At 33.5% G+C, this 128282-nt stretch overlaps 13 protein-coding genes and 1 pseudogene across 36 annotated transcripts; 9 read left to right on the top strand and 5 right to left on the bottom strand.

The window, feature by feature from the left end:
* The first annotated feature begins 9660 nt into the window (after nucleotides 1–9660).
* On the top strand, nucleotides 9661–12146 carry LOC118038427 (NAC domain-containing protein 90). Its single transcript, XM_035044772.2, has 3 exons — nucleotides 9661–9985; nucleotides 10657–10952; nucleotides 11562–12146. Exons 1-3 carry the CDS (start codon nucleotides 9823–9825, stop codon nucleotides 11865–11867), a joined length of 765 nt encoding a protein of 254 aa, XP_034900663.1. The 5' UTR covers nucleotides 9661–9822; the 3' UTR covers nucleotides 11868–12146.
* A 3870-nt stretch (nucleotides 12147–16016) lies between these two features.
* On the top strand, nucleotides 16017–17948 carry LOC118038437 (NAC domain-containing protein 90-like; annotated as a pseudogene).
* Nucleotides 17949–24454: 6506 nt separating this feature from the next.
* On the bottom strand, nucleotides 24455–31298 carry LOC118038426 (WD repeat-containing protein LWD1). Its single transcript, XM_035044771.2, has 2 exons — nucleotides 31145–31298; nucleotides 24455–25719 (listed from the first exon to the last, which is right to left on the bottom strand). Exon 2 carries the CDS (start codon nucleotides 25659–25661, stop codon nucleotides 24645–24647), a length of 1017 nt encoding a protein of 338 aa, XP_034900662.1. The 5' UTR covers nucleotides 25662–25719; nucleotides 31145–31298; the 3' UTR covers nucleotides 24455–24644.
* Nucleotides 31299–45641: 14343 nt separating this feature from the next.
* LOC118038422 (probable UDP-N-acetylglucosamine--peptide N-acetylglucosaminyltransferase SPINDLY) lies at nucleotides 45642–56170 on the top strand. Of its 2 annotated transcripts, none has more exons than XM_035044767.2 (18): nucleotides 45642–46036; nucleotides 46657–47093; nucleotides 47860–48021; nucleotides 48121–48296; nucleotides 48410–48485; nucleotides 48690–48818; nucleotides 49069–49188; nucleotides 49277–49345; nucleotides 49435–49516; nucleotides 49786–49880; nucleotides 50669–50733; nucleotides 51366–51564; nucleotides 52304–52498; nucleotides 53409–53503; nucleotides 53608–53743; nucleotides 53869–54086; nucleotides 54299–54426; nucleotides 55162–56170. In XM_035044767.2, the coding sequence occupies exons 2-18, from the start codon at nucleotides 46683–46685 to the stop codon at nucleotides 55545–55547; spliced, it is 2742 nt and encodes a 913-aa protein (XP_034900658.1). In that variant the 5' UTR covers nucleotides 45642–46036; nucleotides 46657–46682; the 3' UTR covers nucleotides 55548–56170. The 2 variants fall into 2 exon arrangements, with proteins under 2 accessions (XP_034900658.1, XP_073261368.1); XM_073405267.1 differs by lacking the exon at nucleotides 45642–46036 and adding an exon at nucleotides 47213–47268 and having other exon boundaries at nucleotides 46956–47093.
* A 491-nt stretch (nucleotides 56171–56661) lies between these two features.
* Nucleotides 56662–58665, bottom strand: LOC118038421 (peptidyl-prolyl cis-trans isomerase CYP18-2). The gene is made up of 6 exons (XM_035044765.2): nucleotides 58505–58665; nucleotides 58323–58418; nucleotides 58138–58199; nucleotides 57890–58023; nucleotides 57166–57250; nucleotides 56662–57042 (listed from the first exon to the last, which is right to left on the bottom strand). The coding sequence occupies exons 1-6, from the start codon at nucleotides 58574–58576 to the stop codon at nucleotides 56997–56999; spliced, it is 495 nt and encodes a 164-aa protein (XP_034900656.1). The 5' UTR covers nucleotides 58577–58665; the 3' UTR covers nucleotides 56662–56996.
* A 491-nt stretch (nucleotides 58666–59156) lies between these two features.
* LOC118038435 (mitochondrial fission protein ELM1) lies at nucleotides 59157–63716 on the top strand. 4 transcript variants are annotated; one of them, XM_035044784.2, is made up of 11 exons: nucleotides 59161–59507; nucleotides 59591–59823; nucleotides 60118–60214; nucleotides 60436–60585; nucleotides 60734–60860; nucleotides 62004–62116; nucleotides 62200–62263; nucleotides 62365–62458; nucleotides 62550–62658; nucleotides 62970–63089; nucleotides 63275–63716. In XM_035044784.2, exons 1-10 carry the CDS (start codon nucleotides 59379–59381, stop codon nucleotides 63069–63071), a joined length of 1218 nt encoding a protein of 405 aa, XP_034900675.1. In that variant the 5' UTR covers nucleotides 59161–59378; the 3' UTR covers nucleotides 63072–63089; nucleotides 63275–63716. The 4 variants fall into 4 exon arrangements, with proteins under 4 accessions (XP_034900676.1, XP_034900677.1, XP_034900675.1 ...); XM_035044785.2 differs by lacking the exon at nucleotides 63275–63716 and having other exon boundaries at nucleotides 59157–59507; nucleotides 62550–62711; nucleotides 62970–63257; XM_035044783.2 differs by lacking the exon at nucleotides 63275–63716 and having other exon boundaries at nucleotides 59162–59507; nucleotides 62970–63257.
* A 690-nt stretch (nucleotides 63717–64406) lies between these two features.
* LOC118038439 (casparian strip membrane protein 2) lies at nucleotides 64407–65447 on the top strand. The gene is made up of 3 exons (XM_035044788.2): nucleotides 64407–64730; nucleotides 64930–65053; nucleotides 65132–65447. The coding sequence occupies exons 1-3, from the start codon at nucleotides 64471–64473 to the stop codon at nucleotides 65345–65347; spliced, it is 600 nt and encodes a 199-aa protein (XP_034900679.1). The 5' UTR covers nucleotides 64407–64470; the 3' UTR covers nucleotides 65348–65447.
* A 9171-nt stretch (nucleotides 65448–74618) lies between these two features.
* LOC118038438 (casparian strip membrane protein 3) lies at nucleotides 74619–75741 on the top strand. Its single transcript, XM_073405085.1, has 3 exons — nucleotides 74619–75042; nucleotides 75138–75261; nucleotides 75354–75741. Exons 1-3 carry the CDS (start codon nucleotides 74786–74788, stop codon nucleotides 75567–75569), a joined length of 597 nt encoding a protein of 198 aa, XP_073261186.1. The 5' UTR covers nucleotides 74619–74785; the 3' UTR covers nucleotides 75570–75741.
* A 1061-nt stretch (nucleotides 75742–76802) lies between these two features.
* LOC118038461 (mRNA-decapping enzyme-like protein) lies at nucleotides 76803–80673 on the top strand. Its single transcript, XM_035044825.2, has 8 exons — nucleotides 76803–77147; nucleotides 77229–77269; nucleotides 77366–77415; nucleotides 77512–77656; nucleotides 77845–77901; nucleotides 78527–78650; nucleotides 79568–80038; nucleotides 80303–80673. The coding sequence occupies exons 1-8, from the start codon at nucleotides 76989–76991 to the stop codon at nucleotides 80360–80362; spliced, it is 1107 nt and encodes a 368-aa protein (XP_034900716.1). The 5' UTR covers nucleotides 76803–76988; the 3' UTR covers nucleotides 80363–80673.
* An 885-nt stretch (nucleotides 80674–81558) lies between these two features.
* LOC118038459 (pentatricopeptide repeat-containing protein At2g41080) lies at nucleotides 81559–86849 on the bottom strand. 16 transcript variants are annotated; one of them, XM_035044819.2, is made up of 5 exons: nucleotides 84212–86849; nucleotides 83917–84069; nucleotides 83623–83681; nucleotides 83220–83360; nucleotides 81559–82399 (listed from the first exon to the last, which is right to left on the bottom strand). In XM_035044819.2, exon 1 carries the CDS (start codon nucleotides 86685–86687, stop codon nucleotides 84675–84677), a length of 2013 nt encoding a protein of 670 aa, XP_034900710.1. In that variant the 5' UTR covers nucleotides 86688–86849; the 3' UTR covers nucleotides 81559–82399; nucleotides 83220–83360; nucleotides 83623–83681; nucleotides 83917–84069; nucleotides 84212–84674. The 16 variants fall into 16 exon arrangements, with proteins under 16 accessions (XP_034900710.1, XP_034900712.1, XP_034900711.1 ...); XM_035044821.2 differs by having other exon boundaries at nucleotides 84008–84069; XM_035044820.2 differs by having other exon boundaries at nucleotides 83220–84069; nucleotides 84212–84262; nucleotides 84355–84461; nucleotides 84631–86849.
* A 1112-nt stretch (nucleotides 86850–87961) lies between these two features.
* Nucleotides 87962–99421, top strand: LOC118038457 (uncharacterized). 4 transcript variants are annotated; one of them, XM_073405284.1, is made up of 19 exons: nucleotides 87964–88273; nucleotides 88788–89280; nucleotides 90692–90783; nucleotides 91343–91507; nucleotides 91607–92000; nucleotides 92784–92902; nucleotides 93000–93072; nucleotides 93153–93373; nucleotides 93457–93501; nucleotides 93911–94004; nucleotides 94361–94552; nucleotides 94793–94894; nucleotides 95023–95100; nucleotides 96429–96578; nucleotides 97039–97164; nucleotides 97711–97881; nucleotides 98740–98799; nucleotides 98899–99076; nucleotides 99168–99421. In XM_073405284.1, the coding sequence occupies exons 1-18, from the start codon at nucleotides 88233–88235 to the stop codon at nucleotides 99010–99012; spliced, it is 2730 nt and encodes a 909-aa protein (XP_073261385.1). In that variant the 5' UTR covers nucleotides 87964–88232; the 3' UTR covers nucleotides 99013–99076; nucleotides 99168–99421. The 4 variants fall into 4 exon arrangements, with proteins under 4 accessions (XP_073261386.1, XP_034900701.1, XP_073261385.1 ...); XM_035044808.2 differs by having other exon boundaries at nucleotides 94793–94896; nucleotides 95019–95100; XM_035044810.2 differs by lacking the exon at nucleotides 98740–98799 and having other exon boundaries at nucleotides 87963–88273; nucleotides 94793–94896; nucleotides 95019–95100.
* LOC118038458 (protein trichome birefringence-like 8) lies at nucleotides 98949–101422 on the bottom strand. 2 transcript variants are annotated; one of them, XM_035044812.2, is made up of 4 exons: nucleotides 100687–101422; nucleotides 99773–100162; nucleotides 99520–99675; nucleotides 98949–99424 (listed from the first exon to the last, which is right to left on the bottom strand). In XM_035044812.2, exons 1-4 carry the CDS (start codon nucleotides 101061–101063, stop codon nucleotides 99097–99099), a joined length of 1251 nt encoding a protein of 416 aa, XP_034900703.1. In that variant the 5' UTR covers nucleotides 101064–101422; the 3' UTR covers nucleotides 98949–99096. The 2 variants fall into 2 exon arrangements, with proteins under 2 accessions (XP_034900703.1, XP_034900704.1); XM_035044813.2 differs by having other exon boundaries at nucleotides 99773–100135.
* An 839-nt stretch (nucleotides 101423–102261) lies between these two features.
* On the top strand, nucleotides 102262–104050 carry LOC118038455 (uncharacterized). Its single transcript, XM_035044807.2, has 3 exons — nucleotides 102262–102515; nucleotides 102599–102758; nucleotides 103567–104050. The coding sequence occupies exons 1-3, from the start codon at nucleotides 102378–102380 to the stop codon at nucleotides 103758–103760; spliced, it is 492 nt and encodes a 163-aa protein (XP_034900698.1). The 5' UTR covers nucleotides 102262–102377; the 3' UTR covers nucleotides 103761–104050.
* Nucleotides 104051–107283: 3233 nt separating this feature from the next.
* On the bottom strand, nucleotides 107284–111095 carry LOC118038454 (B3 domain-containing protein At2g36080). The gene is made up of 3 exons (XM_035044806.2): nucleotides 109937–111095; nucleotides 109074–109273; nucleotides 107284–107912 (listed from the first exon to the last, which is right to left on the bottom strand). Exons 1-3 carry the CDS (start codon nucleotides 110787–110789, stop codon nucleotides 107862–107864), a joined length of 1104 nt encoding a protein of 367 aa, XP_034900697.1. The 5' UTR covers nucleotides 110790–111095; the 3' UTR covers nucleotides 107284–107861.
* Nucleotides 111096–128282: the final 17187 nt, after the last annotated feature.

Raw genomic sequence — 128282 nt, 5'->3', positions numbered from 1 at the left:
ACATGGGTAATTTTACATACTTTGATGTGGGGAATTATAAAACAAATTGAACCATAACAGGAATGCTGACATATGAGTGTTGAGGTGACCAAATTTATGGTGATAAGAGTTTGATTTGTGATAAAATATGGTGGGAGGGTTTGTTGTTTTTTACAGAGAAAAATAAAGAAGGAAGAAGAAGAAAAAAATTAAAGGAGGGGGAGAGGGGAGTTCGCTCACCAGGTCATAACTTTAAATATTACCGATGAGTTTACAAATGAATATTATTAACGTGTGTTTATTATGTCGGTAAAACACCGTCTGTAAAAATAACACGTCATTGTAACTTTTATATTTTTTAATTTTTAATTAATTTATTTTTTTTCCACTAGAATTCTTTAATATATACCAACAAAAAGTGTCAATCGGTATATATCGAAGGATATAACAAAGAACTATTTTGTCAATATATATATAAATTTCATTATAATTTATTGATAGATTTTTTGTCATCGTTATTTTTATTTGTATTTACTAATTTTCTGAAACTAAATAAAGGAACTTACATTACTGTTTTGGATGGTTTTGTTCACTTTATTTTAAGCTGCATGCCTACATTACATTATCTTAACACGTACCATAAAGCAATAAACTTACAAGTTTTCTTTACTTTCATGCTTGTGTTTGGATCGGGGTGTAATTTGGAAATGATTCAACTATTTTGGACTCTGTCTCTCAGAATATTATAATTACAGCCATGGCATAATGGCTGAGATGTGGCGTAACATTTTCAGTTTTGTTCCAAGTGTTTATGTGCTTTGGTGTATGGCCCATGATAAATAGCGAGGCAGAGGCAATGCTTGGAGGTGCAAACATGGTGTATTAATTTTAGTTTGTAAAGTTTATTTAGCTTCTCTCATCGTTTATGGGGTGTTTGATTACCGTCTTTATCACTATATTTTCGTAGTCTAAATTGAAGGCAATTTCTTTTTTCTTTGTCTAAGTTGTGTTTGTTTCCCCCCTTTATCAACATGTTTTTGTTTGAGAATTACATGTTGAATACTGGGTAGTTTTTGCTTAGAAGTTTCAATATAGCCTTTAAAATTCCAGCTTGGCATGTGGGTTTGTTGGTCAAATAATTGGTGTTGGGGTTGTTCTTAGTCTTAGTTAAGAACATTGGTGCACTGTAAGAAGAATAGACTTGTTTTAGTTTTTTTTCTTCTTCTTAAATGTTTATGAAAATTCCAATCAAATATCCCATCAATCATTCTGTTAACATTGGAAATAATTGATGAAATTGCCAATTATTATAGAATAGGATTCTAATATAGGATGTTGTAATCATTACAGTTACTCATGTATCTATCAGAATAAGATTCTAATATAGGATGTTGTAATCATTACAGTTACTGCAGTGTTTTACTGCCTCTATATAAATAGGAAGGTTGGCTAAGACACAACCCAACACATTCCATTATTCTCAACTTGGTATCAGAGCCACAAAACCCTAAAATAAATTAAACCTAATTTTCTCATAGCCTCCCAACCTCCCTTCTTCAATGGAACAGCCACCACATACATCTTCAAATTCTACAGCACCAGCAGTCCAACTTTCTTCTTCTCCGACAGTACAACCCTCTTCTCTTGCAGCGCCTCCTCTGCTTTCCTCTACTACGTCACCACCTGAATTCTCCTCTGCCATGGCTGGTGAACGCCTCCTCTTGCAGCCCACGTTTGCCGCCTCTACTGCCACAAGCATTATCTCCATTTCTCACACTCATCAAGTCATCTCCCTCAAATTAACAAACACCAATTATTTATATTGGCGTATGCAAATGCTTCCTTATCTCCTAGGCCAAGGAGTTTTTGGTTTTGTTGATGGCTCCAACACATGTCCATCAACACATGTTCTCTCTTCAGGTAAATCCGTTTTTTCAAACCTGGAAACAACAAGACCAACTCATTCTAAGTGCTCTTCTTTCCTCCCTATCTATGGAAGTTTTGCATCTTGTTGTTGGCTGTCAAAGTTCTTGTTCAGCTTGGGGCACTTTTGAGCGAGCTCTCGCTTCCACTTCCAACTCTCGTATTATGCAACTTCACGGCTCTCTTCAGGATCTTCGACAGGGTGATGAATCAGTAACTCAATTTATGCAAAAAAACGAAGGCCTTTATTTGATGAAATTGGCCGCTTGCTGGTCGGCCAATTTCACTTGAAGATTTCAATTTATATGTGTTTCGTGGTCTTCGGGAAGAGTTTAAAGACTTAGTTACCAGTCTTATTACCAAAGCTGAACCTTTATCATATGCAGATCTTCACATCCATCTCCTCACACATGAATTTCTTCACAAATCTTCTGCTGCTATACATGCTCCTCTGCTGCCCACACCCAGCATTCCATCTTCTGCTCTTGTTGCACAACGCCAGACTTTTAGCAATTCTGGCCGTAGTAGGGGCCGCTTCAACGGTGGCTAGCGTCCCAACCAGTCCAATAACAAAGGCAACTGATTTGCTGGCTCCAGACCTGATCACCGTAGCTTCCAAAACTCCTCCTTCGGTGACAATAAGCAGGGCTCTTGGCAGCGTAATAGGGGCAGAATCCACGCTGCCAACTGTGTCAGAATTTCGGCCATACAGCTCCCCATTGCCCTCAATTCCAGCAGCGAGGTTATGGCCAACAACCTACTGCCAACCTGGTGCAGCGCAATCTCTCCTCAACCGGTTCTGTTGATTGGTTTCCAGATACCGGTGCCAATCAACATGTCACACCTGATCTTGCCACCTTGACCGCTTCAGAACCGTACCTTGGTAATGATAATTTGCATGTTGGTGATGGTAAGGGCCTTCCTATATCTCATCTTGGTCATACAAAAATATATACACCACATCGTTCTTTCACCTTATCTAATGTTCTTCATGTTCCTGCAATCACAAAACCTCTGCTCTCTGTTCAGAAATTTTGTCTTGATAATAATGTTTATTTTGAATTTCATCCTCGTGTGTTTTATGTCAAGGATTTCAACACCCATGAAGTCCTTCTCTCACGTCAGAGTAAAGATGGTCTCTATGCCCTGACCAAGTCTTCCGTCACGTCAGTTCCTCAAGCCTTTTGGTCTCCCTGCACTTCTGCCTCTGCCGATTTATGGCATCGTCGACTAGGTCATCCTACTTCACGTATCTTTCAATTGTTAATCTCGAAAAATAAGATTATTTATAACAACAAACGTCTTAATTTTCAATGTCAAAGTTGTCCTTTAGGAAAATCATCGCGTTTGTCTTTAGGACCTACTGGTCACAAAACTTCTGCTTCACTTGAATTAATTTTTAGTGATGTATGGGGCCCTGCTCTTTTTTTTTCTTCAGATGGCTATCGTTATTTTGTTATCTTCGTTGATGCTTATATTAAATATGTATGGTATTATCCTCTAGTTGCCAAGTCTGATGTTTACTCTGTTTTTCATCAATTTCAGACTCTTGTCGAACGTCAATTTTCCTTAAAAATAAAATCTGTTCAAACTGATTGGGGCGGTGAATACCGAAAACTATCCATATTTTTTCAGACCATTGGTATTCATCATCGTTTAATTTGTCCCCACACTCATGAACAAAATGGAATAGTAGAGCGTCGTCATAGGCATATTGTGGAAACAGGTCTTACTCTTTTAGGGCAATGTAAAACACCTTTTCGATTTTGGAATTATTCTTTTGAAACCTCTGTTTATCTTATAAATCGCATGTCTACTCCTATTCTTGCCCATCACTCTCCGTTTGATTGTTTATTTCAACGGTCTCCTGATTATCATTTTTTGCGTACCTTTGGGTGTCTCTGTTTTCCTTTTCTGCATCCATATAATAATCATAAATTGGATTTTCGTTCCTCTCCATGTGTGTTTTTTTGGATATAGTTCCTCGCATCTTGGTTATCGATGCTTGACATTGCATCTCACCGTATTTATATTTCCTGTCATGTCCGCTTCCATGAACATGTGTTTCCATTTGATAATTCTAAACAGATTGCAAAGGTCTCCACCCTAACCCCCACCCCACCCGCTACTGTCACCCTCCTAAATTTGCTAAACCACCCACCGCTACCCGCTTTCTCTAGCCACCCAAACAGCCCACAACACTCCGCTTTGCCACTCCAAACAGCCACCCGACCACAGCCTCCACCCATCATTTGGGCATCATCCCATGCTTGTTTATCTAACCCTTATGATGCAGGTTCAGATCGTCAATTGGTCTCCTCTCCTCATGGTCTTGGGGCACTTTCTAGTCCCTTTTCTGCTTCGCCCTCCCTTGCCAGCACTCTTGCAGCTTCAGTCTCTACCTCCAGCCCCTCCTCTACTAACAGTCTTGTGCTTGAGGCTGCTTCTTTATCATCCTCTCCCGCTGGTCTGCAACTTATGGTTGATTTGTCTTCTTATCAGTTGTCACAGGTCTCCTAGCTACAACTATCTTCCCCTGCGTCTCCACCAGCACACAGCAGACATTCTATGACTCTTAGACCGTGGCAGCCAAAGACAGCTAATCTGGTTGCTTCCGCTGCCACTACTTCTAACTCCACACGGGTACTGTATTCTCCCTTTTCTGAGCCTTTTGCATTCTCTGATGCTGACCGATATGCAGTTTGGCACAATGCTATGTGTGATGAGATCGCCGCTTTACGCGAAAATCGCACTTGATCTTTGGTTCCATTTCATCCTTCGATGAACGTTGTTGGCAGTAGATGGGTATATCGGATCAAACGTCGTGTTGATGGTAGTACTGAGCACTATAAAGCGCGCCTTGTTGCTAGAGGTTTTACCCAGCAGGAAGGTATTGATTATTCTGAAACCTTCAGTCCAGTTATTAAGCAAGCCACTGTCCGATTGGTTTTCTCTATTGCGGTTTCGAGAAATTGGAAGATTCATCAGCTTGATATTCATAATGCCTTCCTCAATGGTGTTCTTACTGAAGAAGTCTACATGAAACAACCTCCAGGTTTCATTGACTCTTCTCTTCCATCTCATATGTGCAGATTGCACAAATCATTGTATGGTTTGAAACAGGCACCGAGAGCATGGTACACTCATCTAAGTGATTTTTTGCTCTCCATTGATTTCCGAGCTTCCAAGGTTGACACCTCCCTGTTTATCTTATCTTATGGTACTAATATCTTTTATCTCCTGGTGTATGTTGATGATATTCTGCTCACGGGTAGCAACTCTGCTATGCTTCATCACCTTATACAGTTACTCAGCTCTGAGTTCAAGCTTCGTGACTTAGGTGTTGTTCACTACTTTCTGGGTATTGAAGTTCAGTCTACCAGTATGGGTTTAATGCTGCGTCAACATAAATATATTCTTGACATCCTCACCCGAGCTGGTATGACTTCCTGCAAACCAGTTGATACTCCAGTCTCCCCTTCGAAAGTCATTTTATTACCGGATCATTCATTCTCTAATCCTACATGATTTCGTCAAATCGTGGGTGCTCTTTAATATCTTACCTTCACCCGTCCAGATATATGCTTTGTTGTTAACAGAGTCTGTCAGTTTATGCATGCTCCTACAGATTCTCATTGGGCCGCTGTCAAACGTATTTTACGCTATCTTAAAGGTACGGCATCTTATGGTTTCCATATCACTCGAGGCTCCTCTTTTGCTCTACATGGCTTTACAGATGCAGATTGGGCTGGTAGTATTGATGATCGCAAGTCTACGGGCGGCTATCTTGTCTTTTTTGGTCAGACGCCAATTTCTTGGAAATCCGGCAAGCAACGCACTATTGCTCGCTCCTCTACTGAGGCTGAGTATAAAGCCCTTGCTGATGCTACCGCTGAAGTCATTTGGCTTCAATACTTGTTAACAGATTTGCAGGTTCCCTCAGTCTCTGCCCCTACCATTTGGTGTGATAATCTTGGTGCTACCTATCTCTCAGCAAATCCTATCTTCCATGCTCGTACTAAGCATGTTGAAGTGGATTATCACTTTGTCCGTGACCGTGTTGCCAAGAAAGAAATTCAGATTCGTTTTATTCCCTCTCGAGATCAACTTGCCGATGTCTTCACTAAACCACTTCTTGTTGCATCCTTTACTGCTTTTCGATTCAAGCTTCGGGTTGATCCCCCACCCTCAGCTTGAGGGGGCATATTATAGAATAGGATTCTAATATAGGATATTGTAATCATTACAGTTACTGCAGTGTTCTACTGCCTCTATATAAATAGGAAGGTTGACTAAGGCACAACCCAACACATTCCATTATTCTCAACTATAAAATAAAATCTTTGATATGAAATCTTCTGATAACTGGATTCCATTAGTGATAAAAGTTCATACATATATCTATTTTTTCTAACTTGGTCCAAGAGGTTTTATCATAAATTTTACGATATTAAAGTTATATTTCATCATATTCCCTTCATGTAACATAATTTTCATATATTTTAGGATCTTATCATAACTGATGTCACTTAACCTATAATCTAACTTGATAGTAAACACTTGTGTATTACCGATAATTTACTATGAGTTATACACTCATTCCATAATTATTCATCGAGGTCTTTCAAAAATTCAAAAAACCTAACAGCATTTATATTTGGTTCTTCATCTAAAGAGATGTTCCATGAAACTTCACCTTCATAATCCCGATTCATTTTCATTGCATCCATCACTATACTCCTATAAGAATTATTACTATCACTCACAAACTCATATATGTTGCTAGAACTAAAAGTTGAGCCAACTATCTTTTTTAACATGGTTTTGTAAAGAACATAGGGTTATTCATGTGCAAATCAACATAAGTATTTCTTGAGGAACCCTTTTTTTAAGTAGATGTGTCGTCATAAAATCTTTATGGTTAAACTTTTTATTCTTATACTTTGCACATGGACATCTAATTACACTTTCACTAATATTTTTTGGATTAGAAAGTATGGAATTAATAAAACCCTCAACCCTTTAAGATAATCTTACTTATACAACCTTTAAGAAGAATCCGATACTTTCAAGAATAATCATCTATTACTTATAAAACCTATATAGAATATTGATGATAACATTTATTAATAATGTAACTAGAAATTTAAAATTCAAATAATAAAAATAATTCACAATCCAATAACTAATTAACATTTCCACACAAATTCATTTTTGCGTTAATATATGAACAAAACAATAAAATTAACAATAAATATCACTACCCAACTAATTGTCCATCATTTGCTCAATTCAAATTATTCAATCTAAAATTCATACCTTTTAATTATTATCAATTCCACAAAAATAAATTTTCTCAAATTTCTAAATTGACAATAAAATTGATAAAAAAAAATATAATTGGTATCCATTATATAACCCATCATTTTTTTCAATTATAAAAACACCCAAGCTTCATTTCATAAAATAAAAAATGAAATAAATTTTCTCAAATCCCAAACAAACCCTTACATATAAATAATATATTAATACATTAAAATTCTCTATGAAAAAGCTATGAAACACTTAAATATATAAGCAAACTATAAATAGTATAAACACTTTTAATAAATTAACCTAAGACATAAATAACTTATAAACAATAGATAGATTTGCTTACTTAGTATAGCAAAACTTCACAAGAAAGCAAACTATAGGGATGCTAATACTGTTTATAGATTTAGATCAGCATTAGTAGTTTGGGTTGGCTGAATTTGTGAGAAAATGAGGGGGGGAGGCTGCTAATGTCTTAGGAGAGAAGAAGAAGGTAGGGGGGATGTCGGCTTTTATTTCATTTAATTTTCCAATGGAATCTTCGTTGGCAATTCCAATACTAAAAGGTTAAATTTCTAACAAAATTATTGTTGAGATTTTTATTATTTTTCTATTTTGTCAAAATTCCCATCAGAAATTATCGATGTGATAAATTTTACTATAATTTTCATATGTAATTACTGATAAAATAGATTTTATTACAATCTTTGTTGGTAATTATCGATGACAATTATATATCGCTATTTATGTCGGAAAATACTGATGAAATATTTTTCGTTAGTGTTTTCATTGTTATTTGTCAATTTTTTGATGGTGATCAATGAATTCATTTCTATCATTATAATTTCCACCATGGATATGAATAGTTATTCAAATATATTATTGAGTAATTTAATCTGTAGACAAAACATTTAGCATCTTAAACAGTACATATCGATTCTCTTTCCTTTTAGCACCAAGGTAGTCCAAGGATTTGAAATGGGAGGGAGGAAAGGAGGGAGAGGGGCTTGGTATTTGTTGAGTGATGCTATATTCTTAAAAACATGATAAAGAACTCAACTTATTAGCTTCAAATTTTAGTATACATGCATGTAGCTAGGGTTTTCACGGCAAACAGTTTGCATTCCCGGCCCGATCCTGTACTGGAATCCATCTCACCACCATGTGCGTGTATGCTTTCTTTCTGATAACATTCTTTTCTGCAAAAGATAAACCAGGCTCAATTTCCTGGTTGGGCGGTAATTTTTGCTCAATTTCCTCGTTGGTTGGTAGGAAATTATACACACATGTCGCTAACTGGGGACGCAATATTTATATGCAGCCTTGACAGAGATATCTGGCCAATCAAAAGCTGATCAAGAAAAAAACACTAATTAATTCAAACGCGCAGGAGGGCAAAGCTTCAGAGAAGGAGCATAAGCGCGTTAACAAAACAACAGGTAGCTTCTTCGAAACCATGGTGACCCTGACATCATTGTATACTTGGCCTGTAGTCATTCTATTTGCTACCGGTGCTATCATTTTCTAAAGCTATCACCTCAAATCGGTATAATATAATTTAATCAAATATATATGTAATGTAACGAAAAAGGTTATAAAATTGTTTATATATTTTTTATTTGGTTGTAAAGTATATAGATCAGGCTTTAACAAAATCTTATTTCAGTCCTCGTATTTTTTCTAAAATTTTACTTTCATTTGAAACTGGTTCTTGTTCGAATATCTACTACATTTTATCAAACCTTTTGCATTGTTTTTTTTATATAATGCTTGTAATGTAATGAATAATTGTTCTTAATAAAAGTCAATGCGGATGGTGCACCAGTCACGCTGCATATTGATGGGACGTGCGTGATAGAAGACTTACACTGCGCCAAGGCCATTTTAGTGCTTGTGAGTTAAGAAGGCAATATCTTAATTTTCATAATTAGTCTTACTTGCATCAGCTTGCATGCATTTTTTTCTTACAAGATCAATAGACTAACGTGCTGCAACACAAAGACACTGGACGTGAAGAGATTTGTGAATATCAGAGAAATTAGGTTCTTACAAAAGAAGAGTGGCGTAATTAGAACTTGAGACCTCATCACACGAAATTAATGAATATTTCTCTAAACACACGAACAATCCTTCACGGTTTATTATTGAGCTGTGAAATGAGCAGTAATTTGTTGTTTTGTGTTAAAAAAGAACAGTAAACTAAACGCGAAAAACACAGTGATTAGATGAGGAACAAAAAAGTATGTTATGTGAACTCGTAGAAATAACAATTTCCAAAGGAAGACGGGAAGCAAAGAAATAATAAGGATTTGCAACGAGAAGAAAAATAATATTGACCGATTCTATCGTGGGTCCTGTACGGATGATAAGAGCAATGGAAATTTCTAGGTATTCTCCTCGCGCCTCTCTCTTTCCAATTTCACTCGGATCACATCCCTCTTCTGCTCTCTTGCCTAACTTTCTTGATCTCCAAGAACTTATTATATAGACGTGAAATTGACGTAGCATACGACACATAATCAAAATTATATTAGAACAAATTCATTGCTATATTTTGATTACCCTTTTTTTGTGGTCTTTCTTTGTCTTTGAAAGAGAGAGGTTAAAATGGTTTTTCCACCAGGTTATCGTTTCTTCCCTACCGAAGAAGAGCTGATCTCGTTTTATCTTCACCACAAGCTAGATGGCGGGAGTGAAGAGCTTAACCAGGTCATTAACCAGATTATACCGGTCCGTGATATATACGAGCACGATCCATGGGATCTTCCACGTAAAAGATCTCTCCTTTCAGTCTTGGTCTCGTTTCTTTTTTTCTTTTTCACCCCATCTTTCTGTTCTTGATGTAGTTTTTGCTGAACTGGGTATGAAAGGAAAGTGATCTGTGGGAAATGGTTTAATCTAATGACTAATTTTTTTTATAATGGCAATTTTTACTACTTACACATACCATATAGCATTGATAACACCATAACTTGGCCATAGATTGGTTGCACATATATGAAAGCTATCAAACATGGCATTTCTTGTTAAGCTTTCCTCTGGCTGTCAATCTGAAAGTGTTTTTCATCGACACAATTTCTATTCTATATTTAATTTCATTTGACGCAGAGGAAACTTGTTCCCCATGAAATATACATATTCATTGTGATATTTTTTTTTTACTCTTCCATGCAATTCTAGGCCAACAAAGACGTATATTTTGATTCCTATGTATGAAAGATGAAGCTCTAAATTTTTCCCAATAAATATTAACAAAGGAAAAAAAACAAATTTGTAATTTAAGGGGTGGATTAACGTATTCTGCAAGTAAATTGAAAAGGAAATTCGAGGGCAGGTGTTACCAAGATGAATACAAGAGATCCTTAATCATGGAATCCCATGAAATTTTATTTATTTATTTTTGGCTTCGTGCTAGTCACTAGATATCTTTGTTTTGAACAGAATTTTCAGGTGGCTTGCACCATATTAAAGATCCTGAGCAGTGGTTTTTCTTCATTCCAAGACAAGAGAGCGAAGCTCGTGGAGGGAGGCCTAAGAGACTAACAAATACTGGATACTGGAAAGCAACTGGCTCTCCCGGGTCTGTCTTTTCCAACAATCGCAGCATTGGTTTGAAAAGAACAATGGTTTTCTATAGCGGAAGGGCTCCAAATGGAAGAAAAACTGAGTGGAAAATGAACGAGTACAAAGCTGTTGATCAAGGGAAAGCATCCTCATCAACTAGCGCAAATCCAAAGGTGAGTTATCTGCTTTAAATATAGGAAAACGAACATGGTACTCTTCATTTTTGCTTGAAATGTTGGTAATTAATTAATGGAGTAACTAATTGACTCAGGGGGGAGCAAAAACTCCACTTCTTTTTAAGTTTTTGTGCGAGACAATTGGATCACTGATCGATCATGATTTACAGCCAAAGAAAACCATAGATTAAGAAATCTAATAAAGACGGTCTTGATTAAACATCCAAAGGATCAATCACAACAATCTAATAGGATCTAGGTATATAGCTGCTGAAGTCACACGATAATTAACTTTATTTTATGTGAAAACCTTGTGACTTTGTTTTGCTGATAATCATGGTCTGAAACATGGTTTTTATTTTCCCTTTAGGTTAAATTTCTACAAGAAAACTGATGATACTTTTGTTGATGCCTCGTTTTTGCTCCAAATTGAGTCTTAGAACTCTAATTAAGCCTATAGTATCTTAACGATAGAAATATTCACAAGTTAGATAGTTCTACTTTTTATTCTCTTGATGAAAAATTGTCAATATTTCTGATATAGATAGATAGATAGATAGATAAACAGACAAACAGATCTTATACAATTTTTCTGTGTGGTTGCAGTTAAGGCATGAATACAGTTTGTGCCGGGTCTACAGAAACTCAAAATGCCTGCGAGCATTTGACAGACGGCCGGTGGGCCTTGAGGTAATCGAGCCAAGAACTCAACCAGCCTCTGGTGGCAATGAGCTAGTAGCATCTGATCAAAACCATCCAACAGTGGAGAACACAAGCTCACCTGACAGTTCATGCTCCGGTGACCAAGGCAATCCCTCTAGAACCGGTGAAAGTAGTAGCATGCCAATGTCTGTCGATAATGATATGTGGGATGTGGACTTGGATTGGTACTACGGTGCCGGACAGGATTAATCTGCAGCGTATGTAAATGGTGATTCCATAAGAAAGGCCTGAAACCTGCTAATCTTCATCCAGAAAGAATAATAAATTAAACTCTAATTATGTCTTCAAACAAAAGCCTAGCTCATTTTTAGAGAGTGCATCTGTGTGTATTTTGTTTTTAATTTGTTGTACTATAATTGTATCTTCAAGAAAACTAAGATTACTAAGGCTTGAGAGCAAGACAAATGTTTTTTTTTTTTCCCTCTTTCGCTTTTGTTGGAGAATGGATCTCACATTAACTAAACAAATATTTATGAGAGGATTGTTTCATCAGCTGTAATAAAAATTGTATACTAGCTTTTAGCTAGATTATTATTATGATTATTATGATTATTATTCAATTTAAACGTTTAATCATCTATTATATGAAATTCAGATAATACTTTTGTATTATATTGACAAACAATAGATTATTTATAAACTAAAAAAATGTACAAAAAATACTTATTTTCTTGATTTAAGAATTTAAGTTCGAAACCTTAAAAATAATTTTATATTATATTCAGTAACAATAAATAACAAAGCACATAAATCTTCCAGACTCTCGGCACTACATGGTGTATATATTTTGTTTCACTTTTGAGACATAAAATTAAAAAAGACAACAGAAAATTAAGTTTTTCTTCCATGTCTTTAAGTTACCATAATTTCCGTCAAATTTCTTTTCTATAATTGATTACGTAAATAAAAACACTTTATTTATTTTTTGATAACAACAAATTGAAGTCAGTAATAAGTTGCCCTTCCTGATTATTTACTTTTCTACTTATTTCTAATATTAATGCTTTTAAAACATAATTAAATGGTTTTACCTCGCTCTCTCTCTCTCTCTCAACATCTTTTATGGTTTGAAACCACGTTAAAGGGCTTCATTTTTAAAGAAAAGCAGTGTAACCTCTACTTTTAACCAAAAAACAAGGTTGGAGCTCATTATTTTCTTGATTAAGAATACATTTTTAAACATTAAAAATTATTTTTCAAAATCATACTCTTATCTCAGAATGAAAAACAACATGTTATAATACATCATCGACAGCATAATATAATAAATATAATACCAAACATTCCCTTGATCGATCCTAAGGCTTGATCCCACTAAAAAAAATTATATTAACATTAGAGGTTTGTATTTGCAGATCACCGGGGGGGGAAAGAAAAAAGAAAGCATAGCAAAACCCACAAGGAAAATAGCGAAGAAAATGAGGTTGCAAATCACAATAACGAAGGGGAGCTAGCACGGAAAGAGTGTCCGAGCAGTCATCCTAGACTCTGTTAATTTTTTTTTTTGTTTTAAAAAAATTTTAAAAAATAATTATTTTAAATTAATATATTTTTAGTGTTTTTAAATTATTTTGATGCGCTGATATTAAAAGTAATTTTTAAAAAATAAAAAAATATATTATTTCAATATATTTTAAATAAAAAATATTTTAAAAAACAATCATAACTTTACTTCTAAACGTACAGATATTTATATATGGCAGTTTTAAATGTGTCTTTCTTAGAAAATCTCTCCCAACCGCAACACACTCACCTCAATAATGTTACCCTATAGTCAATGACTGCATTAAACAAGGCATAGCATAGGTTAAAAAAGATATGCATCAGAAGGGCTTGTGCGTGTCTTTTTAGACCCATTTAAAACACAAAATTGCATCATTATTTTCATCGCAAAACATGCCATTTAATACACAAACATTTATAACCACGCTAGGTTTTTCACGTGTGCTAGCCACCCCAGTTACGGCTTGGATTTGTTATATATATATATATATATATATATTGCTAGATTTAGAGCACGACATGAATAAACTGATACCACACAAAAAAAAGAAAATACACATTAGTTTGCTAAGAACCAAGTATACTAAAAGTTAATTTCATTGTTATAATTGCCATTAAAATCAAACTCTTTCCATCCAATATACATAAAGCAAAATAAAATAATACAAAATAGTCTTAGTATACAACTAGTCATCGTGCCACGCTGCATTGTGGGAAAGATTTCTAATTAATTTCTAATGTAAAAAAAAAAGACAGTGATATTTATGGATGCATTTTTTTATATCATAAAATTTATTAAATGAGGAATTAAAAGATGATATGCACGCTTAATACAATAGATATAAAAATATATGAACTGATACATTGGGCATTATAGAATTGATCGGGGAAGCTCGGTCTTTTTATTTTTTTTACACAATCTAATTACTTAATTGTTACACCTTTTGTCTTTTTATTGCACGCTTATAAACTTTTTTATCAGTAAATTTCAGCATGGAAAGCACACCTTTTGTCTTACACCTTTAAACATGGCAACGAAACGTTGATTTTGTGCTAATAGATTTGGCTAGAAACATAAATTAAGATTTTTCAATTGAGTCCAGCTAACCCGTCAACTGTCAGCGTAGATGATAGTCTCCGATTTGACAAGCACATCTGGTTTGATACTTTCATGCACCTTTAAACATGGCAACTTGACTATGGCGAAGACAAGAGAAGTGTGAAAACAAGAGAAGTGTGAAATGAAGCCTCTCTTCTTCTTTTTTTACCGAGTTTTTGTGAGAAGTATTTGCATAATTGGACAGGATTACGTACTCATGCGCATTCGAGTGCGCCACACGTACATACACTTTTTTTTATTAAAAAATATTTAATATATACAAAAGATTTAATTGCCCATCATGAGAAAAAAAAATTAAATAATTTTTTTTTTAATTGTTAAAGTTGTCATTTTACCACGTTTGAGAAGGTGAAAAAGCATAAAGACCTTTGCCTGCCAACTTAAAAAAAAAAAATTAATTAGAGAATAATTAAATCATTTACTAACCTTAAAAAACAACAGATACACCCCTGGTTAATCCTTCAAGGACTAATAAAGATGTTGTTATACTGTTCCAGTAAACAAGACAAATGAACCCGTGTCTACGGTATTTTTCCATGCCCAATTAGCTTTTGCTAATATATACAGTATTTTGAATAATTTCAAGCAATCTTTTTTTCTTACTATTACTTTTTTTTTTTCTTATGTGTGGTTATTTTTTTTAAATACATGTAAGAAATATCTTTTAAGTGGTATATATGCTTTGTCATGATTTTAAATTGATATTGTATGTATGTATATATGTATCTATACATACACACACAAATGACAATTAAGTCTTAGAGCTCATTAGACCTTTAATAGTAGACTAGGCACATCTTGTGAGAAGTCTTAGAGCTCATACTTAGAAAATTTTTTAAAAATGTGAAGGGGAAACCAAATAAAGTAAGCCTATATCTAAAAAATATTATAAGAGAATGGGGAAATGAATCCTTATTGATGCTATTACTTAGAAATTTTTCATGAGGTGGAGGGGATGAATCTATATCGATGCCCATCCTTAGAAATTTTTCCAAGAGATAAAGGGGAACCCAAAAAAGATAAGCCTATATTTAAAAAATATTTTAAGAGGTTGGGGGATCAAATCCCTATCAATGCCTATACTTAGAAAATTATCAAGGTATGAAATGGAAACCAAGAAAGGTAAACCTATACTTAGAAAACTAATATTTTAGAGAGACTTTACAATAAACATATAGTAAAGAATAGAGATTATAAATATGGAGCTTAAAGGATTCATGAAGTATTTATAGTCCAAAAATCATGCTTTTTTTTTTTCTTTTGCGTTTAATAAGATGTGAAGCTATAATATTTTTTCTCGATAGCATTATATCACAGACATATACATATATATCATGAAAATAAGATAAGTCTTTAGAGAATTTTTATATATTATTTCTTACCTAACATTAATATTGATGAAAATATGATATGGAGGTCATAGAAGTCTTTGGTTTTTATATATTCAAGGGTTTTTAACCTCGCTAATTTAAATTTATCACATGACTCTTATTTTTTTTATTTGTATTTAGAAATACCATTAGCTTTCTCAAACATATTATAGTTGAAAGTCTATGAATTATGGGTCCGGGTCACTCCTTCGTGCGGGGCAACAAAGAAAGTTTTCCTTGGAACAATTGCATGGAAGATTCCAAGCAGCCATGGGTGCAGTACCCTCCTCTCTCTTTATATTTAGTGCTTTGAACGTTCAAAGTGATTCCGGCCGCTACCTAACTTTTATTTCATAAAAAACAAAGGAAGAAAGTTATTGTTATATTAGTTGTCTGATGGATATGCCAGGGTTTCGTTTTTACCCAACAGAAGAAGAACTGGTCTCATTTTATCTGCGTAACAAGCTTGAAGCAAGGAGAGAGGACCTGCTACGGGTAATGGACCGTCTTATACCGGTCCTTGATATATATGGGTTCAATCCATGGGAGCTTCCACGTAAAGATCTTTTTAATGTTCTTAATTTCTCACCTTATTAATTAGTAATTTTCATTGTTCCTAATCCATTTTCACCTCTCTCTGTGTTTAGTTATTGTAAATAATGAAGTATATTGAAGATGAAGAGAATATATATTGTACTTGGCTTAGTATAAAAGAAAGTAAAAAAATTACCATCGTAAGCTCCTGCATATAAGCATGGAATTAATTTCATAAAAAGAAATCTGGAAGCATATCAAGCTCTCTTTCTCATCCAAATACTTTGATTATTCAGAATTTTCAGGTGATTTGTGCCATGGAGACCCAGAAGAATGTTTTTTCTTCATTCCAAGGCAAAAAAGCGAAGCCCATGGAGGGAGGCCAAAGCGACTCACAGCTACTGGGTATTGGAAAGCTACTGGCTCTCCAGGTTCTGTTTACTCTTCCGAGAGTAATCGCTGTATTGGCGAGAAAAGAACCATGGTGTTCTACAATGGAAGGGCTCCAAATGGACAAAAAACTGACTGGAAAATGAATGAATATAAAGCTATAAAAGAAGAAGAAGAAGAAGCATCCTCTTCAAGTGGTGCATATCCAAAGGTGCAATCTATCTGCCACTATACTGTATACATATTACGATGGCTTTACGTCTTTTTATGACTAATTAATCTTAATTTTAGTATGTTATCGGTCAGTGTTATATCAAATCATTATGAAGATTTCACCTAATAATCTAGCTTTTGATTCTAGTAGTTAGTCTTAGTCCACTTGATGAATTATAATATAAACCATTCTTGAAATTTAATCTAACCCTATTGAGTGGTTTTCAAACAGAATGGTTTTAAAATTCCCAATTTTCTATTAGCACGGAAAAGTAGAAGATATTCTAATGAGGGGAAAAAGTTAGCTTAATTATAATGTTATGTGCTATGTTCTGCCATAAATTTAAGACCCATTTCTTTCTTACCAGGTAGGATACTGCATATATTATGGTCATAATGCTTCTTCTTCTTCTTTTAATGGATTCAAGGTCATAATGTTTTGACTATGCAAAACTCTCTACCTGCTTCACGCAATCTCCTGGTTATATTTTGCAGCCAAGGGAAGAATTCAGTTTGTGTCGCGTGTACAAGAAGTCCAACTTCGTGCGAGCATTTGATAGACGGCCATCAGGAGTGGAGGATATGGTTCAGATGAGAGCTCAAGCAGCCCCGATGATGGAGCCACAGCATTTCATCAAAGCCCCTCAGCGGGGGAGATAACATGCTCACATGATAGTTCAACCTCAGGACACCACGGCCAGCCCTCCAAACTGGAGAAATCAGCGACATGGCTATTGATAATGAACCTATCTGGGAGTGGGAGCAATTAGATCAGTACTGGAGTAAGCAGGGACATTCAGATCAACAATGAAAAAATCATATCTGGGTAGCTGAAGAAAAGGAAGTGCTCGTGTATTATTTATATATATATATATATGGAAAACCAATAACACTCCAGGGTTTCACCTTCATACGGAACAAACTTCAGAGCTAGGGCAGAATTTCTTGTTGTTGTGGTTGTTTTTTTTTTTTGTTTTTTTGTTCAATATCGAGGTATTTGCAATGACTGAAATGTAGCCTTTTCGGCGACGTATACCATTTAACCTATCGTTCAGTGTGAACGAAAGGGTAAAATAAAGGAAGAACATGGAGATGAATTCTCCTGAATGTGTAGAAATTTACCAGTACTAGTGAATTGGAACTGCGGTAAATGCTAGCTGTAGCCTTGTTTGCCATGTGCTATGAGGATTTAGCTATTTCACTGTATGATAAATTCGTTACAGCACATACTCGCAGTTTAGGTCCATGCATATTGTTAACGAAGCTCATCAACATGCTTCATCCTCCGAGAAATCACTAAAAACCAAGGGACTCGAAAAGTTTTTCATCTTTGGGACGCTTGCAAACAGGTCCTAATTTCATCACTATGAACTGTCTCCTACATGGGCGGCGCCCCCCATAATCTACGAGCTTCATCAGAAAGTTTTTGTATGATTTAAGCATAATGTTTTTTAGAATTCTCATGAAACAGCAGATGATGGAGCTGAAGTGAACAAATACGGTAAACTCTCGACATGATACGTGGTATAAATACGGGGGCGTCTTTTTTAAATATATATGTCAGGATGAAATTATTATTGTTGTCGTTGTTGTTATTATTATATAGCCAGTTTATGCGTACGTTCATTTAACAAATAAACAACCTTGATGTCGGGATCAATTACACAGACCATTTCTTCCATCTGGTGATGTCAAGGAATTTAGCAGCATCTATCCAGCTGCAATACAAGATCTTGAAATGAACAAGATGCTGTGAGAGGAGAAGCCACAACAAGAGCAAGGAATGAGTAGCTAATTAAGACATTTAACGGAGCGGTCCTCCATTGTATGCAAAGCTAGATACATGATACAAGTGCCAGGAAATCAGGAAGGTTTTCGATCCATCAAAGATAAGAGTTTATTTATTTGGTAGGTCAAGCAAGAATTTTGAAAATGTCACTTCTCCATCCCCTTTTCTCTCCTCTGTTTCTTCCTTCGTTGCTAATTCCCCAACCACATGCATGCAATGAATATTTTCATGCATGAAATAGACTCATTAATCAGAGATTCCTCCTGATTATAATGGGGATTATATGAAATAAATATTTTCAGCAACGAAAAATGGAGAAAGGGGAGAGAAAAGAAAGAAGAGAGAAACCACATAAAAGATACGGATACTAACCCTGCTGGTTAGAAACTGAGAGGACCCTCCCCCGAGTATATGCAAGGCACAGGCACCAGCACATACGTAAGAGCTGTAGGAATAGAAAATTCACATTATCCCAGAAACTTTGACAGAAAATCAATCAATAAATAAAAATATATACTGATATATTTTACAAAAAGTGTTTTTAAGCTTCCATTTGGCATTCCTTCTCCAGTCTAGTGCTCATCACCAGCATTATTGTTATAATATAATGACAAAAGCTACAACAAGTTGCCATCCGACGTGATAAGCTACCATGAAACACTTTCCTGATAGGGGATTTTGTAACAAAAGTTCTTTTGTTGTTTCTATCTCGAAAAAATGGTTGACGACAACCATACAAGACTTCTCCATCCGTTCTGCCCTGTCTAAAGTCATATTCTCTATAGGATATTGGAAATCAACCCATGTTCTTTCTTTAAAAGGAAAAAAAAAAAAAAAAAAACATTTCATTAAGGTTTACGTGCTGCCTTAATTTTCCTGGATAAAATACGTCAGTGAGGAGCACCAAGAGGATGGAACCCGTATACGTACAAAAACATGAACCTCATGTTCTAAAAAGTGATTCTACAAAACCTCTAATTGAAAGAATATCTTCAAAATATGATTCCCTATGCCATAAGCATGGAGTTCTACCTTGTAATCCATCGATCTAAACCAACATAGGATAGTGACAGCTCTCCCTCCACAACCCTAGAGTTAAGGTAAGAATTTTCCAAAAATACAGCCTTTATTCTGTCAGCAAATCAACTAGGGTTTCATAGGTCAGTTTGGAGGGTTTAATTTGATGGGAATCACACAGTGCGGATCACACATTACTTTGTGAACAATCCATGCTTGCTTCATAATAGTTAACTTCTAGATCACTCACAATTGTGTCAAAATATACCAATCCTCTGTCCAGCCCTCTTTTCAGATTTGCTAGAGACTTAATTATTACATAGATTTTTGCAGGCCTCTGCTATGGTGATATACAGTAAGAAATTTCAATTTCTCCTATACTTCTTGGTATTAGAGCTATGATTGTTGTGAGACATATGCAGTCACAACTCAACAAGGCAAGAAAATCTTGAATTCTCTGTTATAACGTGGTTAACAGGGACACTCTATATGGTTAAGGTCGAAAATTAACTAAGAAAACGAGGGATTGTTGCCTTGTTTCATCAATTGATTCCGAGTTCTTCGAAATGTCAGAATACAATCAATCATCATCTTATTTTCAGATTAACCTAAAATAGGATAACATACCTCGTTCTATTATTTGACTAGATTTTGCAGACGAGCAAGCAACCCTCTTTCTTGTCCTATTATCCTCAAAAATTGTGGACAAAACACAAATCCAAAAGGAGGCACGAGTAGAAACAGCTAAAGATTAGTTTATGCACATAAATATCTCACTCCATGCACAAGTGCTGAGAGTAAGAAAGTAAATCCCAGCAGAACAAATTTATAATTTGCATTGCATATATATAACTCGTGAAATAAAACACATATAGACAACAATTATGGAAGGCCGCCACAACGCAACCACTGCGATTGGATCCATACCAATATCTGTAAACAGAATGCTAGCCGAAAACAAAAAAGCAAGCCCAGCTAACCTGAAATTCGACAAAATCAAATTATAAGTTACCTCACTATGTACCCAGAACAAGCTGAGGTTACAGATTAACTTCCATATTTACACTGCAGATGACAGGAACGATTCGATAGAACCCAACTCAGCAATGCCCCAAACCAGGAAGGGGAAAAAAAAAATATTAGCCCCAAAAATTATTTGATATAGCAACAGCTGATAAACACAATTCCATGCATTAAAACAAGGTATCAAAACAGCTAGTTGTGAATAAACACTAGACTTTATTAAGAAGTTAATCTCCAGATTCGAGAAATAGCCTATACCCTACAGCTAACATACACTAAAATATGTCCTCTAAACCTTGAGTTTGCTTCCAATTCCAAACAACTGCGACGTATCGATCAAAGCATTATTACGTGAAAGCTAAAAAGGCTCGATTATTAAACAATCTATCATTAAATATCAAATTTTTAAAGAGCCCCACAAAGTCTCATCTCAAATTAACCTCAAATTCGACAATTATCGAGTCCAAACCTCAGAAATCAAACTGAACTAAGAAAACAAAACTGGTAATTCGAAGCACAACAAAACCAAGAAGTAACAATTCATAGATAATTAAAGAGATCGAGGAAGCGAAAGATTTGTTAAAATGTACCTTCAACTACTTCGTTTTTCCGTTGAGTATATTAACTAGCAAGACGTCCAGTGGTCCACTGCGAGTCTACTCAAAAAGGTTTTTAAGAGGAAAAAAATTAAGAATGTGAAGAATTTTCTATCGTAAAGTTTTTTTTTATCTAAATAACTGAAAAGTTTCTATGCATATTAAAATGATTAAATTAGAAATCCGAGAGATGGATGAAATTTTTTTATGTTGAGTATATTAAATTTTGGGTAAAGTTTTACTTAGCATTCAAGGTTTTTAATATTATACTTTATAATCTCAACTTTGAAGACATGTAATATTTTATATTTTTTAAGTAGTTGACTTTAAAAATATATGTATTTATTTATAATATTATTGTTATATTGAAAATAATAATTAAAAAGCTCTGAAATATAAAGATAACTGAAATATCACCAAGTTTATTTTCTCTTAAATAATAAGTTAAACTAGACACAATTTCATCTTCATCTTCCTCTTCCTCTTCCATCTTCAATCTCCACAGCAAGTACAGCACGTAACACATCTGTACACAGATATGATAACTTTCTAGAGCTTTTAGGAGATAAATAGAAATTGTTACTGCATCAGAATTGACGGCATCTTGAGGTCTTTGATTGTGTTCTTTCCGATTTAAGTAAATGAAAGAACACCAAGCAACTCACATGGCATCAAACTTGAATCCTTTTGCTGCAACTTTTCTTTGGCCCCACGAGACCAAAATCCCAATCTTCAACTGTCCCGGTAATGCCACAGAGTTGAAGAATTTGCTTCCAAATTCCCTTTGAGAACAAGCAGGTGAGAAAAGCAATCCCTATTTTTAGCAGCAGAATTACACATAACACAATAGGATTGCGCCAACTTGATCCGCCTTTTCTTGTTTGTTAATCTGTCCAAGAAAGCAAGCCAACAAATGAAGGTATGCCTTATGACATGGAAACTGCCCAAAAAAGTTTGAACCATCCAACTCTTTTCCCTTTTCTCCCTGAAAAGTTCCCAAGCAGTCTCAGCGGGAAAAAATCCCGTCAAATGTTAAATTCTAGGACATATTATCCTTACGTAAGTGATTAAGATAGATAATGCCACACATTCACTTCAATTATATTTTATTGCAACAGATCTAGTCCCTGACATCCATTGCTTGAATGCACAGAAATCACAACAAATCTGGTGCTATCAGCCTGGGCTGTTTTGGTCGGTTGTCTTGCTGGTCGGCGCTGGCGTTGGCTGTGGATTGTTGGCAGCGATAATGAGAGGGAAGATAAAGGGTTGATATTTGACAGTGAGATTAAGTGGGCAGGGGTTGTGTTTTTCGACCAAAACAAAATATGGGAACAAGGGCTGATTTTTTTTAGTTGAGAGATGAGGCAGAGGGCTGGTCTGCTTGAAATAAGAGAGGAGGCTGTTATGAAGTGGCAGTGGTGGTGATGGTAGGTATGGCCGATGGTGACGGTGAGGGAGAAACAAAGGGAAAGGATGATTTTTAGCCTAAACAAATTGAAAGAGAGGTAGTTAGTTTTAGTGTGTTTTTTATAGTGAGAGATGCGGGAGAGGGAGAGCTGTGAGTGGTCGGTCGTTTTCTGCACAGTGAGATGAGGGGGAGAGAGAGAAGATGAGGCGGCAATGGTCAGCTACTGTGCTTTAATTGTCTTTGATCTGCCTTTTATATTGGTTATTTTATTAATCTTTAAAATTTATTTTAATATCATTTGCAAAGTATAATATTTAAAAATTTAATCATAAAATAAAAAACATTATCACACTATAAAAAGCTTAGAGTAATTTACCCTTAGTTTTTTAGAATAGTGATAAATTGATTTTTATTAAAATAAAATAATTTGTTGATATAATTATTTTTTACATATTTTATTTTTTTCTATGTTCTCTATGTAATAAAAACGGGATGATTTTAAATAAAGATAAAAATATATATTTTTTCCTAATTAAAACTCTTTTGTTTTATTAAAGCACCTTAATTTTTTACATTTATTTATTAGAATATTTATTTTTCAAATAACTTCTTCTCATTATTATTAAACCTTGTTTTAATAAATAAAAAAACATAATATTTTGATTTAAATATAAAAAACAATACAACACTCGTGCATTGTCATGAAGAACTTTTTAGCAACGTCACCAAACCTAGCTTGGCTTATCAAATCAAACCTGGAAACTAGGGGTGAGCAAAACCGGTTCGGTTCGGTTTTTTATCTAAAAAACTAACCAAAACCAAAATTTGAAAAACTTAAAAATTCAAACCGAAACCGGTTCAAACCGACCGGTTTCGGTTCGGTTCGGTTCGGTTCGGGTTTTTTTTCATAAAAATCGAAAAACCTATACTATTTCTTCGTGAATCAAACTGTTCGGAGCTTATATTTCTAATCAAAATAAACATCCATAAAATATCAAACATATTTGAATCAGTTTGGACAAGTATCCATCAAGTTCACATGAAATTGTCATCTCTAATCATGTTTTTTCTTTTTCACCTACCGCTACATTAAACAAACAATATCAGACTATGACCTCCTGTTAAATCTCATTATAGAGATGACAATTTAATTTAAACTTGATGGATATTGGCCTAACCTGAATGGATGAGTTTTTTTTATATATAGTTATATTACATGATGGATAATGAGTAAGCTATGAATATTGTTAAACTCAACCCGAAACTAACACAAAATATATATTTATATTATATAGATGTATTTATAGAATATTTATATTTTTTAATACAATATAATATATACATATCTCAATATTGACATAAAACACACACACATGTAGGTATGTATAATATTTATTATATATATATATATATATTAATTTTTTTTTTATTGAATAATAATAATATTCAAAATAATGGATACATATATGGATAGTCGAATCTTGCTTGATAGTTTATGAATATTTAAATTCCTTACCAAATAAGTAATAAGAAAAATATGGATATCAATAAATCTAACATGTGAATAATAGATATGGTATGGATATCAAGAAATGCAATATGTAGGTACTTATTGTCATCCTTACCTGCACATGTGGCTATATTCATAATTTTTAAACTATCTTATACTATAATTTTTAAATTTGTTATTTTTATAAATTATATTTTTTATTGGAATTCTAGTTAGGCAAGGATATGAAGCTATCTAAATTGTCCTTGAGCATTCATTAAGCAATGAGAAATAAGAAAATATCAAACACTTTTAATAACATTTTTTAATACATATATATACATACATACATATATATACATCCATATATATTAATAAATAAATAAAAAACCCAAAAACAACAACAAGGCACCCGAACTCGATGGTTATTCTTTCAAGTTGCTTATTTCTTGAAATGAATAACATTCCATCGATTCCATACTAAGCTACAAAGCCGAAGGAAGTTTAAACTCTAAACCTTCAAGAGTTGTAACTGGGTCAGAAAAGCAATAGCAATCCAATTCATCTCCACAGGAGACCAACGCACATTATTGATCCCACCCTCTGATCCATACCACATTTCAGGTTCCGCCTGGCCTGTAATGTTTTCCGGTCCGTTTCCGGCCCTACTGACCACATCCCATATCAAAGCCCTTGAATCATCACCTACTGAGCATATCTTTCGTCCTGTACATGGAGCCCAGGATATAGAATTTACGCTTGCCCTATGCCTGCTAAGCTCCATTAAAGGAGTTGAAGGAAAGCGAATGTCCAAAATTACAACCTTGTTACTGTTCATGCCAACTGTGGCTATAAATCTCGGGTCACTTTTGTTCCACTCTAGCCTTAACAAAGAAGAATCTTGCATTGGATTCTCATAAATTATTGTTGATCTCTCTTTTTTCCTTAAATCGCAAACCCTAACTGAACCATCACCTGATACTGATGCGAAAATATTGAACCAACCCCATGAAATATCATTCACTTCTTTATCATGTGCAGCTAAATGAGCATATACAGTTTCCTTCTCTATATCCCAAACAACAATGGTGGAGTCAACACTCGAACTGGCCACACGATGAACATCAAAATCAGCCCAATCAAAAGATGTTATGGCAGAGTTGAATTCACTACACTTATTGCCATTTAGGAGAGACTTCAGCTCAATTCGGTCATCGTGAATTTGCCATATGCGCATGTAGTCCCCGGAGGTGATGATGGTATCAGGATTTGCAACATCCTCGGAGGGGAAGAACATCAGGTTTGTGGGTGAATAAGGGTGATCGAATATTAGGCGGCTATCGGAGGTGAAATCAGAAGTGTCGCTGTTGAATTGAACAATTTCCACCTTGTTGCTATAGTCTTCGAGGAAACTTCCTATGGCAAGACGTGATTTTTTGTCACGTCGGGCAGACCAGGCTAGTGAATATATAGGCCATTGAGGTACGTAAGTGCAGATGACTGGTCCTTTCTGTGAAGAGCTTTCCATGGTTGCTTTGATCGATTATTGACAGGTGCACATAAGAATGCTCCCCGGTCCTTTGTCTCTGCATGATATTAGAATAAATAAATCGGAAAATCAGGGTCTGAATTTTAAAATATCATGAATCTATTTTTCAACTTGTTACACTTCAAATCAGTTTAGAAATCTTTAATATACCCATTTATAACTTCAAAAAGTATATAATCTTTCTAGAAAATGAAAATTAAACGAAGTTAAAAATAGTTTTAAGGATCTCAAACTTCTTTTGTTTTTTATAAACAACCTTTATTAAGCTCATCTCTTCAAGATAAATCTATAAACATTAAAATTAAAATTATTAATTGATGTTTGAAATTTAACCATCTAGAAGTTTTCTCTCTCCTCGTAACTTTCAACGACTTTCTCTATCATTTCTTAAGATTTATAAATTAAAATATAAAATAAATAAAGTTTAGGATTTTAAAAAGACTAAAACAAGAGGAATAATTTATTCATGATGGCTAACTTATAGTTTTTCATATCTTTTTTGGGAAAAGGGTTCCATTTCGTTTTTAGTATCAATTTTAATTATTATTATTTTTTTACTTGTTTGTTTAAAATATGTTAAAACTCGATACTGTAAAGTTAGGTATCAGTGTAATGTTAAAATATTTAATGACATGGAAAGCAAGTAAGATAAAAATAAATTGAAAAATATTTAAGTACATGAAACAATGATAAAAAAAAAAAAATAGGACTTTGGAAAAAAAAATTCAGTTGATAAAATAGACAACAAAAGAATTTTGAGGGACATATATTGAAAAACAAATGATTGTAAACAATGAAGTGAATAGAAAAATACAGGAAGGTGAATAGGGGATGCCCAGTTAAAAGCCTAGCTATCTTAGTATATAGTTAACTAGCTATTTAACTAGCGTTTGGTCACGAGTTTGATATATTTTTTCCTAGTAATATTTTCTATGTGTTTTTTAATATAAAAAATCTCAATTAAATTCAAAAAGTTCATCTATGTGTTTAATTAAATAAACCAAAAAACTATTTATGCAACTAAAAAAATTATAAAATTCAATTTTTAACCAACTAAAGTTAACTAATCAAATATGTGACTCGGGTCATAGACTCAATTAGGCTAAACAATTTTTTTTTCAATAAATTTTTTATATCAAATAAACACCTATAAAATTAAGAAACAACAAAATACCGAGGCACTTAATAAAAATATCAAGCCTAAACAAATTACGTTGCCCAATTAATAATCATCAAAATATTAAAAGATAAAATTTCAAAAAATTAAACAAGAAAAATGAATTGGAAAAATTAAGCAAAATATTATGTTTTGGGTCAAATCAATTTTTTTTAGCATAAAAAAAGTCTAGGTGTTACTAATGTATTTTCTAGTAGAAAAAAATTTAAACTCTGTGGAGGTTGACCCGATGTGACCCAAACAACTTGATGGATCCAAAAACAACCATAACGACCATTAAAAACATAGTTCCACTAAAATAATTCAAGACAACATCTTTTAAAAATAAGTATTGAGATGAAAAAATATTGAATCGACCCGGGTTAATCTGCCAAATCCGCAACCCAGATCATGAGATTGGGATAAACCCATAAAAAACTATGCAATAGCAAATGTAAAACTCAATTCTCAATTAAACCAATATTGAATGATAAAATTGAAAAAGAAAATCAATTAAAAAAACCAAAAAATAAACAACTCGAGTTAATCTGTCAAAGTTGTAAACCTAGATCATGTGACTAGGATAACTCCATAGATAGAAAATCAAAATAAATTATGAAGCTCAATTCTCAATCAATCCAATATTAAAAGATAAAATTAAAAAAAAAATCAATTAAAAAATATTAAAAAATAGACTTAAGTAAACCTGGGTTATCCGACCAAACCTGTGACCCAAATAAGACTGTGATAACCCCATAGAAAACAAAAAAAATATATATATAAAGCCTAATTCCAAATCAACCAAATATTGAAGGATGAAATTGAGAAAAAAAAAAATCAACTTAATAAAGGACAAAAAAACCTGAGTTAACTCGCAATTTGGGATAAAAAAACTCAATATTGAATATTAAAATTAAAAAAATGACTCGAGTCAACCCAAGTAATGAGACCGAAATAACTTTATAGAAAGCAAAAAAAAAAAATGAAGCCTAATCCCAAATTAACCAAATGTTGAGGGATGAAATTGAAAAAAAAAATCAACTTAACAATGACATAGAAAACTCGAGTTAACTCTTTAAATCCACGATCTGAATCATGAGACTAATATAAGCAAACCTAATGTTAAGAGATGAAATTCAAAAAAAAAAAAAAAGAGTTAAATCTTAACAAAAAACAAAGCACTTTAAAGTGAACAATGCTTTGTGATGAGGGGAATAATGAATTCCCTTTCTCAATTAATTTATGTTATATCGTTGGCCCACACTACATCACAAGTTAAATGAAATTTTTTCTTAGCATGCAAACAAAAAGAAAAAAACATTGAAGTATTGCTAAAATTTTTCCAATAAAAAAATTAAACTAAATCATGTGAAGGTTGACACAATGTTATTTGATCGACTTGATGGGTGTAAAGGCAACTCAGGCGACCAATAAAAACATAATTTGATTCATAAAAATTCATCACAACATCTTTTTTCAAAAATGATATCGAAATGGAATAATATTGGATCAATTCGACAAATTTAGGTTAACATGTTAAATCCGTGACCTAGATCATAAGACAATGATAACCCTATATAAAATAAATCAAAATAAATTATGAAACTTAATTTTTAATCAACTCAATGTTGAAGAATGAAATTAAAAAAATCTTTTAAAAAAATACTTGACCTGAGTTAACTTGTCAAATTTATGACCTAGGTCATGAGATCAAGATAATCTCATAGAAAATAAACAAAAAAATGACCCAAGTCAACCCGGGATAACTTGTTAAACTCGTGACCAAGGTCATAAGATTGTGATAACCTCATAGAAATAAAATCAAAACAAAATATAAAACTCAATTTTCAATAAACTTATTATTGAAGGCTAAAATTGAAAAATAAAATCAATCTAAAAACAGGGCACAATAAAACGACTTAAGGCTACTCAGGTTAACCAACAAAACGCGTGATCTAAATTATAAAATCGAGATAATCTTATAGAAAACAAACCAAAATAAATCATCAAGCCTAATTCATAATCAACTCATCGTTATATATATATATATATATATATATATATATATATATATATATATATATATATATATATATATATATATATATATTTCATTATAATATTTTTATCATTATTTTGTGTAGATAATGTAGGTTTATGAATTTTTTTTTAATTTTTAATTTTATGATTTCATTTAATATTTTGGATCTGCATTAATAAGATGAATTTGTGTAATTGGTTTTTTTTTTATTTTATTTTTACATTGTTAAAATATAATTTAATTAATTATAATACACATATATTTGTATAAGTGTATATATGTATACATGTGTAATTTATTTTCAAATATCAATGGGATTTGAAATATATTTTTTCCAATTAATATTTTTTTTATGTAAAACAATGCCTTTTTTATATGAATATGTAAAATCATACCCTTTTAATATATGAATGACACAGAGAGGAAAAAAAAAAAAGCATTAATTCATTCATCTACTTCAATACATAGCAAAGTTTAATTTTCTCCCATGACAATCTCTTAATAGAGGACACTTTAAACAAGAAAACGTATGTTTCTCTAATAAAAATAAAAGAAAAAAAAATCATTATCCCAATTTATCTAAGAGCTTCATTTTGAACATATATTTTCATAATTTACGAGTTTGATGAATCAAGATTTTTATAAATGATGGACATGGTCCTTAATCTCTTAAAAGTTTTCTAGATACATATTTTTGATATTTTTTATCTGAAAGAAATTTCTTTCAGTCCATATGGACATTTTTCTATATATTTTCCGACTTACACTCCCTTTTTACATTACCAAAACTCATTAGTCTACCCGAACTGAGAAATTAATTGAAGTCTTTGTGTATTCTATCACAAACGCTATGGGGATATTGATGAACCAAGATTTTATCTGTATATTTTCATATATATTTTTTAAAAAATATTAGATCAAGAAAAATATATGGGTATAATTTTCCTGGATTCTCTAGCGTGTTGGGCTGACAGACGCCATCACCAAACATGCTCTCATGAAGGCGTGTTGGGTTTGACAGGTGCTGCCAGACTCAAGCACCAACTGGTTGTAGCGTTTGCCAAACCCAACTCTTGGGTCTGACAGGTGCTGCCAAGCCTACTAGCTTGGTCTGGCGCACTGTCAAGCCAACAGAGTAGGCCTTTCACGCGTTTATTTAAGGGTGTCGAGCCCCAGGGTTTTTGTTATCACACCTTGTGCATTGCTAGATTTGTTATACTGATGGATTCAAACATAATAACTAAATCTAATACCATTAATTTTTATAGATTTTTACATAAAATCTTAAAGCAATTATTTCTCAACAAATATGTTTAATTAAATAAGTATATATTGCACTTATATTATTAGATGTATTAAAGTCTCTCATGACCTACCATGTCTTTATTTTTTTGCTGGATAAAATGAGTGTAATACAGCTCACGATACAATTTAAAAAATTATAAAGGTGGAATTAAACTACAACCCTTTCTCTCTATAAAATAACAAGATCATGAGCTATAAATACACCATGAATCCTTCAAAATAAAAGTTCATAATCTTTATTTTCTACTGAATACATATTTAAAAATATCTCTCTCTAGAATATTATTCTACTTTCTCTCTAAAAAGATACTTATTTAAACATCCGAAAACCCTCACATCCACCAAATGGAATCTTTTGCAATCAAGTATAAGTTATCACCACCTTGATCTACCAAGCACCAAGTACAAGCTATCAACTATCTTGGTTAAGAAAAATTGGTAAGACCATTTGATTAACTAATTACCCAACCTGAGAGCCATGTTATTAGATTACTTGTGTTTTTGGAACTTGATCAGAACTCTTACATAACAAAAGAAACCACAAACTTCCTTTAAAATCTTCTGAAGGAAACAGCAGTTTAAATTTTAAGATGCAAAGTGAAATTTTTTTTTTGAAAAAAAAGAAGAAAACAAATTATAACAAAGTGAATCTACACGTAACAGAGGGTGTTTCTCAATAAAGAATTCATTTCTGAAATAACATATGCATAATTCGTCACCTTGCAAAGCTCTTCTGGACGAAATCAAATAACACGTTAAAGAAGCTAGTAAAGGCAACTGCATTATGTGTTCACCTCCCATGAACACTAAAATGAAAAATAATGTAAATATAGAACTTGTTTGTTATTATCTCCCTTTTATACTAAATAGAGCTCAAAACTATTTTCAAATATAAACATACATGTTTCGTTATATCACAAGACTCTCAGCTGGTAGCAATAGAGATAGAGAGAAACTTACAGTAACCAAAGAGACCCAAGAGCTGAGCAAAGAGACCCGGGACCACCGCCGACTGGCCCCTGCGAAGGGAGGAGCGAGGAGGTTTTTGTTTTTTGGACAGATGCTAGCAAATGGGCAGCTGTGGAGACAATAAATAGCATATAATGCAATTTATTATTCAGCACCTGTGTTTTTGGCACAAAAAACTAGTTGGTCCTTCTAATTTAAAAGGCCTAATCCATTTATAACTTAGTCCTTCCGTTAAGTGTCCGTTAATAAGTTGTTTATTTGTCACCAATTTATTTTATTTTTTTTCTTCAAAATACTCTTCTGACTATACGTTCATGGAAAGAAACTAGGGATAGTTTGGTCATTTTCTAAAAAGTAACGAAGGTATAAGGAACTAGTAATTATAAGCAGTCAAGAATAGAGGGACTGAGTAATTATATGTCTAAGAATAGAAGGACTAAATTATTATTTACTCAAATATGATTCCATTTTAGAATTTTAGATGGGAAGGTAAGGTAAAGCTAACGGTCAAGTACTCGCGAGGGAAAAGCAGATATGGGACATGATCACTTTACTTCGGAGTCAGGCTGCACGTTTTGACCATCTACTTTCTTTTATTCTACACACATAATTACATTTTAAATTTTAATTTTATAAAAGCTAAAATAATTCATTTTTTATTTATAAAGATCTATTTTTTTATTTATTTTACATATAAAATAATTTGTTTTTCATTTATAATCAATACAGATAAAATTAAAAAAAATTAATAAAAATAACTCGAGTTAACTTAAATTAATAAGCCAAAATTATAATCAAAGTTATGAAACATGAATAACTTCAAAAAAAAAAACCAAAACAAATCATTCAACCTAATTTTTAATAAATTTAATATTAAATGATAAATTTAAAAAGAAAAAAAAACTCGAATTAAACCGTTATAAACTCTAAATTCAATTTATAAAATTAGGATAATCTTATTAAAAATAAATTAAAAAAATATTAATTCTTAATAAATTTAACATAAGAAAGATATAATTAAAATTAAAAAAAAAAGTGCAAATTCAAGAGCTGGACAGCTCACGGAATGTGCCTGTCTATAGTAAATGAAGACTCTATAGACGCAAGAAAACTATAGCTTCAAGTGACTGTCTTTAACTCAGCAGCAAAAAAAAAAAAAAAAAAAAGGTACGAGAAGCCAAGATCTGTTGAAATGTCAAAGCACATGCAGGCTGTTCTTGATGAGCTCAAAACACATTCGACCTCGTCAAAATTGTACCTTAGCTACTCATTATCCTTAGGAAAAAACCAAAAAAAAAATCCCGAAGGCTAATGGACATACACGAAAACAACGGAAAAATTGCAGCAGCAAGGGTATATCGGACACCAGAACTTTAGAAACTCCAACTTGCCGCCACCCACCCTTTCTTCTCTGATAATCATTACTTCATCCCTCTTCTATTCATAGCTATATGGCCTTACCTGGTGCAGGTGGGAGGACCGAGTCGGAGCTGAGAAAACTAGCGGAGCAAGCACAGGCCAGACCCCTCTGGGTGCCGGAGAAAGCCCCGGCTGACGCCGAGCTCTCATGCGAATCCGGCAACAATCCGAGAACTTGGCTTCCACTCCTTCAAACCCCTTCCCTCACCGAATTCCCTCTTTTGTTCTTTTCTTACATCTTGAACTCTCAGACCAGGCACGATGAAGGGAATATTAACGGTTTTGTTATTAACCAGACTAACCCTAAATTTACCCTAAGCCAAACTCTAAACTACTTTAATTTTAAATTAACCCCAAACCAAACCCCTGTTGTGCGGAATCCGGCGACCGGTGATGAACTGATTATTGCTCAACGGAGGGGTAAGCACACTGAGACACAATATTTTACGTGGTTCGGCAAAACCGCCTACATCCACGGGAGAGACAATATTATTTAGAGATTAGAGAAAGGATACAATAAATACATGGAGCAGGAGGATTACATCCACTCACTCAACTCACTCATTGCTGCAATGGCAGCAGGGTTGCTGCCCATGGCAGCAGCTCCTCTTTCTCTCTTCCTCTCTATTGCACTCACAACTCTCTCATTTTGCTCTCTACACTTAGTGCCTATTTATAGGCAGGAATGGTGGCTTCTCTTCTTCATTTTCCAGCAGCTGCACATGGGTGTTACCATTTGTCAACAATGGTGGCTGCACCAGCAGCCCTCTTTGACTCTCACATGGCAGCCATCTTCTTTGACATAGGCAGCCACATAATTGGCAATATACCTAACAATCACCCCCTTTGCCATTCATGTGGGGCAATTGTCCGCTTGCTTCTTCAGCACAAGCTTGCATCTTGCAGCTCTTCCAAGCTTACCATTCTGAGAGCTTCTGTGGCCAAGTTTACAGGTACTCGCCAAACCTTTCAATCACCAGAGTCACCAAAGCACACCTTTTCTCACACAAAAGGATCACTACAACCAGATGGTCTGCCACTTCACATCTGAAGAGTGTTAACGCTTGTCTCTGGGACACAACATTCCCCTTCGAGCGTATCAACCATGCTCGGTCCGGAATGATTCACCAAGCCTCACACCAAGGCTTACAGCACCCCCTCAAACGGATATTCCAAGTGCGATAGTCATTATTTGAGTATCTCAATATGATCACAAGCTCACCACTCTTCCAAGAGTCTACTCATCCAGGAGTTGCGCCTGCCCTCTATTCCACCATAGGAACCACGCCTTACTTCTCCATGAGTCTCTCGCTCTTAGTCGTAAGAGTCCAGGTAGCTCTCCACCTTTAACCATGGGGACAGCCCATTAAAGGTTGATCCATATTTGTCTTCATACTCTGAGTATTACAATGCCATCTCCGAGCTCACCACCTTGACAAGAGTCAACTCGTTCCCGGAACCTGCGCATGCCCTCTGCTCCTTCATAGCAGCCGCGTCTTAATGCTCCACAAGTTATCCACTTATTGTCCAAGGCAAATGTCTTCTAGCTCATTGATCTTTAGCATGGGGGCAATATCCATGAAAGTCAATCCTGCAATTGTCTTCATACTCATCATAGCCACTTCATTGGCTATCCATCTGTCCACTTATATCTAGCCATCACATCGGCTTTGGGGCGTTCTGAACTGGGGCTCCTATCATGGCCCTCACACCTTCTCCTGAGGTGTCTCCGCTCGTCGTCATGCGACGGTCTGAACTGGGCTCATTTCATGGCCCTCACACCTTCCATCCGAGGTGTCTCCGCTCGTCTTAGAGCGGTCTCATCCTCCTTCATCGGGATGACTCCAGTGGCTTCAAGATTCTCTACCACCATGTGGACTTGGGAGAGATTACTACCACTGATTACATAGAAAGAGAAACTTGCGGTATACTCCTCGCAATCCTCCACCTCGATTTCTATGTTTGGAGCTTCTACGCCTTTCTGCTTGACAGCTCCACCTACACCACTCTCTTTGGTGTCTACGCCTTTCATCATAGGCGGTCGCCTTTTATCACAGGCGTTTGCACCCCCTCAATTAGGTTCCTCTGCAACAGCTCATCTTTCCATCCTTGCATGCATTGGAAAGGTCCTCGCTTGTTGCCTTTATCAAGAGCATAAGAGACTTCATGTTGAACATAGTCTGTGCTCTGAGCTTCATCTGGAAACTCTTCTTCTCCTTGCACCTGTTGTCTCATTACAGTACCTCATTGGATCCCTCGGGTACTTCTGCACAATCTCTGTGTGCTCTCGTGCAATTTCTGTTCTCCAGATTTCTCCCTATTCCTTGCTTATGTTTGACAGCAGCTCATCCTATCACAACACCTGTCCAAGTCAAAATAGGGTGCCAATCTTTATCCCCTTGCTGTATTTCTCTTCCATTATCAGGGTCTTCATCAATTTTCCCCTCGAGAAATTACAGTCACCGATTCTAACTTCTTCAGAGAAATCACCACTCCATCAGATCCTTGATCATACGGAACCCAACTGTTCCCCTTGTGTCGTCATCCTGCTAGTCTTCAACCGTTTCATTACAAACTGCTATATATACGAAAATAGTACCGTATGGATAATCCTTCCACTAAGCAAGTTCCCAGGAAAGATTGGAGGGGTCACAACGGTCCCGCTTAAAACCCAATCTCCTAGACAGAACTTCTTAGGCTATATCTATCCATCGTACTGTCTCTTCGTATATACAACCATTTGCTAGCTTTGTTGCGGCTTTCCTTTACAAGTGATCTGGAATATACAGGTTTAATACATGATTTCTCAACATCTAGCAAGACTACTAGTGTTTAGATTCGTCAAGATTGGTCTTCATCAATTTCCACTCTACACCTCAAATCGTCCACATCTTGGGTGTCCTGAGTGTCCCAATTTTGCCTTCCATCAAGACATTAAATCTCCCCATTTAACAGTTCAGCACATGTAATTGGGTAAACATGTGCACCTTCTTCTTCTTCATCTTCATCGACCACCATCATGACCTTCAGATGCCTCCTGATCGGGCAATCTATCTTTAATTATTCACCACTGCCATTTTCGGTCTCGAATCTCAACGATCGGACCGTACCAATGCATCCGGAATGATCAAATTAGCTGGAAACATGTCTTGAATCGTCCAAATCGCACATCAGACGACTAAGATTTGATCAAAACAATTCTGGCCTGATCAACGGCTCAGATTCACTCTCAGATCCGGTTGCACGTAGACTCTGCTACACAGAATACTTTCCCTCGGCTCGAGGCTCGGCTCGGCTCCCCTTTGGCTCGGCTCGGCTCCACCGGCTCGGCTCGGCTCGAGGCTGATGACATGGCATGTGGGTCCCACTCTGCTGACATGTCTTTGGCAGGTGCTGACATGGCATGCTGACTGTGTTTGATGACGTCACCAATACATCATGCTGATGTCATCTTGGGCATGCTTACTGTTCATGATGACGTCACAAATTACGTCATGATGACGTCATCCTTATCCGGGTCAGCCACGTGGGTCGGGTCGTCTGGTATTCGGGTCGGGTCAGCCCATCCGGGCGAAGAAGACGCGTGTGACGCGTGGCGCGCGTCTGCGCGCGTGGCCAGTCTCTTCGTCGGCGCGTGACGGCGCGTGTGGCCATGTCCGGCGTCCGATTTCGACGCGGTTTTCACCAGTGGCTTCGTCTCGTCCTCCTCTACACAGTGGTATGGTCAAAACACAATTTTGACAACTTGCATTTTTGAGCAAAAATCAAACACCACTTTAACCATATGCTCTGATACCAATTGTTGTGCGGAATCCGGCGACCGGTGATGAACTGATTATTGCTCAACGGAGGGGTAAGCACACTGAGACACAATATTTTACGTGGTTCGGCAAAACCGCCTACATCCACGGGAGAGACAATATTATTTAGAGATTAGAGAAAGGATACAATAAATACATGGAGCAGGAGGATTACATCCACTCACTCAACTCACTCATTGTTGCAATGGCAGCAGGGCTGCTGCCCATGGCAGCAGCTCCTCTTTCTCTCTTCCTCTCTATTGCACTCACAACTCTCTCATTTTGCTCTCTACACTTAGTGCCTATTTATAGGCAGGAATGGTGGCTTCTCTTCTTCATTTTCCAGCAGCTGCACATGGGTGTTACCATTTGTCAACAATGGTGGCTGCACCAGCAGCCCTCTTTGACTCTCACATGGCAGCCATCTTCTTTGACATAGGCAGCCACATAATTGGCAATATACCTAACAACCCCTAACCCTAATCTCCAATTACTGAAATCTAAACCCCTAATCTCTGACCAAACTAACCTTAACTTTAAATATAAAATTCTAAATCCAAAATATTAAACCTACAATCCATAACGGTAATTAGTATAATATTTTAACATTGTTTTTGTTCATTAATTATAATAATAACAATAATATGTGTAATTTTTAAAAGTTATTTTTTTTTGTTAATTGTAAAAATAATTGATGTTTTGGCTATAATAAAACATAACAATGTGCTTTTTGTTTTTAAGATTTGAAATTATAAATAACTTATTTTTAATGTTCACTTGTCGATTAATGATTTTAAATTCTTTTTATCCAAAATAAATATGAAAATTCATAATATGTAAGGCGTTATTAAAATCAACATGATAATTAACCAAAACAATATTATAAAAATAATAAAAAAAAACCCATAACTACAAAAATAACGCAACATTTTATATATATATATATATATATATATATATATATATATATATCTGACGACGAGTGGATAAGTTGGCTTCATCAATAGTACGATTTTTACCTGTCATTATTTTTCTTAAACTGCTCATTTACATTGTAATGTCATTTCAATTCTCCTAACCTTTTATTTTATTTATCATCTCAATTTTTTTGATTTGATTTGATCTCTAATATATGTTCTTATTTTTCTTTTCTTGGTTTTCTTTTTTATCTCTTTTTTTTATGTCCTCTCTCTTGATGTCCTTCTAAATTTCTCCCCTTTTGTTTTTTTTTTTTTCATTTTCCTCTCTGTTTTTTTTTTTTTTCATTCTTCATCACTTCTTTTTTTTCTTCTTTCTTCATTCTAGTCCTTAATTCCCCTCCTCCTCTCTCCCTATTTATTTTTTCCCTCTCTTTTTATTTTTTCCTTGATTTTTTTCCCAACATTTTTCTCTTGCTCATTTTTCTTTGTTTTTTTTTTTTATTATTTCCGCTCACCATCATTTTCTATTTTATCCTTCTAACTCTCACTTAACTTTTTCAATTTTGCTTTTATAAATATGCGAAAAAGCAAAAATTCTCAAAAATAAAATAAAATAAAATGAAAAATCTTTTTAAAATTGAAGAATTTTCAGGAGATATGAACTTTCGTTGTGATTTTTAAATTTTTTTAGAAATATTTGAAAATATGGTTTGTCAAAATTAAGTTATAAAAATATCCTTAAAAAATAACATTATAATATAGTACCAATAGTAAAAAGTAAATTCAACCCCACTTTAAATTAAAAAGAAGAAGAAGAAGAAGAAGATAAATATGAATAATTTAAAAAATAACTAATTTCTAAAAATAGACTATTTTTCATAATGAATTCTAAGATAAAGGTTAATCTTTTTTATTTTCTTATTTATTCACCATATAAAATCCTGAATCACATATAAATTAAGGGACTTAATTCTATATTAAAATATATAATATTTTATTGGTAGCTTATTGATGTGAAACCTGTATATATAAAAATTCATTAATCTTGACACACCGATAATCTATATTGAGACACTAAGACTATAGAAATCAAACCCTCACTTAATGCCTATAAAGAGACGCGAACGAGTAGCATATAAAATACCAAGAAGCTTTGTTAATTATTCGATAAGTTATAGTAGTTAATGAAGAATTCATTTAAGAGAATTTCCTCTCATAAACACAATAAATTATTTTGAAATCAAAGTTTTATATATAAAAAATCTAAATATAAGCTAAATAACTCTATTTATAATAAATAAAAATATCCTAAACAAGCTTGATGAAATAATAAAAGAGTACTTCTAAATAAAATAAAATAAAAGAATCTTAAATCAACTAGGAAACTAATATAATTCCTTCATAGTAGCTTTTGTAACTTATCAAAAGGCTTTTCTAATGTTCGATCTCTATCAAATTTCAACCATATAAAAAAAAAGCCTTTGAAATATTGTAGAAAATTTTAGCTTGATCTAACGATCAGATAAAAAACTATGCTTGTTAGCATATAATTGTGCATTGGAAAAAATAAAGCCTTTAAAGCAAATGGATAAAACCCCTCTTATATATTAATTAAATTGACTAAAGTCTGATCATTACTTGTTAAAAATGTAACCTTCTTAAAATTTACACTGGCCCAAATACTCTGAATAAGTCTGTTGAATGCATTTTTTTAGTTTTTTCCCTTGATTTTTATAATTGACCCAGCTAGAGCTTTTTAATGGATTACATCATCCCCTTCCCTCTCAAAAGAATTCCGCCTTGAATCATTTACCCATATCAAATAAAAAGAGATAAAAAATATTAAAAGTAGCACTAATATCATACTTACCTAGTAGATTGACATTGTAGGCATTGTCATTAATTCTTTCAATGATTTGGAATGAATCATCTCCTTTTAGCATCAACTTAGATCTCCAACGTTCAGAGAATCTCGTTTTGCGCATATGTATCCAAACTCAATCACCTGGTTCCAAGATATTGCTTTGAATACATATTGCTTTTTTGTATTCTCGTCATATACTCTTAATAAATAGCTTTCACTGCTTATGCTTTTTTATTGCCATTAAGACTAATTTTTTCATTAATAGGTAATGAAATTAAATTTAAAGGATTACGCCTATAAAAAATTAAAAAAAAAAGAATAATTAGTGGTAGAATGTTCACTCCTATTATATGCAAATTCAACAAACTACATAAAATCTTCCTAAGTCTTTGGATTCTTTTGAATGATAGTTCTTAACAATTTAGCTAAAGTCTTATTAACTATTTTAGTTTGACCATCTGTTTATGGATGACAAGCAGTAAAAAATAAAAAAATTGTTATTAACCTACCCCATAAAACCTTCTAAAAGTAGCTTAGCATCACTATTAGAAACAATGCTTCTAGGAATGACATGAAGCCAAACTATCTCCCTCAAGAATAAGCTTTTTATAGTTGCATCGTTAGTTTTATGACAAGATATAAAATATGTCATATTAGAAAACCTATCTACAACCATAAAAATATAATCCCAATCCTTTTTTGACCTATGTAAACCTGAAATACAATCCATAGATATATAAATCTAAGGTTCCCTAGGTGTTGTTAAAAGAGTATACAAACCATGAGGTAGAACTTTAAACATATCTATCATAAATTATTTGCAAATACCTTTTCATTTTAGGCCAATAAAAGTGCTCATGCAAAACATCTAAATTCACAAGAGGTGTTTGGGAGTGTGGTAGTGATTGCTTTTTAAAGTATTTTTAATTCGGAAATGCATCAAAATAATATTTTTTAAAAAAAAAATATTTTTGATATCAGTATATTAAAATGATATGAAATTACAAAAAAATATTAATTTGAAGTAAAAAAAAAAAAATTAATTTTTTATAAAAACACTTTTGAAACGCAAAAAACAAACAGGCTTAAATTTAACAACCCCAAAATGTCTCATTAAACTATTTTATGAGCTTTATGAACAAGCAATTTACACATAGGATAATTAGACATACAAGATATTTTTTTCTTTAAACAAATAACCATCAATCCTATAAAAATTGTCAAATGCCACATTAAAATGCTTATGCAAAACATTTAAAGTTTTAGCAACTCCAAAATGTTCCATTAAACTGCCTTTATAAGCTTTACGAACAAGCAATTCACCAATAGAACAATTAGACAATATCTTTTTTTAAGCAAATAACCATCAAGCTTAAAAAAAATTTCAAATGTCGAATTCTCACTTGCTTTATAAACCTGGCTGAAATCATCATAATTATTATATAAATCTTTCATATACTTAAGCTCTAATAATTTAACACTTAAAGTTAAAAGAGAAATGCATACCATCATGATAGTGCATCAACCATTATATTTTCCTTACACTGCTTATATTTTATCATATATATGAACATTTATATGAATTCAACCCACTTAATATGCCAACATTTCAGTTTCCTTTGGCCCTTTATATGTTTCAATGATTTATGATTTAATTGATCATGAATTCCTTAAACCATGAGTAATGTTGTCAAGTCTTCTATACCTTTACCAAAATGTAAAGCACATTATCATAAGTTAGATAATTCAATGTTGTATCATTGAGTATAATATTCCTTTCATTAATTTTAGAGTTTCTTTTCAGGGGTTTATAGTTTCAATAATTTATAGTTGATATTCTACATCATCCATATTCACCAATTATTTTAAAATACTTGTAACTCAGACTTCAATTTAATAACATTTTTCATTGCGATTGGCTTAAAATTTTACATAATAGGTTTGTCGTTGTAGCAGTTTTAAATTTCACATATGAATCACATCATCGTGGTCAATTTAAATTTCACATATTAATCCCACTATTGAGGTTAATTCAAATTTCACTTATAAGTTCCTGCCATGAAAATGTATTTCTTTTCATATTATTTTAACTGAATGTCTCTACCTTACTCTAAAGACATACTTTATATGAAATCACTTTCCTACTTGGATACATAATTTACATCATATTATTTTCTTGTTCTATAGGTATAATTCACATAACATTAATTTCATGCCCCGTAGGCATAATTCACATAGCATTATTATTATTTTTCTTTATAGGCATAATTTACATAATATTATTTTCTTGCCCTGTAGGTATATTGACATAGTATTACTTTCCTACCCCATATGAATAATTCATATAATATTACTTTTCTACCTCGAAAGCATAATTTCTTATGATGAATAGTTTTACACAATACATATAGATTTTCTTTGCATTTTAACATTATGAGAACCATTAATTAATTAAAAAGGTAAGGAGATGACCCTCACCTGAAGCTTTTGCTAGAAGTGTTCATGAGAAGGTGAGTTTTGCTTTAGATATCTCTCAAAAAATTCTTAATGGTAACAAATTAATATCTAATTTGGCCAAACACACATATATTCATTCATTTAACAACCAATTTAGTTGGACACATAAATATAGACATTACCATAAACAATTGCACAAGGCTTAGCCTATTTTGGCATTTTAACATATACGACTTAATCTATTTTTCAACAATGAAAGAAATATATTGGCAAATCATTTACCTAAAACTTCTAACAACATCTTTAATACACATATACACTATTTGACATAATAAACAAAACATGCACACTCACATTCTTTTAGCCATGACAGCCCATTCCCACACATTTAAAATTTCAAACACAACTAATCAAAGTCAAGTTTCTAACTTTTCCATCATTTTTACAATTATAAATTTTCAAGTATTTTTAGCAAGATTTAAGACAAATATTTTTTTAACATTGTTTAAAACACTAATTTCACACATGTTCATCAAGTTTTCATAGTTCTTCTCTTGCTCATTTAGCCACAAAACCTAATACCTAAACAATCTATTCTACATGAATCACAATTGAGCTCAAATACATTTCCATAATCATTCCAAACACAAACATCCATTAGAACATCAAATTCAATATAATTTGTCAAATCTTCCTCATTTTTATCTTTATGCCAAATCACATAACTTCCATACAATTTATCAAATCTTCTACATTTCCATCATTTTATTAACACTTGACTTCTATAATATTGTTAGAACATAAATTCAATATAATTTATCCAATTTTTATATTTTTTCTCATTCCACACATAAACCACATTAGCTAAACTTGTATTAGTCTACCTTATAATCATTCACAAAAAATCCTAAATATTTTTAGCATCATTAAAGTGCTGAAACAACACACTTTATTCATATTTCCATCTTCCTTAAATCTTCAATTCATAATTAGCCATAAATACTCAAATTTCCCCAAAACATACACAAACATGGTTCACACGTAAAAAATAAATTTACAATTAGAATAATCAAATTTAAGCATCCTTAACATCTTTAAAACATAAAAACTTACACAATTCCACCTAATTTAGCTCAATGCCATAATTCCAACATTTCAATATATAACAAAGATAATAAGACTCTTAGCAATCCTCATTAAAATATTCAACACAAATCTTAAGCATTCCTAAGCATTATTAAAACATCACAAGCAACCCAATTTAGTCAAATTTCCAAATCCCTACCTTTGGTTGGCCACTAATTGTTTAAATTCCCAAACATTTTTTTTTAATTTTTCCTTAATTAATCTAACTTTCCATCATTCAATTATTCTTAGCTACCTTAAGCATATTTTTAATGAACCACATTAAAGCATCTAAAACCAAACTCAAACAATCCTAACATCATTAAAATATCAATTAGCACATAATTTTATCAATTTCCCAATAACCCTAAAAACACCCATATGGCCGATCACATATAGAAAATAATTTCTCAAAATTGATTTCAATGTTGTCCCAATTACTTCTTAATATAACATTTCCCACACCAAAAACAATCAAAGAATCGATAGTTCCCCCCCCTTTTTTTTTTTACCAATTTACAAAAACCTTAGAATTTAAGATTTGAGGATTTTCTTCTCTTTCCTCGAAAACAATAAAAAAAAAAGTGAAATAAATTAAAGGTGGGTTTCTAACTTTTGCTAGTTTAACTCAATTTAATGAGTTCTTGCCAAAAGTCCCCAAGAATCTCCTCCTTCTCTTCTCAATTTTAAGCTTTCTCTCTTTAAAATCACAAGCTTTTAACTTCTTTTATTTTTATAATATTTTCTTAATTGGTTGTTTTTTTTAATGGGAATCACTTATATTCACTCTTCCATTCCATATTTTTTTTAGAGAAATAAGAATAAAATTAAGAAAAGACTGAGGAATTTTTAAGTTTTCTTCCCTTTCCTGGCTGATTGTTACTTAAGGGAAGAAAGATGATTTTTTTCCTCTATAATTATAATTATCACAATGCCACTCACTTATATCTTATAGGCATTTTTTGTCAAATCCCCGTCTATTAGTATTTTTCTTGTGCAAATTTTATTATTATTTTATCCAGGTTTCATATTAACTTGCCTCAAAATTTTCATCACTGGTTGTAATGAAGTTTCTCTAAATTTTATTATTATTTTATTATTTATTACACTGTTAAGCGCAAGTTTACCTTGATCATTTATAATTTCACACATAAATTCATACTTCAATTCATTTAGGGTTTTACATTAATTTACTAAGAACTTTCACCACTAATCACAAAAATTTTCTTTTAATTTTATTATTTTTTAGTAGAGGATTACCCTATTTAGCACTAGTTTAAAATTTTAGATTTAAGATTTACAATGGTACACAATTCTTTGTCTCTCTCTCTCTCTATATATATATATATGTGTGTGTGTGTGTGTGTGTGTGAGATACAACTATTTATCGAGGAATGTTTTTACTAATGTTTCTTTCATTTCATAGTATAAACAAAACACAATATAATATATCAATATCAAACAAGCCTAAATTAAAAAAGGAGAATTTGTTTCATTTTCCTTTATTCCTCTCTTCTTGTAAAATATAATAATTATATAAGTATGAACCTATTGATTTGGTTGTCCTAAACCTTTTTTTTTGTTTACAACTTTTTACAATTTATTTTGAAAAGATTTGCTACAGTGTTGTCAAAAGAACTTTTATTGATTTTTTTTCTTTTTTTAAAGAACAACATCATAACACCAAACACAAAAGGCAATGCAAAGTGATGTTTGTGTGTAAACAAATTTCTTAATAAATGCATTTAGTTTAGAGGTGGATATAGGTTATTTACATGAGATCTAAGTTTAATGAAATTCAATATCCATATATATAAAAGTTAGAAAATATATGAATGTGAAGCATAAAGAAAAGAAAAAAAAAATAACACCAAACACAAAAGGCAATGCAAGGTGATGTTTGTGTGTAAACAAATTTCTTAATAAATGCATTTAGTTTAGAGGTGGATATAGATTATTTACATGAGATCTAAGTTTAATGAAATTCAATATCCATATATATAAAAGTTGATAGAAAATATATGAATGTAAAGCACAAAGAAAAGAAAAAAAAAGAGAATTATATAAACATTATAAAGTTTATTTTATTCACGATGACATTTTCCTTTTAATATTTGAAAAAATTACAATTTACAACTGAGTAAAGCCTATTTTAAATTTTAATTAAAAGATGAAGATACTTATATATATTGATAGCTAAAATTTGCTTTCTATCTCTTCAACCAAAATTCTCAATTCTCTTTTCTCCCTTCTTCACTAAAATTCCTATTCAAAATACAAAGACAAACCCCTGTACCAAAGTAATCAAGATACAACATCTACCTACTGCGAACATGAGTGAGATTTGGCTTAGTTTTCAAATCAAAACCCATCAACAAATATATATAAAAAAAAAATCATTGAAAATTAATAATTTATTTGAAATCATAAAAGATAATAAGAGAAAATTAAACAATAGTCAAAATAATAGAAATCAAAGTTAATATAAAATTTAAATTAAATCAAATTTTAAAAAAATAAAATAAATAAAAAATGATAGTGAATATAAAATTTCTTTCTTTTTGTTTTTATCATGAAGTTTTAAATATTAAATCAATTATAATCACTAATCAATAATATTTTATAACTTTTATTTTTGACTGGATTATGTGTTTTTTATACTATCAGTTAATAGAAATATTTAAAATGTAATTTTTTAAATATAAAAGTAAAAGTACAATTATAGAATGTTTATCATAATTTTTCAAGGAAAAAAAAAAAAAAACTAATTCATACCGACACTTGCCCCCAAAACCCACCCATTTAGCTGCCCCGTCAAAAACCAAGTGTGAGCCGTGGCCTGTGGGTACTGGGGCTGCTTTCTGCAACAGTGATGATACAAAATGCAATTATTGAAGGAAAAAGAGGGTATAGAAAAGAAAAGCCCTAAAACATAATGCAACACAACAGTAACAGCAGCAGCAGCAAGAAGTACTGTTTGAAATTAACTAACGGACACACGACACCAAGCAGGTGGCTCCTCCTCTTTCTCTCTGGTTTTGGGACACATCGAACTCTATTTGTCGGAGACCAGAATTAAGAGAGGGTGCCGTGTCTCTGTTTCCTTTTTTTTCTTCCAGCTTTTAATAATAACCCACTAAAAAATAAACTAAAACTAAAACTCTCTAAAAATTCTGTCTTTGGACTCTTACTACTTAGAGACCAGCCTTAACCTGCACGGCTCTCTGCTTATCATACGCCACTCCTAATAAAAGTCTTTTGCATGACTTTGCTGTAGTGGGTTCTTTTTTTCTTGAATGTGAGTATCAAAATACCTTATTTTTACACTTTTTTATCTTCTCTTCACGGCTTTCTTGTTTCTTTCTGTGTATCAAGTTGGGTAAAGATCCCCAGTTAATGTTTTTTTTTTTTTTTTTTTTTTTTTTTAACTTCTATCTGGGTTTTACTGGGACTTAATGATTCATATCTGATGTTCCTTTTTTTGTGTAGTTTATTAGGGTTTTATTGATGTTCAGCTGGGGTTCTAGATTGTAGCTTTGCTTAATCAAGCTATTTCTCGAATCAGTTTTGACATAGTTAGGGTTTCCAATTGTGTGTTTCAATGCAATTATATTGATGGAAGAACAGCTCTTTCTCTCTTTAAAATTGAAAATTTGGGTTTTGTTATACTTGTTAGTCTTAGGCAAGGTGAAGTAGTTGTTTCAGTAATGGGAAGTAGAGAGCTGTGCAGTTCATATCTGAAAAAGCTTGAAACTTCATGCATTTGATCAATATTAGTGTTATTATTACGTTCCTGTTATATTTCTTGTAAAGTTCAAAATTTTATGTCGAGCATTAAGTAAGCCTTGCATTTGTAGTTTTTGATTGTGCGGTAGTTGTGAATGAAAAGTTGATTTGCATTTGTTGATACTGTTATAGGAAAGAGAGATTCTCGATATATCTGGATGGCGTGGACAGAGAACGATGCTGGTAGTGTGAGAGAGAAGGAACTGATTGAAGATAATGGTTTCTTGAAAGGATCACAGCCTTCAACTGGCACTAGTGGCTCTCCTGTTGTTTCATCTCCAGTGCAGAAGGGGTTTGAAGGGAAGGATGCACTCTCTTATGCCAATATTCTTCGGTCCAGAAATAAATTTGCAGATGCTCTTGCTCTTTACGAGAGTGTCCTGGAGAAAGATAGTGGAATTGTTGAGGCTTATATTGGAAAAGGTATATGCTTGCAGATGCAGAACATGGGAAGGCTTGCTTTTGATAGTTTTGCTGAAGCTATCAAGCTGGACCCACAGAATGCATGTGCCCTGACACATTGCGGTATATTGTACAAGGATGAGGGTCGTCTGTTAGAGGCTGCTGAGGTATGCTCATGCCAATTAATTCATCTTCTTCATGAGAAAAAAAATATCAGTAAATAAGATGTCCATGGTAATCAGAAGTTAGTACACCCAGTAAGCTTGTATTATAATTTTTTTTACAGGTTGGATATAACTCTGTACTATGCAAATTGTAAAGTATTCGAATTGCAGTTTACAAGTACTATTTCTCCTTTGTTTAGGTGTTTTACTCTTGAATTATTTTGTAACTCATCACCATCTGCATATTAGATGCAATGAAGATGTGGATTGGTGATAGCTGATACTAATCACTAGTTTCTACATTCTTTGCATGATAAATTGGAACTGGGAGAGTTTATAGTAGCCCAGCTGTCCATTCATGTTTATGGACTCGGATGCCTCATCCTGCATGTGTTGAATGTAAAGCTAAAAGTAAATACTGTTCAATGGAAGAAAATATATAATTTATTGCTTTTCTCTATTCTGTTGTGCGTGACACTAACTTTTAGTTCTCCTTTTGAGCTTCTGTATTTTCTTGTTACAAAATGTTTTGGGTAGCTATGAAATTATGGTCTATCAAAGCCAGCCTGAGAGCTGCAATGCATAAGGATGTATTAACCATGTTTTACCATAATATTGTTGTGAATACCATTCTACAAGGTATTGAAACTATGTCTTTGCAAATCATGTGTGTTTATATATGAGTTGATCACACTCGGGTTTGTTTGGCTTTGCAACTATTTATGTTAAAAGTTGACTTGGAAGAGTTTATTGATTTTTTTTGGTGTAGTCGTACCACAAGGCTCTGAAAGCTGACCTTTCATACAAGCCAGCTTCGGAGTGCCTAGCCATTGTTTTAACAGATCTTGGAACCAGCTTAAAGCTCTCTGGTAATACACAAGAGGGAATTCAAAAGTATTATGAAGCTCTTAAAGTAGATCCACACTATGCGGTAACTTAATGTCTTTAGTCATTCCCACTCCCAAAATGTTTTGCTTCAATGTTTGTTTTCCACTCTTCCTGTATAAATAGTGAGACTTCTTACGTGCAGCCTGCATATTATAACCTTGGTGTGGTATATTCTGAAATGATGCAATATGACACTGCCCTTAGTTGCTATGAGAAGGCTGCAATGGAGAGGCCCATGTATGCTGAAGCATATTGCAACATGGGTGTCATCTATAAAAACAGAGGTGACTTAGAATCAGCCATTGCCTGTTATGAGAGGTATCTCTACTGCTTATCAAACCATGCTATTGGGTCCTGCATGTAAGGTGTATATGCCTTCGGTTTGCTCTGCCTCTGCTGATGTTTGTTGCTTAATTATATTGTTGTTACAGGTGTCTAGCTGTGTCACCAAACTTCGAGATTGCAAAGAATAATATGGCAATAGCTTTGACAGATTTTGGAACAAAAGTGGGTTTTTCATCCTTCATGTTTATTCTTTTGATAGCTGTGAACTCCCATTTGCAAAGTCTTTCTCTAGATTCAGTTTGTTTTATTTAACATCAGTTGTGTCAATGAGAAGCTCAAGTAGCCTGTCTTTTCATGAAAATTTGCAGTAGAATGTCCTTTTTCTTATGCGTGTTTGATTTTGGATTTAGTCATTTGTGTATTCAGGTTAAACTGGAGGGAGATATCAGCCAAGGTGTGGCATATTACAAAAAGGCTTTGTATTATAACTGGCACTATGCTGATGCTATGTATAATCTCGGTGTTGCTTATGGTGAAATGCTGAAGTTTGAGATGGTGAGTGATCTTTGGAAATTTTACAATGTTCTTGTCTATGCATGCATTTGTATGTCTGTTCCTCTCCTGCAATGAGATTCAGCAAATGTATAGCAGCTTGCAAACAAAGTTGAGTTTGGAATTTATTTTTCATTGATGCTAGGTTATATGTATAATTATACATGCACAACTTTTTAGCTATTTTTATTTATTTTTTCATTACAGTAGTTTTATCATTCAGTGATTCAGTAAATCTATTCTATTTGAGCAGGCAATTGTGTTCTATGAACTTGCTTTCAACTTCAATCCTCATTGTGCTGAGGCATGCAACAACTTAGGTGTAATATACAAAGACCGAGACAACCTTGATAAAGCCGTGGAGTGTTATCAGGCAAATTCTGATACTTTTGCAGATTCTAAGTTCTCACTCCTGTGTGTCTGTGGCTGAAACCATATTTGCCATTGTTTTTATTTTGCAGTTAGCTTTATCAATCAAACCAAACTTCTCACAGTCATTGAACAACCTTGGTGTTGTCTACACAGTCCAGGTCTGAGATGGAGTCATGCTTGATGCACATTTTTTTTATGTGATCATATGTTTGTCATGGTTGTTGACCAGATCCTTTCTGTTTTGTAGGGTAAAATGGATGCTGCTGCAAGCATGATTGAGAAAGCTATCATGGCAAATCCCACATATGCTGAAGCATATAATAACTTAGGTCTCTCTCTCTCTCTCTCTCTCTAACACACATCTTTGTCAACATGCCCCCTTGTGAGAAAAAACACGGTTACACTGTAAACTCTGATTTTGTTTCTGGGATGTTTATGAACTTCTGATGTAAGTATCTTACATTTTAATTGTACTGTGATGGTTTTCCTATTTTAAATTTGATTCCTGTAATATATGGAAACAGAACACCCCCCCAAAAAAAAAGACTTAATACTGTTTTTTCTTCTTTTAAATATCATTTCGTCATCCTCTGTGTAGGAGTTCTTTATAGAGATGCCGGCAATATATCTATGGCCATTAGTGCTTATGAGCAATGCCTGGAGATAGATCCTGATTCTCGCAATGCAGGCCAGGTGCTTTCACTCTTTTGGTTACCTCAAGTTAATGCTAAATGCTTGTGAGTGCCGTCAGTTGTCATGAATGTCAACAATGTCACTCCATGTGTTCGCACTGGAATACCCCCCCACCCCCCCCCCCTCCCTTTTTTTTTTTTAACTGGCCCAATGACATGAATAGACAAATCTAGTTTAGATGTGGAAGGCCTTAACTATAACATTAAATGGAGAAGGAATTGAACATTCTTTCTGAGAGATGAAAGGTTTATGTGTTGAGTTATGAGATGAAAACACGCTTCATATGGTGTTCACTTGGTTTTATTTTTACATCCACACATGCTTTACATTTGTCAAGTGGCTAACAGTAGAAGCTACGCCACACATGCTACCTTCCTTTTTTTTACTCGTTATTTAAGAAAAAGGAATGTTAGTTGGCTTAACAATTGGGGGGGGGGGTTTGTGTGGAATTATGCCTAAAAGTAGGAGTTTTGCTTCACCTTCTACCTTCCTTTTTTTTTTTTCAAGAAAAACAAAAAGATGTGAAATGTTAATTGGCTTAGTTAATGAAATGGTGTTTCTCCTTGCTAAAACAAAAGATATGAAATTAATAATGTGGTTTTTCTCCACATGTTCACTCATCAATGAAATTTTGTACTGTTTGAATGTCTTAGACACAGTCAGAGTTGATACCCAATCATCAAAATAGCTCATGTATTCATCATACACATTGTCTGTATGATGGGTGTCAGATCCTCTTTATGTGTCATTGCTGTCTCTTAACTGTACTTATGAACTTTCAATGGCAGAATCGGTTGCTTGCAATGAACTACATAAATGAGGGACATGATGATAAGCTTTTTGAGGCTCATAGGTAGGTTTAGCTCCTATAGACTGGGAATTTATTTTCATTTCAATCCTTTTTGAATCTTATGACGAGCTTACTGCCTTAAACCCCAAATGAAGCCATTTAATGTTGTATGTTCTTTAGGAAAATATTCTGAATCCTGATACGAGGTTTGAAAGACTACAAACAAAACACCATCATGATCTAAAATAATTTTTTTTTCAAATAAAGAATTACATGTGTTGAAACATGTGAGGAAGAGCTTTATCAGCGTTCAATTGAGAATATTCTTTGTTATGTCAGTTTTATACCTTCTGTTCATTGTAGATTTTGGCATCGGATGATATATCCTCATCTGTAAGCTACTATTTCCTTCTACTTTTTACATCACAAGACTGGACTTTATTCTTTCTGGGCTTTAGAAATGATTTTTCTTTTGGTATTTTCATCAAATTACATGGGTCATGGTATTATATTTTTCTTGTTGTTGCTTATATATAAATTAAATGCAATAATCTCATGTTATGTTGTAAGTTCTTGACATTCATAACACTGCCAATTTTTTTATTTTTATTTTTATTTTTTTTTACCTTTTAGCACATAAAAATCTTTAAATTGAGTTTGGTGAGCCTTATTTGAAGTCAATTGCCTACATGCAGGGACTGGGGTAGGCGCTTTATGAGATTGTATCCACAGTACACTTCATGGGACAACCCAAAAGTTCCAGATAGACCTCTTGTGATTGGATATGTATCTCCGGATTATTTTACTCATTCTGTATCTTATTTTATTGAGGCCCCTCTTGTCTATCATGACTATGCAAATTACAAGGTGGTTGTTTATTCAGCAGTTGTGAAGGTATGAATACATGATTTGTTTCTGTTACTTGTTTGTTGATTTGTTAGTCTACGCAGTTGTGTAACTTTATGGATGCTGTTTGCCTCAATTAAAGCTCGTGGTTTTTTTTTTTATAAAAAGAATCTGGTTTTAAACATAACCAATGGTGAGAGATAGCTAATATGTAGACAGGAGTCTTATTTGAAAGGCTAAAAGGAAATGGATCACCTGAGTTTCCAATGGTAGATTATTTGAGACGTCCAGAAAGTGTCAAACTCTCCCCCCCTTCTGCCATTATTTCTTCATTGGTTCTTTGCTTTGTTGCTCATGAATGAAATGTGCAATTATTGGGGGGTTACTTTGGATGGCAAATTTAAGAACATGCTTATGCTGTACATGGTGCAGGGCTACTTCTAGTTTTAACTTTGATTCTAGGGCTTTCAGTTTCTTGGTTATCACTTGTCACTTATGTTGATGTTATTGCTGCCATTTTATGCACTTCCTTTATACCACCATTGCTCAGCATTATTGCCAACCATTAGGTACTGTCTTCATTTGCAATCATTTGCCACTCTGATGGTCAAGTCCACAATCTGTAACATCCACACAACAACTCTGCACTGGATGCTAATCATCACCATGATTCCACGTAGTCTATATCACTCAATTGGAGCATTCTGTAGCATGCTTACAAATACTGGCAAGACATTCATGAGCTACTTTGTTGATAATCTGGATTTTCTTTTTCTTGTAATTTCAGCCTGATGCAAAAACGAACAGGTTTAGGGAGAAAGTCTTAAAAAGGGGTGGGATGTGGAGGGATATATACGGGATTGACGAGAAGAAGGTTGCAATCATGGTCAGAGAAGATAAAGTTGACATATTGGTAGAACTCACTGGACATACAGCTAATAATAAGTTGGGAATGATGGCATGCCGACCAGCTCCTGTTCAGGTATGCCTCAGATTGTTATTTTTTTTTTTTGGGAAAGAGTTTATTTATTTTTGTGTAGGAGTTCATTTCTTAATGCTGTGTTTCTAATAATCCATTCATAGTATATCTGTGTTTAAGAAATTGTATATGCTCAAACTTTTATGTAAATAATGAGTGGTATATATTTTCTGTATAGGTCTTGGATTTATTGATTTCAGCAATCATTTTGCATTCGAAAGCCAGTTGGTCTATTGATTGTATTTTTGCTTATATATATGGCCACTTCTATGGATAGCACATTGAATTGTGGAGTCCATATTGGCTCTACATGTTTTAGCACTTGACATAGCTTGAAAAGGCCAGCCTTCTGTACACTTCATACCTCCCTGCTGGCATATGTAATCATTTTCCTGAATCTCCAATAATGGGAATATTCTTTTTCCAGTGGTCTGATGGTCGATGATGTGAGTATGAGGAACTTGTTAGATTTGTGCTTGTAGGTAGCATGTGCACAGTTTCTTGAAGAGAGATATTGGAGTAATCCTGGTCATACAAATTTGTTAAAGTCTAAGATACTTTTTGATTGGTTCATCGTTAGCATGTCATTGGGATCTGATTGAGGGTTCGATGATTCTAGAAACCATGAATAATTAGCTAGAAAATTATAATTTTAAATGGATGCTAAAAGCACAAAACTGTTATACAAGTCCCAAAAGAAAAGGACAAAAACTCAAGAAGCATTTAAAAATATGCTTAAATGTAGACAATACTAGCACATGCCAAAAATAACAAAAACCACCAGTGCTGTGAATGTCTCAGATTCTGTTTCTTCTTGCCCAACTTAGATTTTTTTTCCATTTGAATTGTACTAGTAAACACAGCTCACCGTGGGACTTTGTCTCTGACCTTTTTTGGTTTGTCTTTATTTTAGGTGACTTGGATTGGCTACCCAAACACAACTGGCTTGCCTACCATTGATTACAGAATTACTGATTCATTCGCTGACCCTCCTGATACCAAACAAAAGTAGGCCCTCTTATTACTTTCTTTAAGTTATTTTTTCTAAAATATAGCCCAGTAGAATGATTTATTTTATGTTATCTGTGCATGGTATGCTTGTTCAATGACAGGCATGTTGAGGAGTTGATTCGACTACCAGAATGCTTCCTTTGTTATATACCTTCACCAGAGGCTGGGCCTGTTGCTCCAACTCCTGCTCTTTCAAATGGCTTCATCACATTTGGTAGCTTTAATAATTTGGCAAAGGTATTGGTTACTTCTGTGATTAGACAAGTAAACCACTATCTATAATGGAAAAATTATCCAATTGCTTCTATATTTTGTGTCTTTTTCTGCCCTTTTTGTTGTTTCTTCACATTTTTTCCCCCCAGATAACACCTAAGGTATTGCAAGTTTGGGCTAGGATACTCTGTGCAGTTCCAAACTCCCGCCTTGTGGTGAAATGCAAGCCTTTTTGCTGCGATAGTGTTCGACAAAGATTCCTTACAATGTTGGAGCAGCTGGGGTTGGAACCACTGCATGTTGATCTTCTGCCTCTAATTCTTCTTAACCATGATCACATGCAAGCTTATTCTCTAATGGACATTAGGTATGATTGTCGGTTTTAATATACTTGCAACCACTTTTTGTTTGATGTTGAAGATGTTCAGAGAAGCAAAATATGCTCTTTATATGTTAGGTTGATACCTCTACTTCTATCACCTGTTGCATTATTTAGATATACATACTTTTCTATTACACTTCTGGTTTGGCATGTGAATCTTCTTTAGGGTTCTGTCTTATTTTATTTATATGATGTAGCTTGGATACTTTTCCATATGCTGGTACAACAACAACATGTGAATCTTTGTACATGGGAGTTCCATGTGTTACCATGGCTGGTGCTGTACATGCTCACAATGTTGGCGCGAGTCTTCTCAGCAATGTCGGTGAGAACCTTTCATTTCAACTTTTTATTTCAAGCCTATCTTAAATTACTATGGGTTTGTATGCCTCATTGAATTTGATGCCCTTGATTTTTCTGTTTACAATTTGCTTGTCTTGTGATCGAAAGTAAAAAAGTAGGTTTTGAGTAAAAACTCTGCTTTGTGAGAGTGGATAACCTTTTTAAAACCATGATTTTGTAAACTCAATACAGTTGAAACCATGGTTTTGAAAGAGCTATGATTTGATGCCTTTTCAAAACCATGGTTATGAAAACTCAAATCCTTTAACAGAGCCAATATCAAAAGGGGAAAAAAGGAGGTCATCAACATGTGTGCCTGTTAAATCGAAAATGAAACATAACTTTTGCATTTATACGAAATCTTCTGGGATAAACTCTGTTGGAATGAGAATCCAATGTCACTTTGCACTGTGGTGATTCTAATGGTGTCACAGTATGCATTTCCCACCGCATCTGTGTTGTTTTTTAATTTTTCACTGTTCACCAACAAATTTCATCTATGCTGTTTTCTGATATTGAAATTGTCATGATTGAGATTGAAGCCACCGGGATGGAAATTTTATTAGCTTCTAAAATCTGAAGCATAATTTATTTGAAATGAACTGAAATGTTTTTGTGCATGCTTATGAAAATTTTCTTTTAGCCTTTTTTTAGCTTTGATTGAGGGTGTTCAGCGTGTTTTTAATTACTGTGGACGTTGTGACTGATTGTAATGCAGGGTTAGGACATCTGGTTGCAAAAAATGAAGAGGAATATGTTCAATCGGCACTGCAGCTGGCTTCAGACATTGCAGCTCTCTCGAACTTGAGGATGAGTCTCCGGAACCTTATGTCTAAATCTCCTGTTTGTGATGGACCAAATTTTACTCTTGGTTTAGAGACAACATACCGGAACATGTGGCACAGATACTGTAAGGGTGATGTGCCATCTTTAAGGCGGACAGAATTGCTACAACAGCATGAGGTTCCCAAGGATTTACCTATCAAGAACACTGATTCAACAAGGATTACATCCTCAAGAGATGGCCCTCCAGAATCCATCAAAGCAAATGGATTCAGTGCAGTCTCACTGCCCAAGGTCGATCATACTATAAACTTAGGCTAGCTGAGCTGAAAATAAATTATTGGTGGAACAGGTGTCGAAACTGCCTGGAGTGCAGTGCTTCATGATGGATAAAAACGTCAGCATGTATAATATCTGTAACTGTATCTGCTGGGATTTGAAGCTGGTATTGACTGAGGTGGCAATCCCCCGTTACTTTGCAGAGGGTCAATTTTTTTGGTGAAGAAGTGGCAATTGTTTGGCAGTTTTACATTTCTTTGGACCAGAAAGAAATATAGTCAATTGGGAAGAGATGATTTGTAGGTATCTGTATCACATTTTTTTAAAGCTTGAATCATAGAAATTAGTGGTGGCTTGGCTCTTTAACCTTTAGACTTGAAAGCACTCCCAAAGCTCTAACCCTTGGGCTGTGCAGATCACCATACAGGGAGTTGTGGTTTCGTTCCAGCTGCTGTGTATGGATGTCAGTCTGTGATCTCTTAACTGTGAACATGGTGAAATACAGCAAAATATTAATACTGTGATTTACTGATCCAAATGTTGCTGCCTATTACAGCCAGATAGGTTGTCATGAGTGGATAGTTCTTGACAGCTAGTTGTCTGAGAATTTGTGAGTTCTTTTCTTATTTTTGTTTCAGTTGAATCTATTGCATCATTTGCTGTTCCATTGCTTATCTATTATTATGGATGCCTTGGATCATAATTTATTTGCCAAGAAACAATTTGTTCGGTTACCACTGGATAATTTTTTTGTCTGGGTTATTTCCTGCACCTAAAAACCCTATATCTAGGCTGTAATAAACTTTTTGGTGTTATTAAACCCAAGGTTAAATTTTAAAATTTTTAAGTTTCAAGTTAAAATTAAAATTAAAAATTAAATTGTGGAAATTAATTCGGAAAAAAAATCTAGGGAAAAAATAAAGGAAGCACTTAGGTTAATCTTGATCAATTTGTTAAATCATAATGAATTCGATTCAATCCAAATGAAAGCTTTCTTTTTTTCTTGTTTTTAGGGGGGGGGGGGGGGGTTGGATCGCCCTATCCCTACACACACACACACACACACACACACACAAAATACTAGACGAGGATCATTAGTTGAGTGACTAGCCTAGATTTCGGTCAATACCTATGGTGCCTGAAACAACATCCTTCATTAATACTTTAAAAATTAACAGACTTTGCTAAAGCTTATAAAATGGTACATCGTTGTAAGCTTAACATCATTAGTTTTGCAGAAAAATGGCAGCAGATAGCGTTAGAAGGGGCGATTAAACAGAGGGAAAATAAAAGGTACTCCAGGACCTACATTTCATCACATTCTGATTGCCAGCTTTCTTTCGTCATTGTTTTTCTTCTGCTAAAGTAAGCAATCCAATCGCTACGTTTCATCATATTTTTTATCGATACAAAAAGTACTGAAAAGAACCAGTTGCTGCAGGCTTCTGATACTGGAAACAGATCATCTGCCTTGATAATTGCCATGCAGTGCTAATCTTTGACAGATGCCCGCAATATCTTCACATCATGGATAGGCCTGTGTTAGGAAAGAGTGTCATCCATGGAGTGATTCAAACATCAAGTGGAGTGTAACAATTACACCAATGAAAATGGAATTACCAGGAAAATATTCAAAAATAATCACAAATAAAGTTTTTACCTATCATTATTGTCAGTTTGGACACTACCGAGTCTCTTGATTATTTCCATTCCCCTGCATACTCTTCCAAAAATGGTGTGTTTTCCTGGATAATGATATAAAGCAGACGAAGCATTATAACAACAGTGGGATATACGGGCCTGGACAAATTGGAAATCAACAATGGAAAAGTAAACAATTCAATAACTTCAATGTCCAAAATACTTCAATTGAAATCTGATTTCAGCCAAACCACAGGACTCATTGTTGCTAACTTGAACTTTGGATCAATCAGGCTTCTTGGTGACAATAATTGGAGCTTCAAAACACTTTCAAAACAAGAACGATGCCATTGTTTAGTTTCTGGGATCTTTGCTTTCCTACACAAGCTTAGAAACTCTACTGCATCTTAGATGCGGTGACAAGATTAAAATCAATGAAGGATATAAAAGTGATCCAAAATTGGTATAAGAACATGTTTCGAATTCCAAATAAGATTAGCATTCTCTGATTAGCATCCTTGAAATTTGAACATGACATGAAAGGGGTGACGGGTGTTGATTAACTACAATCCAAGTCCATAACTGCTGAATCTGGGATCCAAGTTTCACTATTCTCAAAACTATTCATTTATCATATTATTGTGTGGCTCACAAGCCAATCTAACAAAGTCCACATGTGTCAACAATTTTCTAAAAAAAAGACAATGTATAAACCATTCGAACAAACAGAGGAATAAAATTACCATCTAGAGATTGAGTCGGCGACAAAGTGACGAAAAATTGGCTTCCATTAGTATTTGGACCAGCATTTGCCATAGATAAGATCCCAGCTCCAGTATGCTTTAACTCGGGGTTTATCTCATCCTCAAATTTATCACTATAATTCACAACATCATGATCCATTCTTTTTAAGCAATTGGAAAAAGAAAAAGAAAAGAAGAAGCAAGCAAGCACATTAGAACCAAACAGAGCCCTAGACAATCAAACTAACCCATAAATGGATTTTCCACCTCTTCCAGTTCCTGTTGGATCCCCACCTTGCACTATAAAATCCTACTCCAAAAACCCACCAAGAATTATCAAAAAAAAAAAAAAAACACACAAAAAAAGACACCAAGGCCTCTTAATTCCAATAAAACAAAACAAAACATGAGTCAGTTTTTATATTTATAGTACCTTAATAATGCGGTGAAATTTAACGTTGTCATAATAACCTCGACGAGATAATTCAAGAAAGTTCCTGCAAGTTCTTGGTGCGTGCTTGTAGTATAACTGTCCATCACCAAAAAGAATAAAATTAAAAAGTGGTACGAAATAATAAGAAAATAAAAAGAGTAGAGAGAGAGAGAGAGAAGCACCTCAACAGTGAAAGGACCCATTGATGTCTCCAGAGTAACCTCTGGAGCTCCACCTTCTGCTTCCGCCGTCATCTTTCCGCACAAAATTCCCAGAGAGATTGAGATGATGGAGTTTTTCAGTTCTCACTCGGTTATCCAGCTTTTAAACTGGGCATCATTGTTCGGATTCGGGCTATAAATTAATTAATGGGCTAAGCCATAAGGGGACCAGCTCTCAGATTTGTTAAGAGAAAGCATGAATTGTTGGCCCAAGAAAGGCTGGTCTCGCCATTTATTTTTTATTTTTTCACGAGGATAATTGTTTTCTATAGCTTTACTAAGATTTGCCTGGTATAATTATTATAAACTTATTCAAATGGTTTCTTAAAAACTTATTACTTATATAAAAAAAAATTGATTTATCAATCAATCAAAATAATAATAATAATTTGATTTAAATGAAAAAAATATTGTTAAAACATTTTTTTATTTAATACACATTGAACAAAGATAATTATAAAAAATCCAAATCATCAAATTTAATTGAGTAATGTAACTATTTAAAAAAAATTATTTATCTGAGTTGGTTCAAGTATTTATATATTGGGACTTGGATGAAATTGTCAACCCTGCTACAAAAACATATTCCCGGTTTTAAAACACTCGCACTTCTAAAAATTACAAATAGAAACAAAATAACAAAGGATCTATATCAACGTTTCTATGAACTTGAGGGACTAAACTAAAATTTCCAACAAATTGTGATTGTTGCCGTTTTCGATATGGGCAGCGGAAGAAGCTCGAAGGTGGTGGTGTAATTTGTCGATGAGGAGAGGAATAGTCAGGCTACCATAAAACCCGCCAAGCTTAAGTGGGTTATTCAGGTAAGCCTGCAATGTTCGAAACTGGGTTCCACGGTGTCATAAAACGCGCAGTTGTAATTGGAAATGGATTCGCAGGCGCCGAGAACCAATGCATCGGCCTTCTTCGCGCTCTTGGCCTTTCCTCTCGCTATTCTCTATACGTAAAACTCCAATCCCCTCACTCCTTTGATCCCTTCTTTTACGACTCCTCATGGTAAATAATTAACAACTATAATTTGTGCAGCGAGTTTTGAGGCCAAGAGGGGCAGTTAATGAGTGGTTGCATTGGCTGCCAGTTTCTGTGCACAAGAAAGTGGACAATGTTATAAGAAAAATCTATGATGATTCGAGGTGTTTTCTAGGGAAAAAGGTGGTGCCTGTTTTGGTTGAAAATGGTGGGAAGAATGCAGGGTTGTTAGATGTATTGGAAGCTGATGCAAATCAGATTGCCAAAATGGCTCGTGATACATTTGATAGGTATTGTATGTATATGATTTTCTTGCAATTCTTCATTTATTTTAGATTGTTAAGTAAAGTAATGCACTTGAAATCAGTATATTTGATCTTTTTAAGGAAACCCATGAAGGGAATGGATTTTGTTTGCTCATAATATGAATTTATGCAATTAATTTGTAAGCTATGTTGGTGTTTTTAGTGATTATAGAATTTATAGGTTCTGTTTGTAAGCTATGTTGGTGTTTTTAGTGATTATAGGTTCTAGAAATGGTAGTTCATCATTTAATGATTGCTTATTGTTTTCTTTTAATTCAGGGATGGTCCATTATTGGTGGTTGCGTCTGGAAGGGACACCATTTCTGTTTCAAGCTCTATAAGACAGTTAGCTCCAGAGAATGTTTTTGTGGTTCAGGTTGTAGCTTAATTTACCCATCATGGGTCTTATTATTTGTATTATATTTTGCATGCGATGATATTTGCCTTGAAATAGAGTCATACAGTTCGGTGTTAGAGGAATTGATTTCATGGATCCCTTTTCCTTTTGTTTCTTCTATTTGTTACATTAGACAAAGGGTTCTCTTTTCTATTTATTTGCTGTGATGTTTCATTTAAATTTTCACTGAAATGCAACAGATACAACATCCAAGGTTGAATCTGAATAGGTTCGATTTGGTGATTGCCCCTTGTCATGATTATTATCCGTTGACTCCTGAAGCTCAGGAGCAAATCCCCTGGTTTCTTCGCAGTTGGATAACTCCACGTGAACCACCAGACAGCAATGTGGTATTTGTTCTGGTTACTGAAATGCTTGCTTAGATGGGTTCAGCAAATGAAAATAAAATTGGATAGCTTTGGACTGTTAAGTTACTTTTGTAGTTAGTTGTTAAAATGCTATACGAAACTTATGGATTTGGAATTTTGGATCTCTCAGGTTCTCACTGTTGGAGCTCTTCATCAGGCTGATTCAGCTGCACTGAGGATTGCTGCTTCTCTCTGGCATGATGAATTGGCACTGCTTCCGAAGCCCATGCTTGTTGTCAACATTGGAGGGCCTACTAGTAAAATGCTGTGCATATGTGTTTATTATTTGCATGCTCTCATTTTTGGAACATTCTTTTTGGAATTCCTCATTTTTTGTCAATTTCTTCAGATAAATTTTGTTTAGTGGATGTTAATATATCCAGGAATGACATGACATGACATTGATCAAGAGATTGGTTGACTTCTTTGTATGTGGAAGACTAATTTTCACCTTAGAAAAGTTATCTGTAGGTGCATTATTTTGAGAATATTCTTGATTTGGCATTCCTGACCACCTCTTGTTAGATTTTGTGTTGTTGTGGCATTCCTGACCACCTCTTGTTAGATGATTTGTTGTTGTTGTTGTTCTTGTGGATCCAATAAAGACATAAAAAGGGAGGAAGATACCATTCAACTGCAACAGTAATCAGAAAAATGACGTTGTGGTCAAAACTGCAGCTTTCTTGTTGCTGTTCTGACCCAAAACATCCTTTTGTACATGATAGAAGAATGATTTCCGCTATGAGATTATTTATTTTTTCCACTTTCTATGCAAATCCTGGTGTTTTACTACTTGCTGTAAACAACTAATTTAGGTGTTTCTTCAGTATATCAAGAACATTGAAATAATTGGAATAAGTGGAGCTAGGGATGATGATTCTTTGTTCAGCTCTACTCTGGTTAACTATTACACATGCAAACCTGGGTTTGAGCAACTCAATTCATATCATTACATCTGATGTAACTCACAGTAGTTAGAATTTGAGTGGAGCTTGTTTGGATAGATGGGTGATATGCTGCATAGAAAGGGGGGTCTGGTTGTGTAGAAAGAGAGTCTTGCGAGCACATGAATATTTGTTTGGGAATGCTAGAGTCTGCTGCAGAATTTTGTGTTTGTGCATTGTTGCTCAATTTTTTTCTCATACATTAAGTCATGGAATTTGTTAGGAATGTCTCTTCTGTTGCCGCTAAATTACTGTGACATCATGTGGCACTTAAAACTAAATTTTTTATATCATGGCAACTTTGATATCTAGAATTTCATCTGCTGATATATAATACCTGAAAGAGTCACTTATTTGTTTGAGTGAACTATATTTTCTTCACCATGTATTGATTGATTCAAGTTTTTACCTGATTATATAAAAGTTCTTTATCTCAGTTTCTTGTTTTAATAACAGGAAACTGTCAGTATGGTGAAGATCTTGCAAAGCAATTGACAGAAATGCTGCAAAATGTTCTTTGGAGTTGTGGGAGCCTTAGAATATCTTTTTCTAGAAGAACCCCTGAGAAGGTTTAAATTCTTTAAGCAATTTCTTGTGCTGATTCTTTTGATTAGTGCTAACTAAGTTGCTATGTCTTGGCATGTATTGGCAGGTGTCCAAGATTCTATTGAAAGAATTTAGTGCAAACCCTAAGGTTTACATTTGGGATGGTAGAGGTAAGAAGTGGCTGTAACCTGAGAGGATATCTTCAGTCTTCTCCCACTGGGTGCAGTTTTTATAGTAGGCAAGAATTACTCATCCAATGATAACTGCTTAGGTCCAAATCCACATATGGGGCATCTAGCTTGGGCCGATGCTTTTGTTATCACGGCTGATTCAGTAAGCATGTTGAGTGAGGCTTGCAGCACTGGGTAATGCATGTGGATGAATCTCTAGGCATTGCTTATAGTGCTGTTTTATAATGAAGTTCATGTGCTCATATAAATTTGGTTTGTGCTGCAGGAAACCCGTCTTTGTTGTAGGAGCTGAACGGTGTACATGGAAGTTTGCTGAATTCCAGAAGAGTTTACATGAAAGGGGAGTGGTGAGACCATTCACTGGCAAAGAAGATGTATGTAGCCAGCTGTCTCATAATGACCGTGTTCTCTGCTGCTGTTTTACTTGGTGAAAAAAGCAAACATATCACTCAAAGAAAATTGTGTTTTTTCTTTGAATTTTGCGAGCTTGTTATCCATACTTCCTTACATTTTCCGTTCACAAAACTAAACTGCATACACACATCATTAGTAATCAATTTCAAAATCATGTATCATTTTTGTTAGTGGAGGGAGCCATCAGGGCTGCTGCACAAACAATTGTAAATCACACCACACCAGTGCTGAGCAAAGTTGATATTAATTTTACTGATTTATCGTTTTACAGATATCCGAGACCTGGAGCTACCCTCCACTGAATGACTCTGCAGAGGCTGCGAGTCGGGTGATTGAGGCAGTTTCCAAGCGTGGATGGATCACACATGCTTGATGGGTTTTCTAGTCTCAGGCATGAGAGCATAATGAAGTTCACACAGTGCATAAAATTGCCTGCATAGTCCACACTTGCTCAATGTTTGAACTGCTTGTTTAGATACAACAGGCTGCATTCACAGAGAATTGCCAAATTGCACTCATTGTAAAAGTAAAACTAATTCTTTCAGTTGATTTTACTCCACCTTCTTTGTCTGATAGGTTTTAGTTCTCTGAAGAGCCTTACAAGTCGCAATGCTATCGCAGTAGAGAAGTGCTGCATGGAATACAAGAACAGTCGCAAATCAATTGTACCACATTGTAATTAAAGAAGAAAAAGAAAAGAAGAAGACAGAAGAACATGAAGTTTTTCACTGCTATAAAATCAACTGTACCACTCTGGATTGTTGATAGCTAACCTGATTTTACTATCCCATTATAGTTCATTGCTAAACTTCAAACAATACCTATCACTTAATAGAGGAGAAGGTGAATTTAGTATCGTGTTTATGCAGTGAAATTATGCAGCACAGCAGAGATTTTATTATATCAGTTTAACAAGGAGAGGGGAAAACACTAAGCATTTAGACAATTTTTCATTATTCTGGAAATGCAAAGTTTCAGATTCACGTCACCAAACCATGCACGGGTATTGGCCTGCATGGCTCACGGCATTATTGGCAAAACGATGACCTAATTTACAGAAAAAATGGCCCATAATTTGACCTACCACCACAACGTTACGCTCACCCTACCTTTTGCAAAATCTGGTATAGCAAAAAGAATAATGATCTGAAGCGGGTGGCAAATATCTGTACCTTCAAATGTTGCTGCATGTGTGGTTTGGTTGGGTGATTTAAAGAAATTACTTATTAGTCATGGCAGATTAAGTATTTAATTAAAATTTATGCTATGGTATTTTATAGATCCCCACTACTTCTCATCTTTTCAACGTAAATAAACCAGGGCATAGCTCAGCATATCACTACAAGTGTCAAATTAAAAAAGACTCTAGTACCACTATGGCTACCGCTGATTATCAAGATCTTTGACAAACACAAATGACTTGGAGATCCCATAAATATTTTTAATCAAGAAGTGTTAATTGATCAGCTGTCAGTGTTATTTGTTCGGTTGACTTTCATTTTTCGAAGAAGAACTACCTAATCTTGATGTCCATGCTCATGCATCACCTTTCTACTTGCTTTCTTATAGAACCTGATCAAGTGGAATATAGTTAGCAACAACTCCTCTTCGTTTTAGGCATAGACTTTTTCTGGTTAACTCTTGTCCAGTTCTCTATATAAGGTCCATTCATCCAGCCATTTCCATCACAACAGCTTCGAGTCTCTCACCCACTAATTTCTCATATCACAACCTTGACCAGTCCTCCACTCTCTAAAGAGATTTAAAAAAAAATGATGATGGGGTCAGCAGAAATTGATATGCCAGAGTCAAGCTCTGTTTCTAAAGGAAAAGCACCTCTCCTAGCTGCTCCCATGAATGAAAAGGGAGGATACAAGAAGGGAATCGCCATATTCGACTTCATTCTAAGGCTGGCTGCTATAGCGACTGCTCTAGCAGCTGCCGCTTCCATGGGGACTAGTGATGAAACTCTTCCATTCTTCACTCAATTCTTCCAGTTCGAAGCTAGCTATGATGATCTTCCCACTTTTCAGTATGTGCTTTCACCTCTTACTTTAAATAGTAGCTAGGGGATAGTATAATTTTAGTGTAATTTGCTTAGAATTCTTACACATAACACCGTCTCCTTTTGGCATAATGCTAGTTACAAAACGTAGCATGAATTCAACATGGCAACACATTTAGAAGGTATGGAGATCTCGGAAGGAATTCTAAGGCATCTATTGTTGCAGGTTTTTCGTCATTGCAATGGCAATAGTTGCTGGCTACCTTGTCCTTTCACTTCCATTCTCCATTGTAGCTATTGTCCGCCCGCATGCTGCTGGACCAAGGCTCCTGCTGATTATTTTGGACACTGTAAGCTCTCTTAATGCTGTGAAATCTCAAATCCTCAACTCATTTTAACAAAAACAAATCTCTACCCTTTTCTCGCAGGTGGCACTGACTCTAAACACTGCTGCTGGTGCTGCAGCCGCTGCCATAGTCTACTTGGCCCACAATGGGAACTCGAGCACAAATTGGCTTGCTATCTGCCAGCAGTTCGGTGATTTCTGCCAGAAAAATAGTGGAGCTGTGGTGGCATCGTTCCTCACCGTTATCATCTTCGTGTTTTTGCTTGTGCTGTCAGCTTTCGCTCTGCGAAGACATTAAGAGAAGAAAGAGCAGAGCTTGTTTGGTGTTCATGTTGTTAATTTATTATCATTGTCAACGTTGTTATTGTGTAATGGTGAAATTAATCATGTGATTTGCAGTGCTGTAGGTGAAAATTGCAATGAAAATCAAAGTGTTTTTATACGTATACATTTGGGTAGTGTCACTTGGTTGAATCTTGGCTTATATATATATCAGACTGTACAGCTCCTACCTCATGGAAAATATAATTGTCTTATTAAAACAACTTAGTGAGATATTGAACATCCGTGACGTGACAGAGGTGAGAAAATCATAATCCAAGTAATATTTCATCCTCATAATTATAATCGTAAACCACCAAAACAACGTTTGTCTCGGGTATCATGAAGGATTAAAATGGCCTTTTTAGATAAATTTATGAATCTTTTATAAATAAAAAATTAATTAGGTGAGGATTACACTAATAAATTATGACAACATTGGGTTTCTCAATTCCATACTATAGTATTTCTCTCAGCGTCCTGTCTAAGGAATAATGTTTTTTTATGCTGATAATTACATTTTATTCTCTAATTTTTTTTAAAATGTTTATATTTGATCCCTATTGCTTTACGTATTTGTGTTTTGATTTTAAATTTAATTTTTTCTGATGTTTCAATCCATGTAAGTTGAGAAAGAAGCAATAAAGCTGCCAGAAAAAAAAAAAAAAAAAACAATTTTGATATAAATAGTTTTGTCTTTGAAATGAAAGTTCATTGTGGGAGGTATTGACCTTCAAACATGCAAGAAAAAGGCAATGATAATTTAAAATATTTCTTTTATTCAATTTAATTTTGAGTTTTCAAACTAACAAGAAAGTGTTTTAGGATTGGAAATAGAATTATTAACCTTTAAACATGCAAAAAAAAAAAAGCATCACAATTTAGAATACCTTTTTATTAAGTTTAATTTTGAATTTTTAGACTAACTACAAAGTATTTCAGGGTTTGAAATAAGGTTATTAACCTTTAAATATGCAAGAAAAAAGTAAATCAGAATTTAAAATATTTGTTTTATTCAATTTAATTTTGGGTGTTAACACAAACTACAAAATGTTTTAAGATTGAAAATAGAGTTATTAACTTTTAAAAATGCAAGAAAAAAGTACATTAGAATTCAAAATATTTTTTTATTTAATTTGATTTCAGGTTTTTAGATTAATTAAAAGGCATTTTAGATTGGAAATAGGGTTATTAATATCCGTAAAATGTTTTTATCCTTGGTATATTTAGATGAAAACATGTAGAAAAATAAAATTTGAAAATTCAAAACCTGAATCTCATGTTCTAGTCACCAGTGTTGACCAGAATTGTTTCAGTGGATGATCTACTCCATTTAAAAGACCTTTAGCGAATGACTTGTTAAAAATAATTAAGCAAGTGAGCCCGAGTTTTTTATTTTATATATATATATATATATAAAACTAGATTACTCAAACATTTGGCTTATATATATATATCAGACTGTACAGCTCCTACCTCATGGAAAATATAATTGTCTTGTTAAAACAACTTAGTGAGATATTGAACATCCGTGACGTGACAGAAGTGAGAAAATCATAATCCAAGTAATATTTCATCCTCATAATTATAATCGTAAACCACCAAAACAACGTTTGTCTCGGGTATCATGAAGGATTAAAATGGCCTTTCTAGATAAATTTATGAATCTTTTATAAATAAAAAATTAATTAGGTGAGGATTACACTAATAAATTATGACAACATTGGGTTTCTCAATTCCATACTATAGTATTTCTCTCAGCGTCCTGTCTAAGGAATAATGTTTCTTTATGCTGATAATTACATTTTATTCTCTAATTTTTTTTTTAAATGTTTATATTTGATCCCTATTGCTTTACGTATTTGTGTTTTGATTTTAAATTTTATTTTTTCTGATGTTTCAATCCCTGTAAGTTGAGAAAGAAGCAATAAAGTTGCCAGAAAAAAAAAAAGAGAAAGTCTTGCTTGAACCACTTTCCAACCATAAAAACAAAAAAAAAAAAAAAAAAAAAAACAAAACAATTTTGATATAAATAGTTTTGGCTTTGAAATGAAAGTTCATATTGGGAGGTATTGACCTTCAAACATGCAAGAAAAAGGCAATGATAATTCAAAATATTTCTTTTATTTAATTTAATTTTGAGTTTTCAAACTAACAAGAAAGTGTTTTAGGATTGAAAATAGAATTATTAACCTTTAAACATGCAAAAAACAAAATAAATCACAATTTAAAATACTTTTTTATTCAGTTTAATTTTGAATTTTTAAACTAACTACAAAGTGTTTTAGGGTTTGAAATAAGGTTATTAACCTTTACATATGCAAGAAAAAAGTAAATCAGAATTCAAAATATTTTTTTTATTCAGTTTAATTTTGGGTGATAAGACAAACTATAAAGTGTTTTAAGATTGAAAATAGAGTTATTAACCTTTAAAAATGCAAGAAAAAATTAGATTAGAATTCAAAATATTTTTTTATTCAATTTGATTTTAGGTTTTTAGATTAATTAGAAGGCATTTTAGACTGGAAATAGGGTTATTAATATCCCTAAAATGTTTTTTATCCTTGGTATATTTAGATGAAAACATGTAGAAAAATAAAATTTGAAAATTCAAAACCTAAATCTCATTTTCTAGTCACTAGCGTTGACCAGAATTGTTTCAGTGGATGATCTACTCCATTTAAAAGACCTTTAGCGAATGACTTGTTAAAAATAATTAACCAAGTGAGCCCGAGTTTATATATATATAAAGAACTAGAGAATAAATCTATGAATTTTATAAAGTTTAATAACATAATTTTTTTTTCAAAACAATCTTTTTAATTATATAATAAAATAAGATGAAAACAAAGTGAAGTTTAATAAAATAAAATAAAAAAACCTATTAAATCCATAAACTAAGATATTTTGGGTTACCTTGAGAAACACACAAACCACTTTAACCCTATAAAAAGATAAAATAAAAATAAATAAATTATAAAGCTCAATTCACTCAAATATTAAAAAATAAAATAGACAAAAACAGATTTGAGAAAAATACTTACAAAAATTCCAAAAAAAAAAAAAAGAAGTAATATACTATGGATTATTATTGTAATTCATAATACAATGAGTATGGGTGAAGAATAGTTTCCCCCATACCTTTTAAATTTTATGTTAATAATAATAATAATAATAATTAGAAAATATATATATATACTCCACTAAACCGAGAAATTGCGGCAACTAGGATTACCTTATTATACTTGTAAACTAGATCATTAACTTCATAAAGTTATTAACTTAGTTTTTTTTTTATTTAACTAAATTTTTTTTAAAACAAAACATATTTGTGATGTTAAGATACTTTTCTAATACTAATTCGATGTTAAGATATTTTTTTTAATATTATAATAATTATATAAAAAATAAATTATCAATAACAAATAAACAGAAATAGGAGAAACCAAACGGTGAAGCAAAGCACACAGACAGCAGGGGGAGATCAGCACCATCACCGATTTTCCTTTCCCCAGAACTAGCTATGCTCATTTCCTTTCTCAGTTTTCGCAAAAAAAAAAATTGATGCATGTTTGTCTAAAAAAAAAAAAAACGCAAGAAAGCCAAAAGATCACCATTCTGCACTCTGTTAGTAACTGGGGTCTTTTTGTTTTTGCTACATGCAAAAAATAAGCATGAACAGTGTGAACATTGGTGGAGCCACATAGTTTATTAATGGGCAATTGCTCTCTTTTTCATGAAATGAATAAGCAAACATTTTAATTGTTGTCAGTGAATAAAGATTGATATTTGCAAAATTAAAGGTTGTTTTTTTAAAAAAAGAAGAAGAAAAAAACTAGTTTTTTGTTTTTAAAAATGATTTATCATGATAAATTTAAACTATCAATGTTGATTTATATCTATGCATTATATACAACATGTTATATGGTAATGGGTGCGTGAAATGAGTTTTGATGAATTAATATGTATTTTATCATGAATTTCATATGGAAGATTTACAATTATTATATAATTGAATTTAATTTTGTTATTATGAAAACTTAAAGAGAATTATTATAATGTAAGCTTTTTTATGTTAAAAGTATTTTTAAATTAATTTTGCTTTATATGAGTAGGTATATTTATTTCGAATTAATTTTTAATGCATATCCATATAATATATTTTTCCCCTCATTTAAAATATTCTGGCTCCGCCACTCAGTGCGAAGGTAATTTAATTACCTTCGCATTGTTCGTGTAAAATTATACGCGTGCATGGCTTGGTTGGGTCACTAGCTTAGGCCAGTGATCCAGTTGGGCTGGATAGGTCCAACTCAACCACATGGTCGGGTCAGGCTCAGCCAAAATAAAATAAAATAAAAATAAAAATAAAAATAAAAATAAATAATAATATAAATATTATAAAAATAATAGTAAAAAAAGAAGTAAAAAAATTAAAAGAGAAATTTTATTAAAAAATTATTTTAAAAAATCTATTATTTTCCCATATATTTTTTCTATTGAATTTTGGCTTAGTATTGGTTTGTATTTTTATACTGTAAAAATACAAATCCAGTATTAAAATACCTAGTTTTCATCAGAAACATTGAAAAAAAATAAAAAAAAATATTTTTTTATTTTCTTGCATACAACCAAGTCTCTCAAAAATAAAAAAAAAAAAATCATATTGTATTTTCATATAACAAAGAAAATTTCAAAAATATGTATTAGCATGTATTTTGGCTTTAATAACCAGTTTATTAAAGTCACGAGAACTAAGTCAATATTTTCAAAAATTATAAAAAAATTATTTTGTTTTCTTTTAATATCTGGGGTTACGACTTTATACGTAAGACATATTTTGAATATTAAATTTTTTTGTTAAGGTTAGAACGGTTAGGTTTTACTCGATAAGATATAGATCTCCTTACAAAGAAGAACTTTTCTTAGAATACAGACGGACCAACAACTAGAAAACACAACAAGACCTTACATTTTATCAGACAATTAAATAATGCAACCTACTTTAGGTAGGACATATTTACGGTGCTGATACCTTCCCTTTACGCAACTAGTTCCCGTACCTGATCTTTAAGACCATTTAGGGTTTTTAATAACCAAAATACTAGATGACGACTCCCATCTAATTTTTCACTCATAAAAAGACAAGAATTCTTTGTCTCCCCATATTTTCCTAATAGATACCATTTTGAGAGTGAATGTTTTTGTCGCGACATTGCACACGTGCGACACAATCCATGTAAGTTGAGAAAGAAGCAATAAAGTTGCTAGAAAAAAGAAGAAGAGAAAGGCTTGCTTGGACCACTTTCCAGCCATATAATATATATATATATAACTAATTTTGATATCAATAGTTTTGTCTTTAAAATGAAAGTTCGATGCAGGTGGTATTGATCTTCAAACATGCAAGAAAAAAATATATCAAAATTCAAAATATCTTTTTTATTCAGTTTGATTTTGAGTTTTTAAATTGACTTGATGGTGTTTTAGGATTATAAATAAGATTATTAGTCTTTAACATGCAAGAAAAAAGTAGATCAAAATTCAAAATATTTTTTTTTATTCAGTTTGATTTTGATTATTTAAACTGACTAGAAGATGTTTTAAGATTAAAAATAAGGTTATTAACCTTTAAACATGCAAGAAAAAAGTAGATTAAAATTCAAAATATTTTTTTTATTTAGTTTAATTTTAGATTTTTAGACTAATTACAAGTGTTTTAGGATTGAAAATAGGGTTATTAACCTTTAAAAATGCAAGGAAAAAGTAGATTAAAATTCAAAATATTTTTTTATTCAATTTGATTTTAGATTTTTAGATTGATTAGAAACATTTTAGATTGGAAATAGTATTATTTATATCCCTAAAATGTTTCTATCCTTGATATTATTATACAATACTCTAAATGGTGTGGGGAAATTACTGTTCCCCACACCCAAAAAGCACTGTGGATTACAAAAGTAATCTACAGTACATTTCTCCTTCTTTTTTTTCCCCAACTTTTTTTTTTTTTTCCAAAATCACTTTCCTTTTTTTTTTTTTTTCAACTTTCCTTTGTTTTCTTTTCATTTATTTTTTTTCTAAAATTATTTTTTTTATTTTACTTTTTAAATATTGAGTTGGTTAAAAATTTCGCTTTATAATTTTTTTTCTTTAAAATACTATGGATTTCTGCTGTGTTTTCTCACATAGTTTTTCTATTTTATTTTTTTTATTTTTCAAAATTCTATTTGTTGATTTTTTTTAAAATTTTAGTTTTGTAATTTTTTTCTTTAAAACATTATTGATTGCTATAGTGTTTCTCCGCATGTTTTTTTTTTTTTTTTTTTTTTATGATTTTCTTTGAAATTTCCTTATTTTTATTTTATTTTTTAATATTATTCTGGTTAAAAATTACAGTTACAATATGTGATGAAAACATTGTAACTTTCCTCGCAAATTACTGTGGATTGCTACAGTGTTTTTTCCCACATGGATTTTTTCTATTTTGTTATGTTTTTTTTCTAAAATTATCTTTTTCAATTTTATTTTTTAAATATTAAGCTGGTTAAGAATTGCAATTACAAGTAAATATAAGTTTTTCCTCACAAAACACTATGGATTGATACAATTTTTTCTTTACATGGTTTTTTTCCAGTTTCTTTTGTGTTTTTATTTTTTTTTAATATTTTTTTTTCAAAATTATCTTTGTCGATTTTTTTTTTAATATTGAGTTGATTAGAATTTAATTTTGTAATAAATCTTAATCATGTAGAGAAAGCACTGTAACTTTCATTACAAAACATTTGTGGATTGCTACAGTGTCTCTCCATATATTTTTTTTCTTATAATTTTTTCAAAATTATCTTTATCAATTTTTTTTTAATATTAAGTTATTTGAGAATTATAATTACAAGTCATTACAAATAAAGCTAAATGATGTGGGGAAGCACTATAGCTTTCATCACAAAACACTGTAAATTGCTACAGTGTTTCCAACATGAATTTTTTCATTTTTTTTGTCTAAAATTATCTATGATGATTTTTTTTAAATATTGAGTTGATTAAGAATTTAACTTTATATATATATTTTTTTAAAACACTGTGAATTGTTGCAGTGTTTTCTCATATGATTTTTTTTCAAAATCATTTTTATCGATTTTTTTTTTTAATATTGAGTTGGTTAAGAATTATAATTACAATAAAACTAAATCATATAGGGAAAGCGTTGTAGTTTTTTCTCACAAAACTATTAAGGATTGTTACAGTATTTCTCTAAATGGTTTTTTATTTTATTTTATTAGGGAAAGCATTGTAGTTTTCCTCATAAAACATTGTCAATTGCTACAACTTTTTTCCTCATGGGTTTTTTTCCTTCCAAAATTATCTTTGTTGTTTTTTTTAATATTACGTTGATAGATAATTTAGCTTTGTAATTTTTTTTTTTTGCTTTTTTTAACAAAAAAGCTAAATCATATGGCGAAAGCACTGTATCTTTCATCACAAAACACTGTGGATTGCTACAAATTATTTTGTTCAGTCTTTAAGTTTTTTTTTATCACCAACACAACCTTTTTTTTTTCCGTCATGAAATATTTGCTTCATCATATCTTTAATTTCTATTACTTATCTAGCACTGGTTCACAATTATAACACTATCAAATATATTTATTTTATAAGTCAGCGACAATGCATACGGGCATGTCATCTTGTATTTAGATGAAAACATGTAGAAAAATAAATTTTCAAAATTCAAAACTTGAATCTTATTTTCTATTCACTAGTGTTGACTAGAATTGTTTTAGTGGATAGTCTACTCTATTTAACAAAACCTTTAGCAAATGACTTGTTAAATAAAATTAAGCAACGAGCTTGAGTTTATATATTTATATATATATATATATATATAAAGGAACTAGATTACTCAAATGTGAATAAGTCTATAAATTTTATAAAATTTAATAACATTTTTTTTTATTTGAAACAATCTTTTTAACCATACGAGGAAAAAAAAAAAGATGAAAGCAAAGTGGAGTTTAATAATAATAAAAAAAACACTCTATCAAATCCGTAAACTAGGGTAATTTGGGTTATTCTATGAAACTTGTAAACCACTTTAACCCTATAAAAAGATGAAATGAAAATAAATAAATTATAAAACTTAATTTTCAATCACTCCAATATTAAAAGATAAAATAGACAAAAACAAATTTGAGAAAAAAAGATTACAAAAATTCAAAAAAAGAAGAAGCAATATACTAAGAATTACTATTGTAATTCACAATGCTAGGAGTATGGTGAACAATAGTTTCCCCTGTACTTTAAAATTTTAGTTAATAATAATAATTATTAGAAAAAAGAAAAAAAAATACTCCGCAAACCTAGGAACTGCGTGGCAATTAGGATTACCTTACCATACGCTTAAACTAGGTCATTGACTCCACAAAGTTTAATAACTCAAGTTTTTTTTTTTCAAAATCAATTTTTTATTAACTAAACTTTTTTAAAAATAAACCATATCGTGATGTGTGATATTTTTTTAATATCAATTCGATGCTGAGATATTTATTTTAATATCGTGATAACCATATAAATTTTTTTAAAAATAAATCATCAATTTTAAATCCCCTTAAACACATTATATAAAAACTAAATTAAAAAAAATCAATAACAAAAAAGGATTAAAATACAAAATAAAATAAAATAAAATTGTGAATTACTAAAAAGGTGGCAATCATTGTTTTCCACCGGACTTTTTAGCTTTACACTTTATACCGAGCTTGTTTGATAATGTGGTTAACGGTTGCTTTTTAAATAATTTTTCGTACTAAAATACATGTCAATGATATTTTTTTTTTTTTAAAAAATTATTTTTGACATTAGCACATTCAAAATGATTTGAAAATACTAAAAACATATTAATTTCGAAGTAAATAAAAAAAAAAAAATTTAAATTTTTTTTAAATATTTTTGAAATACAGAAAAAAGCATACACTTACTTAATATATACTTAACTTAATACTTGATACTTAATGTGGTCAAAAGGTACAGAACGTGTTTAATAAGAAAATTATATGGGGAAAGTCTTTACTAAGTACGTACTAATTGAGCAGTTGATATTATTTGGTCAACTTCCTGCCTTGAGCTGCAGACCAACCAATTTACGTTCCTTTGCTTTCTGTTGATTTTAAATCAAAAGTGATAAAAAAAAACAAGCTTTAAATAAAATGGAAATGGTTAGCAACAACTCCTTATTCCTGCAACTAAATTACTGTTTAAGATAATTTTCCATGGTACAAACCAACTCCTCTAGCTCTCCATATATAAGGCCCTACGCTACACAGCCTCTTCCATCACAAGCTTTTGAGTCTATATCCAGTTTAGCCATTCTCATCACAGGCTTGAAATCTCTCTTCTCTCTGTCCTTCAAGCTAAAATGTCAGCTAGAGTTGATATTCCTGCTGATACAAGCGCTGCTGCTAAAGGAACAGCACCTCTGATAGCGGCGGCTTCCACCCATGTAAAGGGAGGATACAAGAAGGGGCTTGCTATCTTCGACTTCGTTCTGAGGTTGGGTGCTGTGGCGGCTGCTCTAGCTGCCGCTGCCACCATGGGAACCAGTGGCCAGACCCTTCCCTTCTTCACTCAGTTCTTCCAGTTTGAAGCAAGCTATGATGATCTTCCCACCTTTCAGTACGTCAATCTTTTGTTTTTTGCCATGAATTTGTTGTTACGCTGTATGGAAGCATTGAGCTCAAATCATTGAAACCAACTGTTAATTACTGCAGGTTCTTTGTGATTGCAATGGCGATAGTTTCTGGCTATCTAGTCCTTTCCCTTCCGTTCTCCATTGTCGCCATTATTCGTCCACACGCTGCTGGACCCAGGCTCCTCCTCATTATCTTGGACACCGTAATTTCTTACACCTGTTAAATAAAATGTTATCGTTTTTTGTTTTCCTTTCAGATGTTGACATGAAAAGGTATATTTCTCTGTGCTTACAGGTCGCCCTAACTCTAAACACGGCTGCCGCAGCGGCTGCTGTCGCCATAGTCGACTTAGCTCAAAATGGCAACTCAAGTGCAAATTGGCTTGGCATCTGCCAACAATTTGATGATTTTTGCCAGAGCGCCACCGGGGCTGTGGTGGCATCCTTCATTGCAGCTGGTGTGCTCTTGTTTTTAATTGTGATTTCTGCTGTAGCTCTCCGAAAGCGTTGACAGATCAACAGCTACTGATCCTGTTTTCTTGATTGCTTCTGGCCTGTTATGATCACGATGATGATTGACTGATGAACTTTTTTTTTTTTTCTCTTTATTTTTATTTTCTGGATATTTGATGAAATTGTATGAACTTTTTATTGTATTGAGACAATCCGAAATGAAAAAGATCATTTTGTTCTGTGTCATGAGACAACATCATCATCTGACAATTTCTTTAAAATGTTACGTACTGTCAAAAGCACCGAAAAACATGGAAAAAACACAAGATTTCAATAGAGATCAAACTCAATTACGAATTAAGGAAGCATGTCATCTTGTTTCCCAAGCAATATCCAACCACTAGAGTTTTATTGAACTAGCATATTCATTAAGCAAAATCCATACTCACTCATTGAAGGATTTCACCATCCCAATCATGATCTTTGAGCCATGACCAAGAGCAAATCACACAAGCATGGGGCATGTTTTAGAGATATCTAAAATCACTTCTGTGATTCAAAAATATTTTTGAAAAAAATTAAAATTTTATTTTATTTATTTTTTTAAAATTAATTTTTTTATATATATTTTCATATCGTTTTAATATACTAATATGACAAATAATTTTTTTAAAATAAAAAATATTTTAACATATTTTTAAATAAAAAATACTTTAAAAAACAATTATTATTATATTTTCAAACATACTCGATGCATAAACTTTTTATTATATTCAAAATTAAACTAGATTCCTCTTTTTATTATGCCTTAACTTACAAGTAAGTTTTTTTTTTTGTTAAATGAGGCCTTAACTTAAAAGTTGTTTAAGGGGTTTGAAATCAATTCTTAATTACAATGTTTGATTTAAATTTAATTAAATAAATTAAATTTATACATTTAGAAGAGATAAAATTTAATTTATTTTTAATATTACCTTCATTTTATTTCTTTAAAAATATATTTTAAAAATATAATATAAGTATTTTGAGAATTTAAAGTATTTTTACAAATTAAAATTTATTTAAAATTAAAATTTTCACATTGAAAAGGATTAAAAACATTAGATTTTATTAAAATCTTTACGTTTATAGATACACTCACATCACATAGCGTCTTTTATGTAACTCACCCTACTACCCCACATATTTCCTAGCAACCCAGCCAGGGATGAAGCAGACAGCCCAATCCCTTAAGGCTAGTTTTGTAATTCAACCCTGCAAAAAATATATATACAGCGTCTCTCAAGACAAGAGATTAGCAGCAAAAACAAACTAGACAGTAGAGTGTATCTTCCTCTCTTTTCTTCACTGACAAAAGTCACAGCCCGGTCACGCACCCATCTCCTCCTCTTTCTCACTGTTAGAAAACTAGAGCAACTCTTCCCGGGAAAATCGAAAGGAAAATCTGATCGTTTCAATTAGGGTTTGTTTGAAGGAAATGTCACAGACAGGGAAATTGATGCCACATCTGGATCAGCAGAGCACCAAGGTGCTCAATCTCACTGTGCTCCAGCGAATGGATACTTTCATCGAAGAGATTCTAAACACAGCAGCGCATGTCACTTTATACGCTTTCAATATCGAAACCAATCAGTGGGTATGTACTTGCTTGCTTCTTACTAGTTTCAAATGCTTGATTTTTTGTTTTCTTTTTTCATTTAATTATTTCTGATTTCAGAGCCGCAAGGATGTTGAAGGATCTCTCTTTGTAGTCAAGAGGTACGGTATTCTGTTTTTAATAATTCCTTTTTGTTACAAGTTTTGTGATCATTATATTAATTCTTTTTTTTTTTTATTATTGTTATTATTATTTAGGAATACTCAACCGCGGTTTCAGTTTATTGTAATGAACCGGCGAAACACAGGTTTCAGATTGTTTATTTTGATGAGCATTTTGGCGGTTGTTGATGAGTTAGCGGAGTGGGTTTTTGAATCTTTTTGGTTTTCATTTATGTGAACAGAAAACTTGGTGGAGAATTTGTTAGGGGATTTCGAGTATGAAGTTCAAGCACCTTATTTGTTGTATCGGAATGCATCTCAAGAAGTTAATGGTATTTGGTTTTACAATCCTCGAGAATGTGAGGATGTTGCCAACCTCTTTACTAGGTATATAATATTTAATTTTACTTGAAAAAACTATATAGGTAGATTTTTTTTTTAATGTTTAACTTAAGATTTAAATATTATGAATTCCTTGACAAGCTTTAGAGCTTGGGTTGTGAGTGCATGATTGGGTGTTTGCATTATTAGTAGCTTGTTGGATCTAATAATTAGAGTTTGATTATTTTTTACAGGATACTTAATGCTTACTCTAAGGTTCCTGCAAAGCCAAAAGTAGCTTCAGGCAAAAGGTATTTTGTTCTCTTGTAATTGAGTTATCTAGAATCAGTCATTGGATATCTTGTATGATTGATTCATTTGAATTACATGCATGACCTGCTGCCTGCTGTTAGAACATTCATTTCTATGGGAATAATAATGCCTTTAATTCAGCTCAACTAAGAATCAACCCTGAATTGACTGGAATTGGCAATTGCAATCTTTAACATAGTTGATTATGAACAATAAAAGAAAAGAAAAAAGAAAAGAAGACACAATCACTTCCTTGATATCTTTTCAGTTTGTTTTGTTTTTGTTTTTTTTAATAATGAAGAAATATTGTGTGTTGGTAAAATAAGGAAATGATATTTTCATTTACTTTAACTTTACACCTCAAGCTTGTGTATAGAAAATTTTCTTCTATGAACATAAACAGCAGTGTATCTCCATGATCACTTACCTGATATCTTTTCAGTTTGTTTTGTCCTCATGGTTACATGACTTCAAAGTTGATGGTGCATTTGCATTTGCACTCACACATTTGTGTAATTGCAGATGTTGCATCATCAATTTGATGTTTACTTTCATTGATTGATAAAATTGAGCTTTTTAGTACTGCACCTAACTTACTGCTTGCACAAACTGTGTATTACTTAGTGAATTTGAGGATCTTGAAGCAGTCCCAAATATGTCCGTGTTTGAAGGTCCCTTGGAACCTTCATCGACTGCCTCTGCTGCCAATGATAGTGCTGAAGATTCTTCATTTGAGAACTTTTTTAGTGTAAGTGCCTTATTCTATTGCTTATACTTAAGAGTCAATTTTCAAGTACAAGAAAGCTGCTATTCAGATTTTATACTTGTTCTCCAATTATATATTTGTAAATTCTGCCATTTGTGTCATTTAGGATGACATTTATAAGCTAGATACTGTACATGGTTGGCTTATTTCAAAATTGTATGTTTTCCTACTGAAAACTATCAATCCAATGCCTGAAAATACACTTGCATTATTGTCTATTGCCTGATTTGTGATCCTATTTTGTTGATGGAGTTTCTGCTGCTGTCAGAATCATAGTATTATTATTATTATTATTATTATTATTATTAAGCACTAGTTTAGAACCAATGTTCATGTTTCTTGATATAAACATGCATATCTTTCTCTGTTTTCCTCAAAACATGTCCCCTAGTCAGGAATGAATGTTGTATCTAATACTTCTAGATGTAATTTTAAGGGCTTGTTTTGGTTTTCTCAGAAAATAGGAAGCATGTTAATTGTTGCAACCCATCATTGCTGCCATGGACTCTGGGATTGGATATAGTAATGATACTAGTCACTGCAGCAACCTCTTGCAGAAGTGATGCTGTTGCTTAATAAATATTGATCGTTGGGTACAGCCTTGTCTAGAAAAAGAAAGATAATTATGTAGGAGTTATAAGAATTTCGGTCACCCTAACTCAAACTAGGGCAAAAAATTGAGATAGCTGACTAAGCCATGAAAAACCAGAATTTTATGATTTTGCCGAAATGATATTTCTGGAACAAATATATTTTGGAATCTTCTAGTCTTATGTAATTAAACCGTCAAACCCACTTCATTGGCTTTAATGCTTTTATTTTCTGATTTTGTAAAATTTTCTCTACTCTACCCTTTATTTTTTACATGCCTAAGAAGTTTTTGAATATTATTCTTCCAGACTGCCATGAATATTGGAAGTACTGCTTCTACTGTAACAAATTCAAGACAGCAATACCAGCCTTCTCCCACCATTCTGTTATCCTCCCATACACCTAACGTGGTTATGCCTCCTGCACCAGTTCCACAAATACCATCTCTTCCTCTTTCATCTTTAACGACCTCAAAAAGCATCCATGGCACTCCCGATCCAATCAGCAGTGGCAGTCATGTCACTAATCTTGTGAAGCCCTCGTCGTTCTTCGCGCCCCCTTCTTCCTCATCTGCATTGATGGCACCCCCTCTCTCCGCGCCACTGCCTGGTGCTCCTTCACTTCAACCTCCCCTAAATCTGCAACGACCATATGGCACCCCAATGCTTCAACCCTTCCCACCTCCTGCACCACCGCCATCTCTTACTCCTAGCTCTACTGCTACTCCACCTCTTATTAGCAGAGACGAAGTCCGTGATGCACTTCTAATGCTTGCTCAGGTACTTGATCTTTGTTCTTATCAAGCATCTCCCTTCATGTCATTTGCTTGCTTAGTCAATGCTAGATTGTATTTTTAATGTCTGTACAGGGTAGAACTACAACAGCCTTGTGTAAATAAATAGATAAGATAAGATAATAAAGGTGCTACTTTGCTTGTATGCTCAGCGATTTTGAATCATTGACTCCTTTTGAGAAAAAGAAAAGAAAATAGAGGTGAGCATCTGCAACAAGATTACTGATTTGCTGATTTGTTCTGATGCCAGGATGATCAATTCATCGACATGTTCCATCAAGCACTGCTGAAGGTGCACCACCATCCATGAGGTGTTGAAGGGACATGGTGACTTTCCCTTTTGACAGATGTCGCAGATACAGAATGGTTGGAGCATGAGTTCTCTGTACAGCTGGAATAATGTGGGGTATAGCTCTTGGTCAGATGGATGTCACTATTGGTTGGTTCAATGTAGTGCTGTAACGGTAGGGATAGAGAAGCAGTCTCGAGCATGTGATTAAGGACACTGCTGGTTATGTATTATTGTTTTAGTAATAACCCAAGGACTAAATGTGAGAAATTAAGTTTCTGACTTCCACACTAGTCAGTTTTGATTAAAATTTCTTGATTTTTTTTTTTCAAGCCTAAAAAAAAAGCTGTGTTTTTTAGCAGGAAAAATATGACGCGTATTTTACGGGAGAGATGGTTAGAAAATGTAGCCCCAGGGTTTTTGTAATTTTTAAAAAACCACTTGCCAACCTGTTTTTTTTTCTTTTTTTATTTTTTTTTCTTAGAAACGGTAATAAATCGACAGTTCTTTAAATCATGATAATATAATGTTTTTATTTATTTATTTAGATCTCGGTATCCAAAAGTTTAATTAGATGGAGCCAAGTTGGCTTATTCTTATTAAGAAATAATGGTATGTTTTATTCACAGGACTTAAATATAAAATCTTATTTAAAAGAAATAAGATCTTATTTAAAAAAAAAATAAGTATAAAACTACTTAACTAACTATTATTGATCTGATAATATAATGCTTTGAATCAATGGTAACATGTTTTTGCAAAATCTTTGAACTATCAGTCCAGGATTGTTTATATATATATATATATATATATATATATATATATATATATATATATAAACAGAAGCAAGAACAATCATGTACTCTCTTAGGATGCAGAATTTTTTGTTTATAATTCACCGTGTATGAAAAATCACTTCCAGTGTTTTTTCTTCTTATTATTTTTTATTGCTTTTCATTGGCAAAATCACTATTTAAGGCTTGCATCTTTTTCACCGTCATGGATGTCTGTAAAAGGAGTGATAACGAAGAAACTGTAGGTTTAAGTCATATAGATTTTTTGTTGAAGACATAGTATGAAAGAAACTCCATTTTCTTAAAAAAAAAAAAAAAAAAAATCCTTGAAGGTCGATTTTCCAGTCCCTCATTTGATAAAGAGATGAGTGACGAATATCAGATAATAATTGAGATAATGAAAACGAAAATAAAGATAAATAGTAAAATATCAAGTGACATTAGTCGTTAGATTGAAAGGAAATTCAAGGTCGAGAAAATGCATAAAACTATTATTTTTACGTGTAATTACATCCCTTCTATGTATAAAATCTACAATATGGTCAAGTTGTTGAAGGCGATTTGAAATTAGTTCACTGCAATAAAATCTCTAAGCTCGGATTATTTGATCTGCCATACCTCACATTCTTTTTCCTTTGCCAGCTAAACTTGTGATGGACAGAGCCTCAGACAGATCAAAAGGTTTTGATCTATCCAGCTCTTGGAACCAAAGAGAAGTGTATAACATTGGTTGATGATTGCTTTAGGATTCTACTGGCAACTGAAAGCGGCGACCACTCATCAGTTCAGAGCACTTACAAACGCTTCCAGGCAGCCATACAAATCCACTGATTTGCAGCCATGAAAATGCATTGATTGCCAATCGTGCAGCACTTGTATCAGCTATATCACTTTTATCAGTTTCCACTTCTGGTGGGTAGTGGGGTGCAGCTCGATTCCAAATCTATCCAGTCAACACACAGCCATGATCATATGCTTTTAGGATTAGACAGCAACATTTTACTGGATAAAGATCCCTCCCTCGTGTATCCTGGAGAACTAATCCGCTATTTCATCATGTCATCTGCAGTCACATAGAACACCAAGATTATATCGAAGCCGCTTTATGCCCATCTGCCTTTGGTTATCAGGAAATGAGGAATGGGGAACAGTAACTTGAGAAAATCCCCATTTATCATCGTGGTTGTCACGTATAGCTAAATAGTTGATTGCACGCATAGGGCTCTTCACCCTGCAACTCTACCTGGCTGCCCATACCTCTCCCCTGCAAAGCAAGTTTCATTAGCATGTTGTTTGAAAAACATCAGAAAGTACTCCTGAGTCCTGAATGACATTCGAAAAAAACAGAATAAGAGAAACATCATTACTGCTATGGAATCCAGTGCATAATTTGACATCAGAAAAACTCTGTTGACCATCGCATGCTCACAGTGTTTGGGAGGGGAGACATTGAGATGGGGATAAAATGTGCATGGAACCTGATTTTCTCCTTGGGAGAGAAGCAAATGGAAGGCACAGTCAACAACGGAGGAAATGCTTCCTTCCTGGCCCATCCAACAGCAAAACCATCTCCAGAAGAGGAGAGAACGGGGAAGGAAATTCGGCCACATCATTGAATGGATTTACAATTTTTCTTATTGTTTTGGTTTGTTTTCAATACTGACAGGAGAAAATTTTCAATAATTCCTCTTTCCTCTAATTTTCAAAAGTCCAAATAACGGGGGGGAAATTATAATCTCTTTTTATATTCTTTCTACTTTCACTCCCTTCCTGTTCGTACCCTCACTATTCTCACCTCCCGAAGAGTCAGTGACACAAGCTTGTTTTTCCGTTCATTGACAGCAGCTATATTTGATGAACTTATGGCCTGATATCAGAGGCAAAAAAGCTAGTCTTCAAACAAAAGGATATTAAGGATTTTCAGACTGAAATTTAAATTTTATGACATTTTCATAGCAACTAAAGCGGTGGGGAAAAAAAAAACTGATGAAGATGATAGATACATACAATACACAAGGGGTAGAAGAAGAGCCTAGGTTGACAGAAAGAGGGGCAAAAGAATAACATGCGATGAACTACTTTACCTTTCTTCAATGCAAATTATGCACCAACACCGCTGTATCCTTGATTTCTCGCTCTGCTTCCTGCGTGTCCATCAAGCCTTCAGCTTCTTCATCAATCAAATTGAAAGTTATACAGTTCGATGGTGACTTATTTTGAGGAATCTGTGCACCAAGAGGAGAAATGCCATGAACAATAGCATGAACCTTAATTTTGTTTCCTTATCTCCACTTTTGCTTCCTTTACTTTTTATTAAAAAAAAAAAAGCAATAGAAGTGGATAACCAGTTTCATAAAAATTTAGCTTTCTCAACTCATCGCAATTACCAATATGTAGCCAATCACATCTTTCTAAAAAAGCCAAAAAAAAAAAAAAAGTAGCACAGCAAAATTATTCAACCATTTACATAAGTAACACATGGTCTACCATATCTGTCACAGGGAAACAAGGTGGTAAACCCAACTTGTGAAGCAGTAATATACGTCCTGGAAAATACAATAAAATAAAGAGTCAGCCAAATCAAGCTTCTATGATATACTGAGATCCAGTTAGCTATCCATGTATAACTTAATTATTGCTTCTGTAAGAATTTGTTCTAATATTGCTTTTAAACGTGGGGGCACACTGTTCTTTGCTATTGCTGTCTTCACTATCAATCTCAATGCATTCACCACAACATTTAATTTGACCTCAAGTATTATAGGCATGAAAAGTTATTACCAGCATGGCTTGCCACATTGACATCAATTGCCGGGAAAGAAGGGAGAAGTACAAGGTGTCCACACACCAACTCAGAGGAACAGAAGCTTACATGGTTCATATTAAACATCTTCTTACACCGTTTTCCAAGAGCATTTTTGGCACCATGTGGACCTAATGTACAGAAGATAATCCATCATCCAGATTCTTATAGAGACAATGAGAGCTATTAGAAAGTCAATTAGAACTATCAAGTTTCAAGTTGTTTCCAGTTTTCTGCATGCAAAATAGATACTACATCCATGTATATACTTACGTAGATGAGGAAACAAAAACGTTCAAAGAAAACTCGAGTGCTCCTTTATATCTGAAGGTTAAGAAAGCTGCTTCACTTCTTGACAAGTATGTGGTCATCCACAAAATGGAAACCAAAGGAATGGCGTTGAAACATAGAACAACCTGGACAAGTTGGTCCTCAACTGAAGCTAATAAGCATGGTAAAAAAGGATACCATCCAGCAAATTCGGAAACGAATGAGACCATATGCAACAAGATCGCTACCTGACCTGTAAGTCCATACAAAAACTTGAGGCTTCCCAGTCAAACAAATGAGAACCGCGGATCTAGTGATATGAGAACTGGAATAACTCTGAATAACATCAACCCATGAAACAAAAGGGACAACACTATGATGGAATTCATGTTTCTTTAAGCATATTGGGTTTTAGTTCTCACAGATTTGAGCAATGATGATGTCACTACCGCATTAGCAGTGTCTACTACCAGTAATCCCCACAAGAACATTTCCCATGTTTGAAATGGTGAAATCTGCTAGTATCTCTAACAATAATTTCTCTGTTATTGATGTCGGATATGAGCTTGATAGCAACATGGCAGTCACTGCAGATACGCAAGTTCTTCATTACTCTTATTGGCGAACCAGGTGGAATGTTCATTAGACCGAAAGCAATAGCCAACTTCTCACTGTGGTTGACCAAGCTATTTTCTTTCTCTTCACTGTCCGTATCATGAAAAACAGTGGCAGTATCTGGCACATAACCCCGCAACTTCATCTCCTCCATTAGTTCTTTCAAATATAAATCAATCTCCTCTGACATTGGGTGAGATTTGTCACCCATAGAGAACTGGAAAACCTGATTCTTTACTTCCAACCAGCTTACTCCTGGTTCCTTCTTAATGTTCCTATCTCTCATTGTTGTCCTTAGTTTGGAGACATCCTTCCACCTCTTAGCAGAAGCATGAATGTTTGACAGGAGGACATAAGTTGCTGAATCCTGAGGATTAAGCCTAAGAATTTCTTCAGCAGTCCTTGTTGCCATGTCTGCATTTCTGTGGATTCTACACGCAGATAACAAAGTTTTCCAAATCACAACATCTGCTTCAAGAGGCATTGATCTTATCATGGCCTCTGCTTCATCCAAACATCCCGACCTACCAAGTAGATCAACCACACAAGTGTAATGTTTCAGTCTAGGCTTCAATCCATATTTCTCTACCATCAACTTGAAAAATCCCATCCCTTTTTCCTTCAACCCGCTATGACTACAAGCATAAAGCAAGCTTAAGAAAGTAACATCATTTCCCTCCACACCCTCTTGCTCCATCTGCTCAAATAAATGAACAGCTTCCTCTCCTCGCCCATGAAATCCATAAGCAGCAATCATCGAGCTCCACAAAACAGCATCCGGATGTTCACAGTACAACAAAACTTTCATTGAATCTTCCAAACACCCACACTTTGAATACATACTGATCAATGAACTAAGTACAGAAACAGCAGAATTAGCTCCAGCTTTGATCGCTTCAGCATGAATCTGCTGACCCTGAAAAAGAGTTGCCAGTTCAGCACTAGAACTAATTACACTCACCAACGTAATCTTATCTGGCCTAAGGCCAGACATTTTCATCATATTATACAAATCTAAAACTCCCTCAAAGTGCCCATTTTGAGCATTACCTGCTATAAGTGTATTCCAAGCAACCACATTGCGCATCGGCATAGCTTTGATAACTTTCTCTCCTTCTCCCAAGCTACCGCTTTTCATATACATATGAGCTAAAGAACTCCCAACAACCAAATTGAATTCATACCCATATTTCAACACATAAGCATGAACCTGCTTTCCTGCATATGAAGCTCTCAAACCTGCACAACCTCTAAGTACACTACCTAAAGTGAACTCGTCAGGCAAAAACCCCAACTCATGCATTTCTCTAAACAGAAACAATCCATTTTCGTTAAATTCAAACTGAATCAACCCAGAAACCATTGCATTCCACGTAGCAACGTTTCTTTCAGGCATTTCATCAAACACCTTAATCGCACTCTCCAAATCACCATGTTGCACATGACCATTTATCAAAATGTTATGAGATATAATGTTTCTCATTGGAATTGCATTAAAGAATGCTATAGCTTCTTGTATTTCTCCCATTTTGAAGTACATGTTCAGTAGATGATTTCTCACAAACTTGTCTTTGAAGTAATACCCAGAAGTGATAGCTAAAGAATGGAGCTGTTTTGCTATCAAGAGGGACTTTTTGGGTATGAAAGATTGGATGAGATAAGAGAACAGATGTTGGTCCGTCCATATTTCTGCATTGTATGTCTTAAAGGCTTCTTTTATGCGTCCTGCAGAGCAAAGGCTTTTGAACTCTCCTTCAATATCAGAAATAGATGAGGCAGCGTTCTCTGTGCTTGTAGAGAAAAAACGGTGGAGGTGACAAAACCAACTTTTTTCTCCTCCAATTCTTCTAACAGCTATAGCCATTAACAGACTCTAATATAGGAAACCAAGGGTTTTGTAGGAGAAAAAGTTAAGAGTTTGACGGTGAAGTTTACTCGAAGGCATGGTGGTGGTTGTGGCAGTAGCCGAACCAAAAGTTTAGAGTTTGATTTGATGGTGAAGTTTACGCAAATTTGCAAAGTTTTTCTTTTATTAGATGTAGAGGGTGAATGAAATTAAAATAAATATTTATATACTTTCTTTCAATTATAGATATTAAATCTTTATATAAAAATTACCAAATTCTCTAATAAATATTTTCTAAAGTAATCAAATTTGTTCCAATAAAGTAATCTAAATTCATCTATTGTAAATTTCTATTTTTATTTTTATTTTTATATTTTACTCTCTTAAAATAATCAAATCATTTTTTTTTATTAATTACTTGTTTGAAAGTGTGGTTGTAATTACTTTTAAAAATATTTTTTATGTTGAAATACATTAAAATAATATTTTTTAAAAAATTATTTTTAAAATCAGCGCATCAAAATAATTCAAAAAAATATATAAAAAATTAATTTTTAATAAAAATAATTTAAATTTTTAAAAACATAAATATCACTGCGTTTCTAAATAATCACTTAAATTACTTACTAATAACTAAATGGAAACATGTAAATTAATGTCTTAAATATCGTTAAGTTAACTCACACCATATTTTTACTCGTTTAAATTAGAATTTTTTTTTTACCTTGTTTAAAAACAAGGCTCAAAAGATTTTTATATATAAAAAAATACAGATCATAGCTATCTAATTCAACCGAACTACCAATATGCTTTATGTACTTTGATTTTATGGTAAAGAAAAGAAATTAAAAAGAAAAAAGAAAATCATGGAACTATTTTGAGAGTTGACTGCATGAAAAATATTAATTATTCTACCTGCGTTTTAAATATTTTTATTTTATATTAAAAAAATAAATATAAAAGTTTTTTCAACATATTTTTATAATTTAAAAAATCTAAATTCAATTAAATTTTTTATATATCTATATAAAAAAATAAAATTGATAATTATATATGCAAATAAATAAAAAAAGTCATTAATGATATTGAAAATAAATTTTTTTTATAAAAAATTAAAATTAATTAGTTTTTAATTAGAATTAAATAGTGAAAAACAAAATCCAAAAATCAAATTAAAAAAAAAAAATAAATTTTATATAATTTATCTATATTAATGTGAGATAATTAATAACAGTGAAGACTTGCGTAATGATTAATTATATCCTAGCTAACGACGATCCAATCACTTGGACACGACTGATAACCACCTTAACCATACCGACGATGGTCACATTCTTCTAGATTGCAGGAAGACAGAGCCTTCGTTCCTGTGAACGTACGTTTCTCCACGTCACCGATAAAAAACTCACCGCCACGTCACCAAAACCTTCTTTTCTTTTCCTATGCACCCTATAGCTCACCAGACTGTTCTTTCTCCTCCTCAGCGTCTCTCTACTTCAACTCAATTTTCCTGGGAGCCAAGCGCAAAAATTTTCCCGCTGAGTTTCTCACTTTTACTCTTACATGGAAGTTAAATTGCAGCATCATAGCTTCTTAAATTCAAGGTGCTCAATTCTGAATTCTATATTTTTTCTGGTTCATTGCAAGTTTTCTTTTTAGTACCATCAATTGTGACCGTGTAATTGTAGAGTAGCTAGGGTTTTTGGAATCTCTGCTTGTTTGGATGCCGAGGAACCGAGGGAAAATAAAAGAAAATCAATATCCAAAACTAGACTTTCAATTCCAGTTGTGAATTACACTTTCCTTTTCTTTTCTTTTTGAAAGACTGTAAATGTGAAGTATACTGCTTGATCGGTTCGATTAAGGTTTTGTGCAGCTATAATGGTTCGTCTTGCGTTGAATTTTTTATTGTGTTTGCCGTTGGGCGTGTAAATTGGTTTGTTCATGAAAAAGGATAAATTCTTGGATATCATGGTTTTCGGCTATATCTATAAAAGGAGAAAAATGAATTGGAGAGCTTGTAGGAAATAAATAATGATGGTAGAAATATTAATGTCTGGCGTGCTTTCATTACAACATTAATGTGGTTAGAGCTAACTGTTGAGGTTTCTACTGCAGCTCTTCAAATCCATGGCTTTCACAAAATTCTATCGTTCCCAGTATCTCCTGCAAAAGAGTAGCTCATTTGGATTATCTACTGATCAATTGGGGTAACTCAAGGAAAAGATGCCTTGTGAAGCTTGCATTGCGAGGGAATGGTAACCAGAGTCTTAATTACCAATTGGTTCGATATAAGAAATTTAATCTGGCATATCGTAAGACAAGAAGGATGGGCCATCTTTTTCCCCTATCATCTGCTGATGATGGTGTCACTGTCAATGGTAGTCCTTCTGCTAGTACCAGTAGTGACGTGGAGGAAATGAGACTTAAACTCAATCAGTCACTACAAGGTGATGATTCAAGTGATAAACTTGTTCAATCTTTACATGATGCAGCAAGGGTTTTTGAGGTGGCAATTAAAGAACAGGGTTTGCTATCGAAGTTTTCCTGGCTTTCAATGGCCTGGCTTGGTGTGGATAGGAATGCATGGCTGAAAACGCTGTGCTATCAGGTTTATTCTCAGCCCTAGGAAAGTTATTGGATAACATGCATCATCCATACACCCTTTTACTTTCCTTCTCTGCTGTAAGATATGCATGTCTGGTTTTATTATAATATTGACTTGATCAATCTTATTGAACATAAATACTAGGTCATTGACCAATGCTAATCCCATGATGTTACTAGGCTCTGTTCTTGAGAGCATTCCAGTTGGGTTACATAATCTTTTGTTGGTTTTTGGCTATATCAGTTTAACAAAAACAAAAATTGTGATACTTTATTATTGAGGACAGTATTATCGCGTCTTTCACTGGATCATTGTTAGTTCATCAAACATGATGTCACTATCACAAACACCATTGCTGCCACCTCCCCAAATTGCATTGTCACCTTCTTAATGTTGATGCTGGCATTCTCTTTTTTGACACTCTTACGGTTCTGCTGCAAGAGTCCTCTGCATCTATCATCAAAATTATAATTTTTTTTGTCTGGGGCAGCACTGCAATAAGTACAACTATAGTTCATTGCTGCTGCTGAGGCCTACCTCTACAACCTTTGTTACAACTATGTCCACTACCATCTGATTTCTATTATAACTTCTTGTAAAGGCTATTCAAACAAATAAAAAATTCATGTGAAGGCTGAGGTACTCATCACTGTTCAGCTTTAACACAAATCAATGCAATTATTATAGTGCCTTTGCCAATTGTCATTTCGACAACATTAGATAATTTAAATGTAAGAGATATGTGATCTTCATTAGATTGTTCATTTTGGTGAACGGAGCTCTTGGTAAGTTCTTTGGAGTCTGTTTTGAGGCCCAGGGATGATGCATTTCCTAAATAATTTAATGGTCCACGGTTGGTTGGGGTGGTGTTTGTGTGGGTTTATTGTGATCTCTTGCACAAACATTTTGTTGTAACTTTTCTTATATCATCTATGTTTCTGTTCTTGGTAATTTCCTCAAATAAACATCCGTACTAACTTTTCTCTGCATATACTTGATAAGTGATGTGATGTGAATCATCTGGTCAACTGACTAATCATCCTTTAAGACATCCAAATTTGTTATTTTAAAATTTTTCACTTTTCTCAACATGTATATTTAGTTCTCTACAACAAACAATAGCATACTTATTTCATCCTCATAGAAACTTTTGGCTCCAAGTTCTCTAAATTTTCATAATTTCTTTCAAAATGCTTCCTATTTGCAGTTATTGTTGCCTTTTTCTTCTTCAGTATACATTTTAGCAGACACATTTATTGCATTGTTTTTCTGAATGGTGTTCTGAAGATTTAGGCATGTGTATCGGTGTACATATCAGCTGGAAATCTTACAAGCAATCTTTTGACCTTTGAGCTTTTCTCTATTTTAGTCTAGAACATTATTTAGCATTTCTGATGTTTCATGTATTTCTCAGGCTTCTGTTTATTCCTTACTACAAGCAGCACATGAGATTTCTTCCCAAGGTGATGGTAAAGACAGAGATGTGAATATTTTTGTTCAAAGGAGGTGATAAATAATATTTATTTCAGATCACCATTTCTTGTTTGGCTGACTCCTGTTAAAGCTTCCAGAATTTTGGCCTAATTTATTTAAAATTTTACTCCCATTGTTTGATATGTGCGATAGATATATACAGAAACTAACACATTGCACATCTTTCGTTCATGAAATAAGGATCCAAGACCTCTTTCCTAATTGAATCAATGATCATTTTTGTTATTGAATTTTCAAAATTACTTGGAGCAGAATACTTGGTCATATATGGCCGACTTTTACAACATGCTTTGATAAGATTGTACATTAATCAGATTGGTGAAACCTTGCCCATTGTTTCCTGATAGATACTATTGCTAACCATCCAATCAAACTTTTGGATTTCGAAGTTTGTCCAGTAGGCTATAGCTCCTTCTGTCCTTTACATATTGCATCGGAGACCTTTGATTCCACAATTTCCATTTCTGTGTTATTTGAAACCAACATTAATTGTTTATTTTCTGTGCTGACCTTCTGCATCAGTTTCCACATACCTATGCTTTTACATCTGTTTTAACTTTTTATGATGCAGTTTATTACGGCAATCTGCTCCCCTAGAGAGCTTGATCAGGGATGAACTATCTGCTAAACAACCTGAAGCTTATGAATGGTTTTGGTCTAAGCAAGTTCCGATGGTGGTGGCATCTTTTCTTAATTATCTTGAAGAAGACCAACGCTTTACTTCTGCTGCTGCTGTGTATGTCATTGTCTCTCTCTTACTGCTTTTTGAGGCTTCCAGTAATTATTACAGTTTTGATATCCTTGTGAGAATAAGGTTATTTTGATTTACTTTCAGGTTTGGCAAAGGCTTGTCCTTGATTTCAGGCAATGGAAGTGATATTTCACTTCTTTTATTGGCACTGACATGTAATGCTGCAATCACAAAACTTGGCACCACAAAGGTTTCTTGCCCACAATTCTTCTCCATGATCTCAGATATAACTGGTAGATTGATGGACATGCTGGTTGATTTTATTCCTGTACGCCAAGCTTATCATTCTATAAAGCATATTGGTCTACGCAGAGAATTTCTTTTCCATTTTGGGCCTCGATTTGCGGCATGCCGAGTAAAAAATGATCGTGGATCAGAAGAGGTGATTTTCTGGGTTAATCTTGTACAGAAACAGCTCCAACAAGCTATAGATAGGGAGAGAATATGGTCAAGACTAACTACTTCTGAAAGTATTGAGGTTAGTGCCAATGGTTTATGTGCAAGTTTAGAGTATAGTTGAGGCTTTTCATTACCTGTTAATTTATACCACGCTAAAGTTTAAAGTGCCAATCATCAGTTTCATGCTCCCCATTCTGAACATATACTGTATTCTGGGAGAAGGATTGGATGGATAACCAAAATAGTTATTGGCATGTGGTGTTGTTTTGGTTTAGGAATATGGAAGAAAAGGGGGAAGGAGGATAACAGTGAAATAAGGGGGTCTGTCACAGTACTGAAGATAAATGCATAGTATGTAACAGATACAGTACACTGCAATCAACCTTCTTTCACTGTGGGTTTAATTCTGTAAATTGCATAATTTTGCTTGTTTTCCAAGAAACAAGGGTACCTAGAAGCAATTTACTGATGAAAAGAAAATGCTCCAATTTTGTGAAGACGTGCTTTCACTTGCAAAAGTTTATAGAAAAACAATTATAGCATAAAAAATAAACGTAGTTTATGAATTGTTGAGGTCTGAATATCGAATGTTAACCTTTTTTTTATGATGATTATTTGGCTGCACTAATGGTTTTGTCTCCTCATAGAAACCCCATCAATTCCACTTTTGTTGCTTGGCCTTGAACATATTTGTGATTTCCCCTTCCACTCAAAAGAGGCAGTTTGCTAGTCTGAACAGGCATTGGCTACAGCACTTAGGCATGCTTGCATACGAACGGTCTATAGATGTACATTTATCTATTAAATTAACAATAAATGAATAGATATTCCTTTAATCATGTAGAGCCGTTGTTGAATGCAGGTTTTGGAGAAGGATTTGGCTATATTTGGATTCTTTATTGCCTTAGGAAGAAGTACACGATCCTTTTTATCAGACCATGGATTTGATGTTCTAGATGATCCTATTGAAGGCTTCATAGGGTAGCTCTTCTCTTTCCTTTTCTTTAACAATAATTAATAAAATTTGATTTAGATTTCTTTTGCTTGGATGTCTATCATTTTATGAATTTTCTTGCAGGTACCTTATTGGGGGTAGTGTTTTGTACTATCCTCAGCTTTCATCAATAAGCTCCTATCAGTTGTATGTAGAGGTGAGTCAGCATGCATAATTACTTACATTATTATTAAACATTCTGTCTCATAGTCAATAACATGATTTTCAACTCCATAGGTAGTTTGTGAGGAGCTGGATTGGCTTCCTTTTTATCCAGGCAACGTTGGCACCACAAAACTGTCTCTTGGACACAAAAATAAACAAAAGGGTCCTCCAAATGCTGAAGCTATCCCTCAAGTATTAGATGCCTGCTCTCACTGGATGCAGAGCTTTATTAAATACAGTAAATGGCTTCAGAATCCATCCAATGTTAAGGCAGCAAGGTTTCTTTCCAGGGGGTAATTGAACTTACCTGCCCTAGTTATTACAAAACGAAGAGTAATTCTTTGATCTAACAACATCTTCCACTTTCATTGTTTAGGCACGCCAAATTAATGGAGTGCAGGGAAGAACTAGGAATGTCTTGGTAAGCTAATGGAAGCAAAACTTGGAGTTTTTCTCTGATGTGCGCATGAAGCATGCTCATAAAGACAGAAAACTAGTCCTAAAGTTATGAATGAGATGTGTATTCTGTGATAAAAAATGAAATGGGCTTCAAAATGATTAAAAACCTTTAAAAGTGCTAGGAATGGATAGAAATCTTTAGAAACCAAAACTGATCCGCCATTGGAATTATCTGGCATTTCAGTCAATATCCAAGCTTTTATTGAGATTTTGACTTGAGCTGTATGTTCTGTCAAAGACTTGTTTCATTTCAATTCATTTTGTTTGTAAGGACATGATTTCTACCATTGTCTAGTTATGTTTGCGTGAAATGTTTTTTGAAATGATTCATAGTTGTGGATTACAATTTACACTTAAAAATTGTGATGCAGGAAAATGACAGAAAGCAATATCAATTATTCTGTTGAGATAACAAGACCTGAAATTAATTTGATGACTTATAAAGAGACAGATTCATTCAACAAGGTTTTTCTCCTTCCTTTAGTTCATTTCTTTGTGGCCTATTCTTCACAGTTCATTTTGGAACTTGGAAGACTCAACTTTCCATGTGAACATATATGTCACAAGGATCTGTTTTCCTGTGGCGTGGGTCTGTCTAATCAATGACATAACATTTACGAGGATGTGAAAATAGCCTCATTCATGGCATAATGCTAAAAGTGAAAGAAGTACTTGGTTTCTTTGTTTTCTTGTTGGGTTGCAGCTTGCTCCTGTAATTGATATTTAACCTCTACACACGAGCTTCCATTTAGACCAGTTGTCCATGTTGTTGTTCCGTTCTATATGCCAATAGAATGATTGTGCTTTACATTTGGTGTCAGGCATTGGAGAGTGTTGAAGGAGCTCTTGTGAGACTTGAAAAACTACATCAGGAGCTGCCTGCTTCAAGCTCTAATTCTGGGAAAGAGCATATAAAGGCTGCGTGTTCTGATCTTGAGAAAATAAGGAAACTGAAGAAAGAGGCTGAATTTCTGGAGGCATCTTTCAGAACAAAAGCAGCTTCGCTTCAGCAGGTATGCTATTAGTTTCATTGTAATACACCCTACAGCTTATTAATGACCACTGACTGCATTCCATTTGATTCACTGCTGGCCTGTACTTGCAAATGATTATGTTGCATTCTTTATTCCACAATTTCTTCATCATGTGTTCTCTTAAAAGGCAGCTTTATACCTCCGTGTTTAACAGATAGTTCTCATCTTTATTAAAATTTATATATCTTACTAATACTTAATTGCTGATTGGATCATCAGGGAGAAGATGAAAGTAGTCTACAATCTTGTATTAGTGAGCAGCAACAATACTTGAAAGGGAACGGGAGGAAGAATGCTGATGTAAGGCTAGATAGAAGTAAAAGGTATTAAACTTTTTCTGTAGGTTTAAGCTCTTCCCAACGTGTTTGAGTCTCTTGTTTCATGCTATTGTCTGATTTATTTCCTGCTCAATAGTGATTCCTTTCTTTTCTTTTTGAGTTATCAGTAAATTTCAAGGACTGTGGAACTTCCTTGTGTACTCTTCAACCAAGAAGCTTGGCCCTGATGTGGCAGTTGCTGATGCATTTGTATGCCCTCCCTTCACGATATGTCTACAATAGTAACTGTTTGTGGGTGGCGTCTTTTTGTAATTGTATATGTTTGTGAGTGCTTTGGAAGTTCCACTCTCAAATGTTTCAAGCTAGTTGAAGAATTTTTTCTCAACGAAAGCTTCTTGATTGCTAGTAGCATAAAACTAGATCCTTAGAAGAAAAACTAAAATGAATTACATAGCGTTATTTTCGGAAAGTAAAAGTAAAGGCACTCCTCATTAGCCATTTGATAAGCAGATGACCTTGAGCTGTTTTTATTCTTCTTATTTCTATGATGTCCTTTGACCTTGAGTTATTCTTGTTGAAGTGCTGCATTCAGAGAGAAAAATTAAGGCACTGGCAGATATTTTTGTCCTATAGGTTGTTATTTGCTATGTGCTGGTCAAAAATATTTTACTGTGCTGTCCTACGCTTGAATATAGTGCCGCAGTTTGGTTTGGAAGCATTATATTTCCCATTTTGAAAGGCCAACTTAAAGGCAGAAAGTCTGGTTCATGCTAACAATAATAGTTGGAATTTCTCTTGGATATTAAATAAACTGACTTGACTAATTCGTACATTTAGACTGTTTTGATTATTAGCAAACAATTAATCGTACATGATGAATGATATGTGGAATTGAATGGCAACATTGTCTATTGGTTAGAATTAGATGGTTAATTATCCTGTTTTTTCAACCACTTGTTGCTTGTAGTGCCTATAATTAAAGGCCATCTTTTTACTAGTTAAATGGAGGTGGTTCAAGAGTATATCCCTTCTACTAGCAGCTCCCTATTAGCAATGAAGTAGCTACTAAAAGCAGACCAATAAATATGGGAAACTTTTTGTAGACCTAACTTTATTTGTTTCCTTCTGTGGATAAATTTTGATGCACTTCTTCATATCTACCTCCTGTCAGAAAGAAAGAAATTATGAATTTATACAACTTGCAAAACTTCAATTGCAACTCATTCACAAGAACATCATATAGTATAGTTCGGTATTCCACATTGTACATGCTGGAATTCTCGATCTTGATGTTGTTGAGTGGAAGTATACCAAAGGAGAGAGGAGTAACGTGCCAAACCCAGTTATTAGGACTCCTTAATGTTTAACATTCTTGAATAGCGATGACTGTCAATACTTTCTAAATTAAGGTTATTAATAACATTTCTTACCTAATTAAGTGAATTTTATCAGCTGTGGCTTTTGGTTCTCACCTATTTTCATGCTAATGTTGTGCTCTGAAGTACATTGTTTTCCTTCAGGAGTTGATTATTTTTTATTAAAATGGAAGTTATGTAAAATTGGTTTGGTAAATGCAGGGAGATGCAGATATTGGGCAAACTACTACAAGTATGGGTATTGGAGAGTTGGATTCAAATGAAATTCGTCGCTTTGAACTTTTAAGGAATGAACTGATGGAACTTGAAAAACGGGTTCAAAAAAGTACTGAACAATATGAAAATGAAGAGGTGTGTCTCATGCTTTTTACATCTCCTTTGTAACATTTGAATGTTACAGTGGTTTTTTTCCTCCATGTAATAAATTAAATGCACATGCCTGTACAGTTCAAAAAACATGAATAAACCTGATATGGAATGTGGGAAACAAATTTTGTAACATTGTAAACTGGTTATGGTCCTAGTGAAGGGGGTAAGGACTTTTTGAAGTAGCTGCTTGCTTGGCTTAATTTGTACCTCTATGGTTGCAAGTCCATAATTATTATTATTGCTCCAAGCAACGACTCCTTGAGACCTTTTTTTCTTAAAAAAGAATGCAACTTACATTCTAGGATTACTTGGAAATGATTGCTTTTTGTTATTTTATATAATATCAACAAGGTTTATTTATAATGACTACTGCCAACTCTGTATTCTTGACATTATTCTTATGAGATTCTATGTAACTGCTTAAACTTTGTTTTATTTTTAGGATATTAAGGTTACAGATGATGGTGCTAATTACCATGATGAGGCTGCAAGCTCTCAATTAATCCAGGTTCCAAGGAATGAAAATATCATTGAAAAATCAATTGTTAAGCTAAAGAAAACAAGCACGGTACGACTAGCACTTTCCATTCTTTCATAATTGGTAAAGTATTGTATATCTTTCAAGCTCAAGCATGTGACATCACATCAATAAGTGGATACGATTTCCTAATGTGCTTTGCTATGTTGGTATTAATTGAATTTTTCTTTTCTTGCACCTTTGTGTTTCGTGATCAAAATGATTTGGTTGGGTTGATGACAGTGGACATTTAATTGGTTTATTGAAAGCTAGATGAGTAAAGTCATTCGTAGGCCAAATATATTAACTAAAATGAACGCATTGTTTCTGCTGGTACACTGAACATCTACTTGTACCTGTATTGGTGTTTGTGCAGGAATGCTAGGCATGCTGAAACAAATGCAAAATAATGCTCATTTCTTTGAATTGTTTAGAAGAAAAAAAGATCATTAGGATTTGAAACTCACTCCCAATTAAATCTTTAATATCTATTCTGTGACTACCACATGATGTATGGCATTTAGGTTTTCAATTTTAGAACTCAGTTCCTGGACTGTTTGCACCTCATTGATAATATGTATGGTTAAATATGTGCAGGATGTGTTGCAAGGAACTCAGCTTCTAGCTATTGATGTTGCTGCTTCAATGGGGTTGCTTAAAAGGCTCTTGATTGGAGATGAGTTAACAGAGAAAGAAAGAAAAACTCTCCGGAGAACTATGATAGACTTGGCATCAGTGATACCTATTGGTTTTCTTATGCTCCTTCCTGTAAGTCCCATCTTAAAAATACCCTCATAAACAGTGTATCATTTTAGTTGTTTCATTTTCATCCTCTCATTAATCCTCAAATCACACAACTCTTAAGTATCATGACTTCTCATTGATTCATCTGGCAAGCTTGGTTTGTCACTTCTCCTTCTATTTGTGGTGAAATTGTTTCTGGTAAACTAAATGGTGCTTTAGGACAATCCAGTCATTTAGAAATACTCATCCCTGTTGCTATGTGGGAGGTTTATATCCAGATATATAGAACTTGTAATTATCTTCATTGCAGCTGCATTATTTCTGTGGCACAGCTTGTGGATCACCCTGTTCATTGTCATACTGTTTAAGAAATCCAGTTGTCAACCTTAATATATTTAGAAAGTCGAGACCCTGACCAAGCTTCTATCTGGTATGTTTAGGCATAATACTGTGTCAAAAATTGTTAGTTCTGGTGCAAGTTCAAAAAAAGGGGGATGGATGCCTAAAAGGTTCCAAGCATAAAGAGCTTGGTTAGCTTCAAGTGCACTATTAAACTAACCTACAAATTGGCCAGGTTCATTTCAAGTTCATAATCTGACTTGTCTTCAGATCTGGGTTGAGTCTGCACTTATTTTATAGCAACTGATTGAAGCTGCACCTCCACCATATAAAAGATACTTTGAATTTTTTTGAGTGCAGAATTTTGTGTGTTAATTATATATGGTCCTCAGAATTGGGTTTCTTGTAACACATGGAAAACTGAACTGCATTTCCACAAAAATTTAAATCCAAATCTGTGATGTATTGCCCCCATTTTACATCTATTGGCACTGTTTTTTTCCACCGTGACCTGATGTAGAAAGGATAATTTGTGCATCTTAGGTTACTGCTGTGGGGCATGCAGCAATGTTGGCTGCTATCCAGAGATATGTGCCAGCTTTGGTGCGTTGTTTCTGAGCCAATAAATTCCTTTTTTATATATTCTTATTTAGATGTCAAATCTCCAAATACCAGGTGCTTTTATAATATGTTCTTTGGCAGATACCATCCACATATGGACCAGAAAGGTTGGATCTCTTGAGGCAACTTGAGAAAGTGAAGGAAATGGAAACGAGTGAAGTGGATACCAAAGAAAATGGAGAGGTACTATCCTGATCAGAAGCAGCCCAGTTTATGTACAGTCCGACAGTGACCAAAACCCTTCAAGATTAGGTTACTGGTAAATTACACTACATAATATCACCTGGTTCTGAATCCCGTTGACAATAAATTAGCATATAGGATTTCATTCCATGTATCTGGTATTCCAGGTAGGCACCAATGACTGCAGTCCTGTGGAGCATCAATCGGAGTGCCGGGCTCTCGATGACGAGACGGGTGACCGTCGTACCTGAACTGTGACAGATGCGTAACGTTTAAGAACCCAACCTTCCTGTCTCCATAATCCATCTCTTTGATTACAGTTGAAATTATTTGGTTATACACTGGCTCAGGTTCCAGCATCATGTAGTTTGCCTCTGGTTGTATATCAACATCACATCGGCCCCCTTCATCCCACGTACCATTCCTGCAATTTTTCATATTAAAAAAAAGTATATAATCTGGATTGAGATAATCCACGTCCGCACAAATCCTAGCTGGACGGGCGCCAAGAACATTTACCTGTAATGTACTGGGGAGTAGCCACGAAAGAAAACACGTGTCCCTTCAGAGCTTAAATTTTCACCCCATGACTTCCATGTCTGAAGAGATTTTTGAAATGCTTCCATCACATTCAACGACATGTTGACCTTACCTCCGTCCTCAAAGTAGTTACCCCTGCACATACCAAATTGTCATAATTGTCTTTCATGCAGCGTGACGTACTTTGTGGTCAGCAATAAATAGGAACTGAAAAAGGGAGAAAATCTCCTACATCTTGACGGTTTTATCTTCATTCCACCAATGCCCTGTGTTGAACATCAGAACGTCAGCCCCTTCCCAGTTTCTGGAAAACCAGTGCAGCTGGTCGACCTTAATCGTCATTTTGATGCCTGCCGGTGAACTCCGAGGTGGGCGGCCGATGAATACAAGAAAGGGTGCCCTATAGTATTCAACCGTGAGATTGTATTCGCTGAAGCGCATGGAGAGAAATCCTTTGTGTTTTGTTATTGGGTTCCCGTTCTCTTCATATATTGAAGACTTGTTGGCAACCCCTTGAGCAAGCATGCACAGGAAAGACTCCCACTGGTTTCTGCCAACAGAGTCCCCAGCAAACACAACCCTTCCATTTCTGCCTCTGTTCAGGATTTCACTTGCATTAAATCTGAGTAGAAACTGGAGGAGTGAGTTGAGGAAAATCTCAATATAGACGCTGCAAATTGCTTGCATGCATGAGCTTATTGAGCCAAATGGCTGGCGAGTGCCGTCACGCATCGAGTTGGAAAATGATGGTCAATATTCACCACATTCCCTGTGTTATGCCTACAGTGGCTCTCAATTAACTCTTACGTGGCATGCAATCGATGGGGTTGAAATATGTGGAAAAGGATCCTAATTGACAGTTTTAGGACAACTGTAGTGGTGGTTAGAGAGTTTATCGATCTCATGCCCTTCACCTGTAATGAAAAGCTCCTGCTTTTCCCATAACAGGAACCCGTCTAAAGTACTGGTCTCACGATAAAGTTCATCAAAACTCATGAAATTTGGATGCCAAACTCAAAAGTTACTTCACTTATATTAATTAAGGTTTCAAATATATAAACTTAATAAAGAAAATGCAATATTGAAAGAAGCATCCATGCATGCATGACAAGGCTTGTTAAACTTTCATGATATAAGCTTCCATACCTTGGCAAATCACACCCTTCTGGCTGCCATCGCCAATTCCGATAGTCTACGTCCTTTCTTCCGTTTTGAAGGCACCGAAAGCCTGGATCAAGAAAGGGGCAGCTTTCAGTGTAAGATAGATTCTTGTAACTTTCATCCCGAACCCATCTTCCACGAGAATAATCACAGGCTGCTGACTGTGACGAGTCTTTATCGTTCTTTATGAAACCAAAACGAAAGACAGATCGCGGATCGAAAGAGCCAATAAGATCAAAGACGAAGAATGAAGACGCCACGACAATGAGAAAAGAGATTGCATAGACAAGTTCTCTCTTGATTACGAGGGGCAAATAAAGAAGGTGGTGTTTTTGGTTGGTTGGCTGGTGATGATGATCCATACAGAGAAGAGAGAGAAGGAACAGCAAGTCTTTTTATGTATAAATTCTTCTTGTTGCTTTCAAGGTATCTTGGAAGAGAAAGAAGGGATATATGTGGTTGCGCGCGGTTGTTGAATAAATGGTAATGCAAGTAGGAGAATTAGGGTTCATATTGTGGTGAGAGTTGATTGTTGTGACTTCTTTCTTCTCTAAAAATGGCAGAGCCACAGGTCAGTAGAGCAGGTGTATCGTTTTCATAGCAGGTTCATGGCAGGCATAGCAGTTGTAGACTTGTAGGTTTTCTTTGTACCAGAAGATTGGTATTGGGAAAGTAAAAAAGCTTTCCCTTCAACATCAATAGCCTCAGGGAAAGAAGAAGCATCCTCTATTTTGTTCCAGTTCTGGAACCACCCCTTTTTTTTTTGGCTTTATGCTATATTCGGAATGACCAGTAAGTGGTTTTGGCTGCTTGTAGGGTAAGCTATTTTTTTTAAAAGTTATTTTTAATAATTTTAATATATTGTTATTAAAAATAAAAAAATAAAAAAATTATTTTAATACATTTTAAAATAAAAAATATTATAAACTACCACCAAAACATAAAGTAAAAAAAAAAAATATCCAGTGCTACTCAACTCATACAAAATATTTTGTTTCGATAAAAAAAAATACAATATATTATGTTATAACTCGCACAATTCTTCTCATGTTTATGAAAATTAATAGAAACCAACATTAAGCGGTTGGATCCATATGACCTGACTCAATTAAATATAAATTAGAGTATTTAAAACTAGTTTGGTGGTGCACTAATCTAAGACTCGGGTAATAAATTTTATTGGGATCAATTCTAATTTTTTTTTTTATAAATTAAAACAATATTATTTTAGTTAAAATAAATAATTAATAAATTATAATCAGGTCTTACTTGGCCAATCGTATTACTTAAATTTTTAATTTTTTTTAATTTTATTTGATTTCAATTCCAAATCAATCAAATTTTAAAATTATAATATAAATAATGAATTGATTAAAATATAAAATGAGATTACAAGAGATTCTTTGGAGTCCCATGCTGTTTAAAAGAAATTAATTTTTTATTTAAAATAATATATTTTTTAAATTAATATTGATATTAAAAATAAATTTTAAAAAATAAAAATAATTATTTTAATAAATTTACAAATACAAATATTTTAAAAAACAATATAGAAATTTTTAAAACCGCAGGCATCCTCCTCCGAAACAACATCGTACTGGAGTGAGCAGAGGGAGGGAGTCTGCCCTTGAGAAAGTGAGAAGGAGGTGGGGTTTAGAGAGAGGAGAGGAGGAAAAATGAAGGTGAGAGTAGTGTGTAGAAAAGTGTACGATTACATCCGCTACGATTTAAGAGAAATAGCTTTCCCTTCTTCTCTACCTGATCCTCCTCATATCCAAAAACGTCCCAAATTAACTTGGCGCGACAATCTTTTTGTAAGTTTTTTTTTTTTCCCTTTAATTTTCTTGAATTCTATTCTATTTCGATAAATATATAATAAATATAAAAATAATAATAGATATTGAAGAAGGCAACAAAGCTTTATTGTGCTAGCTGGGTGAGAGATATTGGTCCTGATCTTAGGCCTAATGATTATGCAAAAGATAATGAAGCCAATGGTGAAGCTAAGACCACTTCTTCTGCTCAAGAGAAAGAGCCCTCTGTTGTTGAAGATCTTGGTCAGTTCGACTCCCTATCTCTCTCAAATTGGGGAATTTATGGATTAGTAGTTAATTTGTTATTCAAATGTATTGGGTTTGGTAGCAATCACATTGTATGGTATACTACTGATTTATGCATATATTGTGTTCGAAGTATTGTTTTTTGGAAATTGGGGGGTCTTTTTTTGTGGTGATTTGGAAATTGGCATTCATATTCTATGGGAAACGTCTACTTTCCAATATGCCTTTCTGTCTTTAGAATTATGTGAGTGCCTTCTTGGGGAGTTGAATTTGTGAGTTGTGGACTCCTCGAATCTGATGGGATATTGTTGATTTGCTGTGTAGTTAAGTAGGGGTGGTTCTAAGATATGGATGAAACAAGCCACTTTTCAGATAGAAGGAAGCTATAGTGCTTGTGCCTTTGGTGTTTGGTGGTTTATTGGCCTGGACCTTCGCTATTTGAATCCTCTTCCATAGAAATCTTACTTGGGCTTTTTCTGTGATGTTGATCTCCGGAGTTTTTAGCATTGCCCAAACCAGTTGTGAAAGCTGCTCGGGCTTCCTTAAGATAGTGATTAAAAGACCAAATCCTTCTTGTTTAGTGTTGAGTTCTTAACAGTTTTGTTCCTTATAGTCATTGGGTTGTAGTAGATTGTTTCTTGAACTACATGACATGAAATCCCTTTTATCGCTCCGTCTGTTTTTATTGCTCTATCTATTTTCGTTCTCTTTTTTTTTTTCTTAATGATTTCTTAATCTCTGATTTGTTGCATTAAATCCTGACATTGTTTAATAATCTTTTTTTTTATGCAAATGAAATTAACAGCGGTTGCTGCAAGGGGAGGTATGGAGACATTGAGGCCAGCTTTACAACGTGTGTACATGACTAGAGCTTCTGCTTATAGAGATGCTCTTAAAAGTTTTATACAAGGGTATCAGGAGGGTGTCCAGCAGGTCATGGAGAAGAAAGAAGAATCTAAAACTCAATCAGAGGGCAATGCTCCCAAGAAATCTACTTGAGCCAGTATTCTAGTATGATACAAGTTTTTCCCCTGGACATCAATCATAAACACAACCCATAGAGCTTCGCTACAGCTTCACTTTAGAAAATTTACCATCCTAGCGAAAGAATGTAAGAAATGTTTCGAGTATGTTCTATCTATTGTACAATAAAACCATGAATATGCTGGCTCTTTTGTGTTTGTACCATATGAAGAGTGATATCCCATAAACAATGCTGACTGCTGAAGTTTTTTATCTTGTGGATTTGGCTTATCAAATTGAATGGTTTTATCATTGTTGATGATTAACCCTTTTAACTTTTTGATGGCATCTGATTAATTTTATGGATAACCAGAAAGACAATGTTTGTAAATACATGTGGCATGTGGTGTGGAAGGTCGTGATTCTTATCTTTTATTTTCTCTGTACTGGAACAACAGGCATATTCCATCCTGGTGTCCGCACATCTATACAAGGGATTATATATGGGGAAGCAGTTTTTCTTTTCTAACAGACTTTCCATTGTTATTGCTGCTGTCATTATTTCAGCTTCTGTTGTTGCCGGCTCTACGTGGTATGGTTCAGCAACCGACCTGGTCTGGTTTCTTCAGTTCAACTCATTTGAAATGGAATCGAGGACATGTGTTGCAAGAAATTTATCGGAGAGTGGATGTTGGGTCAGCTGACAATTTAAGTTTATTCAAAGCTTGGTCTTTTGAAGTTTAACTCTCCACATTTTGACCTAAAACTGTAATTTCTCTATAAAGGGGATTCAAGAAACAAGATTCTGGAAACTTAATGTAAACTGAGCATGGATCTTCTCTCAGCTCTATTAAAAGGGAATGGCATAAATTATACACTTGTACCTTCTGCCCTTTTATTTTTCCTCACTTTTCAATGCTCTTTTTTTGCCCTTCTTTCTGCTGCTTTCTCTCCTAACAGACTGAAGATCTTACGAGTGCAGAAGCAATCAAGAAGCTAGTTTTGTATCTTGAATGCAGAAGAAAACACTCTTGGTTGTCTTATGTGGGTTATTATTTGAGAACATGCATTTGATTGGTAAGCACCACCATGGAATGATTAAACTTTTGTGGTGCCTCTTGTCAATATGCTTTTAATTATCTGTAGTTAGGATCATTCCTCGTCATACGATAGAGTGATTTTTGTCGCTTTTGGTGGACTTTCAAGTCAAATCATATCAGACTGGGCCAGATATGGCACGGTATCATTTTTAGCTTTTGGACAATCAGATGATGGCTGAATATTGGGTTCAAATGGCACAAGTGTTAATGCATTAGGTGCAATATATAGGGAGAAAAAGAGAAAGGGAGGATTAAGCCTAATTTGGGTTTTTCTTTGAAGTCTTTTCACGCGCATGGCCTCTGCTTTAAGTCTTCTCAAGATGATAATGAGTCCACCAGTAACTGGCATCTTTCTGCATATCTTTCATGGATCCATGGCTAAAACAAATTGATGTTTTTCTTGTCTTGCAGCAAGATACCTATTGTCTGAGTGTTCTATTGGTGGATTAGCTGATAAGATTTGTTTGCCAACCGCTTAGAGTTATTGTGTTAAAATACATAGCTCTTACCAAATTTAAGATTCTCTCTGCATTCTGTGCTTTTCAGGATGACTTCGATGGTGTCAATACTAAATCAGTGACACCGTCAGGTTATTGCAGCTGCTTAAGGTGTTCTGTTCTCTTTGGCAGATGTCGAGGGAGGTGAGCTTGATGTTGATCCAAGAACTCTGAAAGCAAAAGCTTGATAAGGAAAAAGCTAAGTGGAACGAAGAAATACTCACGTGATGTTTCTACATTTGAACTGTACTGAGTCACGCATGATTAAATTTTTCATATACATGACAAATCCATCATAGAGGACCAGTCCCTTCATTCCCTTGATAGGCCACTGCCTGGATACTAATGATAACAACACTAATTCGGGGGCCATCGCACTCCCAGAGCACTAAACACTGGACACCATAGCTAGAGGTCAATGGTATCTCTCTTGTTTGAATCTTAATGGGCCATGATAATCACATGACACCGTTATTCTTCGGTCACTCAGGTAACGCGCATATCTCTGCATATCTTTTCTTGCTCAATTTACTGGCCAATTATATGGGCCTTTATTCGTTGTTCACTTACAAGTTGTGTTGAGCATCCCATCACATCCATCACATAAGGATGTGGTCATCCTCTGCACAGAGAGATCCATTGTCTATGAGTCTACACTTTGTTTTGTTACCTGAATTGATAAATATCTTAGGTCACATCTTCTTCGATTAGCCGCGGACACTAATATAATACATGTTTGAGTCTTACTACTGTTCATGTCCTGAATTTTACTACGTTGTAATTGGTTTAGTTATTCATCAGGATATTTGAATTGACCTAGGAAATAGACCTTGAATCATTTGCCATCAGGTTGTCCTCGCACGAGGAGTCTTTTCCAAGGGGGAAAAAAGGTAGCATTTAAGCTGTGGAGAATGGATGCTGTAGGCAAAATGAGAAAGTTCGAAGGTGAGATAAAAAGTCAACCACCTTAACGCATGATCTTCTGTTAACTTAATTGCATGATTTGGTTACGTGAAGCCAATCACTTGCCTTATCTTTGCTTGGATAATATCACCACAATCCTGATAGAAATCAAGATCTTCATTTTCCCCAGCAGCTTTCTTGTGGCTGAGGTTTTTTGGTACCTGTGTGTGCAACTGTGTTGGCAAATCTTCGTTTCCCTTGGTGGTTGTTTCGGTGGTGATAAAAACATCTTAAAAGTAATCACTCTCTTAATCAACTGAGACGAGGATTGCAGTGTTGAGTAATTGAATAGTCCTTGTGAAGTTGGAGGTTAAATTTTACATAGAACATTGACAGTAGATACAAAATGACGTCAAGTGTTGTGGGAACTCTTGAAAAGCGTAGAGCTTATGATCAGCTAACAAGGCTAAGGTCATTGCCCTTCCTTCTTGTGAACTGTCACAAGAAAACAGAATTCTCTCATTTGCAATCCAAACCCTATCTAAAACAAGATATATAGAGATTTGATTGCTTCGCCATGCAAGTTGATTCTGAGATTTGAATCGAGTGTCTCAAAGGCACCGTTGAAGTGGGAGATCAAGAGAGGGATAGTTGCCTGTGTTCGTATCATCAAATTGTTGGACAGAGGATTCTTATAAAAGCTTCATCATTGAAGTAAGTCTCTCTTTCATGTGCTTATAAACTGTGGGTTTGACTTCTTTTTTAACCTCGTCCTCTTACACTACTATTATTTATTCTGCAATTGAGCACTTTCTTGCTTGCTACCTTCAAGAATGATACCTTGACAAACATGCATTTCAGGATTTGTTGCTCGTAGTTTGTTCAAATGTTGGCTACACAGTGACGGCCGGAGAACTTTACTAGCATTTCCCCTGACTTGCAATGAATTACAATTTTCAGATGTTAAATTTTAAAAGAAAAGGAGACGGAAGAGGGAACATGCTCTCTCTCTCTCTCTCTCTCTCTCTCTCTTAGCATCTCATTATCTAAGCCACAGTAGAGCATCAAAACAGCTTATAGATAGACTGATGTGAAGATGAGAAAAAAGAAAAGAAAAGGGTGGGCTAGGACCACTGGGCTGTCACCCATCTATTCAAAATCCACCCACCACCACCCACCACCATTATTATGATTATGAGCAGCTTTGAAAAATCTTCAGGCAGAATCTCAACAGTGTCCAAATAGATTCATTCATTCCCCTGATTTGTTAATTTGAAAACCACCCCCCAGATAATGTTTTCTCCCATCTTGCATTTCTGATGTTAGCATTGGCCCTTCCTTCCCTTTAGGGCCCTACCTCCCATCCCTCCCCCTTCTATGGTGGTAGGAGTCTTTCTTTCCCTCTCCACCAGATATTCTATTATCCTCCGATCTGCTTCCTTCGCTCTCCCCCCACCACCTGGCTAACAAATCTGCACCTGATATTGAGGGATACTTTCTTCTTAATAAATAAAAACAAAATAACACTACATATATATATATATATATATATATATTTTGACCTCCCATGTCCGACCTCCAAGTGGGGGTGGGGTTCATGAATTAAGTCAAATCCAGGGATGTCACATCCACAGATCTTATCCTCGGCGATTTCTCATCTGCTTCACATCTCGGGAGAAAGTGCTGCCCTGTTACAGTCACACTTATTTTCTTGCAAAATTGTAAAATCAATTATTGATTACAATTTATATACTAATAATAATGCAAAAATAAAGTGATTTCTCTTATCTTTGGGAACACCCCCTCCCCTCGTTGACGTTCAATTATTTGAACCTTGCTCGGATCATAATTGAGACGCCCTACAGTGTACATTATCATTCTCTGTTTGATTTAATTAGTTGTTCGTCTTGGTCGGCATGGTTTTCGTGCAATGATTCAACTCTAAGCTAGCAAAGTCACAAACATAATTTACTTCTTGTATGTTCAGGGCCCCATTAATTCGTGACATTTATGGATTCAATTTGAAAAATGTTGTGGGCAATCGCCGCTCATGAGATTTTCCAAATTCTTAGCTGAATTAATGTCTAACATAAATGATTTTGGGTGATTAAACTTAACATAACAAACACTACTTTACTTGTGTTTGGCTAGTGGTGTAGGGTTAAATATTTTTAAAATAAATCAATTAATAACTAAAAAAAATTAATTTGATATTTTATTAAAAAGCATGTAAAAACAAAAGGTCCTCCACTTCCAAACACAACATTTGAGAGTTTGTTTTGAAGGTGATTTTAGTTTTTTTTAGCAGGGCTCATACAAACAAACATGTATTTTTAGTTTTTGAAGGTGTGATTATTTTAAAAGGGTTGTATTTTTAGAAAAAAACCATCATATCTCCAAACCAAACACACATTTCATCATTTCATCTCTTATATTGTGTGTTTGAATAGTAAAAATGTATTAAAATATTTTTTTTTACGGTAGTTCATTAAAATCATAAAAAAACACTTAAAAATATCAATTAAATATTTTTTTAAACAAAACATACTTTAAAAAATAAATTAAACTGCATTAATAAATATAATTTTAGAAGATTCTAAAAAAAAAAAAAAGTTTACCTAATTAGCTTTCAATGTCATGTTGTGGTTCTAATGGTCACACGTAAACAAATTCTCATGATATAGAAAAAGACTAATAATGTCATTTGGACATAAGCCTGGGTCGACCTACTTTTTATTATATAAATAATCTGTCTCATTTCAAGAATCAAAATTAAATAGTAGGAAAATAAGTTCAGTCACATCTTAAACTTTTTATTTTAACTAAATTATAAGGTCATGTGGGCTTACCATTTGACTATGAGTGCTGTTCGAAGAATAAGCAGGCTGGGAGTAGAATTGCTGGTGAACAGGACCCTGTAGGCTCGACAGAGATGAACCGTCAGGTGTTGATGGCTCGGCCTCGTCGAGCTGGCACTCCAAGTTCACCCCAAATAGCCTCAGTCTCCTCGAGTTACCTGGCTGTGCTGGTTGGCTCTGTGCAGCAGACACTGCAGCAATAATGATACAAAACCATAAATGTGTTACAACAGCCCTCCACTACTGCCACCAGTCTCTGGTTCGTCAAGAAACAGTAACATTCCTTTTTCACCCACACAGGAAAAGGAAAAACAAAAGACAGAGATTGGGTGATTATTTCTTGGTACCAGTGACTACGTGGACAAATTATCCTCATCGATCCTATCGTTTTTGGCTGCTTTTATTGAAATGCTTGTTTCCCAGAAGCAATGCCATTAGGAGTAAAAAACATGCCTCTTGCGTAGCTAAGTTGAGAGAAGACAGTGACACGCAAATATCAAGATCAGTGGGTTGCAGGAGGTAGAATAAATTTACTTCCTTTCTTGTCTGGCAAAAACAAGGTAACCCTTTCCTCTTTTTTCTCTCTCAGTACTAACAAATATTAAATCAGCACTAAAGTACAGAAGACAAGCTCTTAAAATGACCCCTGAATCCATCCACATTTCTCCAAGCTGATTGGAAGGTGTTTGTCACACACTTTAATGCCCTTACTTGGTGTAATAATAGAAAACAAGTAAATGAATTGCAAGATGAGAACTTCCTAGAAAATCACCCATTTCAGTACCATGCTTGTCTTCATAGAATGATAAAGGAAGAAACAAAGTTAAAATGCGAAGAACATAGATAAAATATACCTGCATGAAGACAGTCAGATTGGAATGGCACAGTTGTAGCACTCACATTAACCCCATGGCCATGTTGCATATTACTACCAGAAGGATGATAAGGCCCTGAAGATGATGGAGAAGAATATAATCCTCTTCTCCACGCCCCACCACCACTACCCTGCACCATCACCACACTATTATTAGCACTACTACTGCTACTCATCTCACCTCTCCTCCTCCACCCTATGAACAATCTGTCACCATCCGTTCGGTGTCGTTCAAACAAAACGGCATCACCTGCATCGAGTTGTTTCTCTTTCACATACCTACTCCACCCTTTAGTCAATACATAGCTTTGACTACTGTTCCAATATGAGTACCTAAACCTCCAATATTTGCCTGACTCGTCCTCGAAACTCAGTAACAACCCTTTATCCACTGAGTCACCACTAAGTGGAAAGTACTTCTCCGCATGTTGTTTTGGTATTACTAAACGGTTTAGCTTTCCTACATCACTTGGTGTTAAGGGTTTCTCAAACATGGGTTCTTTATCTAGTACTAGCCCTTCCTGTTCGTGTTCCCGTTGTGCTTCTTCTTGTTGTTGTTCATGCTCTTCTTCATCATCATCTTCTTCGTTGAGATTGAAACTGAGATTTGGGTTTTGAGGAGGGAACATGGAGGAGGGTTCTTGAGGACTGAAATGGTTAAGCCAGGAGTGATGGTGATCGTGATTGTGGAGATGGGGAGGCCAAGAGGAATTCGGGGGTTCGTTTGGTTTAGAAGAAGAAGTGTTTGGGTTTGGATCCATGATGGATTGTCGTTGTTGTGCCCACCAGCTGAGTGTTTGCTGAAGGTCTGTGGAGAAATGGTTTATAGACATTCAAGAATTGAGAGGGAGGATTTTAGTGCTTTGGTATGTAGAGAGAGAGAGAGAGAGTACTGTACTGAGGAAAGGTGAGGCGTGATGATTATGGGATCGATGTGGGAACTATTTGATGTAGCTAGCAGAGATATGACAATGAGAGAGAAAGAAAGAGAGGTGGGAGAGGGAAAGGGAGAGGGAGAGGTAGAGGGAGAGGGGAATAGGCACTCATATAAGTACGATAGTACTCCTACTTTAAGGTTTTGCGTGATGAGGAAAAAAAAATCAATCATTATTTTCAGTGTAATTTGATACACTACTGCTCTAGCTAGCTAGACATGCCTCTCGGCTCACCTCTTCACTTCTTTCTTTTTATTGCTCTTGTTGGATTTTTTTAAAATGTCTTTGAATCGAGGGTCTTGTTTCTTGTATGGTAAATAATATAATCAATCAATTAAAGAATTACAAAATTAGGCAGAAGAAGATGAATACATGATCTTGATGGACATAAAAGAAGTATTGTGAAGAGAAACAAAACAAAGAGACTCTGGCTGGCTACATGGTGAATAATTTCTGTCATTAGAAACAACCCACGTTACTATAATGGCAAAACAAATCAAGGTGGGGTCAATCTTGACGTGTGCGTATATATAGTCTGTGTACTCTCATCCAACGGCCTGTTTAGCACCTTTGCCTCTGCAAATCTTCATTGAGTGGGCACACGGGATAGTTACCCTTCCAGTAACTTCAAGAACAAGAACAAGAGCATCTAGCCATGGTTCTGGTATCTACTAGTCTCAATCCTTGGATCCTGTACGTAGAGCTTGTTACATGACTACGAAGGTGGCCGGGAAGGCTACAACCATTACCATTCCTCTCCAATGGTTAATGCATGGCATGAGATAAAAAGTACAGTATGTCACAGATGGAGGGTTCGGTAACTTTCATGGAGGGAGAGCAAGTGGGGTGTGGTCCTAAATATTTATAAGGTGAATTCTCTTGTTGGGTCTCAAATGTGAAATGTGTAGGAGAAGAGAATAGTGTTTTTGTCACGTGCATTCCTAGTTTGGGAGAGAGTGCGGTAAGAAATCCAGAGATCTTCTCTCCTCCCTTTCCAATGAGCAGAGGGATGAGATAAGATTTCCCCATCTGGAGACCTTTTCTGTCAGTCGTGTTCGAATCCTCTCCTCACACACACACACACACACACACACACACATCTCTCTCTCTCTCTCTCTCTCTCTCTCGCATTAATCAGACAACAATGGCTCCCTTGGGGTCGTCTCTTACTCTCTGGGTGCCTCTTACTCGTATTTGTTTCCTAGTATTTTATTTATCGTGAGCTAGACGTGTCTTTTCTATGAGTTTCAGACAAAACCCACCTCAATTTCCAGATAGATTCACACACCCTTTTCTTCCCTACAAAAGGGTAGACTAGTTGTTATTAATTACTTAAGTAATTGTTGGGGACATGCAATGGAGGTTGTCGTGTTGTGTGCTATACATTATCTAATACCAGCAAGATGCGTGTGCCTTCTTACTGCTTGTCTACCATTTACCACCAAGTAGGTGATATATTATTAATTATATATATATTATATATATATATATATATTATTGGAGAGTCACGGCCCTTAATTGAACGGTCCAAATCATTGGAAAACAGTATTGATTGATTATTACCTAGGCAAGTGTAATGCTAATGAAATGCATCTTCAACCATTTGTTTTCAATTTCTAAAGTATTGATGATTTTAGCCTTGAATGTGATTATTTTATAGATAATGTTTTATGGAATAGATGGAGATAAGATGTAGCAAATCAAATACACCACTTGGAAAAACAGGTTTTTGTTTTGAAATTAGCATTTAATTTACTTTGAGTTATATGCTAAGGATTTTTTCATGAAAAATAGAGGTAAGGAATTATTTTTCTTAGTAAATATATTAACTCCTATATCATATTATATGTTCACATGAAAACATCTTGCCTTTTTGTTTTTTTTATGAGACCCATTAATAGATGTTTATCTCTGTTTTTTCTTTATATTTGCAGGATTTTTCACTAGCTAAATAACTCCTAATTAAATGAAATCCACCACAAGAAAACACTTGGCATTAACTATATATATATTTGCCACCATTTTCTAAAATAATTACAAACATAAGTGTCATAACTTAATTTTGACCTTTTATTGTTGTATAATTAGAAAAATCTAAAAATATATCTTTTAGGTAATTTTAGTCATGTCATTATTTTCATCATTTTTTTCATAATTCATTTTTGGATCATTCCCTAGATTCATCATTTTTTTTCTTTTCAAAATAAAATAATAATAACAAGAAAACTGATATTTTGACAAAAAAAAAAATCAAGCTGCAATTTTCGATGGGATCGAAAACCTAATTATACCCTATTTTATCCAAAACTAAAGAGACAGTGCAGATTTAAGATCAGATCAAATCATTATTGGACGAATCTACATAAAAATTAAGCTCATGGATATAATAAGATTTTTAGTAGACCAATTTGATTTAATCATGAATCAAATTGAGAATTTAATTATGTTTAAGAATTAATTTGGATCCAATTAAAGAATTTAATTAGATGCAAAGACTTGATTATACTTTAAATAGGTCAAATTAATTTTATTAAGGGCTTAATTGGTGAAAACTTAAGTTTGGAAGTCCAATTCGGGCTTAATTTAGAAGATTAAAATTTTAGAAGATCAAATTTAATTTTTATCAAGTCAATTGGTTCAAATCAGAGGTAAATTTACAAGAAAACCAAATTTTTAGGGTCAATTAGGAGTTAAATTAAAGAAATTCATAGCCAATGATCATTTTGTAAAAGGCATCGAACTATAAGGACTTAATTGATTGAAATCAGGGATGAAGAATTAAGGGTCAAATTTCATAAATCCAAGACCAAGAAATAATGTGAAAAGACGCTAAAATTCAGGGCTGACATTGAAGTTTAACAAGGGTAAAATTGCATAAATATGAAAGTTTAGGGTCAATTAAGGGTGTTATTAAAAGAAATTAAAAGCTGGAGGACCAAAGTAAACTTTGGCCAAAACCCTAAAATAAAATCTTAAGAGCCAAAACGATGCTATTTTATTTAAATGAAATGATGCATTTTAACCAAAACAAGTTTATTTTGACTGAACAGAACAAAAAAAAAAAAACGGGACATACTAGATGACTCGTCGTCTAGACTGTTCATCTTCTTCATCATTACTCTACCTGAAAGTTGTTCGGGTGGTCTCTTTCTTAAGGCATTTAATGCCTAATCTCTCTATCAAATTTTACAAAATTGAGCACAAACAATGCCCTGACATCAAACTACACCCCATTATGGTTTTTTTTGGTCGATTGATGCCACAACGGTTGTGGCACCGCTCCAAAGTGGTTAACCCGACTAGCTTCTTCTACAGTAACTCTTTCAAGCCATGATGACAACTTTGAAACAACGGTTGGGATCCTTTCAATTCGAATCAAGGGCTAAGATTTGGCACAATTAAAGATCAAATATCCCTTTTATACCCCTTATAAATAGGGGTGGATTCCATGGCCTGAGGGAGGAAAAAATTGGGTCCAAAGTTGACAAAAAACTACATTTCCCCTAGTATTTTATTTGTCATTATCATTTTTCCCCCTTCTTTGCCACCATAACTTCGGCTTCTTCAGCCAATCACCACCTTACCAACAACATGACCATCTGTGGCCTAACATCCTTGCCACTCCATTTCCTCGCCTGCAATAGGAGTAGCCACTATGTGCTCCTCCCTTCTCCTCTACAAAATAACATTTGCAAGCTTTTTCTTCTTCCTCTTAGATGAGCAATGACCCCTGCACCTTCAACCTTCAGTCACCAACAACAAAGGCAGCAACTCCAGCAAACCAATAATTGCCACCATTTCAGTTTCTCCCTTCTCCAACATTGGCAGCAGCAACAATTCTAACCACGTTAGTTATTTTTTCTTCTTCTCCCTTCAGCAGCCAACACCGCCCACTAGCATCTTCACCACCAGTCAACAACAAGACCAACCATCCACTCTTTCCAAGCCAAATAGCCTCCCCCTCTCCTACTTTCATGCTATGTGTGAATAGTGGAACATGAATTATAATTTATATTCTACTGTTCACGCAACTTAGTCACTAGTATGAATTCAAAAAACCAGCCTTTGGTTCCAAAAAACACAGAGTCTCTTAGGATATGAAACTAAGAATAGAGAGTCTAAAAAAAAATCCATAACAATAAGCTAGCCTTTTCCATCTCAATTCAAGATTTCCCATAAAAATCCCAAACATCTTTTCCACAAAAAAAACTCCAATCCCACCCCTTTGATCTCTTTATGATCTAATCCAAGAGCCACTATCTCAGATTCCACTTGTAACAACCTTGCACCATCCATCAATGAAGGTTGAATCAACACAACTTTTTTTTCCTTTTTAGCCAGTAACAGTGCCACCTCTTTCAAAACACCAAAAGTGGTAGTCCATTATAATGTTAGTGGGTATAGCAAATAGGCTTTGAGGCGTGAAGATCACCATCTTTAAGGTATTAATTACCCCCACCATATTTGTTGCAGGGTTAAAGCAATATAACTTTAAGATAAAGCAAAGCCTTAAACTTATAGACAATAAATTCTATAAGTTTATTAAGATGTTTTGTTTTGTTTCGAATAAATGTAAACAAAGAGTTTATAAAGAAAAATTAGAGAGAGAATAAGATTGTTTCTAATTAATTTCTATCAATATCAAACTGACATTTATAAATAAAATAATAGCCTTTCAGACCAATGTGTTTATAAAGTTTAGTGACACACTTCTTCAAACCAATATGTTTGTAAAGTTTAAAATACAACTCTTCATTCAAATTATTTGAACAATTTGACAAGAGGTGTCATACATAATTATTAGATTAATTAATTTCAAAATTTTAATTAATTAACTTAAATTAATTAATTCCAAAAATAACAATAAAAATCATTTATGTTACATAATGTAAAGTGCTAAGTGCCTATATGTAAATGCCATCATATATATCTCAATTTTAGTCTTCCCACCAATATCTAGATCTATTAATTTGGTGCCCATCACATTATAAGTTACAACAAAATCACTTACTTTTTTAATGTGAGATAACATTCTCTTTAACTATCTAATATACAAGTTATATTTTAACAACACATATGACCAAATACTAATGTGAACCTCGTGATCACGTGGTCACACAACCCACAATTAAAATTGAGATATGATCCCGGAAAACAAAAATAGGTCTGATAGGAGTGTGACATAATGGAAACCTGCCCTCAAGGCACCAACACTATTGAAATGAGTAGAATGACGTCATAAAGCCAGTTAATCTTCGATAAGTCAATTCAGTTCGTTCAAGAACTAAAGAATGCAAAAATCACTCTCACACGTTAAAACTAAAAAAATTAGAAGTAATAATCATCAAAGCTGCCAAAATTTTGGTTACATATGTTTAAATAGTTCTTAAAAGTAACCCTAATGGATCTACTCTTGTAGGTTGAACTAACCCTATACAAAACTAACCCAAAAACCCTAAACTAAAAAGCCCATAACGTGATCCAAACAAGCCTTTGACCCTAACTCAAAACAAAGTTTTAATTAAGCCCAAACATGAAAGAAAATAATAAAAATAACTAATTTGTCATTAAATACCATTAGCTCTTCTTTCCTTGTGTAGCTAAGATGAGTAGGGAATCCTTATAAGAAAAGGATTCTGAAACATTAATGAATCCTTGCCACACTTGTAGATTATATTACAGCTTATTAAAGATCATTGTGGAACTAAGAAATTCCCAAAACCAACTGCCAGATCCTTGTAGGAAAAGAATCATAACCAAATAGAAGTCCACAAGTCAAATAGAAGTAAATAAAAAAAATTCATATAGACTCTGTTGACTAGTATTGTAGTGCCTTCCCGAAATCCGATTGACCTGTATTTTTAACACAAGGTAGACAAACATGTCTGGAGAGTCCACATACAATATTACCCCGATCCAACAGTTGGATTAGAAATTATGACTGTTGCCGCAAAACTAGATTGTTGCACTTTTTACGCCAAAATCCAAATCCGACCTTACTTGGATCATATCATAAGGCTGAACTGTATCAAATACTCATCAATAACTACCATTGGTCAGCTCTCCTCATCATCACCAGCAGCCCCTCTTTTCCATATAACCATAACTCATAACCACAACTCAACAGTGACCACTAACTTCTCTAGCTTTTCCACTTCCCCGCTATAATTGCCATCACCAATGACCCATGGTAATAATGACTATCGTGAAGACATACCATAAAAAAACTTATAGATATATTCTCACAAAAGCAAGCCCTTGATTGACTCGATATGGTTTCCCTTAACCACCATAAGAGCCACATTTAGTCCTCCTCTCATACTCAAAGTGACAGCTAGGAAGTAGAAATGAAATTTTTTATTTGGGTTTTCTCTTTTCAATTTACGTTTATTGAATTAATAATCAAGCTTTCTCTCCAAAAGGTAAACAAAAAAGGATGAATTATGTCTTTTGCCAAATCACTTTATTATGTAGGTTATAAGTGGCGAGTGAATCGTACATACTCCTTTTAAATGATCAACTAATTAACATGTGAGTCGTAAACACGTTATGTGTCCTAGTGGTGTTTTCTAGTAATTAATTTCTAGTGTTTTTTAACCATGAAGGTCAATTTCAAATCTCAAATAAATACTCATGTGATTTATGTATTTAATTTCATGTATTTGTACACTTGATTTATGTTTTGTATAAGTTATAAATCTTTTTAGTAATAAATTTCTCATAAAAAATATAATAAATAAAAAGGGGGCAAAGCTTATTTTTGCCACTCACGAGATCCAAAGCCTAATTCTTATCATCCGTATGGGCCTAACACCCATTCTTTTAACAGCCTCGTTGAAATATCCATATTTAGGGATAAACATCAATTCTTTTGACATGTCGCCTTTTAAAGGAACTGATGCCCAAATTTTAAAATCAAATGCGACTTACGTCTATTTTTTAACAATATCGATGAAATTTTGATTTTAGAACTTAAAGTCAACATCTTTGATGAGTCTTCTATTTTTAGAGACTAGTGTTTTTTTTTTCTTTTGATGTGTGTAAAGACCAACATCAATTGTTTTTAGAAATAAATTGAAAATAAACTAAAAATAATGAGAATAATCAAGAACAATGAGAGATAGATTTAGACTAAAACACATAATAAAGGTAATCTTTCGTAAGAAAGGATGCTGTAAAGATGACATGTTCTTTCCTTGAACATAACTAACTCCATACCTAAATCTCTAGAACCAGTGCACATTTTAAAATCCATAGTTTTCTCTAATTACTAGGTGGTGACTCTTAATTATCCGCGATATATTTTTAGTCCCTAACATTCACCAAGGTGTGACAATAAGTATATGGATTATGAGCTACAAATAATACGTGGAGCCTAAAACACTAAGACTATTATTTATAAGATTTTTAAAAAATATTGGTATAAATTTAGACATTGTTTTTTTCAGATAAATAATTAGATTTTCATTTTAGTAAGTTAAGCATTTTTAAAATTAATTCAAAATTATAAGATTAGTGTAATTGTCAATAAAATCATTAGTTTTATTCCATCTTTAATAATACATTTTTTTTTTTTTAGTTATAGAAAGTAATATGTAGGAGTTTATATAGAAATGCTACATAAGCTTACTTTATTAAGTGTTATTATAGTTTTTGGGAATAACATACATTCATATAAAATTATTAATCTATAAAAAACTATATAGGTTTTTGGTTAATGATTGATTACACTCTTTTTTAATATGAGCTAATAAAATAAAACATTTTAAATTTTTTTTTAAAATATTTCTGCTCTCACCTTCGTCGAGTTGTTTCTCTTGTTGGAGAATAATATAAATCATATCCTGGGATCTCACGTAACAACTTAAGCTATTGGGTTGAATTGGTTCTTTAAAATGGTATCAGAACCTTGATGACCAAATGATCACGAGTTCGAATCTCACCATCCTTATTTATATTATAAAAATTAAGTACAAAATAGTGTGGGTCTGTGCAAGTTTCAAGTTCAAATAGTTTTTACTTGAGGGGGTGTATTAGAAAATAATATAAATCATATATTGAAATCTTACATAACAGTTTAAGCTATTGGGTTGAATTGATTCTTTGAAATCTCTTTCACATACCTGCTCCACCATTCAATCAATATATAACCCTGAATGTTATTCCGTAATAGTATATAAACCTCCAATATTTGGCTAACTCGTCTTTGAAACCTCTAATATAATCAATTATTTAGTAACTTTACGATATTATTTCAATTTCATTTGTGTGGTTATAGTTATCATATTCATATTTGTTTGTATTTTTCCTATTGTATTTAGACAAGAATGGTAACAAATCTCATTTTCATGAAAAATGTTTAACTGAAATTTTGTATAATTTTTAATAGCATTTGTTTTTCGCACAACATGTTATTAATATTAATTTATTTATTTATTGAAATTGAATTTTTTTTTATCTTGAAACTAAAATAAAAAACTAATAAATTTTTAAAAAATATATAATATATATAGTGTTTTCTTAATGTATATCATATTTAAATTCTTAATTACTCTAAACTATTTAAAGAAATAATATTGTATCACTTGATTTTATAATTTTATTATGAAGGACTTCATTGAGAAATAATAAAGATTTGAATAATACATAATTTTATTGATTAGAATTTAAATATATTAAAAAATAATTAATCTATGTGTCATAATCATAGATTTCTCTGTTTTATTATTATATATTGATTGATTAGATTCTTTTTTTTTAAAAAAAAAAAAAAAACAAATTCATCCAATTAAAAACTTCATGATACAGGGAATATTATTATTGGATTGACCTAAGCAGAAATTTGCTACACCTCTCTCAAAGATGTTGTCCAGGCTTTCATGGTGGAGGAATGCTTGACCTTGAAGAAAGTGTAGGTTTGAATATTAGGGTGATGAATCTGCCATGCAATCTGTGGAGGGCTTTTGTTGCATTATGAAAGCTTCATAATTTTTTATTTATTTTTGAGATATTTAAGGAAAGTGGTCATTGATTGCGACCAAGATGCACGTTCCGTGATTCCATTAAAAACTAAAATATGCACCCTATTAAAGTGTTTCCAAGCTTTACCATTAGAAACGTGCACCATAAGTCCATCATCTGCATCATGTGAATGATGTAATGTCATGTGCTTAAACATCTTCATATATATATATATATATATATATATATATATATAACCTTTGCATCTATGAGTGATTGAGAAATATCTTTGTTTTTGATAAGCTACAAGTGTTCATCCTCTACATATATTGAGTTTATACCAAGCATGCCCACAAGTTTTCACTTGGTTAAATTTACATCTTCACCGTAGTATAACATGCAAAAAGTTAGGCATATATCAATTTTTTGATATCCTTAGTATCATAAAAGTTCTCTTTTAGCCTATTTTCTTTAAGTAAAATGTTTTTTTCCCTTTTGATTATGCTATCATAACCGGCCTCACTCATATCATAATTATACTTGATGTTAAACACTAGTACAATGATCAATAATTTACTGTGATCTATACATCCATCCCATAATGGCTTATCAAAATCTTTTAGAAATTCAACAGATCTAGTTGTATCTACATTTGGTTCCTCATATATACATAAACCTTCACTTGAATAACCATGATTCAATCTCATTGTATCCATCATCATACTCTTATAACGATTACTATTATCATCTACAACTAGATGTTAAGCCAACAGTCTTTTCTAACATGGTCTCGTAAGGAATATAGGATTTTCTGTGTGCAAACCAACATTAGTATATCTCAACAAATCTTATTCTAAAAGATACATCACTACAACATCTAATTGGTGGAATTTTTTGCATTTTACACTTCACACATGGACACCAAATTCTATCTCCACTAATATTTTTTGGATTTGAAAATATGAAATTAATAAAACCCTCAACCTCTTTACAATAACCTTCTCTATACAACTCCTGAGGTGAATCTCGATACATCCAAGAACAATCATCCATTACTTAGGAAACCTATAAAAAATAATGATAACAACATTTCTTAATAATGTAACAATCAATTCAAAATTCAAATTTTTTAATTAAAAATGAATTCATAATCTAACAAACAATTTTTTTTATATAGAAAAATGCAATGATAGTTACATAAAATGCTAACTAAATAAATCCAATTAACAATATTTAATCGGTACCCAACTAATTATCTATTATTTGTTCAATTCAAACATACTCAATCTAAATTAATATAATTTAATTGTTATCAATTCCATTAAAAAAATCAAATAACCCATCATTATAACACACTTAAGTTATGAAATCAAATTCAAAATAAATTTCATCAAATAACAAACAAATTCAAATTCTCCTAGTTACAAACAAACCATAACATATAAATCAAACTTTAATTCTATATGAAAAGTTGTGAAACACTTAAATATACAAGCAAACTACACTACAAATACTCAATCTCATATTAACACATTATCTTAAAACATAAATGGATAGGTTTGCTTACTTGATATATGGAATATTTAGAAACAATAGTATCAAGACAATGATATTAACGCTAAAGAGTGTTAGATTGGCCAAATTTGTGATGACGGGGCCTAGACTTATGGTAAAATAAGGGAGGGATTGTTGTTTTGATTTGTAGTATAAGAGAAATAAGAAAAAGAAGAAGAAGAATGGAGTGCCATGACATGGAAGGCTATGGTAAAAAAGTTTAGTATGAAATCTTTCTTTATACTGAAGTTGGGAAGGAGCACTCAAAAAATAAATGATCATGGGTCTCCACATGTGAACCACATAAGTTATATACCACGAAGGTGATGATCTGAAAAGTCTATAGTTTGTCCATAGTATGCAATCAACCAAAAAAGACGAGTCATAATATGAAAGAGCGTCGTGGAACATGTCCTACAAAGCAAAGAAAATGATGCATAGTATTCTTGGGCTTGGTATCCCGAAGTGGCTCCCAAGTTGTATTAATAGTGAACCGTCACATAGAATGACCTATCCAAACATAATGTTCCAGGGAGCTAACCCGAATGTGGAATCTAATGTAGTCCCAAATCTGCTAGATTTCTTGATTACCTGAAGGAAAGGCTCATCCACCATTCTAAAAAATGTGTGCAACCTTTGCATCCTAAGATAATTCAGTAGATGATAGAGTTTTGAAGGGTAAAAGGACCAACTATCAACATAATACTATTTGATTTTTTTAATTATTATATTGTGTCAATAATTTCATTAGTAATTAATGATGAAATATTTTTCATTTGTAATTTCATTGAAAATGGCTAACTGAAATAATATGTCATTATTATAATAGGATATTATGGTTGGAAAATATTATGTCATTCCATTGCTATTTTATAATTTTCTGCATTGTAAAAATAAGGTAATATACTATAGTTTAAGATTCTGATTCTTACCATCTACCATATTCTTCTTCGCATTCAAATAAAGCAATTGGCTATAGGAATTTTGTTATTGACCCTAACCGTGCACACAAATCACATATCCATGTAATTTACATGGACAATTAGGATGTACAATTGCATCCATATGCTTGACACTTCTGTGAAGATAGTCTGTAATTTGGAAATTATAATTGAGATTTCTGGATGTAGAGGACTTGCAGGAAATGACAGAGTACTACTTATTGAAACCATTTTTAGTAGAATATTCATGTAGATATGCTACGGGGAAGGGAGACCACTTCGGGATTTGAATTCAGTGATGAATTTACTAGGTTTTGCGGTTGCTGGAAAGATTTGATGCTCTGTGTTTCTTCTTGGAACTGGAAAGGAATATTTCTAATAAAAAAAATATCATCCCAGAATATATCTCTCGTCTCTCTTCAGTAATTCAAGACGCCCTAATCAAAGATGTCCATATTTATCCAATATCAAAAAACTTGAAATTTATTATTAGAAAGTAATATAAATTATATCTTGAAATCTTATTTAACAGTTTAAGTTATTGGATTAAATTAATTTTTTGACGTGGTATCAGAGTCTTAATGACCAAACGATTACGAGTTCGAATCTCATCATCCTCATTTATTTAATTAAAAAAATTAAACACAAAGTAATGTGAACATGTGCAAATTTCAAGTTCAAATAACTTTCATTTGAGAGGATGTGTTAGAGAATAATATAAATCATATCTTGAACTCTTAGTTAACAATTTAAACTATTAAATTGAATTGGTTCTTTCATATCTATCAATTAAGCTATCACATAGGTAAGTTTCTTGAAATTTCAACACATTTGAAACTCTCATGTTTGCATACAATCTTTTTAGTGGATCGTTTAATAAACTATAAATAATTAAAAAAAAAACAAGTTATATATAAGGAGTTTTGTTTTAAAAAAATATTTCATTACTCTATTATATTTTTTAAGTAGATTTTGTTTTTATTAATATGTGAATAGTAATAACAAATACTTAGGAAATATTTAACAAGAAAAAGATATGTTGTGATGAAAATTTTTTTTGAAAAAAATAAAATTTGAAGATGATAATCAACACAACGATGAAATTCAAGTATACAGATTAAAAGAAAGGATAATATTGGTTTGTTTGTAATTGGTTTTAACCAAGGCAGGTAGGACTTATGGGTGACAATCTTATTGTACTTTTTTTATTATTTTTAATTTAAAAATGTTTAATTTACCCATAATAAAGGTACGTAGCTAGCCCCATCAAACCCAGGAGCCAACTGCGAAGGCATGTTATTTATCAAAATGTTAATTTTTTTTTTATAATAGAGGATGATTGACCAAGAATAAAATATATACATGGAGGAGATTATTTTTCAAAAGAAATACAATAGTAAAATAGGGGTGGTTATCTCTTAAATAAACTCAAGGACAGAAATAACCAATATCACAGAGACACCATGGATATAAAAAGCTAGGGTTGAAAGGTTTATCTCCTGCCTTAATTTATTTAAAAAAAATTGTGCAGATCTTCGAAGTGGGGACCTTAGACCTTATAATATGAGGATTACACACATGGACCATGCATTAAAATACAGTTCGCACATAAAATCATGGCATTCTGGTATCTCAGACAACATTTTGGTGGGTCTGATCGGTTTGCAGCAACTTTTGTGCAGATTCATTGGATCTTCAACGCAAAGCCCCTGCTCTCATGAACAGTTTCAGGAGGTTTTAACTTTTAAAACAGATTGATTTTACGCAATAAAATAAAATAAAATAAAAAGGAACTTAGCACCACCTTAAAACAATGCCACTTAAAAATTATGTGTCATTAGCGCGCTGCAAGAGCTAAACCAAGACTGTCGGGAACTGATAACAACAACTGGTCATTTGGGTACGCGGTATGCCAATTTTTGAGCAGTAGCTGGCCTTATGCATCTCCTAGCTAAATATCATAGTTTAATCCATCTGAAATTATTGTTTACTCACATCTATTTTTAGGTGGATATTTTTTTCATCCACATCCATTGAACTGTTCAATGGAATATAATAATAATTTATAGTGTTTTTTTTGTTATTATTTTTTTTAATTTTTTTGTCAATTTCATATTGTAATATTAGTGTAGTTGAGAATTTGGCTTCGTAATTTTTTTTCCTTTTATTTTTCATTTTTATAGGGTTTGCATGATTTGCATATTTGCCAAAATAACCCAGATTGCTCTAGTTTACAAGTTTGGTGGGGTATTTGTTTTTCTTTTCCTTTTTAATTGAACTTGGTAATCCACGTTGTTTTTGCTTCTTCTTTTTCCTTTTGCTATTGAATTTTTGTTATGATTTTTTTTCAAATTTATGTTTGTTGATTTGATCTTTTAATATTAGAGTGGTTAATAATTAATTAGCTTTGTATATATATATAAGGTTAGTGTAATTTATGAATTTGCTAGGGTAACCAAAGTTGCCCTATTTACAAGTTTGGTTATGTGTTTTTTTTTTTTTAATTAAACTTGACTTTTTTTATCGTTTATTTTTTTCTTATATAGTTAAAAAAAAATTAGTCTCAGAGAAAAATCATGTTATTAACCTTTATAAAGTCCATGAACATATTTACTGGTTTGACTGGTTGACTTGATTTGCAAGTCCAGTAACTTTAACTTTTTTTTTTTTTTCATCCTTAGATATTGGGAATAATTGAGAATTTCAGTTTAATAATTGGTTGTTTTGATTGTGTGATCATCTATTTTTGTTCTTATATAGTTAAAAAAAAATTATAATCCCACTAAAGTTCATAAGTCGGTTTACAGGTTTAGCGTGCTAGCTCAAGTTACCCGATTCATAAGTTTAATGAGTTGACCTAATATGTTTTTTTTTTTTTAAAATTTTTGATCCTTTAATTATTTTTATTTATTTATTATTTTAATTTTATCTTTCAATATTGGATTGGTTGAGAAATAGACTATATAATTTATTTTTGTTTACTTTCTATAGAGTTGTCACTATCTCAAATAAGTGTCTATTTTTAGGTTGATGCTCAATTTTATGAGCATCTATTTTTATCATGTAATTAAATAAAAAAATTATTAAACTTAATATAATCCATTACCCAGGTAGTTGGGGGATTAGGATCGATCCAATCTATCCTTGCCTCAAAATTTAAAAATAAAACTTGTCATCTTAAAGTTTTTTTAAAAGTTAAGCCATGTTTTTATCAGTCATCAAGGTTGCATTTGTACTTATAAAATTGATCGATTTATGTCAGGCTAGCTCTCACACGTTTTAATTAAAAACTCAAGTTAGAAAAAAAAAAAAAAAAAAAGAAGAAGCTAAGTTGGGAGGTTATGAAATTGACCTATTTGGCTAGTTTTAATAACACTATCAAAAAATTATTCACACTCTTAGCATTTTTTTTACATTAAAAAAGAAAACTTAGTATGACTTATGACGGAGCGCGGGCCAAATATAAACTAAGAGAATAGCAGTAATTGTTAATATGTGGAAAACCCATTAACAAATGAAGAGGGGTGCAAAAACAAAATGGATTAGGACATAAGATGTAATAGGTTATTAGATAATTGATCCAATTCGTGTTATTGTGTGGGTCAAACCAAAAGTTTTTTTAATGTAAAAAAATGTTGAGGCAATTGAAATTTTTTTAATAATGTCATTAAACTCGGCTCAATGGATCAATTTTTAAACCTCTCAATATGATTACTTATCTAACTAAGCTTCAAATCAAATCTTTTCGAGAGTTGCCTAATATGACCTAGTCAACTTGGATCGTTCAAAAAAACTCAAACTACCAATAAAAATATGGTTTGACTTTTTTAAAAAAAATATTAAGAAAACATCTTTAAAAAAAAAAAAAAAACATTGAGAATGCAATATATTGAATGGACCCGAGTTAACATGCCAAACTTACAACCAAGTCATACCCTTACTGAGTTTAATAACTTTTTTTTGTGAAACTATTTTTTTATTACATGATAAAAAAATTAATGCTCACCAACCTATTGCTAAAATATTTTTTTGAGACTGTAATAACTTTATAGAAAACAAATCAAAATAAATTAGAAAAAGCTCAATTCCTAATAATTTTTTTTAATTGAGAAACAAAACAATGCTATTTATGCTTTATAAAATAAAATAAAAAATAATTGAGTTGTTAAAACTAATTAAATATTAAAATAGAAAGATAATCTTCATAATAGAAATAAAAGATATTTGCACATGCAAATATTTTACGCCAATTTTCTTTCTTGTTTTTATTTATTTTATAGAACAAATCAAACTAATTATTTGAAATATCATGCAACTAATATATATATATATATATATATATATATATATATATATTACTATTTAAAAAAAACACTAATTCAAAATAAACAATTAATGAAAAGAAAAAAAAAAGAGAGAGAGATCATGTTTTGACTGATCAGACCCACATGCTTTAATATTTGAAATATCATGCAACTAAAAAAATATATATAAAATAAATTACTATTTAAAAAAAACACTAATTCAAAATAAACAATTAATAAAAAGAAATAATAATAATAATAATAAAAAATCATGTTTGATGGATCAGACCCACATGCTTTAATAAAAAGCCTAAGCCATGTGAATTTTTTTAATATTTGTCTCATGTACACTTCTAATTTGATTTTTTATTAAATAGGCAATAAGTTGCTTGTTGAAAGGCAACCTGTTGGTTTTGTAGTAACTAGGAAAATCAAGTAGGTTTTTTTTTTTTCTTCTAAAAAAGTCATTTTTAACTCATTATCTTTTTGAAACAATATAAAAATCTCTTTAAATTACCCACGAACCCCTCTAAAACACCTTAAAATAAAAAAAAAAACAAAAATCAATAAAATAAAAAAAAACTAAATGAAATCTAATCTAACTGTTAAGTATGTGAACTTAACTAAACTTTTTCCAAGTGAATTTAATTGGCCATGAAATTTATTATTGTTTTACACTTTGGTTTTATATTATTGAAATTTATTCTTTCCTTGACGAATTTTAATAATTTGGCTATTAATTTGAATATAAAAAATTGCAATTGAAAAAAGAAAAAGTCGAGGTTGAAATAATGTGGCTATCGTAAATTGCAACAGTGTTTAAGAAGTTTCAATTGTAATAATGGTTATGATTCCTGATGTTTCTCAAGTCAACTGCAACTATCCATGACTTGCACTTTCAAAGTGACCTCGAGAGACCAAACCTCCATTTCCAAAATCTGAATGGTGGACTGACCTGTCTTATTCGTGCCCTAACTTTGAAAAAGATTGCAAAGCAATTTGAAAAGGACATTCATGTCACATTTGGGCTTTTATCCCTGTATATCCAATTATCAGGCAGACATTCCTCCTCCCGGAGCAACCATATGCCACCATCTCATTGTTTCAAAAGTTTCCTTTAACTAGGCGATAGGGCTAGGCGCCGTTGCATTCGAACTCAGGCCAGGGAGCATATTTTCCTTCGCAAGCAATTACCAATCGTTACCAGATTCAGGCGACGGGTGAATTCAACCATCTATTTATTCAGAAAACGTTATTTATTCTCATGCCAGCAATGAAAGAACGGCCTCATGATTGCTAAAAAGAAAGGAGTTTTTGTTTTTCAATATCTTTAGGATAGAATCAAAACATCCTGGTTCATATGCCCAAATATCAGACATGATAGGCAACTGGACCAGACCGTCGAAGTATGGTTCAATGCTCCTTGTTGCAAGAGTACTCCTCTTAACCAACCCAATGGGCCTATATGGTTCAATGTTCCTTGTTGCAAGAACGTCCTAAGTTTAATTTTAACCGCTCTCAGGAACCTGGCAACGTGTTTTTTTATTTTTTAATTCAAGTGGCATGGCCATTCTGCAATGATGCTGACCTCTCCTTTTCGCACATCTTGAAGCCATTTTGGATCTTCACTG

This window comes from Populus alba, chromosome 16 (genome assembly GCF_005239225.2).
Source record: "Populus alba chromosome 16, ASM523922v2, whole genome shotgun sequence".
In the NCBI taxonomy this organism is placed as follows: Eukaryota; Viridiplantae; Streptophyta; class Magnoliopsida; order Malpighiales; family Salicaceae; genus Populus; species Populus alba.
This window is presented reverse-complemented; position numbering and strand designations above follow the sequence as displayed.

Coding starts and splice junctions, on each gene's coding strand:
- LOC118038439 (XM_035044788.2), top strand. CDS start 64,471: ATGATGATGGGGTCAGCAGAAATTGATATGCCAGAGTCAAGCTCTGTT. Junction 64,731..64,929: donor GATGATCTTCCCACTTTTCA/GTATGTGCTTTC, acceptor CTATTGTTGCAG/GTTTTTCGTCATTGCAATGG. Junction 65,054..65,131: donor TGCTGATTATTTTGGACACT/GTAAGCTCTCTT, acceptor CTTTTCTCGCAG/GTGGCACTGACTCTAAACAC.
- LOC118038427 (XM_035044772.2), top strand. CDS start 9,823: ATGGTTTTTCCACCAGGTTATCGTTTCTTCCCTACCGAAGAAGAGCTG. Junction 9,986..10,656: donor CGATCCATGGGATCTTCCAC/GTAAAAGATCTC, acceptor TGTTTTGAACAG/AATTTTCAGGTGGCTTGCAC. Junction 10,953..11,561: donor CAACTAGCGCAAATCCAAAG/GTGAGTTATCTG, acceptor GTGTGGTTGCAG/TTAAGGCATGAATACAGTTT.
- LOC118038438 (XM_073405085.1), top strand. CDS start 74,786: ATGTCAGCTAGAGTTGATATTCCTGCTGATACAAGCGCTGCTGCTAAA. Junction 75,043..75,137: donor GATGATCTTCCCACCTTTCA/GTACGTCAATCT, acceptor TAATTACTGCAG/GTTCTTTGTGATTGCAATGG. Junction 75,262..75,353: donor TCCTCATTATCTTGGACACC/GTAATTTCTTAC, acceptor CTGTGCTTACAG/GTCGCCCTAACTCTAAACAC.
- LOC118038461 (XM_035044825.2), top strand. CDS start 76,989: ATGTCACAGACAGGGAAATTGATGCCACATCTGGATCAGCAGAGCACC. Junction 77,270..77,365: donor TCTCTCTTTGTAGTCAAGAG/GTACGGTATTCT, acceptor ATTATTATTTAG/GAATACTCAACCGCGGTTTC. Junction 77,416..77,511: donor AATGAACCGGCGAAACACAG/GTTTCAGATTGT, acceptor TTATGTGAACAG/AAAACTTGGTGGAGAATTTG.
- LOC118038458 (XM_035044812.2), bottom strand. CDS start 101,063: ATGGATCATCATCACCAGCCAACCAACCAAAAACACCACCTTCTTTAT. Junction 100,163..100,686: donor GAAGGGTGTGATTTGCCAAG/GTATGGAAGCTT, acceptor GTTTCTACTCAG/ATTTAATGCAAGTGAAATCC. Junction 99,425..99,519: donor TACTCCCCAGTACATTACAG/GTAAATGTTCTT, acceptor GAAAAATTGCAG/GAATGGTACGTGGGATGAAG.
- LOC118038421 (XM_035044765.2), bottom strand. CDS start 58,576: ATGACGGCGGAAGCAGAAGGTGGAGCTCCAGAGGTTACTCTGGAGACA. Junction 58,200..58,322: donor AATTTCACCGCATTATTAAG/GTACTATAAATA, acceptor TTTTTGGAGTAG/GATTTTATAGTGCAAGGTGG. Junction 57,043..57,165: donor CAAACTGACAATAATGATAG/GTAAAAACTTTA, acceptor TTCCTAACACAG/GCCTATCCATGATGTGAAGA.
- LOC118038426 (XM_035044771.2), bottom strand. CDS start 25,661: ATGGAAAGCTCTTCACAGAAAGGACCAGTCATCTGCACTTACGTACCT.
- LOC118038459 (XM_073405077.1), bottom strand. CDS start 86,687: ATGGCTATAGCTGTTAGAAGAATTGGAGGAGAAAAAAGTTGGTTTTGT.
- LOC118038454 (XM_035044806.2), bottom strand. CDS start 110,789: ATGTCTATAAACCATTTCTCCACAGACCTTCAGCAAACACTCAGCTGG. Junction 109,274..109,936: donor ATCTGACTGTCTTCATGCAG/GTATATTTTATC, acceptor TTATTGCTGCAG/TGTCTGCTGCACAGAGCCAA. Junction 107,913..109,073: donor ACAGCACTCATAGTCAAATG/GTAAGCCCACAT, acceptor TGACTGTAACAG/GGCAGCACTTTCTCCCGAGA.
- LOC118038455 (XM_035044807.2), top strand. CDS start 102,378: ATGAAGGTGAGAGTAGTGTGTAGAAAAGTGTACGATTACATCCGCTAC. Junction 102,516..102,598: donor CTTGGCGCGACAATCTTTTT/GTAAGTTTTTTT, acceptor AAATAATAATAG/ATATTGAAGAAGGCAACAAA. Junction 102,759..103,566: donor CTCTGTTGTTGAAGATCTTG/GTCAGTTCGACT, acceptor TGAAATTAACAG/CGGTTGCTGCAAGGGGAGGT.
- LOC118038457 (XM_035044808.2), top strand. CDS start 88,233: ATGGAAGTTAAATTGCAGCATCATAGCTTCTTAAATTCAAG. Junction 94,005..94,360: donor AGACAGATTCATTCAACAAG/GTTTTTCTCCTT, acceptor ATTTGGTGTCAG/GCATTGGAGAGTGTTGAAGG. Junction 96,579..97,038: donor AACAATATGAAAATGAAGAG/GTGTGTCTCATG, acceptor TTTTATTTTTAG/GATATTAAGGTTACAGATGA.
- LOC118038422 (XM_035044767.2), top strand. CDS start 46,683: ATGGCGTGGACAGAGAACGATGCTGGTAGTGTGAGAGAGAAGGAACTG. Junction 49,881..50,668: donor ATTCTCGCAATGCAGGCCAG/GTGCTTTCACTC, acceptor TTTCAATGGCAG/AATCGGTTGCTTGCAATGAA. Junction 54,087..54,298: donor TATTCTCTAATGGACATTAG/GTATGATTGTCG, acceptor TATATGATGTAG/CTTGGATACTTTTCCATATG.
- LOC118038435 (XM_035044784.2), top strand. CDS start 59,379: ATGTTCGAAACTGGGTTCCACGGTGTCATAAAACGCGCAGTTGTAATT. Junction 60,586..60,733: donor AACCACCAGACAGCAATGTG/GTATTTGTTCTG, acceptor TGGATCTCTCAG/GTTCTCACTGTTGGAGCTCT. Junction 62,264..62,364: donor TTACATTTGGGATGGTAGAG/GTAAGAAGTGGC, acceptor ATAACTGCTTAG/GTCCAAATCCACATATGGGG.